Source organism: Gracilinanus agilis, chromosome 2, assembly GCF_016433145.1.
Source record: "Gracilinanus agilis isolate LMUSP501 chromosome 2, AgileGrace, whole genome shotgun sequence".
NCBI classification, from domain to species: Eukaryota; Metazoa; Chordata; class Mammalia; order Didelphimorphia; family Didelphidae; genus Gracilinanus; species Gracilinanus agilis.
The window spans coordinates 318,814,053-318,939,065 of record NC_058131.1 but is presented as its reverse complement, the minus strand read 5'-3'; the positions used below and the strand labels follow the sequence as shown (position 1 = coordinate 318,939,065).

At 41.9% G+C, this 125,013-nt stretch overlaps 2 protein-coding genes across 2 annotated transcripts; one reads left to right on the top strand and one right to left on the bottom strand.

Annotated features, from left to right (window-relative positions):
• The first annotated feature begins 34,738 nt into the window (after positions 1–34,738).
• On the top strand, positions 34,739–86,357 carry ADGRD2 (adhesion G protein-coupled receptor D2). Its single transcript, XM_044659752.1, is given in 26 exon segments — positions 34,739–34,774; positions 35,131–35,194; positions 36,875–37,102; positions 39,043–39,681; positions 46,878–46,976; positions 49,010–49,095; positions 51,237–51,515; positions 53,197–53,308; positions 54,590–54,709; positions 56,292–56,421; positions 57,679–57,784; positions 60,136–60,191; positions 68,845–68,971; positions 69,886–69,989; positions 70,531–70,633; positions 73,797–73,950; positions 74,977–75,110; positions 75,665–75,780; positions 78,335–78,455; positions 81,772–81,813; positions 82,949–83,001; positions 83,230–83,287; positions 83,290–83,455; positions 84,527–84,585; positions 85,689–85,736; positions 86,100–86,357. Coding segments are annotated over 26 exon segments (3,498 nt in total).
• An 18,217-nt stretch (positions 86,358–104,574) lies between these two features.
• NR5A1 (nuclear receptor subfamily 5 group A member 1) lies at positions 104,575–123,848 on the bottom strand. The gene is made up of 3 exons (XM_044659751.1): positions 123,759–123,848; positions 123,378–123,525; positions 104,575–104,822 (listed from the first exon to the last, which is right to left on the bottom strand). Exons 1-3 carry the CDS (start codon positions 123,846–123,848, stop codon positions 104,575–104,577), a joined length of 486 nt encoding a protein of 161 aa, XP_044515686.1.
• Positions 123,849–125,013: the final 1,165 nt, after the last annotated feature.

Here is a 125,013-nt window from a genome sequence, read left to right as displayed (position 1 = left end):
AAGGAAGGAAGGAAGGAAGGAAGGAAGGAAGGAAGGAAGGAAGGAAGGAAGGAAGGAAGGAAGGAAGGAAGGAAGGAAGGAAAGAAGGAAGGAAGGAATACCCTGCTCAAAATGAGCCTCTCCCTTTCCCAAGCTAGCCAGTGCTATAGGTTTCTAAGATGCTGGTTTGAAAATTTCAACCTTTTAATTAATATCACTCCCCTCCCTAACAACAACAGCAGTGTACAATGATCAACTGTGAATGACAACTATTATCAGTAATCCAAGAATCTAGGACAACTCCAAGGAACTCAAAGTAGAAAAGGCATAGAAGTTACTGACAGAGTCTGAATGCAGATTGAAGCCTACCATTCTCCACTTTATTTCACCGATGAATCTTTCCTCTACTATAAGTGATATGTGTCTTGTTTCATAATGTGACAGACATGGAAATATGTATGGCATGATAACACATGCACAACCTATATCATATTACCTGCTGTCTTAGAGAGGGGAGCAGAGGGAAACAGGAGAGAACTTGGATTGCAAAATGTCAGAAAACAATTATTTAAAATTTTTATTGTCATGTATTCTGGAAAAATAAAAAATTAATTTTTAAAAATTGTACAAATAAAGTCAGATCTAAACAACTGGAAAAATATTAATTGCTCATGAATAGGCTGAGCTAATATAATAAAAATGACAATTCTACCTAAACTAATTTACTTATTCAGTGCCATGCCAATCCAACTATCAAATAATAATTTTATAGAACTAGAAAAAAAATAATAAAACTCATCTGGAAGAACAAAAGGTCAAGAATATCAAGAGAACTAATGAAAAAGATGTGAAAGAAGGTGGTCTAGTAGTGCCTGATCTCAAACTGTACCATAAAGCAGTAATCATCAAAATAGTCTAGTACTGGCTAAGAAATAGAATGGAAGATCAATGGAATAGATTAAATACATAACATATAGGGATAAATAACCTTAGCAACCTAATGTTTTTGATAAACCTCATGTGTTTGATAAACCTCAAACCCCAGTTTGTAGGACAAGAACTCACTTTTTATCAAAAATTGCTGGAAAACTGGAAAACAGTATGGCAAAAATTGACCAATATCTCACACCCTATATCAAGAAAAGGTCAAAATGGCTGCATGATTTAGATATAAAGAGGGATTATTGTATTATTATTATTATTATTATTATTATTATTATTATTCCTGTTGACTCCTTAGGAGCATAGGGCCACAACCATCTCACGCCATCGGACTCTGTTCTGGGCAACTTCCCCCAGCTGGGCCCATGTCATTCCAACTGTTTTTGTTTCATTTTCGGCAGATCTTCGCCAGGTCTGTTTTGGTCTTTCGACTTTCCTCCTCCCTGAAGGGTTCCAGCTCAATGCTTGTCTGGCTATGTTGTCTTCCGGTTTTCGTAGCGTATGTCCTATCCATCTCCACTTACGTTTCTTTATGTCCTGACTAATGGGGTACTGGATTGTTCTTTCCCAGAGACTAGCATTGGAGATCTTTTCAGGCCATCTGATGTTCAAGATGTAGCGTAGACATCTGTTAACAAAGACTTGGAGTTTGTTGGTGCTGACTTTCGTCACTCTCCAGCTTTCTGATCTATATAGGAGGACGGCCTTTACGTTGGTATTGAAGATTCGGAGCTTAGTGACGTGGGACAGTGCTTTGGAGATCCAGACAGACCGTAAGGTGTTAAATGCCTGTCTGGCTTTGTTGATTCGGTTTCTGATGTCCTCATCTGCTCTGCCGTCCTTACTGATGATGCTACCCGAATAGGTGAAGTGGTCGGTCTCCTTGATGTTTTCTCCCTGTAGTTGGATTGGCAGGTCCTGTCTGCTGTTGACTGTGATCACCTCGGTCTTCCTCTTGTTGATCTTCAGACCTGTCTTCTCTGCTTCTTCAGAGAGTCGTGCAAGTTTGGCTTGCGAGTCCTGCTGCTTGTGAGAAAGGAGACAGATGTCATCCTCGAAGTCAACGTCCTCAAGCTGTTTGGTATGAGTCCATTGAATGCCCGCATTGTTGTCCTTGGTAATTCTTCTCATGGTCCAATCTATGACCATCAAGAAGATAAGGGGCGAAAGCATGCAACCTTGCTTCACTCCGGTCTTCACTGTGAAGGGAGCCGTCAGTTTCCCATTATGGATGACCTGGCAGGTAAAGTCTTCATATAACCTCTGGATGATGTTGATGAGCTTTGGGGGGATCCCGTAATGCTGCATCAATCTCCAGATGATGTTCCTGTCCACGCCGTCAAATGCCTTCTTGAAATCCACAAAAGTCATGTAGAGGGGGGACTGCCATTCGATGGACTGTTCGATGATGATTCTTAGGGTGACGATGTGGTCGGTGCACGATCTGTGCTGACGAAACCCTGCTTGTTCTATTCTCAGTTTCTTGTCCAAGGCCTCCTTCAGTCTTTCTAGGATTACTCTGGTCAGGATTTTGCTGGGAGCGGATAAAAGCATGATTCCTCGCCTGTTGCTGCATTGGGATAGGTCACCTTTCTTGGGTAGCTTCACTAGGTAGCCTAAAGAGGGATAAAGAGGGATACCATAATTAAATTAGGGGAACACAGAATAATTTACCGGAAAGATCTTTAGAGAAAGGAAGAATTTATGACCAAATGAGATAATATTATAAGATGTAAAATGAATAATTTTGATTATATTAAATTAAAAAGCTTTTGTTCAAACAAAACAAATGTAACTAAGATTAGAAAGGAAATGATAAAGTGGGGAGAAATTTATAGCAAATTTCTCTGATAAAAGTCTAATTTCAAAAACTTCTAGAGAAATGAGTCTAATTTATAAGAATACAAGCTAGTCTCCAATTGATAAACGGTCAAAGGATATAAACAAGCAATTTTCAGATGAAGAAATCAAAGCCATCAATAGCCATATGAATAAATGTTCTAAATCATTCTTGATTAGAGAAATGCAAATTAAAATAATGCTGAGGTACCGCCTCACACCTATCAGATTGACCAACATGGGGGTAAATGTCAGAGGAGTTATGACACAATTGGGACACTGATGCATCATTAGTAGAATTGTGAATTGACTCCACCATTCTGGAGGACAATTTGGAACTATGCCTAAAGAACTATAAAACAGTGCATATCCTTTGATTTAATAATACCACTACTGGGTCTGCATCCCGAAGAGATAATAAAAAAGGGGAAAGGACCAACTTGTACAAAAATATTTATAGCTACTTTTTTTGTAATGGCAAAGAATTGGAAGCTGAGGAGATGCCCATCATTTGGGGGAATGGCTGAACAAATTGTGATACTTAGTAATGGAATACTATTGTGTTATAAGAAATAATAGGATGATTTCAGAGAAAGCTGGAAACTACAGGAACTGAAGCAGAGTGAAATAAGCGGAACTGGGAGAACATTATACACAGAAACAGCAATATTGGATGATGATTATCTGTGAAAATGAGGCTACTCTCGGCAATGCAATGATCTGGGACAATCCTGAAAGACTTGTGATGTTATCCACCTCCAGAGAAAGAACTGTTGGAGTGGTCTTTCACATCATGTATTTATAGGTTTATTTTTGGGGGGGTTGGTTATATATGAGTTTGCCCTTACAACAATTGCTAATATGGAAGTGTGTTTTGCATGATAATGCAAATTAAATTAAGAAAAAAACAAAAACCATTACTCCTCTCCTTGCTGCAATGGTTCTCTATTGCCTGCCTGAAAAGTCCATAGTCTTCCTAGCATTCAAGAACTTCTATAACCTGGTGTGGTGAGAAGGGCCCTGGAACAGGATTTAGATGACCTAGGTCCCAAGGACCTCTGCCACTTACTAACTATAACCTTGGACAAGTACCTTCTCTGAGTTTCAGGGTTCTCTAAAATCTGGATCAAGTAAAATCGGAATTCCCTTCCAATGCATATATTCAATGTTCTGATTTCTAATATTCTATGCTCTAAAGTTCCTTGAAACTCCAGCGTTGGATTCTAAGGTTCTTTTCTGCTCTAAGTTCTATGATTTGAAGTTCTATTATTCTATCTCTCCAGGCTTATCTCTTGTTACTTCCCTTTGAGATCCAAAAAAATCTTAATTATTTGAGTTGCCATCTCTGGACTTCATCCAGCCCAGAATCTTGCCACTGGAAGAGATCACAGCATGGTTTTGAGGAAGACTATGGAGACTCTCCTTGATCTTGTCTTTATAGGTTAGAGTTGGTTCCCAGAAACTCACAGGAAGTTATCATGATTCCGTCATCCTGCAATTTATCTAAATCCATCTTAAATTTAGTTACATTTTCAACCTCTTCTGCTTCTGGGGAAATAAGTACCATCTGTTTTCTCACTTCCAGCTTTCAGGGACCCTTAGCTCTGGTGTCTAGAATAATATGTTGGAGATTTGGGGAATATTTATTTGAGTTTCCTTTTTATCTCCTTCATGAATCTATTGATATCTCTTCCTCTCTGTCTGGGATTCCAGGTCCAAAAGTCTGTCCACTGCATAACCTAGTACATAGGATACTAGAGCGTAGAACTAGAATGTGCAATGCCAGGTATATGATAGAGGAGATTTCCTATTTCAGGCATGTGTTTGACTAAATCAATGAAGTTCTTTGTAGATCTGAGAAGTTCAAAATCATGTGGGCCTTCTTATCCACAATAGCTCATCAGAACACAGTTTTGAAGCCACCCTCTATAGGGTCTCCCAGGTCTTCTCCTTATCAAGGTTCACCCTACAGATGGTCAAGCAGAGGAAGATTGACTACTTGCTGGGGATTTTTTTTTAAACCCTTGTACTTCGGTGTATTGTCTCATAGGTGGAAGATTGGTAAGGGTGGGCAATGGGGGTCAAGTGACTTGCCCAGGGTCACACAGCTGGGAAGTGGCTGAGGCCGGGTTTGAACCTAGGACCTCCTGTCTCTAGGCCTGACTCTCACTCCACTGAGCTACCCAGCTGTCCTGGGGATATTTTTTAAGGGGAACCATGCTTGGAGTAGGAGAGTTGAATTAGAAGATCTCTATGGTCCTTTCCAGCTCTAACATTCTATGTTCAAATATTCTATACACGCTAAGGCAACTAGGTAGTGCAGTGCATAGAGCATTGGGTCTGGAGTCAGGAAGATCTGAGTTCTAATTCAGTCTCAGATAATGTATTACCTCAGTTACCCTGGGCAAGTCACTTACCTCACTTTTTGCCTTAGTTTACTTAATTAAAGATGTAGGGATAATACAAAATCTATCTACTAGTGCTATTGTGAGGATCCAATGAAATTATATTTGTGAAGCACTTTTCACAGTGGTTGGCACATAATAGGTTCTTAATAAATGGGGTTTTTACTGTTCTTCCTTCCTTCCTTCCTTCCTTCCTTTCTTCCTTCCTTTCCTCCATTTTTCTTTTCTTCCTGTTTAACCATTCTATGTTCTGACACTAGGAACAAGTGAAGCAGGCAGATACATCCAGAGTTTGTCTCCAAATGTTTTAGTGAAAAGAGCAAAAGATGAATAGATGGGAGACCTATCTCAGCTCTCACTCATTATTATTCTTACAAGAAATGCTAACCATTTCTTGATGCTCTTAATGCTACTCCCTTCCCTTTGCTGACTTTTTTTCCAATATATCCATCTATATGGTGCTTAGTTTGAGCTGTTTGCATGTTGTTTCCCCCATTAGATTGTGAACTCCTTGAAAGCAAGGATTATCACTTGTCTTTGTATCCCTAGCACTTAACACAGTGCTTGGCATATAGGAAGTACTTAAACAGTTGTTGACTGATTGACTAAAGTTATTTCCCTGGGTCTCTGTTTCCTCATCCGTAAGATGAAAATAGGGGTGTAATGCTATTTGAACCACCTCACCCTCCACCTCCATCTCATTTGGGATCATGGATAGGAAGACATGTTGTAATCATAAAGTGCTATTCATATAAATTCAGCTGGTAGTAGATATTTAAGTGAATTCCTAATCTCATCTTCATGGGTTCTCCCTTTGCTGGCACAAAATGAAATTGTCTCATGCTGCTGACTCTTGTTCATATGTTCCAATACATTCTTCATAAAGGATCCATGACTGCAGTATATCGGCAGCCTTCTCCCTTTCTTGAACATCTTGGGGGTATTCTTCCTTTTTCCTGGATGTATGTCTTGGAATTCCAGTATCTCTTCCCTAGACTACTGGGGAAAGGGGTGAGGAGGAAAAGAATTTCTTCTTTCTCTGCCTTCTCTCCCACCCTTCTCCTCTCCTCTTCTCCACCAAAGGAAGCACTGGCAACTCTCTTATCTCCCAATTACTCTTATAAAAGAATTGGGAGTGTTATATTGCTGAATCGCCCAGAAATTCCCTTAAAGTCAGAGTTCTGCACAGATCATCTGGCTGGCTCTCTCTGGGCAATGCAGACACCATCTAGTTTTTCATTTATGAGGATTCTATATCATACAATTAGATTTCAGCATCTCTTCCTACAGAAGAAAATAGCAGAACTTGTCTTTACTCTTTCTGTTTTTTCTCTCAAATCAGAAAAGGTAACAGAGAAAAAACTACTTCTGAGAGGTTTCATATCTATTAAATTGTAGATGGCACCAAAGAGCAAACAACTGAAATTGAAATTTGCTTTCACTGAGCTTGAACCTTTATTCAGCCAACTGGGAACTAGCAGTTTGAAGCCCCCTAACTGGATGACTACCCATCCTATTGATTTTTTCATAAAGCCTTTTTCCATTTGTCAGTTTTTGACCCTTCTGGTCAGGTTCTTCATCCTTACTTTCAATGACTTAAATAAGAGCTTCCTGGTATTGAGTGACTCACCGTTTCCTCATGAGGTAAAAATTCACCAAATATCCCCATAAAAATCCTTATTTAATTATCTCATATTTTCTAATCATATAAGTTTTTGTTTTGTCAATTTTAAGTCTTAAAAGAGACTTTATGAACAAATTAGTTGAAGGACCACAATATCCTGCAGCTGTAGACATTCTATAATTTGTTTTTCTCAAGGCATTTTGTTTCTTTGGGGGTTCAGAGGTCCTAAGGATCAGATGACTCTTTATATGCACTTTGAGGAGTATCTATTGGAAGCACCTACAGGTATGAAGTGGGGGTGAAGGTATCTAATCTTTTCATGCCTCATGGGATTGAGTCTTTACCACTTTGCTCACACAATGCAGCTCACACAATGTAGTTTTACATACAGCTTAGGCAGGATTTAGAAGTCAAGTTCCTTGCAAATATCTTTAATAGATATGATTTCCATGATATAGTAGATAACAAACTTCTTGAAGGCTTAGTCTTTGGGGACACATTAGGCACAAATGGTGTATCAGATGAGTTATGCATAACCATGTACTCTGTTCACTATGCCTATTATTCCTCTTCTAGTGGTCATCATGTGATTAAAACCCTGAAAGAGTAGTTCTTAGTTTTCAATAAGGTTCGCTAGAATGGTCTGTACCTCTAACAGTTGTGTTTCTTTGTCATTTTTAAAAAATAAAAGTTATTTTTGGTGCCTTTAAAACATCAAACTGTTCGCATACAAAAGAATTATCACCACACATATTTTCCAACATGATTTGGTCCCTTATATTTAACATAAAGTTCTAAGTGAAGAAATAGTTTGGAAAAATGAGCAAACCACAACAAAAATTTGACCACATAAAGTCACCACGGTGACAGGAAAGTTAAAGACACAAACTTAAAGACACAAACAGCTACAAGCAAAGCCTTAAAGAAAATGCTTATTGGACCCAATTATAATGAGAATTCCTGTAAAAGTTAAAGAAATAGATGAGTGGTATAGGAAAAAATTAGGAAAATAAATTAAAATTATGCAAGAATATTATGAAAAGAGAATTCATTAACAGCTTGGTAATAGAGGCACAAAAAATACTGAAGGAAAAACACCTTTAAGAAAACAGAATTGATCAAATGGCAAAAGAGACACAAAAATTTATTGGGGAAAAGAAATTCCTAAAAAGCCAAATTTACTGAATAGAAAAAGAGGTATGAAAGTTCAATGAAGAAAATAATTCCTCAAAAATTATAATTGGATCAATGCAATGAAAACCACAACCCCTCAAAACTGATGATGAATCATGCTTTCCACTTCTTGAGAGAGTTGAATGGGCTAGAAGTGCAGAATAAGACATATATTTTCAGGCATAACAAATGTGTACATTTGTTTTACTTGATCATGTTTATTTGTTATCCCAAAAAGACTTTTATTGGGGGTGGGGTATGAAGGGATATAAGTAGTGATCCAAAAAAGAAGAAGATCCTCAATGAAACATCTTAAAATGCATGAAAAATGGAAGAAGGAAAATGAGAAAGGGACCTAGACAAGCAGGACATTTTTGGAGCTACTACATACTATACAGAGGGCACATACTGTATGCCATGTTTGGAACTACCATATACTTTTTTGAAATCCAAACTACATAAAATAAAAATTTGCAGTTTTATACATGATCTTCCACTCTTAGTCTTTGTACATGGAAAGACCATGTTTCTTGATGCTTATCAAGTTCATAATAATGTGGAAATTATCTTATTATATGTATGTAAGTGTGTATGTGCATAAATATGTGTACACATACATATCACAAGACTATTCTTAGTATTGTAAATATTATGATATGACTGGCATTGTCAGGATCCAGGCCAGAAGTTCACCTCCAGTGCAAGATGAAAAATATCTACAGTATATCATCATCATCAAACACATTATCATATTGGTTAGAAAATAATTCAAGGTCTAATTTTTTATAACTAATATTTCAGGAAAAGAACTAAATATATAAGATGGTATCACTGCTCTCATAATTTTCAACATGGGGAGTTAGGAATTACACATGAATCAAATAATTAGAGATTGTCTTATATTGTTAATTTTAAAAACCCAGCATGAGAAGCATAGACAATAATTGCTCATAGTGAGGTATCATTATAAAAGAAAGCTTCATGAAAGAAATGAAATTCAAGCTAGGTCTTTTAAGAATGTTGTGAAGTTATAAAGAACAAACCTGACTTCAAAGAAAAGATTGCGAAGATAAGAACTACAACACTGTAAAGGAAAATAACCTTGAAAAACTCAGGAACTATGATCAATACAACGAACTGCCACCCCCATCTACTCCTATGCAGGGGTGGAGGATCCACACCTGTCAACCATTTTATATAAAGTCAACAAATTTCAACATATTATTTGTGACAATTAAATTGTAATAATTAACAAACACAAAAACTAATGCTAAAAATTTTAGAATTGGGCAAGAGGAAGTTAACTCCCTTAAGCATCTAGAAACAACAAAACAAAGACAAAGGGGTGAAAAATTGGAAATGTGAAATATCTCATCATAAAAACAACTGATCTGGGAAATAGACCAAGAAGAGATAATTTAATAATAACTGGACTATTTGAAAGTCATGATTTTAAAAAAATAATCTAGTCATCATGTTTCAAGAATTTTTCAAGGAAAACTGTTCCAATATCTTAGATGTAGAAGGTAAAATAGAAATGGAAAGAATTCACCAAAAAAAGAATCCTCCTGAAAGAAATCCCAAAATGAAAACTCCCAGAAATATCATAGCCAAATTCTAGAACTCCTAGGTCAAAAAGAAAATATTGAAAGCAGCCAGAAAAAAAAAACAATTTAAATATTGTGGAACCATAGTCAAATCTAGCAGTTTCCACATTAAAGGATCAGAGGGCTTGGAATATGATAGTCCAGAAGGTAAAGAAGCTAGGATTGCAAACAAAATAATGAATCCAACAAAACTGAGTATAATTAAGAAAGAAAAGACTTTCAGGCATTCCAGATGAAAAGACTAGAATGGATTAAGGGAGGCAGTGGTCAGAAGCAAGACAGACTTTTGAGGAGAGACAGAATAAAAGGAGAGAGAAAGATAACAGAAGAAAATAAGATGGAGGGAAATACATAGTAATCATAAATGTGAATAGGAATGGAATGAACTCACCCATAAAATAAAAGTAGATAGCCAAATGGATTAGAAATCGAAATTCAACAATATGTTTACAAGAAATACATTGAAATAGAAAGTACACAGAGTTAAAATAAAGGGCTAAAGTAGAATCTATTTATGCTTCAGCTTAATTTTTTAAGAGCAGAGATAGCAAAGAAAAAGGAGAAATAGAAACAATTAAAAGAGATTATAAAGGAAACTACATTTTGCTAAAGAGTACCATAGACAAGAAGTGATATCAAAAAATTGTACAGCAAGTTTCTCTAGTCAAGGTCCCGTTTCTTAAAATTGAGCCAAATTTATAAAAATAAAAGCCATTCCTCAACTGATAGACAAAAGATATGAATAGGCAATCTTCAGAAAAAGAAATCAAAGCTATTTATAGGCATATAAAATTCTCTAAATCACTATCGATTCGAGAAATTAAAATGAAAATAACTCTGAGGTACTAGCTCACACCTATCAGAAATGACAAATGACGGAAGAGATGAAGGAAAATAAGGACACATAAACTGTTGGTGGAGTTCTGAACTGCTGCAACCATTCTGGAGAACAATTTTAAACTATGCCCTAAGGGTGATAAAACTGTTTATATCCTTTGACTCATCAATACTACTACTAAGTCTGTACCCCAAAAGAGATCAAAGAACAAGGAAAAGGATCTATAAACACAAAAATATTTATAGCAAGTCTATTTGTGTTGGCAAAGAATTGGAAATTGGGAAGATTTTCATCAGCAGGGGTGTGGATGAATAAGTTGTGGCATTTGATTGTGACAGAGTACTATTGTTCCATAAAAAATTATGAGGGAAATGATTTCAGAAAAAAACTCAAGGAAAGACACATGAACTGATGCAAAGTGAAGTGAGAAGAACTGGGAGATCATTGTACACAGTAACATAAATGTTGTAGTGATAATCAACTGTGAAAGAGTTGACTACTCTGATCAATACAACGATTCAAGATGATTCCAAAGGTCTCATGATAAAATAATGCTATCCAAATCCAGAGAGAGAATTGCTGAGCTCTGAATGCAATATAATTTCCTTCCTTTTTTATTTATTGTTTGCTTTTTTTGGTGACATGGCTAATATGAACATATGTTTTATATGATTTCACATATATAATTCATTCTGTTTTGCTTGTTCAGTGGGTGGAGGAAGGTGTGGAAAAGAGGGAGAGAATTTGAAAGTTACACTTTGAAAAGAAAAGAATCTTTAAAATGAATAAATGAACGATGATTTTTGAAAAGTGAAAATAATGAAGAGATTGCCCTCAAAGTTCCACTTTGGCCTGGGGGCATAATGTGAAAAGAGTTTAATTCTCTTATTTGGGGTTAGACTCTCCCAGGACTAAATCCAGTTTACATGAGCCCAGAGCTTATATCTCTTAATGAAAGAGGATATCCTATCTTCTTGGGACCGTCTTGGGCTATTGCACAACAATAATGTAAAAGAAAATAATCATCAAAAGACTTAAGAATACTGATCAATGCACAATCAATCATGACTTCAAAAAGTTGATCAAGAAGCATTCTTCCTTTCTTAGAACCCAGGTGATAGACTAAAGGTGCAGGCTGAGCCATATATTTTCAGACAAAGCCTGCGTAAGAATTTATTTTGCATGAGTTATATTTATTTGTTGTAAGAGAGGACTTTTATTTTAGTGGAGAGAGTGAGTGGGCAGTTTTGGTGGTGCCAAAAAAGAAGATAAGAACATCAGCAAAACATTAAAAATAAATTGAAGGGAAGAGAAGAAAGTTCAGAAGGGAACACAAATGGTAATTTTGTTACTATCACATTAAATATCTGTTACAACATGTCCCCCACATGTAGCATAGGATTGTCATGTGACTCAAAGAGAGGCAGAATAGACATCTTTAGTCTCTTCTTCCCACACTCTTCTCCAAGGGAGACGTTAATTCCTACCAGAAGGGAAGCAGGAATTTGGGACCAAGAACTTGGCTACTCTGCTCTCCTCAGAGAGAGGAAGTACTGGAGTAGAATATCATCTCTCTGCTTCCTTAAATATTGTTAGTTTAGGAGATGTGATTTTCAGGCTCAAGCTAACTTCTCATCACTGTTTCATTAACTGGAGAAGTAGGACTCCACGTTTAATATCCAAGGTTTGACTAAATTCCCACCAAATAACAGTTACACAACAAAGACACATAGCAGGTAAGAAAGAAACTTATTTATCCAAGTCAAATGGCAACCACAACAATGGCAAAAGAGAGGATATACATACGAGTATACATACAGACAATATAGAATGAAGGAGCTCTCTTGTGGAATGAGGTAACTCAGTTCAACCAAAAGAAAGAGAGACTCCTAGATTTCACCCAATGGAAAGTTCCATAAAGTCTCAAGTGTAATAAGCTGAAGATAGGGATGTGATGGAGTTCTCCTCTCTCTTGTTCTGACTAACATTGTACCTGCAAGTAGGGACAAGATGTTCATCTCTACTCATGAGGAAAGAGTCTCATATCTATGGGCTTTGTGACTTTGTGCCTTGGGTTGCATATAACATACCCTTAAAACATTTATGTAATCGAATTTCAGTTTCACACACAATCCTTTATATTTATTCTTTGTATATTGAAATATCCATGTATGATATTTGTGAAGTTCATAAAAAATTCTTTTCAAAGTTCAGAGGTACCAATGTGTCACTCAAAAACTATTTGTTATCTCTTTCTCTTTCTCCATCTCTCTGCCTCTGTCTCTATCTCTCCCTCTCTCCTCATACACATCCCACTCTGTGGTCAGCATACTTCTTTTTCCAGTCAGTCAGTAAGCATATATTAAGTACCTACTATGTGCCAGGTACCATGCCAGGTGCTGGGGATATTTCTTAAAAAGACCAAAAATAGTCGCGCACAACTTTGATGATGTCTTTTACATGACTTCTGTACCAGTCATTGTTGGTAACACGTCACAGCTATTTAAAGGCATCGGGACTCTAATTTGTTGTCTTTTTAGTCACTTGCAACGGAGTCATTCTTGAGACTGTGGCATTCCATGACTAAAATCCATACAGCATCACTAACAGAATACTAGTGTTATAAAGGGACTTTTATGACAATGATCCAAGTAGCATCTTGGCCAATTCATTGTCCATCTGTAGTAAGTCTTCCTGTGCACATATAACACAGATAAACTAACTCAATGGGTGGTCCCTCCAACATCATATTTAATCTGGCTAATGTGCATTTTTCATGCATTTCACTTTCCCCTAGGAAATAATTAGATTCAACCTCTATCAGATGACAGTTCATTTCATTAAGGAGGCTTTGCAGTATTCTGGGGTTTGATACAAAACAGGTCATCTATAAACCAAAGCACTTGGGAGGCCTTCTTCCATTTGGACGTTGCTTAGCACATTGTCTATGACACTGATGAAAGTCTTAGAGAAGTCCAAGATTTATGTTCTCGATGCTGCTACTTAGAAAATTATTGCCCAAAGTTTTTTCCATGGTCACATGTGAATTTTAGCCTATATAGAGAAGGTGCCTTAAGTGAGGGAAGTCTTTAAATCTAAATTTTGGGGGCAGCTGGGTAGCTCAGTGGATTGAGAGCCAAGTCTAGAGATGGGAGGTCTTTGGTTCAAATCTGGCCTCAGAATCTTACTAGCTGTGTGATCCTGGGCAAGTCACTTAACCCTGTTTGCCTCAGTTTCCTCATTTATAAAATGAGCTGGAGAAGGAAATGGCAAATCTCTCCAGTATCTTTGCCAAAGCAACTCCTAATAGGGTCACAGAAAATCAGACATAACTGAAACAACTGAACAATGATAAAAAGCTCCTTAGATCACAGTGGATACTTAAACTTTTTTTTCATTTATTTACTCATCCATTTCTGTGATTTACTATATAGACAATTATTTAAGAAAACCTGGCTGTTTCCTTCTTATATTTTCATCAAAGAAACCCTTGATGCCTATAGAGATCAGTTTCAGAAAATGTTTATAGAATTTATTACCTGCATGATGGTGGGCAAGACAATCAATATCCTTGGGTCTAAATTTCCTCATCTGTGGAACTAGGGGATTGGATCAGATGAACTCTCAGGTCCCTCCTACCTCTCAATCTGTAAGCCCATCATTCGAAGAATCCTTCTAGGTTCAAGATACCTTGAAAATGTCTCCCTGAGTGTCTTTAATATTCTGTTACCTTAAGAAAGGATTTTTACTGTATGTGTACATACATATGTTTGTTCTTATGTGTGGTATATGCGTGCCTCTGTATGTGTGTGTATGATCTGGTTTGCCCAGTTGTATACTCTTTTAGTGCCACTGACACTTCCTAATATAACACATGTGGAACTGAGTCCAACATGGGATCCCACTAATCCACTGACTAGGTTACCCCAGAAATAAATGCCATCTATCAAAGCAGATTAGTATCTCCTCTGCATCTTTGGTTTTAGAAAGTTGCCTGAAACACTGAAAGGTTAAGTGATATGACCTTGGTCACATAGCCAACATAGTCAGAGGTAAGATTTGAACTAATTCCAAGGCCAGCTTTCTGGTCTCTCTACTACACTGCCTCTTACCTTCTCATTCCTCTTGAAGAAACTATTCATGACATGAAAGCACAAGGCTTCAAGGTAATCTAAAGCTATTCATTTCTCAATCCTTATTTCTCCAAAATAGTTTTTTTAAGCCCTTACCTTCGGTCTTAGACCCAATACTAAGTATTAATTCCTAATCAGAAAGGCAATAAGTGCTAGACAACTGGCTTAAGTGAGTTGCTCAGGGTTACACACCTAGGAAGTGTCTGAGATCAGATTTGAACCCAGGACCTCCTGTCTCTAGGCTTGGCTCTCTATCCATGAGCCACCTAGTTGCCTCCTCTAACACAGTTTTAATGATCCTCCCCTATGCCCTCTTTTGTCTAAGTCCCTGCTGACAAATGAGGAAACTGAGCCTGAAATGAGAAGCAACTTGCCCAAGATCACACAGCTAGTGAAATGGCCTCATCTAGACTAAGGTACTAAGAAATAGCTCACATTATGACAACCCATATCACTCTGATTATGCTGACTTAATTTAGAGGAACTCATCAAATTCTTTATGCACGCTCAATGTTTCCTTTTCTGCAAAAGCCATTGGCTCCTAAGCCACATTTATCTTCATGATGGTCTTTGACTTATACTCATCATAAGCAGTCCAAGTTGGGCTGACAACGTGTCCCATGAATTTGGGGCGTATCATGAAACCAACTCTTTTCTTCACCACCTCCAGGAGAATCTAAGACCTGGGCTTTCATTTAGCAGAGATCTCTCTCCTCTTCTGCTTTGACTTACAGCAAGAATGTCCACACGGAGGTAATTCCATTCCTCCAGTTCCGTATCCACTCATTTGTCATTGGACAATGACCACATACCAGGAGGACCAATAGTTCATGTTTGTAGACAATTCAAGAAAACTTGGCCCCCTCCTTTTCATCACTCCATCACCGCCCCTACAGAAAGGGGGTAAAGCACCGGACACTTAGTTGCCCTTTATCTGTTTTCATGGGTTTCTATCCCCTTCTCCCCCCCCCCCAGAAAAAAGCATCACGGAGAGAGTATTGGTGTTAAACAGATGTTGCTGTTATTATTATTATTAATATTATTATTATCATCTCTCTACTGGGATCCCCTCCACCAGCTGCTCCCTGTTCCCGGTACTGCACTTCCTTCCCTTATTGTTTTTCTCTGGCCTGATAAAGTTGGACTACCCCCTCTCTGGGGTGAATTCCAGGCGTTCAAATTGGATTGGCATTCAAACGCCAGAGCAGTTGCTGGCTGCCAGTCTGGGGAACAGGAACAGCAGGTTTTTGCTGGAGGGGACAACTGCTTTATTTCCCTGGTGGCTGTTGACAGCCAAGCAGATGTCCTACAATGATTATTTTTACCTCGGAGTCAGAGCAGGGCCTCCCGCCCATCTTCCCAGGTGCAGCTTCTAGACCCAGCACAGCTCAGCTCTTGGTCCTTGTACAGGTGAGCAGGCTTCTAGCGCCACCTACCTCCGCTCTCTCCACTGCTTTCCCCCCACTTCAGCTGTGGATTGGGCCATTCTAGAATTTAAAGATGGAGGCAATCTTGGAGATGGGGAGTTTGAGGTCCTTTTTGTAAACAGAAAAGGAAACCGAAGAATTCAGGGGATCAACGGACTTGTCAAAATTCACTTGGGAAATAAAGGCAGAGCTGGAGAAAAATGGAAACCAGATGAAGAGCTGAATTGATTGGAACTGAACTGAAGAGAGATGTCCAGTGGGACGTTCCCAATGTGTGGGCCCTTCCACTGGATTTGCAGCCCTCTACCACCACTTCTGAACAACAAGCATTCCCTTCCCTTCCCCCAAACTCCCCACCCTCATAAACCCAGTCATGAACATCGAGCCGAAAGGGGCCTTAGAGGTCAGCTGGTTCAAATCCCTCGTTTTACAGATAAGAAAACTGAGGCTGAGATAAGAAACGATTTGCTAATGGAATACCCTAAGCAGACTAAAGTACTAAGAAATAGCTTACATTATAATAACTCATATCACTTCAAGATTTACAGAGATATTTTCCCAGACCCTGAAAGGGGTCAGTGTGAATGTTATTAGTATCTCCAAGAGGTAATTAAGGCTCAGAAAGGTTAAGCAACTTGCCGTAGTCACACAGCTTGTGTCAGGGTCACAATTTGAACCCAGTTCTCACCTAACTCCCACCAGGATAAACATCCCCAATTCCTACAAGTGATCTTGATGTGGCAGAGGCTGATTACTCTGGATGCCATCTTCTGAATTGCTTCCATCAATGTCTTTCCTAAACCATGGTGCCCCAAACGGAAACTCTCTTAATGTAGTCTGAGATCACATTCCCTTTTTTGGCTGCCCTATTAAAGTACTGACTCATATTAAGCTTGCAGCTACTAAAACTCACAGATCTTTTTCAGACAAACTGCCACCTAACTAGGTCTCCTCTAAACTGTACTTACGAAATTGATTTTTTAACCCCAAATGTAAGACTTTAGGGCAACTAGGTGGCATAGTGAATGGAGAGCTAGACCTGGAGTCAGGAAGACTAATCTTCCTCAGTTCAAATCTGGCTTCAGCCACTTACTAGTTGTGTGACCCAGTAAAAATCCCCTCACCCTATTTGCCTCAGTTTCCTCATCTGTAAAATGAGCTGGAGAAGGAAATGGCAAACTGCTTCAATATTTCACCAAGAAAACCCCAAATGGAGTTATGAAGATTTGGGTACAATGGAAAAACAATAAGAAAGACTTTATATTTATCCCTACTGAACTTTCTCCTATTAGTCAGTCCAGTGCTCTAGCTACTCAGTGCAATGTGACTACATCTCAATGATATTATATATATGTTCAGTCACTTCTCAATGGGCACTCACTTTGTTTCCATTCTTTTTGCTATCATAAAAAGTGCTACTACAAATACTGTGCTACACACAAGACCTTTCCATCTGTCTTTTATCTCCGTTGGGTACATGCCCAGTATTCATATCACTGATATTTGAATATCTGATATGTATCAGTACCCAACAAATGGGCACCCACTTGGTTTCCATTCTTCTTGCTACCACAAAGAAATGTTGCTACAAATATCTTGGTAGGTATGAGATTTTTCCTTTTGTCTTTGATCTCCATTAGGTCTATGATCCATAGACCTAATGGAGATCAAATATATATATATACATATATATGTATATATATCTATATATATCTATATCTATATCTATATCTATCTATCTATCTATCTATCTATCTATATATATATATATATACATATATATATATATAGCTTTTCTAGGATGCTTAAACTCGCTCATGGCTCCACGAAGAGTGAATTTGCATGCCTGTCCAACACTGGCAATTGCTAGCTTCAAAAGCTCTCCTCCAACAAAATTCAGGAGTCAGAATTATATAAGATTCTTTGAAAAAATAAAGTAGATAACTTTGTTTAGCAGCTTTCTGTTCACTAAAATCAAAAAAGGCATAAAACTGGTAGACATATGTCTGACCACTGTCATGGAGAAGGTCCAGCCCAGAGTCTAATTCAAAGAGGAATTCCTATAAAATGACAAAATTGTCCAAATGTACCTGTTTGGGGATATCATTGTGTATTAAGTCCTGGAACACCACAGAGCCTCCTAAAAGAGGAAATTAGTCAGTCCAAAAGGTTTGTTCTGACTACAGGAAAAGCCAAGTGGACAGAGAATGTCTACTGCCTAGACTATGCTACAGAGTTAGATGGAATGCCAGCAGAACTTGTCCATCACTTTAGATTAGATAGATAAAAATACATGTATATATGTAATGTATATGTATACATGTGCATGTTTATATATGTAGACATGCATGTATCTGTATGTATTTTTGAAAGGGGAGGGGAAACTTATGATTTCATCAATTTAGGAAGTTTCCAATAAGGAACTTATTCCATCAATACAGATCATTACCTTATTTGCAACTTGAAATTTTAGAGATTTGCTGGTTTTGGGGGTGTGGGAGGCATTGGGAGGAGAAATGACTTACCTAGGGTCATATCACTTGTATGTGTCAGAGGCAAAACTTGAACACAGGATTTTTTGACTTGAGGGTAAGCTGTCATCCATTGCTACATACCATTTCTACCCCATATGTATATGTATGTAGAAAATATTTTTCTATAGCAAACACTAAAAATGGACAATGAATTGGGCCCAGAACTAAAGAGGAAGAAGGAAGTAGGTTGGACTACCTTTCGAAATTTACAAAGTTCTTTTAATGACCCTCAAATTCTCCCTAAAACAAAGGTTCTTTTTTTAAATACCAATATTTTTCTGGCAATGTTAAATGGCTACAAATGACAAAATATTACAATTCCCAAAGAAAGGAAGTTGAGAATTGCCTAAAGAGCATAGAGAGGCAAAGGGTATACTGAAGAAGTGGGAGCATATGACAGACAAGTCAATATGGAAGTAAAGCAGCAAGAAGGATTTTTTTAAAATTATCAAATGTATGATTTTTAAAGAATCTGGTCTGAGAACACAAAGGATAACCAATGGATAGCTCATGTGCTTCACTGGTTTCCCTGTGACATCAAGAGCACTCATGGAACATTCATGGAAGGAAATGAACAAGATTCCCAGTGGAGAAGCAACAATGGAAAGACTGATCTGTGTCATTGGAGGGAATGCCCACATCAGCGAGGTCACAGATAATATCATCTCTGTCGATTAAAGATGTGTATGGTGAAACCTCAAAGTTGTTTTCATTTGCATTTCTTTCCTTAAAACATTTTCCAAAGAGTCAATGACAGTTTACATTTCTTCCACTGAAAATCCTTTGATCTTTACTGAATTAGGAAAAACTATAACAAAGTTCATTTGGAATAACAAAAGATCAAGAATATCAAGGGAAATAATGAAAAAAAATGTGAAGGAAGGGGGCCTAGCAGTACCAGATATTAAACTATACTATAAAGCAGCAGTCATCAAAACAATATGGTACTGTCTAAGAGACAGAAGGGAGGATCAGTGGAATAGACTTGGAGTAAATGACGTCAGCAAAACAGTGTATGATAAACCCAAAGAGCCCAACTTTTGGGACATGAATCCACTATTTGACAAAAACTGCTGGGAAATTTGGAAAACAATATGGGAGAGATTAGGTTTAGATCAACATCTCACACCCTACACCAAGATAAATTCAGAATGGGTGAATGACCTGAATATAAAGAGGGAAACTATAAATAAGTTAAGTGAACACAAAATAGTATACCTGTCAGATCTCTGGGAAAGGAAAGATTTTAAAACCAAGCAAGAGTTAGAGAAAATTACAAAATGTAAATTAAATGGTTTTGATTATATTAAGTTAAAAAGCTTCTGTACAAACAAAAACAATGTAGTCAAAATCAGAAGGGAAACAACAAATTGGGAAAAAATATTTATAACAAAAAACTCTGACAGGGGTCTAATTACTCAAATATACAAGGAGTTAAATCAATTGTATAAAAAATCAAGCCATTCCCCAATTGATAAATGGGCAAGAGACATGAATAGGTAATTCTCAGGTAAAGAAATCAAAAGTATCAATAAGCACATGAGAAAGTGTTCTAAATCTCTAATAATTAGAGAAATGCAAATCAAAACAACTCTGAGGTATCACCTCACACCTAGCAGATTGGTTAAAATAAAAGAAGGGGAGAGTAATGAATGCTGGAGGGGATGTGGCAAAATTGGGACATTAATGCATTGCTGGTAGAGTTGTGAACTGATCCAACCATTCTGGCTGGCAATTTGGAACTATGCTCAAAGGGCTATAAAAGACTGCCTGCCCTTTGATCCAGCCATACCATTGTTGGGTTTGTACCCCAAAGAGATCATAGATAAACAGACTTGTACGAAAATATTTATAGCTGCGCTTTTTGTGGTGGCAAAGAACTGGAAAGGGAGGGTATGCCCTTCAATTGGGGAATGGCTGAACAAATTGTGGTATATGCTGGTGATGGAATACCATTGTGCTAAAAGGAATAATAAACTGGAGGAGTTCCAGGTGAACTGGAAAGACCTCCAGGAACTGATACAGAGTGAAAGGAGCAGAGCCAGAAGAACATTGTACACAGAGACCGATACACTGTGGTAAAATTGAATATAATGGACTTCTGTACCAGCAGCACTGCAATGACACAAGACAGCTCTGAGGGATTTATGGTAAAGATGCTACCCACATTCAGAGGAAGGACTGCAGGAGAGGAAACATAGAAGATAAACAATTGCTTGAATGCATGGGCTGAGGCGGACATGATTGGGGATGTAGACTCGAAACTACCACACCAATGCAACTAACAACAATTTGGAAATAGGCCCTGAACAAGGACACATGTTACAACCAGTGGAAATTTGCATCGGCCATGAGTGGGGGGAGAGCGGGGGGTGAAGGGGAAAGTAGGGACATAAAGTATGTAAACAGGTTCAAAATGAATATTAATAAATGTTTAATAATAATAATAATAATAATAATAAAAAAAGAAAATCCTTTGACCACCACTTACTGAGACAAGATTTATTTCCAGAGAAGATGTCTATTTTTTATTATTTTAACTGCATTAATTTGCTTTGCCACTTTTAGGGTCTAGGTGACTGATTACCTCAAAAACAGGTCATAAGTCTGTATACTGGGGGAAAGTTCTAGATTTGGAAATTGAAACACCAAATCTTGAATTGGAAGAGAAGACCTGAACTCGTATCCTGGTTTTACTACCTACTATCTATGTGATCCCTGGAATGTCACTTCCCTTCCTCATCTATATGAGGTTAGACTAGAACAGTGACAGCAAAACTTTTATAAATGGAGTGTCGGTCCCCATCCTCACCCCACCCCCCCAGACTGAGTGCCATGCCCCTTCCCACCACCACATCCTGGATATGCATCTCCCTTACCCCACACAGAGGAAGGAGAAAGTTCTCCCATTGGGCTGCTGGGCAGAGGGGCAGGTAAAGTGAGGAATGTCCTCAGTGAGGGTAGAGATGGGGAGGGGAGTGGCCCAAGCACTCTGCTCTACTCCAGCTCTGCAGTCTGTAAACCACCCACCTTACCCTTGTGCACTCCCATTGGCTGCTGGGCAGAGGGGCGGGGAATGTGAAAAAATGTCATCAGGTATGGTGGAGAGGGGGAGGGGAGCAGCTCTGCCCAAACCCCTCTGCTGAACACTAGAGGTAGGGGGTGGGAAGGGAGGGTGACTGAGTGCCCACAGAGAGTATATGGCATGCCATCTTTGGCACCTGTACCATAGGTTCACCATCACTGGACTAGATGATTCAATTCAAAATTTAAATCAACTACCCACATAAGCTAGTCTAAAACTTCTCCTTTCTTCTCAAGCCCTTGATACCATCCTATTTGCTCTTCGTCTCTGCAGGTGAACTTGCCTCTACTCAGCTGAGAAATAGAGGCATATGTTATGACTCCCTGTCTCCCTGATTCCATGCCATAAACACTCTCTCTATCTTTACCAGACCTTTCCTCCTTTACTCCAGCTCATGGGGATGAGATGGCCCTTCTCATCAAGGCTCATTCCTTTACTCATTGTCCTAGATTTCATCTCCTCCTGCTTCAACCAAAAGCATGCTCCAATAATCCTTCCTCTCTCATCTGTAATCTCTACTTATCTAATGGTTACTTCCTAACAGATACACACATTTTCAGGTCTCATTGTTGACGTTCATTCGTTATAGTCTTATCCAACATTTCTTGACCCCATTTGGGATTTTCTTGGTGAAGATATTGCAGTGGTTTGGCATTTCCTTCTCCAGTTCATTTTATAGATAAGGAAATGGAGGCAAACAAAGTGAAATTACTTGCTCAAGGTCACATAGTAAGTAACTGAGGCTAAATTTGAACTTGGGTCTTCTTGATTCCAAGCTCAGTGCTCTATCCATTTGCCACCTAGTCACCCAGGTCTCCCTATCCCTTGAAAGGAAAGGAAAGAAACCTTCCTTGGCCCTGCTGTATCCTCAAGTTATTGTCTTATATTTTTCAGTATATTGCTACGTTTCTAGAAAAAGTCATTTATACTCACTGCCTCTTCTTTCTCATTATTCATTCACTCCTTGACTTCTTAGAATATGGCTTCCTATCTTACCACTCTACTGAAAATAGTCTCGCCAAAGTTACTAGTGACCTTTTAATTGCTCAATCTGACAGGCTTTTCCCAGTCTTTATCTCTTTGACCTTTCTTCAGTTTTTGACATTCTTGACCACCCCAGTTCAAGGTCTTCATCACATCCATCTGGACTAATCGCCTCTAATGTGATCCCTCTTCTCAAATCCATCCCTCCCACAGCTGCCAAAATAATCTGTCTAAGGCAGTGATGGGCAAACTTTTTAAAGAGGGGGCCAAAGGAAAGGAAATGCTCATCTGTCAGTCTGTTTCTAAGGCAACTCTTTCAAAAGTTTCATTGTATTGTATCCTATTCATTGTATTCGTCAGATTAGGAATAATGTCTCACAGCCAGATAGAACATTTTAGGGGACCTATATCTGGCCCATGGGCCATAGTTTGTCTATCAGTGGTCTAAGGCATAGATTTGTCCACAAGGCCACCCTTGACTCCACTGCTCTGTCACTCTCCACTGCTTCTAGGATAAGGTACAAACTCTTCTGCCTGGCTCCAACTGACCTTTCCAGCGGTATCTCACATTAACTCCCCTTTGTGTATTTTACAATCTGTTACCATGGCATAGTGGGAAAAGTAAGAAATATAGGCCAAATCCCAGTGCTGAAATTTATTTGCCAGCTATGTAACCTTGGGTAAGTTTTTAAAATAAATCAGTCTACACTGTGGTACAATCGAACATAACGGACATCTCTACTAGCAGCAATGCAAGAATCCAGAACAAGATTATCCACCATGATCAGGTGGGATTTATATCAGGAATGCAAGGATGGTTCAACATTAGGAAAACCATCCACATAATTGACCATATCAACAAGCTAACAAACAAAAATCACATGATTATCTCAATAGATGCTGAAAAAGCCTTTGACAAAATACAGCATCCATTCCTATTGAAAATACTGGAAAGTATAGGAATAGAAAGACCTTTCCTAAAAATAATAAACAGTATATACCTAAAACCATCAACAAGCATCATATGCAATGGGGATAAATTAGAAGCCTTCCCAATAAGATCAGGAGTGAAACAAGGATGCCCATTATCACCTCTATTATTTAACATTGTACTAGAAACACTAGCAGTAGCAATTAGAGAAGAAAAAGAAATCGAAGGTATCAAAATAGGCAACGAGGAGATTAAGCTATCACTCTTTGCAGATGATATATTAGTCTACTTAAAAAATCCTAAAGAATCAACTAAGAAGCTTGTAGAAAAATCAACAACTTTAGCAAAGTTGCAGAATACAAAATAAATGCACATAAATCACCAGCATTTCTATATATTTCCGACACATCACAGCAGCAAGCGGTAGAAAAAGAAACACCATATAAAATCACCCTAGACAATATAAAATACTTAGGAATCTATCTACCAAAACAAACACAGGAATTATACGAAAACAACTATAAAACACTTTCCAAACAATTAAAACTAGATCTAAAGAATTGGAAAAACATTGATTGCTCATAAGTAGGATGAGGTAACATCATAAAAATGACCATTCTACCCAAATTAATTTGCCTATTTAGCGCCATACCCATCAAACTACCAAAAAACTTTTTTACTGAATTAGAAAAAACTCTAACAAAGTTCATTTGGAATAACAAAAGATAAAAAATATCAAGGGAAATAATGAAAAAAAATGTGAAGGAACGTAGCCTAGCAGTACCAGATATTAAACTATACTATAAAGCAGTGGTCATCAAAATGTACTGGCTAAGAGACAGAAGGGAGGAGCAGTGGAATAGACTTTGGGTAAGTGACATCAGCAAGACAGTGTATGATAAGCCCAAAGAGCCCAACTTTTGGGACAATAATCCACTATTTGACAAAAACTGCTGGGAAATTTGGAAAACAATATGGGAGAGATTAGGTTTAGATCAACATCTCACACCCTACACCAAGATAAATTCAGAATGGGTTAATGACTTGAATATAAAGAGGGAAACTATAAATAAGTTAAGCAAAAACCAAATGGTATACTTGTCAGATCTCTGGGGACGAAAGATTTTAAAACCAAGCAAGAGTTAGAGAAAATTACAAAATGTAAAATAAGTGATTTTGATTATATTAAATTAAAAGGCTTTTGTACAAACAAAAACAATGCAGCCAAAATCAGAAGGGAAACAACAAGTTGGGAAAAAATCTTTATAACAAAAAACTCTGACAGGGGTCTAATTACTCAAATATACAAGGAGTTAAAGCAATTGTATAAAAAATCAAGCCATTCCCCAATTGATAAATGGGCAAGAGACATGAAGAGGCAATTTTCAGATAAAGAAATCAAAAGTATCAATAAGCACATGAGAAAGTGTTCTAAATCTCTAATAATTAGAGAAATGCAAATCAAAACAACTCTGAGGTATCACCTCACACCTAGCAGATTGGCTAAAATGAAAGAAGGGGAGAGTAATGAATGCTGGAGGGGATGTGGCAAAATTGGGACATTAATGCATTGCTGGTGGAGCTGTGAACTGATCCAACCATTCTGGCTGGCAATTTGGAACTATGCTCAAAAGGCGTATGAATGCCTGCCCTTTCATCCAACCATACCATTGTTGGGTTTGTACCCCAAAAAGGATCATAGATCATAGATAAACAGACTTGCACAAAAATATTTATAGCTGGGAGAGGGAAAGAACATGAAACATGTAACTATGGGAAAATATTCAAAATAAAAATTTAAAAATAAATAAAAATGAATAAAAAATAAATAAATCAGTCAATGGATAAACATTTATTAAGCACCTACCATATGCCAGGAACTATGCTAATCACTGAGGATAGAAAAAGAGATAAAACATAGCTCCTGCTCTCAAGGAGTTCACAATCTAAAATAATTAGATCATAAAGGCAGAGCTAGAGGGAACCTTAGAGACCATGTAGTCCAGTGGTTCCCAAGATTTTTTGTTCCACTAACTCCTTTTGATAACAACAAAATGTGATGGGAACCCCCAGAGTAATTTAGTATGCTAGTCATAATACTTATTACAATTATTTACTACTTAAGACATCATTAAAGAATGTTTCACCCCAAACCCTTTGGACTATCATCACAATCCTTCGAGGTGTTTGTGAACCTCAAAATGAGAATTCCTGATCTAGTCTAATCTCCTTATTTTACTGATGAGAAGATCAAGACATGGAAACATCATGCAGCCTGCCCAATGTCAAACAGCTGGTAAATGTCCATACTGAGAGTTAAACCTAGGCCCCCCAGTTCCAAATCCAGCCCTCTTTCCATTGAATTTTTTGCCATCTAGAATTTACCAATAATACCTACTCCCACAGAGTGTGAGAAATCTTGAAAGTGCTATGAAAGTGTGAATTGAATTGTTACCAATGGCAACTCCCTTACTAGTAAAAAGAGGCTCATTTTATTGCAGCTAAATATCAGTCTCACAGCTAAGATCTATTGACCACCTTTTCAAAATGGAGACCAAGGGCCAATAAATCAGTCTCATGAAAAGGGCAGTGTTTCATGTATGCCTTGGCAAGGAAGGGATTGGGGGGCAAAAAAAGCAATAATCAACTTGGACTCTCTCTCCTCCAGAGCTTTCCTTCTATGCTCTCAAGTACCCTAGCTGTTCCCCCCCCCCCAATGCTGGGAGGTCCTAAATCACTGCCAGCTCCAATAAAGGGCCTCCAAACAGTTTGTCTCTGGCTGAAAAGATGGGCAATATCAATAGCCAGTGTCCAACTGAGCTAGAAGCCTGAGTTCTGTTGTCTCAAACAATACTCCTGTCACCCTCAAACCCATAAAGTCTGAAATTAATGGTCTGGTCTGTGCTTTGCTTTCATCTGAGACAAAGAGGACAATCTGGGAAAGTGAGATTAGATTTGCCCATTTCTTGGAGCCTAGTTGATAGGTGGAAAAGATATGGGGGAGGTGGCACTAGTTTGGCAAGTATACTTATACCCAGATCACTGGATATGGTGTCAGAGGGTTTAGACCAGGGGTCGGCAACCTTTTTGGCTATGAGAGCCATAAACACCTGTGGAAGGAGGAGGATGGAGGTGGAAGGTGCTAGAATATGGGGCGGGGGGGGCTGAAGGGCCCCCTGGGGCACATCCTGGGGCTCTGGCCGGTCTGGATGTGGAGCCAGATATGGCTCGAGAGCCATACGTTGCCTATCCCTGGTCTCGACTCAAATCCTACCTCCACCACTTGCCAACCTTGTGCCTCATTTTCCTCATTAGTAATTTGGTAAACTGCAGATACCTGTTACCACTACTGCTTCGTAGGGTTATTATGAAAATCAAATTCATGAATATAAAGTGCTTTGTAACTGTAAACTTTTACTCTTATTCCTCCGATAGCATCCTTCTTTGATGCTTCATTAGGACCTGTTGTGACAACAGATGACAAAATTGGGCAGGTCCTACCAAGCTGGTAAAGTTGAGCTTAATGGCTGGCTGTTCCTTGTCCTAGTTCCAGGTTCCAAAAATGGTGGGAGGCTCGTCTTGGCTCAGCTTGGCCACAGACTGATGAATTATCCAGCTCCAGCAATTCTACAGGACTTTCTGCTACATCATAAAGGAGCTGTGATGTGCAGTGTCAGAGAACTCAAATCAGTAGAATTGCTGACCCTTTTGGAGACAAGTAGGTGATCCAGTAGAGAGAGTGTTAGGCTTAAAGTTAGGCAACCCTATTTGATTCAGTTTCCTCACCTGGAAAATGAACAGGAGAAAGAAATGGCAAACTACTCCATTATCTTTGCCAAGAAAACCCCATATAAGGTCATGAAAAATTGGACAGGACTGAAACAACTGGGCTGCAAAAACAACAACAACAAATAGCACCATCCAGGTTGCTGTGAGGATCAAATGAAATATTTGTAAAGTGCTTACCATAGTGTCTAGCACACAGTGAGTGGGAGCTTAATAAATGTTTGCTTTCTTCCTTTTGTTTTGGAGTATTATCCTCCTCATCATCATTAAAAATATATAGGAGGGGCAGCTGGGTAGCTCAGTGGATTGAGAGCCAGGCCTAGAGACGGGAGGTCCTAGGTTCAAATCCGGCCTCAGACGCTTCCCAGCTGTGTGACCCTGGGCAAGTCACTTGACCCCCATTGCCCACCCTTATCACTCTTCCACCAAGGAGCCAATACACAGAAGTTAAGGGTTTATATATATATATATATATGTAGGACTGCTAAGCTACCCAGAGTTAGAATGACCCTACACTTGGGAATCCAGTGTCTTCAGAAATTTGGTGCTGGACAGGCAGATGGATGTTCCCCCTCCCATCCCCATTAGATTGTTTTAAGGAGTGAAGTTCAGCCTCCAGGGACGACACCTTGGACAAAAGCCTTCTGAGAAACTGATCCTAATTATTTTGGTCTGATTTTGTATAAGATGCTACTAACCACTGCAAGTTGGGATAGTGGGTAGAGTATTTGACCTGGAGTAAGGAAGAGCTAGTATTTGAAGTTTATGAGTGTTTTATCTCACTTGATCCAAGCAACAACCTGGGGAGGTGGATACAATTATTAATACTATTTTATGGATGACAAAACTGAACCTGACAGAAGTCAATGACTTTAAGGCAGCTAGGTGGTTCAGTAGATAGAAAGTCAGCCCTGGAGACTGGAGGTCCTGGGTTCAAATCTGACCAACACTTGCTAGCTGTGTGACCCCCTGCAATTCCCTTAACCCCAACTGCTCAGCCCTTACTGCTCTTCTTCCTTGGAACTTGTCAAGGGTCACACAGCTAGTAAGAGTCTGGGGAAGAATTCAAACTTAGGATTTCCTGATTCTAAGTTCAGTGCTCTATCCACTGAACCACCTAAGAAGGCCTGACTTCAAATCCCACTTCAGATACTTACTAGGTGCTTGAATGGGCAAATCATTTAATTTCAGTGCCTCAGCTTCTTCATCTGAAAAATGAGAGAAGGGAATTCAATCCCCTTCAATCTTTAAATTTAATCCCTTTAGTCCCAGTCTTTAAATAAAGTCCCTTCAGGCTTTAAATTTATGATCCTATAAACTCCTTTAATTTAATTCCCAGCTCCTCCAAAATTCCAAATGGCAACGAATCAGTCAAGCGTTGAAACGGTAGGCGAGTTTCTTTATCTAGCTGGGTCTCAGTTTCCTTCTGTAGAAAATCAGTCAAACAAGCAAAAATGTATTTAGTATCTATTATATGCCAGGCACTGTGCTCCGTGTTGGGGATTCAGATACAAAAGAGAGCTGGAGGAACTTCTCTTCTTTGAGCAAACTCCATACATTTAGAGCTGGCAAGGAGAGACCTTAGAGAGCAGGCTCCTCATTTCATATGTGAGAAATCTGGGGCCCCGAGAGAGGAAGAGACTTGCCTAAAGTCACATAGATAAGTGACCGAGGCAGCATTTGATTTAAATCCACAAATACACACTCCCACCCAGCCCTCCCCTTACAGCTCGCTTTCCATTGCGCCACGTGGGTCCTGTCTTTCGGGCTCTACGTCCCTTTCCGTGCTCAAACAGTCCCGGCCCAGTTCTGACATTCCACGGTCTATGTACGAACATTCTGCGTTCTAAGGTTTACCCTCCAATGAATCTATAATTACCGTGAAAGCTCTGCATGTGTTCTGGAGCTAATGAGGGTTACGAAGGGAGGGGAGCAGAGAAGGGATGGACAAGTGGAGATGGGGAATAGGTTTCAACGCTGTGTCTTTTCTAGGAACTTGAGAAAACGGTCCTCAGGGAAGGTCGTACTTTAGGGGCTAGAGGTAGGGCGTCTAGAACCCGACAGTAAGTGCCTCCTCGCTCGTCCTGTCTCCCCCAGGACACTGCCGGATATTCGACGGTCCCGGAGATACTGAGAAGACAAAGAGGAGAATGTAAAATATTACTCGCAACTTCTCCTGCCCTTAACTGAATGGGTGGCTTAAAGAAGCCGCCCCAATGCAGGAGGAGGAGGAGGAGGAGGAGGAGGAGGAGGAGGAGGAGGAGGAGGAGGAGGAGGAGGAGGAGGATCTGCCAAATCAGCCATGTGTTCATTGGGATTTTCTTTTTGTTTCTGATTCTTCTTTAATTTTCATTCACCAATTTCTTTTTCATTGGCTTCCAGAGTAACAGGTATGTCAGAAGCATCTCATCTAATCTGTAACTAAACAAGAATTCCCCCTTCCAATTTTGCCAATGAGTGGGCATCAAGCTTGCATTTAAAGATCTCCCAAAAGAGGAGGTTCTTCTCTCTTTTCGAGCAGTCCATTGCACTTCCAGAAAGCAGTCATGTTTAGGGGGGTTTTGTTTCCTCATGCAAAAATCTGCCTATCCATACCTTCGAATCTCTGCTCCTAGTCCTATTCCTTAAATCAAGCAGAACAAGTCTCANAGCCGCCCCCAATAGGTCAGAACGAGGGCTGCTACCAGAGAGAGGAGACAGAGAGAGCTCCTGGTACCCATCTCTGAGACAGACGCATGGGCGAGGCTGACTGTGCTGTGGCTCCCTCACAGGTGAGAGGCAGGAGCCACGGGAAGTTTGGGTGGGACTCACGCCAGGCGGCCCCCTGACACCCCCAGGGCGAGATGACCCCGACCGGTCTCCGAGATGTGAAGGTTACCTCATTACCAGGTGTCCCCAACCAGAGCAGGGTTTCTAATGCCCCTTTTCATTCGAGCAATTAGGGGAGGGAGCCGATACTCCTAAAGAGCCCAGGGATGGTGGATTCTTCAGTTAAAGTGGGAAGAGAACTTAATAGTAGTAGTTGATAACTGTATAGGTATTTTGTGGAGAACAGGCAAGTTCCTCACAAATTATATCCCTTTTTTCAGGGATGAGAAAATAGACTCAAAGAGGCTGTTCAGTAAGTTGTCTAGGGCCATAGCTGGTAAGCTTGGGAGATGAAACTGAGCTATATCTCTGACTTTCCCGTCCAGTGCTGGGTCTTATTGTCTTAGGCTGAGAAGACCTTAAAGAGGAGAATGTAAAATATTGACTATGAAAGGAATCTAAGAGCATTGTCTACGGGAACATGGGATATTAGAGCTTTGTTATGGACCTCACTTAGCTCATAAAATGTTAGAAAGAAGAGCAGAAAGGAATTAAAAGCATAGAATGTTAGAGCTGAAAGTGGTCTGACAACATGAAAACTTCACAACATAAAATGCTTAAAAATTAGAAGGGGGCTTGGGATATGGAATATTAGGGCTGGAATTGAACTCAGAACATAGAATGTTACGTCTGGAAGAGACCTTAAAATGTAGATTATGATGGTTTTTTCCCTTCCAGTTCTAACAAGTTATTTAAAAAAAACAAACAAAAAACTTTTACCTTCTGTCTTAGAATCAACACTAAGGTATGGTTCCAAGGCAGAAGAGCAGTAAGGACTAGACAATTGGGGTTAAATGACTTGCCCAGGATCACACAGTGAGGAGTATCTGAGGCAGGATTTGAACCCATCTCCAGGTCTGGCCCTTTCTTTATATGTTGAGTCACCTAGCTGCCCCAAGTCATTGTTTTTTAAAGGTCCCTTAAAGCCCCATGGGACTGTGATCGATAAGCTATCTCGAATGGGCTCCAGTCATGCCCTTACAGACTTAATGTCTGGGTCCAAATGGCTGGACCCCTACCATAATCCATTCTCCAGAGTGGGCTTATTTTGATGGGTAAGAGAACAAAGAACGGGTCTGGGGGGAAGAGGAAAGAGAGGGGTGTAATGAACCTAAAGTGAGGGTAAACACATTCCTTAGCCTCATTTGCTTGACTACAATAATCTGAAGATGCCAGCCTTGGTTTGTTGACACAGAGCAGCAGTGAATCACTAGACCCTTCAGCAGGTTGGCAGGGTTCTGATTTTTCAGTGTCATTTTCCCATTTCCTCCCTCTTCCCTCCCCTCTATAGTTATTTGACTCTACTTCCTATTGGCTGGAATTAGAGTATGGCAGGGGTGGAATGGGATTGGAGAAAGGGGGTGAAGAATGTGAACTTTTGCAGGGACAGAGAGCTCTCCAAGGTGATCCTGTCTCCCAGGCACTGACCCCTTATGCCTCCCCCCGCCCCCCCCCCCACACCTTGGCTTTTAGTTGTCCCAGCTTTGGCATGCCACTCAGTTGTTTGTGTGTTGAAAAATCACTAGGGGATGAAGCTAATTTGGCCTTTAGTGACATTTAATTATGAATTGTAACTAAGAAGCCAGGCTGATTTTAGAGGTGCAATTGTCTAGAAGCAGAAAGATGGCTGAGTTGACCATTAGCTCTGGGGAGTCAACAAAAGATAAAATTCTCACTTGCTAGCTACTATGTATAAGGCAGTATGCTAGGAGTAGGGGACACAAAAATAAATTAAAACAGCCTCAGACCTCTGGCAGCTTACATTCTAGGAGGTTTTGTTGCTCAGTCATTTTCAGTTGTGGCTGACTTTTCATGTCCTCATTTGGGGTTTCTTTGCAAAGATATTGGAATGGTTTGAGGTTTCTTTCTGCAGCTCATTTAACAGATGAGGAACTAATACAAAAAAAAAAAAAGGTTAAGTGACTTGCCCAGAGTCCCACAGCTAGAAAGTGAAAGAGGCTAGATTTGAACCTCGAGCTTTCCTAACTCAAGGTCTGACACTCTATCCACTGTTCCACCTAGTTGTCTATAGATAGATAGGTAAATACAATATAATTTAAGGGGGAAGAGATCACACACATCCCGAGCAGTAGGCACCTGCGTTAAGCCTTGAAGAAAAGCTCAAAGTCTAAGAGGCAGAGGTGAGAAAAAAATGTATTACAAGCATAGGAGGTCAGCCTCTGTAAAAGAATGGAAGTAGGAAATGTATTGCAGATTTGGGGGAACCAAAAAAAGCCTACTTTGGCAGGAACATACAGTGTGTGAAAGGAAGTAATGTGAAATAAATCTAGAAAAGTAGACTGGAGCCAAATTGCAAAAGACCAAATGCCAAGCTGAGAAGTTTGTATTTTATCCTAAAGACAATAGAGAGCTTCTGAAAGTTCTTAAGCAGGGAGGTGACCTGGGAGCTGAAACTGAGCCTATATCTATCTCCCATCTCCAGTCCAGTGCATTATTGTCTTAGGCCAAGATGACCTTAAAGCATAAAATGTTCAAATGTTTGAAAGCAGACCTGTGCTTTAGGAAGATTATTTTGGCAACTTTTTGGATAATAGACTTAAAGGGCCAATTAGATGTCTGTTGCAATAATTTATCCTCCTAGGCATTCAGGTTTAGAATTTTAGAGTCACCTTTGTTTCTTCTTCCTCCTTCACCCTTCTGATCCAATTAGTTGGCAAGTCTTATCCATTCTACTTTACAACATCTCTCTTATCCATTAGCTTTCCTCTATTCATAGCCTCAAAATATTATAACCAAGACCCTAATTCTCTATTAAATTGTCAGAGTGTCCTAATTGATCACCCTGTTTCCAGATGACCCACCCAAATTTCCAAACTTAATTCTAGATATAATTTATATTATTCTCCTTTATGAATGCTACATTATGGCTAGACTGACCTGTTAGATCAGGGGTTGGCAACGTATGGCTCTCAAGCCATATCTGGCTCTTTTGAGGGCCAGATATGGCTCTTTCTGCAGGAGCCATAAAGTCCATTTTTTTTCAGGCGCTGTTACAGGAGCGCACACTGTGAGCACTGTATGGCTCTCACGAAATTACATTTTAAAAAATGTGGCATTTATGGCTCTCACAGCCAAAAAGGTTGCTGACCCCTGTGTTAGATGCTTCCCAAACCTGACACTCCATCTCTTGTCTCCATGCCTTTGCATTGGCTATCCTCATTGGATTGTACTCTTTCTTCACTCCCTGCTCTAAGAATCCTTTGCTTCTTTCAGAGTTCAACTCAGGTACCACCTCCTATGAAAAGTTTACCCTCTCCCCTGTCTCAAATCCCCTTTTCAAATCATCTTGCATTTATTTTATAAGACAGAGAAAGCACTTATTGGGTATTTACTATGTGCCAGGGTTTATGAGTGTTCAAGGAGGACTGGTACTTTTGGTGTGAGAGATTGCTGAGCCCTTTTCAGGGCTGCTCATCCACCTTTGGTGACTACCTGGCACTCAACTCTCACCTGTGGCTTCAAGACACTGTAGCATGTGCAGCAGCCATATGCCAGTGAACCATATTGGCAGATGAGCTAAACCAGATTGAGGGTAACCAATGGGTTACAACCCCATCAGTGAGTTAAGGTGGTGTCTACCCCAAGGATGAGAACAGCTTAAGGCAGCTAAAGCAGGCACTGAGGTGTGCTTAGAACTTTGTCAGACATTGGAGATACCAAAGTCACCTACTGTATCCTGGGCCAAGGTCATCTACTACATCACTAGTCATCCTGACTTTTGTCTTTCCACTGGCCTTTGATGTCTCTAGAATGAGGTTGGTGACTTTGTATAATTCTGCCTCAAATCCAATTCGTGTGCAAATCAAGACATCACTCAGTGATGTCATTGGTCCCTTTTGAAAATGAAAGACAAGTAAAGTGAGTAGAACCAGAAGAACAATGCATACAGTAACAGAAATATTATGCCATGACCAACTGTGAAGGACTAAACCATTATCAGCAAAACAAGTTTCCAAGATGACCACAAGAGACTCATGATGAAAATGCCACAGCCAAAGAAAGAACTGTTGGAGTCTGAGTGCAAATCAAAGCATGCCACCTTCCACTTTATTTCCCTCCTAATTTTTTTATTGTATATATGATATGTGCCTGCTATCATGACATGAATAATTGGAATATGGAACAAATATGTATTGCCTGAAAACACTAGCATAACCTATATCACACTATTTATCACTTTGAGGAAGGAGGAAGAAGGAAGGGAGGAAGAAAATCTGAATCCTAAAATGCCAGAAAACAATTGTCAAAAATTGTTACTATATATAACTGAAAATAAATTGTTGGATGTAATCGCATCTATAAAATATAGACAATAATACAATTCCTGCCTCGCTGAAATATTGGTTGAAAATAATTTTATAAGCTTTGAAATGATATAGAAATGGGAATCATTATTATAGGCCGTTAAGGTGGTTAGAAGACATATTCCTCTGAATAATTTTCTTCTATCTTACTGTTACAGGGTTTCTTGAAAACATCCCTGTGATCCCCAAATCTCCTTAGCTCCAAATCTCCAGACTTAACCTGCTCTGCCCCTGGATATAAGGGTCATTATACCCAACATGCCAGGAAGACTTTCTTGGTTCCTTTTCCTCTTGGTAGGTCCGATTATCTCTTTATGGGCCATCATTGTCACTGACCAATTCTGTGACCTTGGACAAATCCCTTTACCACTCTGGACTTCATCTGTTTAATGGGAGGGGTTGAACTAAATAATCTCTAAGGTCCCTTCTAGCTGTATAATTCCTTTTGAAATAAAAATCAATGATAATGTGGTGGCGACTAGGGATAGGGAAGGGGGCCCTGGGACCAGGGAAGGGGATGGTGGCTGCTTAGTATACTCCTTTCCTCTCTCATTAGTCTGTGGGTGGTGGGAAGTTTGTCTTGGTCTAAAAGCCAGGATCTTAATATCAGCCTATCTTTCTGGATTCGTGCCTATTTGTCTGTTTGGGAGATTGGGAGTCTCTCCTGGAACCCCTCGAGCTCTCCAGCTTCGTTGAAGACCCTCAAGTTCACAGGTGAGTGCTGCCAAGCCAGTATGGTTAGTAAATGATTGAACCAAAATGCAAACTCAGTTTTCTCCTAACTCAATAGCAAATTATCTTTCTTTTCACTGAGACTTGAACTCGAGTCTTTTAATTTCTATTCTAGGTCTCTTTTTACCGTACTGCCTACAAAACTATAGCCTGAATAGAAACATCCAGTCATTCACTCAGTCCAAAACATTTTATTTGAGGGCTTAATAAAAATAGCTAGCATTTTTAGAGCACTTTGAGGTTCGCAAAGCATTTTAGAAATAACATTTCATTTTATCCTCACTACAACCCTGTGATATAAATATGTTTATTATTTCCATTTTACAGATAAAGAAACTGAATTAGACAAAGATTATGACTCATCCAGGGTCACAAATCTTGTGAGTGTCTTGAGAGTAGATTTGAACTCAGCACTTTCTGACTCCAGACTAGTGTTCTATCCAGTGCTCTATCCACCTTGCTACTTCTAGGATATATTGTAAAGGGAATTCCTACTTAGGCAGAAGATGTTCTAAATGGCCTCTGAAGTCCCTTGGTCAGTTTCAGAGATCCTCTGATTCTAGGTTCTCTTAGGTCTTTTCCAGCTTCAACATTCTATAATTCCTGCTGAGACACATGGGTAGGAGTCCAGAAATCTGAGTTAAAGTCCCGGGTCTCTTCTCCTTACCACCCACGTGACCTTCATTTAGTAAATGAGCATATGAGTAAGATAGCCTCTCTAAGACCCCTTCCGCGTCTAAATTCTCAATGATCCTAAGAAAGATCACCTCATCTTCAGTTGCATTAGCAAAACTTCCTTTTGTTGGTCAGACAGACAGACAGACAATAAATATTTATTAAGCATCTGCTATTTGCCAGGCAGCTAGGTGACATGGTAGATCGAGCACTAGCAGAGAGACAGGGAGTCACTGAGTTCAAATCTAGTCTCAGGTACTTACTAACCAAGTGATCCTGAGCAAATCACTTAACCCTGTTTGTCTCAGTTTCCTTATCTGTAAAATGAGTTGAAGAAGGAAAGGGCAAACTATACTAGTACCTTTTGCCAAGAAAACCCTAAATGGGATTACCAAGAGCCAGACATGACTGAAACAATTGAACAACGAAAAATGTACCAAGCACTGTGATAAATCATTGGAGATACAAAGAAAGATATTCAGTCCTTTTGCAACTAGTCAATATATCTGACAGAGTCCCATGTTCCATCTTAGAAATCTCAACATTTGCCACATATCCTCTAACCGAATGTGAATGACCACACCAAGGCCCTGAACTTTCCAAGTTGAGGGAATATTTTCTATCCCAAGTCCTAAGATTATAGAATATACATTTGGGCAGAGGAGGGAAGAGAGATGGGAGGACCTTAAAGATCTTCTTACTTTATAGATGAGGACCCTCAAATCCAGAGAGATAAAGGTGATTTACTCAAAGAACAGAGTCAGAATTCAATATTAAGTTTTCTTACTCTGAATCCAGAGCTCTTTCCACTCACTGCTTTCTAGATCTCCATTTCCTGCTCCGTAAAGTGAGGCATTTGAGCTAGGGACAGCTAGGGACCTATCAGCTCTAATCGTAGGATTGTTGGTAAGGAGCTGGAAGAGTCCTTAGAAACGATCTATTCCAGTTACAGCCTATGCCCTTTCTCACTGAGTCTTTCTCTATCAGCTCCAAAGGCTTCTCCTGAAGCAGTGGAGACATCCAGTGGAGTCTATGAGGTCAAGAGAGGCCAGCCACTAGACTGGTGGCATGCCTACAACTTCTGTGACCAGCGTTTTGCCCAGCTGGCTTTGGAGCTCCCACATGAGGCTGTGACTGAGCTACTTCAAGGACAAGTACAAGGTCCAATCTGGGTGGGCCAGAAAACAGTCTTGCTACGGAGACCCCAACAAAGGCGTGAGTGCTATCCATTTATTGAGTTGTAGATGGAAATGGGAGCCACAGATAACTTTGGGTCTGGGAACCTGGAAGAATTAAGGACAAGACCTTGTCCCACCTTGTAGACCAGATAGGAACCAGTCTCATATGGTAGAACACCCAAGTACATAAGAATTATTTTTTTTAATTTAATGTTCATTCAATTAACATTTATTTTCTCTTCTTTCCAGTTCCCTTCCTATCTCACCCCTCAAAAAAGACAAAGTCTTCATAAAAATCTGCATGGTCAAGCAAAGTAGATTCTTATGTTGACTATTCCAAAAATGTATGTCTCATTCTGTATCTTCAGTTCCACCGTCTCTCTTTAATTTTCTATTATTTTTTTAATTTAATTTTAATTTTATTGATTAATTATGAAAAAATTTCCATGGTTACAAGATTCATAATCTTTCCCTCCCTCTCCTTCCATCCCCCTCCCATAGCCAACACACAATTCCACTGGGTTTTACATGTTATTGAACAAGACCTATTTCCATATTATTGATATTTGCACTAGGGTGATCATTTAGAGTCTGCATCCCCAATCATATCCCCATCGACCCATGTGATCAGGAAGTTGTTTTTCACCACCTCTCTTTAAAGAAGTGGTTAATATCATCTTTTTTCCTCTGAAATCATAATTGGTCATTACACTCATCATAGTTCTTAAATTTCCCCCCCTTAATAATATAGTCATTGTATAAACTGTTTTTCTCATTCTGCTCATTTCACTCTGTATCAGTCTTCCCAGAATTCTCTGAAAATTATCCCTTTTGTCACTTTTTATGTCACAGTAGCATTCTATTATATTTCTATACTATCATTTGTTCAGCCATTCTCCAATTGTGAGAAGCTTTTAATTTCCAGCTCTTTGCCACTATAAAATGAGCTGCTATAAATATTTTCATCCATATGACTCTTTCAACTTTGTTTAGTCACTTTGGAATATACCGTTCTGTGTTTTAAAATCCTGACTTTCAGATATGGAGACTGAGTCTCAGTGACACTAAATGAATTATTCAAGGTCATTCATACAGGGAATAATAGGAATAAAAATAAACAATAGGAAAAGAAGAAAATAAATAGGAAATAAAAACTACTAACTGGGTCACTTGAGTGTATTTTTATGAGGCTGGGGGACAACGAGCATTTATTAAATGTTTACTACATGCCAAGCTCTTTATAAATGTCATCTCATTTTATCCTCACAACAGCCCTAGAATATAGTGTGGATATAGGATGGAGCAGACAGAAGTTAAGTGACTTGCCCATGGGATCACCCAACTAGTGAATGTCTGAAACCAGATTTGAATTAGAGATTCCCTGACTTTAAGCCTAGCACTTTATCCAATACTGTCCATTGAATTTTCTTAGCAAAGATAGTGACATGGTTTGCCATTTCCTTCTCCAGCTCATTTGACAGATGAGGAAACTAAAGCAAATAGGGTTAGGTGACTTGCCCAGGGTCACACAACTAGTGCATGTCTAAAGCCAGATTTGAACTTAAGATTTCCTGATTCCAGGCCCAACGCTCTATTCAATCTACCACCTCTCTGTGTCAGTCTTCAGACTATAGTCTTGAATAACACTAGCAAAGATACAGCCTCAGTTTGAGTTCCAAGAGAAAGATCATTTAATTAATAGCAAATATAGTCAGAAAACTTGGGTTGAAATCTCAGCACTACCTTTCTCACTTACTACCTATAAATGTCTTTGAACAAATTATTTCTTCTCCCTAGGCCTCAGATTCCTCATCTGCAATATGGGGGGATGGACAAAAGGACCTTAAAGGTTCCTTCCAGGGGTCTAAATCCCTATTTCAATATTTTCTGGAGGGAACCCTTCTCACAGAACCCACCATGCTAAATCTAATTATCTCTGGAAGTCACTGGGGTGTCCTCTTCTTGCCGTCCCCTCAGGTACACACATGCTGCCAAGTCTGGTGTTTGAGATGCAGACAGCCACAAAATATGCCAGGCTGCTGGTGGATTTTCCCTTGTTGGCTGCCATCACAGTCTGTGCCCATGTACAGTGGAACTCAGCTGTGGACAAGGTGGGCACCATCTTCTCATACGCTGCCCCAACCTTCGCCAATGAGCTTCAGCTTCGTGGTTTCACTGCCCACAATGGACTGGTTCACTTGGCCCTGGTTGTCCATGGACACCATTCTCCGTACCTGCCCGTCTTTTCTGCAGATGAGAGGTGGCACCATATTTGTGCCACCTGGGAGGAAAGGAGTGGCCACTGGGCTCTCATGGCCGATGGCAACCTGCAGGCAGGAGCCCAGAGCCTGTCCCCAGCCCAACCCTTGGCTCCTGGAGGCGTGTTTGTCATTGGGCAGGACCAGGACTCCTTGGGTGGTGGCTTCAAGGAAGAAGAGGCCTTCGGGGGCAACATTACAAGTCTTTATGTATGGGCCCGAGTACTAGGCCTGGAGCAGCTGGATATGGCCCGAGTATGCGAGACCCCTGAAGATGGGCTTCTTTTTGGCTGGGATCGCTGGACCCTGGAGATCGAACCCACCCTCCAAGAGGTTGTGTTGCCTTTCACATGCCCTGGTAAGCCCCTCCAGTCAGCTCCAGTTTTACATTCATTTCATTTCTCTGACCATGTAATAAGCAACTGTAAGAGCATTTGAATTTTGAGCAAGGAAGAACCTTAAAGATTTCATTAAATTCTATTTTACACGGGGGCAGCTGGGTGGCTCAATGGATTGAGAGCCAGGCCTAGAGATGGGAGGTCCTAGGTTCAAATTTGGCCTCAGACACTTCCTAGCTGTGTGACCCTGGGCAAGTCACTTAACCCCCATTACCTAGCCCTTACCATTCTTCTGCCTTGGAGCCAATACACAATAGTGACTACAAGACAGAAGGTAAGGGTTTAAAAAAAATAAAAAAATAAAAAATAAATTCTATTTTACACAAGGAAATTGGGCCTCAGACTGAAGAAGTCATTTATCCAAGATCATGTGCCTAAAAAGTGACAGAGTCGGAATTTGAACACTGCTCTCCTGAATCCCAATCTAGTGTTCTTCTCACTCTGCTGCGCCGAACAGAATTTTGGTAATATTTACCAAATCACCAAATATTTAGTGAACATTCCATTTTGTGAGTCCCTCCATGGGGTGTAGCAGAAAGGACACTGGGCTTGGAGCCAAAGAACCTGAGTTCAAATCCTAATTGTACCATTTAATAGCTGTGTAAACTTGGATAAAACACTAATCACCAGATGAGCCCTTTTCTTTTATCTATCAAATGGGAATAATAATAGCAATACTAACATCTTTCCAGTGCTGAGGGGAATGTGATATAACGGAAATATGGAAGGAAAGACTCATGGTTTGAGTTCACTTGATATTTAAGGTTTACGAGGTGCTTTGCTCATAACACCCTATGAACTAAACAGTCCAAATATGATTACCCCCGTTTTATGGGTAAGAAAACTAAGGAACAAAAACTTTCAGTAAGTTGTCCAAGATTATACAATTAGCGAGTGTTGCAATGGGAATGAGAATCTAATTACTTTGACTTAAAATCCAGCATCCATTCTACTGTACCCAACTATCATCACCATCATCATCATTACTGTCATCATCATCATTATTGTTATTGTTATTATTCCTCCCCACAAGTGCTGGAAGAAATACAAAGATAAATAAGAGACCATCCCATATTATGCCATACTAATAAGCTATATATGCTATTAACTGGTATCCCAAGTCCTAACTGGGGCACAATTTGTGCCAACTTTCTTATATTTTATTATTTACCCGGAGGAGCATAATACATAATTTGATTTCCATCTCATGCTATACTCAAGCCATTCACCATGGTCCATGAGAGCTGGCACTCTGGGAAAACAAGACTTCAATGTCAGCTGCCCCGTTCCCTATTGCCAGCATGACAGGTAGGGAGCACCAGTCCTGCTGTGGCATCTCTCCCTGGTTTTCTGGAAGGAAATCTCTCTGAGGCAAAGTAAGGTCGGTTCTCTGCTACTGTTCCAGAGTGCACATTATCTTGAGGCAGAATTCCCTTTCCATCCCTTCTACCTGGCTGCTGGCCTTTGAATTCCCCCAAAAAGGAATTTGGTGCCTTGTGAATAGGGCACTGGGCTTCGGAGTCAGGGAGACTGGAGTTAAAATCCAGCCTCAGACACTTAACTATGTTACCCTGGGTAAGTCACTTAACCTCTGTCTGCTTTAGTTTCCTCAGCTGTAAAGTGAGGATAATAATTTCCAGGGCTGTTGTGAGCATCAAATGAGATAATACTTGTGAAGTGTTTAATCCCTGTGCCTGACACATGTTGTTCAGTCGTGTCCAACTTTTTGTGACTTCATTTGGGATGTTCCTGGCAAGGATACTGGAGTGGTTTGCCATTTCTTTCTCCAGCTCATTATATGAGATATGAGACAGATGAGAAAACTGAGGCAAACAGGGTTAAGTGACTTGCCCAGGGTCAAATAGCTAGTAGGTGTCTGAGGCTAGATTTGAATTCACAAAGATGAGTCTACCTGACTATCCACTGTGCCACCTTGTTGCCCTTTTCTGGCAACTAGTTGTTGTTTTTTTCAGTTGTGTTCAACTCTCTGTGATCCCCTTTGGGATTTTCTTAGCAAAGATTCTAGTGTGATTTGCCATTTCCTTTTCCAGTTCATTTTATAGATGAGGAAACTGAGGCAAACAGGGTTAAGTGACTTGCCCAAGGTCACACAGTGTCTGGGTCTGAATTTGAGATTAGGATTTCCTGACTTTAAAGCCTAGCATTCTATCCAATACTGTCCATGGGGTTTTCTTGGCAAAGGTTGTGGAGTAGTTTGCCATTTCCTGAGTCAAATAGGGTTAAGTAACTTGTCTCCCAGGGTCATATAGGTAGGAGGTGTCTGGATCTGGATTTGAACTCGAGTCTTTCAGACTCCAGGCCTGGCATTCTATCCACTGTGCCACCTAGCTGCCCTGGCAAGTACTAGGCATTTAATGAATGTTCCCTTTTCTCATGCTACACTCTGGTGGTTGTTTTCAGAATATAACAATAAAAATAAAAATATCCCTGCCCTAAAGGACCTTATGTTTTCCTAGGGATAATCCTCAGTTTCTCTTCACTTATTTACCTTCTGGTTCCTACTGTCTAGTAAGAAATCACTGTTATCTCAAGAGAGAGGAACTACACCAGAAAGCTTTCACACTCTTAATACAATTTCTGGGTTTCTCTCCAGTATAAATTTATGATGTTGAATGGAAGTGAAGGAATGAATCAAGGCTTTGCCAAAGTCATTGAATTTGTAGGATTTCTTTTTATGAATTCTCTGATGTTTAGCAAAATTTGAACTTCATCTAAAGGTTTCCCCGCATTTGATACATTCACTAGGCTTCTCTGCCATATGAACTCTCTGATGTTTAGTGAAATATTCACTTCTTTATGGCAAAAGTCATTCTAATATTCATTACTGGTAGAGGGTTTCTCTCTAGTATGAGGTTTTTTTTGTTTGTTTTGTCTTTTACATTATCATGTGTCTTTTTTTAATTCAAAATATTTTCCATGGTTACATGATTCATGATCCCCGACCCCCAGCTCTTTGCTCCTCCCTCCCAGAGCTGACAAGCCGTTCTGCTGGGTTATACATATATCATTGTTCAAAACCTATTTCCATGTTATTCATATTCGCAGTAGAGCGATCTTTTGACATCAAAACCCTAATCATATCCCCATCGAATTACGTGATCAATCATATGTTTTTCTTCTGCATTTCTATTTCCATAGTTCTTTCTCTGGATGTGGATAGCTTTCTTTCTCATAAGTCCCTCAGCAATGTCTTGGATCATTGCATTGCTTCTAGTAGAGAAGTCCATTATATTCTATTTTACCACAGTGTATCAGTCTCTGTGTACAATGTTCTCCTGGTTCTGCTCCTTTCACTCTACATCAGTTCCTGGAGGTCTTTCCAGTTCACATGGAATTCCTCCAGTTCATTATTCCTTTGAGCACAATAGTATTCCATCACCAACAGATACCACAATTTGTTCAGACATTCCCCAATCGAAGGACACCCCCTCATTTCCAATTTTTTGCCACCACAAAGAACACAGCTATAAATATTTTTGTTCAAGTCTTTTTCCTTATGATCTCTTTGGAGTACAAACCCTGTAGTGGTATGGCTGGATCAAAGAGCAGATAGTCTTTTAAAGCCCTTTGGGCATAGTTCCAAATTGCCCTCCAGAGTGGTTAGATCAATTCACAGTCTCCACCAGCAGTGTATTAGTGTCCCAATTTTGCCGGATCCCTTCCAACATTTATCACTTTCCTTTGCTGCCATATTGGCCAGTCTGCTAGGTGTAAGGTGGTACCTATGAGGTTTTTTTTTTTTATTTTAAAATATTTTTCCTTGTTTACATGATTCATCTCGCATACAGGGTATTGTGCTAAACACTGGGGATACAAAGAGAAATGAAAAGCAGTCTCCAAATCCAAGGAGCTTATATTCTAATGGAGGAGATGGTTAGAGAAACATGCAATATTCATAGAGGGTAAATGGAAAGTAATAGTGGGAAGACACTAGCATGTAGGAAGCCTGAAAAAAGCCTCCTGTAGAAGGCTCCTTGAGTTGAGTCTTTTTTTTAATAAAATGTTATTGAGATGGGGGGCAGCTGGGTAGCTCAGTGGATTGAGAGCCAGGCCTAGAGACGGGAGGTCCTGGGTTCAAATCTGACCTCAGACACTTCCCAGCTGTGTGACCTTGGGCAAGTCACTTGACCCCCATTGCCTACCCTTACCACTCTTCCACCAAGGAACTAATACACAGAAGTTAAGGGTTTAAAAATATAAAAAAAATGTTATTGAGAGTTTTTGTTTATACATCATCTATATTTTTCACAGTATCCCTCCCCTTTCTTTCCCTCGTCTAAAAAGCCAGACCATATAATAAAGAATTTTTAAATTCGAAAAATTAAAATTTGAAAAATAAATAAATAAAGCCTTTTAAAACAGAGACTATTTACCAATTTAAAAAGAAAATATATTTTTAAAAGGAAGAAAAAAGAAAAAATTTGGCAAAACTAACCAACATATCAAAAAGTCTGATCTTATTATATGCATTTCAAACCCATGGTCTCCCACTTTTGCAGAAGGGAAGAAGGGAGAGATGTCCTTCATATTTTAACTGAGTCTTGAAGGAAGCCAAGGGATTCCAAGAGGCAAAAGTGAGGAGGGAGAGTATTTGAGGCCTGAGAGACCTTCAATGCAAAGGTTTGTGAAGAAGAGAAAGTAGATCAATATAGATAGTCTGGAGAGTACACATAGGGAAATAATGTGTAAGAATACCTAAATTGGAAAGATTCAGGTTGTGAAGTATATATCTGATCTAAGAGGTCATAGGGAGCCACTGGAATTTGATGATTTGGTTAGATCTATACCCAGGAAAATCACTTCTGTAGCTGAGTAGAGGATGGAGGAGTGGGGAAGAGACCTGAGCCAGGGAATCTAATTAGAATTCTATTGTAACAGGAGATGACAGAGCAGGATTCTAATTTTGGTCAGAAAAAGGAAAGACCATGTCCTAGAATAGTGCAAATGAGAGATAGTGAAGGCCCCAATGAGCATCGGTAACTCTGTGAATGAAGAGAGAGAATTGCAAGAGGTATTATAGAGGTAGAAACAGCAAGGATTGGCCGTTGAATCAATCTGTGGGGTGAAAGAGTGTGAGGAGTTGAGGATGACACCAAGGTTGTGAATCTGGGTGTCTGGGAAGATGGTAGCACCCTTGATAGTAATAGGACAGTTGGAAAGAGAAGAAGGTTTTTTGGGAAAAATAATGAGTTCTAGTATGGACATATTGAGTTTTAGATGCCTCTGAGTCATCCAGTTTGAAATATCAATAGACAGTTGGAGGCATGGGACTGGAACTCAGGAGAGAAACTAAGGCTATGTGGGCAGATCTGAATCATCTCCTTGCAGCTGATAATGGAACCACAGAAGCTCTTGAGATTACCAGGTGAGAGAGTTTAAAGAGAAACCACAACACTTAGATGTATCCCAAGGTTCTGTCTTGGGCCCTCCTCTCCTTCTTTACTCTCTGGTTTGATGATCTCAATAGCTCCCATAAGTCTAATTATTATTGCTATGTTGATAATTCCCAGTCTTGTATATATTCCAAGTTTCTCCAGACCTACAGTCCCACATTATCAACTGCCTTTTGAACATCTCCAGCTGGATGTCCTAGAAGCATCTCAAATTCAGCACGTCCAAAACTGAACTCATTATCTCCACCACCCCCATCACTACCACATCTCCCAAAACCTTCTTTTTTCCCAACTTCCCTAATACTGTCAAGACCTGAAACATTGGTGTGATCTTCAATTCATCTTTTGCAATCACTCCACTTATTCAATCTATTGTTACATCTTGTCTTTTCTATTTTCAAAACATCTCTTGTACACACCCATTTCTCTCCACTCACAGAACCACCACCATGGTGCACACTTTTAAAACTTTAAAATCAATTGCAAAATTGCAGTTGCCTCCAGGAGCAAATATAAACTCTGCCTCTTTCATACCTTCTCAGGATTCTTAAACTTTATCCTTCCACACTCTCTGATCCCTCCACATTGTTCTTGCTGTTCCCAATCCCATGCTTCTTCACTGGCTGTACATTTCTTTCCCTTTCCATCAACCATGTCTAAAATGCTCTCTTTACTTATTTCTGTATCCTGGCTTCCCTGACTTCTTTCAGAACTCAAATCCTACTGTCTGGAGGAAAATGGTCCTCCTCTCATGATAGAGCACCAGATTTGGAATCAGGAAGACTTATCTTCATGAGTTCAAATCTGGCCTCAGATACATACTAGCTTCGTGACCCAAAGCAAATCATTTAATCCTGTTTGCCTCAGTTTCCTTATCTATAAAATGAGCTAGAGAAGAAAATGGCAAACTGTTCCAGTATCTTTGCCAAGAAAACCCCAAATGGAGGCCCCCAAAAGTCAGACATGACTGAAATAACTGAGTAACAAGTACATTGTATGTTATTTTCATGCTGTTTCTTCCTTAGAATGTGTGTTCCTTAAGGGCAGGGACCATGTTTTTGAGTTTCTTTGTACCTCCAGTGCTCAGCAGAGTGTGTGCTGGCACTTTAATTTAATAAATGCTTGTTGACTGACTAGGATAGAGCCTTGGAGGATACCTTAGTTAATGAATATGACATGGATGAAGATCTAGCAAAAATGACTGAGACAGATCAGACAGGTAGGAAGAGAGCCATGAGAGAATGTTACATAAAATAATTTTAAAAAGCAACCCAGAAAGGAAAGTGTCTAAGAGGAGAACGTTGTCAACAATGTCAGATTTTACAAAGAGTCCAAGGACGAGGACTGAGACAATACCATTAGAATTGGGAAATTAAAAACTCATTGGAGAGGTTTTGGAGAGAACAGTTGAATGATGAGGTTAGAATCCATATCGAAGATAGTTTAGATGAGAGAAGAAAGAAAATGAAGTCAGGTCATGGCTTTTTCAAGGAGTTTAGCTACAAAGAAGAGGAGAAAATATAGGAAGATTGAGATAGGACAAGGTAGAATCTAGTGAGGATTCATACCGGCTTACAAGTTCTCTGTAAGTTCTCTGTCACTGGAAGGGTTCAAGTAGAAGCTGGAGAACTACTTTCTGGAAATACTACAGAAGGGTGAAGGGGTGAGCATACCTTCCAACATGAATTCTGTTATTTTTGCCAGAAGACTGAACTTCTCTTTCTATTCCCCTCTGCCCACAGTGCCCCTAGAAGAGTGCCCAACTTTGGATGCTGCCAGTGGAACATTGGGTTCTGAGTGGTGTCTACAGTCTCTTCCTTTCCTCTGCCATTACAGGCCAGGTAAGCTTTGCTTACCCTATAAAACCTCCTAGTCAGCATCCTGGGGCTAGAGTCAACCTATAACCACTACCTGAAATCTCCTTCAGTTAGAGCCACTGGCTAAGAGGCGAGGGACAGGGGACTAGACATGGGGCTGGTACTTTAAAGCCCAGATTCTAAATTCTTAGAGGGACCCACCACACTGGACCTAAGTCAGTGACTTATATACACAGAGGCCCTTCCACAAAAAGTGCTGAGCCAATGTTTATAGCATTTTATTCAAACCACTGTTTGAATTCCAATTCCAAAATTCCAGTTTGAATGAACATTGCAGATTTTGTGGTGTGGTAAAAAGAAAAACTGGATTCAAATCACAAGTGGGCTCTAGATCCAATTCTTTATTTTAAAAAAATTTATAATTGTCTATAAATTTAACATTCTTTTTTTTAAATTTTGAGTTCCAGATTCTTTCTCTCCCTCTCTGACTCACTGAGAAGGCAAGCAATTTGATATAGGTTATCTATGTGCAATCATGTAAAATACATTTCCATATTAGTCACATTGTGAAAGAAAACAGACCAAAAAAAAAATCTGGAGAAAAAAACGTTTAAGGGACAGCTAGGTGGCTCAGTGGATTGAGAGCCAGGCCCAGAGACAAGAAGTTCAAATTTGACCTCAGACACTTCCTAGCTGTGTGACCCTGGGCAAGTCACTTAACCCCCATTGCTTAGCCCTTACCACTCTTCTGCCTTAGAACCAATACACAGGTAAGGGTTTAAAAAAAGAAAAGAAAAGAAAAAGAAAGTTTAAAGAAAGTATTTTTTGATCTGCATTCAGGCTCCATCAATTCTTCCTCTGCAGGTAGTTTTATTCATCATGAATCCTTTGGAAGTATCTAGACCTAGTTCCGTAACTAATTGTGTGTGTGTGTGTGTATGTGTATACACACATAAAATAATTTTTAATTATCTTCAATTTAATTATTTATTTGTGATTTTATTATGATACATATAATAAAATAGGTCATAACTTAATTAATAAATCAAATGATTTGATTAATTAATTTTAAGATTAATAATTTTAATAGTTTAATTTTTAATAATTTTAATAATGATTTAATTATATATTTTTAGGTTTTGAGTTTATTGTTTTATAATTCATAAATTATTTTTATATTATATTTTATATATTATATGCATATATTATAATTTATAGAAAATTATAATTTTATTATTTATAATTATATATATATATATCTTAACATCCCTGGGCCTCAGTCTCATAAAGGAAATTCCTGACCTTTAGAGCTTGAAAGGGTTTTAAGGATTATTTCTTCCAAGCCCCTAATTTTATAGATGAGGAAACAGGTCCAAAGAACTCAATTAAATTATCCAAGATTGCACAAACAGTGAGGAGTAGAGTCAGGATTCAAACCCAAGGGCCTCTGACTCTAAAACCGGGCTGGGCTCTTACTACAGCTCTCCATAACATAAGCATGTTGGATTAGGCGATCACCACTGTCCCTTTCGGTTCAAACATGCTGTGTGTGCTCTAATATTCTATACCCTAACATTCTGGGCTCTAACATCTCTTCTATTGCTAACCATCTATGTTCTGGAGTCCTTGAAAGTTCTCACATGCATTGTTCTAAGGTATCATTCATCGCCAACATGTCTTCTGTCAAATACGTTCCATATTCCAAGACGTCGTCCAGCTCTAGTATTCTACAATCTACATTTTACCATAGATCTGTTTGTAAAGATCCCTTCCAGGCCTAATATTGTGTTCTGCGTTCTACTATTCAGATGTTTTAAGGTGCCTTCCAACTCTAACGTTTTATATTCTAATTGTCTTCTCTAAATTTCCCTCCAGCTCCAACATTATGTGTTTTAAGCAGCCTATGTTCTATAGAACCACCTAGCTCTGTCTCTGGAGAAGGAAGAGAGGGGAACACATCACAGAACCTGGCTTAGGGACAGTCTAAGCAAAAGAAAACCTTGTTCTTCTCCCTGAAAATGTCCAAAATGCCATATGATCCATTTGCTTATTTTCAGAGGTCTATCAGCGACTGAAAGAAATCCAGGAAACATCCGATGGGGAGTTTATCAGCCGGGTCAACGCTCTGGCCAATGCTAACATGGTGAGTCCCCCAAAACTCGGGGAACCCCAAGAACCTCAGTTATATATATTGGGAGTCACAGGACTGATAGACCCTGACTTATAGAACCTTGTTAATTCAGACCTCACTAATTAGAATCTGGGTAACTGAAAACTGGCATAATTCAGTCAAGGAAATTAGCTGTGTTGATGCTTTAGGAGATGATATTTAAACTGTTTAGCAATGCATGCAAATAATGCTTCTTTTTCATATCGAAAGATCTGTTTTCTCTTGGAATGGCATTCCTTCCATCAATAATCCTTCCCTTAGTAGACAGTTTTAAAAAAATTGTCACCAGTCAACTAGTTTTCTTGGGCAAGTCATTTAACCTTAACCAGCTTGAGTTTCCGCATGTGAAGCCATTGCTGGTCCTCCCCTGACACATGTTCTATTGCTGGGCCTTCACAAGAAACTTTTCCAGGCCTGCCAGATTTTTCATTCTGTTCCTATAGTATTTGAGAATCCAAATTTGACTCCACCAGGCAATGAATGTGCTAATTACAAAAGAACTTTATCTGTTCATTACAATCGAATTTGGCGGGGCCCCATATGTCCAATTCCTATGTGTATCCAAGAACAATAAAAGTGTGGGTTTTTTTCCCCCAAAACTTCATAATAATTGTTCCACTTCCTTTACTGTTTTTCTGCTCAGAAATAATTTTCTTCTCAATAACCCCGTGAGGAAGATGGATGATGATTCAAGAATTCTTATCCCCTTTCTTCCTTAGAGACACAGCTCAGGCATTAGCTTCTGCAGGAAACCTTTGTTGATCCTCCCAACTGCTAGGGCCTTCCTCCCAAACTTGCCTGTATTAACAATTTTGTGTTTATATGTTTGTATTTGTTAATTTTATATAAATATTGAGTGTATTTTTATATGTCTTTACTTATACATCTTGCTATAATAATAATAAAAAAAAATCCTCACTAATTGAGACCCCACTGACTAGGAACTCAGTAATTTGGTGATACAGTGAATAAAGCATCAGGCATGAAGTCAGGAAGATCTGAGTTCAAATCCAGCCTCAGACAGGCTATATGACCCGGGGCAAGTCACTTAACCCTGTTTGCCTTAGTTTCCTCATCTGTAAAATGAGCTGGAAAAGGAAATGGTAAACCACTCCAGTACCTTTGCCTAGAAAAACCCAAAATGGATCACAAAGAGTTGGACATGATTGAAAAACAACTGAACAACAAAAATTGTTCATAATTCAAATTAGAGCCATATTGTAGTATGGCCTTCTTTTCTCCCCTATTAGAATATAAGCTGCTGCTTGTGAATAAAGACTACTTTATTCTTTGCACTTATATCCACAGTGCCTACCTAGCACACTACTTAACACATAGTAGGCACTTCATAAATACTAATTGATTGGTTCATAGATTAGGAAACTGAGGGTCGGGAGGATAAAATGATTTGCTGGAAGTCACACAGCTCATGAAAGGCAGAGCCCACAATTCCCCCAGGTCTCCTCCAGCCTCCAAGCCCAGATTTCTTTCTGCTCACCACTCAAGCTTAAACTAAAGCATGCCAGGCTGCAGTTGAATATAAGCAAGGACATACATGCACTGAACATGAGGGGAAGAGGAAACTTTTCTTGCTTAAAAAGCATTATTTTGAAGTATCTTTTTATAAGTATTTAATGTTCATTTTTAAAAAATTTGAGCTCCAAATTCTCTCCCTTCCTCCCACCCCTTGAGAAGACAATCAATATTATACATGTGAAGACATGCAAAACCTATTTCTATGTTAGCCATGTTCTCAAGGAAAACACACACACATACATGAGAAAAATTAAAAAATGAAAGAAATCTGCTTCCATCTGCACTCAGACTCATCAGCTCTCTCTCTGGAGATGGATAGCATTTTTTCATCATGGCTCCTCTGGAACTGACTTGGATCATTGTCTTTTTTTATTTAGTTAGTTAATTTAGAATATTTTTCCATGGTTACATGATTCATATTCTTTCCCTCCCTGGATCATTGTCTTGATCAGAGCAGCTAAGAAACTTTCATTTCCAATTTGGCCAATGGGAAACGCCATACTCTCTGACTCCTCACCATTGTCCTGTGCCCTGATCTACAGAGAAGGGGCGAAGGGAGATTTGGCTTCTCTTCACAGCTTTCCAGAGATTTTTTTCAAGAAGATATTGGGTCTCTGAGTGTCCCTGAGGCTACCAGCTTCTTGGGGGTCCTGGAACAGGCCCTGGCAGCAGAGGAGACCCCCTTGCAGCCGGCTGACCTGCTTGCTGTCGTGAGCTTCCTGAAGAGGGTTGTTGCCATCAAGGTCAGAGATCAAGATCCCTACGGGCAGCAGGAACATCTCAGCCAGAGCTTCTTGGCAGTGGTTGGCCTGCTTTTGGAAGAACAAACCAAAGCCCAGTGGCTGGAGATTAAAGAGGTAATTTTTAATCTCCTGGCTTGTCAGAGAGGGGTCCAGCTGACCTTATTACCCATCCGAAGGACACATGTGCCTCTGGAAAAAAAAAAGGTTTGGGGACACCGAAGAGAAACAAAGTCCTTAAAAAATGAGCCTCAGTTTTCCACATTTGTCAAATCGAAATGACAATAGAGGGGTCCAGCTATCCTTATTACCCACCTGAAGGACACAGGCACTTCTGAAAAAAAAAAGATTTTGGGATACCATAGAGAAACAAAGTCCTTAAAAGCAATGAGCCTCAGTTTCCCACATTTGTAAAACCGAGATGACAATATTTACCTTATAGGCTTTTGAGGAGAGTTATTTGTAAAGAGGGCAGCTAGATGGCACAATGGATAGAGCAATGGATTCAGAGTCAGGAAGATGAATTCAAATGTCTAGTATGTGCCAGGGCTGCTAAGTAGCTCAGTGGATAAAGCTGGGACTGGAAGTCAGAAAGATCTGAGTTCTAATTCAGTCTCAGACACCCAGTAGCCATGTGAACCTGAGCAAGTTCAGCCTCTCTAGGTCTTAGTCACCCCAACTGTAAAAATGTAGGTAATGCTAGCACCTGTCTCCTAGAGTGGAATGAGATAGTATTTGTAAAGAGCTCAGGGCATAATGGCTGGCACAACAAAGATGCTTAATAAATGCTTATTCCTTCCTTCCCTCTCTGGGCCTTTGGGTCCTCCTCAGTAAAACAAGGAGGCTGAACTAGGACCTTGAGGACTATTTCCAATTCTAAAATTCTTTGCTGTATGTTCTAAACCAAACATTCTACATTCTAGCAGTCTGTGTCATCAAGCCCCTTCCATCCCTCGGGCTCCATGGTCTAACTCTTTCAGCTCTGATATACTTTGTGTGTTTTAACATCTTATGCTTTGAGATCCCTTCATTCTGTGTCCTAACAGAGGTCAGGGGTCTAGGGCCCCTTTCTGACCTTACAATTCTTTGTTGTGCTTTAATGTTCCATCTTCTAAGTGTGTTGTCACCTTTAACGTTCTTCAAGTCTAAAATATATGTATTCTATGCCATGGAATAACATTTGCTTGTATGACTTAGAATTATTCTCCTGTGTTTCCTATTGCTCCAAACTAGACTGTAAAACCACATGAATATAGGGATTGTGTCTTATTTTATATCTCAAAGTACTTAACAGAAGGCTGGGTACCATAGTGAGCTTCCTAAAGCTCCATACTTCAATGTCTACTGCTTTGTAGGAAGCTGAGTGGTTCAGTGGATAGAACCCTGAACCTGGAATCAAGAAAGCCTGAGTTCAAATCTGTTTTAGGACACAAGGCAAGCATGATTCTGAATATGACCCTTAAGTCCATTTGTCTCAGTTTTCTCGTCTGTAAAATGGGACTAATAGTAAGACTTCCCTCCAAGGATTGTTATGAGGATAAATGAGATAATATTTGCAAAATGTTTTGTCAGCCTTAAAGCACTATATAAATGCTAGCAAGTATTATCGTATTAATCACACTATGGATCCCTTCTATTAGCACAGATCACTGAGAACTGTCTCAAAATTCAGTTTCAAGAATAAGGTAATTATTTGCTGATGTTCCTGAGGTTGTCAGAGGCTGGAGAGGAGGGATATTGCCAGAGAAGAAAAAGGGGGAGCTCCAGCTCTGGCTCCAACCTAGGATTCTTTCCTCAGATCATTAGAAGTCCCATGGTCCTGGTGGAGAGTGTAGAGCATCTTGCCATCAGCCTGAGCCTGCTCCTCACATCTGAGAGATCCAACATCTCTATCCAGAAGGGCCCCATTGGTGAGTCCACTTTACAGTGTGCTGATACTAGCTCTCCAACAATGTGAACTTGAGCAAGGCACTTCCTCTCTCAGCTTGACTTCATTTCCTCATCTGTAAAATGGGAATGATCATGCTCACACTCATATAATCTCAGAGATGAGAGGAAAAGACTCCTTTCTACAATCCCCAACATGTGGCCATCCAGCCTTCCTTTAAAGATCTTCAGTGAAGGGAAATTCAGTATCTTTCAAGATACCTCATCCTCCTTTTAGATACCCTCAGATTGTTTAGGAGTTCTTCCTTGTATCAAGCTCTTTAATGCTGCCCTCTGGGACTAAGCAATACAGTTAAATACCTCTGGGCATGACTATGGCTTGGATTTGTGGTTTTATTAGTGTCGAGAGCCCCCCAGATGAGGAAAATCCCTCACCAGTTCAGGCTGAAACCTTCTCTGAAATTTGTAGTCTTAGAAAGTTGCCTAGAACATGGGGAAGTGTCTTTCCCAGGTCATCCTAACAGGTTACCTTGTTGTCCCTCACACAAGATACCTCATGTCCCATCTCCACGCCATTACATAAACTATTTGTAATGCCTGACATGACTTTCCCCTCTCTCCTCTACCTCCCAGAGGTCTCTAGTTCCCTTCAAAGCTCCACCCAAGTATGATCTTCTTTATGGATCCTTTCCTGACCTCCTGACTGCCAATTCCTCCTTCCAAAAAGTCCTTTGTATTTATTGTATAGAAATTTTACATATGCAAATGTTGTCTCTTTCTTGTAGAATGTATGCTTCTTGAGGGCAGGAACTAAGTTTTTCTTCATGTTCTCAGTGCCTGGCATTTACCTATACATGTAGGAACTTTATAAATGCTCGTGGATCAATTCAATTACCAGCCGGAAAGACTTGGTGGTGAACAGGCCCAATGATGAACTAGATGTCTTTCATTAGAGGACTAATCTAGAGATGTTAGTCTTATCAATGAATAAATGAAGACCATTCTACTAAGGCACTGTAGACAAGGGCTGTGATCTGCCTCACAGTTCACATTGTGAGTCATGGACCCTTGCTATATCGAGGTTTATAATACTTCTACTGCCTCACTTGGTGTGAGCCCAAGCTCAGGGAGGAGGAGGAGGAGGCAAAAGGGAAGGTCTGCAGAAGAATCTGTAGGGTTGGATCATGGGCCAACGGGTTAAGATGATGCAGTTTAGGGGAGAGCACCTAAGTCTAAAAACAAGAAGTTTCAACCCTCCTGAGCACGGGGAATTCTTTAGCTTTGGGGTCCTTCTCTTTCTCCAGGCATCAAAGTTCGAAGCCTGAACCTGAGAGACTTGGCCAGTGGTGATTTATTAGAGATTCCAGGAAGGCCAGAATATATCCAAGTGCCCTTTGAGGAAGTGAGAAGACTTCAAGGGAGAGGTGAGCTCTGGGAGATGACACTGATCTACCCTGTCTATGAGAATAGAAGCTGAAGGCTTTAGACTCTCCTCCATCTTAGGTCTCAGTTTCTCCTCTAAAATTTCAGAGAGAAGAAAGTTCAAGGAATACCTCCCACCTTTCAAATGCTTTCAGGCAGAGGTGTAAAACATGTGGCAACAAACCATTACCACACTACCAAGTGTAGCCCAAATCAGATTAAAATGTAACTGGGGAGGGGCACTAAAAGTCTCAGTGGATAGAGAGCCAGGCTTAAAGAAGGAAGGTCCTGGGTTCAAATATGGCCTCAGATAGTTCCTATCTGTGTGACCCTGGGCAGGTCACTTATCTTCATTTGTCTAGCCCTTACAGTTCTTCTGCCTTGGAACCAATTTTAGTATTGATTCTAAGACAGAAGGCAAGATTTCTTTAAAAAGTTAATTGGGAAACATTTTTTAAAAAGAAATAAAAATACAATGAAATATAGATAATGTTAAAATGAAGGGCAGCAAAGTGGCACAGTGGATAGAGTGCTAGGCCTGGTGTCAGGAAGATTCTTCTTTCTGAATTCAAATCTGACCCTCAGACACTTGCTAGCTATGTGACCTGGGTAAATCACTTAACCTGTTTGCCTCAATTCCTCAGTCTGTAAAATGAGCTGGTGAAGGAAATAGCAAACCACTCTAGTGTCTTTGCCAAGAAAATTCCACTTGGGGCTTAAGTTTTAAATTGATATCCAATAACTCTAAGTATTATATTTTATAAAGTTTATTAATGATCACTTGAAGTAGAAAGAAAATAAACTAAAAGAAATAGAAGTTCAAACCTAATTATCTAACAAAAAGTAAACCCACTTGTGTAGATTCTCCTACGTGGCATAAAGCCTGCTTTCCCAGCTGCGATTTGGCGAAAAAAAGAGAGACGGGTCTAAACAAAACTTATATTCTCCCTATGTTGGTATGTAATGTGAGAAGGAACATGGGAAGCTGGGAAAGAGAGTTTCTGGGGAGCAAATTCTAATTATACAGGGGTCATGAACTGAAACAAGTGAACAGCAACAACAAAATGGTAATAGGAACATAGATAATATTAATAAAGCATAATAATGTTAATATGTTTAGGTTAATATGCAATCTATAGGGATTCTTATGTATAATCTAGAGGCCCCATTTCTAGTTGAGTTTGACATTGCTACTTTAAGGGAACAAAGAGTAGTCCTTTGTAGGAGGAGAAGGGACAGACTCTTAAGGATATGGTGATAAAACTGAGAGAAGAGCTCAGGGTACAATCCTCAGGGAGCCCCATTTTGAGAGAGAAGATAGAGTCCCTCCCTTTGAGTACCCCAGTCTTGGAGGAATGCTATATCTTCTGCTCTAAGGCATTCCTTCCTCCCCAATATGGGGAAGGGAAGAAATGGCCTCCTGCCCTCTGGGAACACCAACTCTGAGTTGAGAGACTAGATAGGTACAAAGAAAAATAGACATTGGTCAAAGTGAACTGGGGCAGAGAATGGTTGAGGCTCTAGGATTGAGTGAGATGGTCATCTCTCGTATGCCTAAACCAAGGAAGTTTCCCATCTACCCAGGTCTCTCCGAAGTCACTGTGATCAACACTTGGTTTGCCTACAGTGCCCTCCAGCACACCTTGGGGTGGGAAGAGCAGGAAAGTGGCAAGGTCCTTACCCAAGATGTCTCCAAATCTGATGAAAGGCAAAAGTAAGTAGGATCTTTTCTCTTTGGGTCCTACTGGGTGGCAGCTTCTAGGGACCAAAAAATCCTGATCATTGTGGATGCTTTTTTTTCCCAGAGAAGGATTGATTGATGAAGGGGAGGGGAGGGGGAAAGGTGGGGAAAGAAAATAGAATCACAGAATATAGATTTAGCTTAAATGCCACCACCTACAAGAGACTCTTCCTAATTGCCCAAGCCACTGGTACCTCTCTCTCACTAGAATGACTATATATTAATTTTGAGTATATTTGTATATGCTTATATGAGTACATATCTCCTCCAAAAGAATGTAAATTCTTGAGGTCAGGGACTGCTTCATTTTTTGCCTTTGTATCTCCAAGGCCTAGCATAGTGCCAAAAATACAGTAAGCCCTTAAAAAATATTTGCTTGGTTAACTGATAAATATGGAAAAGACTTTAAAACAGAATGTTGGAGCTAAAAAGAGTCTCAATAGCTAGAATGTTAGAACCCAAATCACAGGCTAGAATTAGAAAAGTCCTTGGAATATAGAATGTTAGAGCTGGAAGGGGCCATAAAGCATAGTGTTAGAGCTGGAAGGAGCCTTAGAACATAGAATATCATAGTTTGAAAGGCCTTTAGAAATTATCTAGGGACAGCTAGGTGGCTCAGTGGATAGAGAGCCACTCCTGGGGTTTGGAAGACCTGGATTCAAACCTGGCTCAGACACTTCTTAGCTGTGTAATCTTGAACAAGTCACTTAACCCCAGTTGTCTAGCCATTATTGCTCTTCTACCTTAGAAACAATAATTAATATCAATTCCAAGAAAAAAGGAAAGAGAGAAGGAAGGAAGCAAGGAAGGAAGGAAGGAAAAAAGGAAAGAAGGAAGGAAGGAAGAAAGGAAGGAAGGAAGGAAAAAAGGAAGGGAGAAAGGAAGGAAGGAAAAAAGGAAAAAAGGAAAAAAGGAAGGAAGGAAGGAAAAAATGAAGGAAGGACAAAAGGAAGGAAGATGTGATCTAATACAACTCCTTCATTTTATTATGCAGGAAAGAGACCTCAGAGGTCATGTATGTCAGAAATAAGAGAGGTAATAGGACTTGGTGACACACCAATAATAAATATAAGATAAATATAAATATTAGATAAAATATAAATATAAATATTAGAAAAGAGGCACCTAAGAGGGTGATCAGTTTGAGCTAGTTCACCTTACAAACTTGTGGCTCCCACCTCGTATACAAGGGTTCTTTCCATTTCAACAGATTCCCCAATTTGTTTCTAGGTACCTAAGCACCCAGGTGGGGTCAGCCATCATCTCATCCACAATTCTGGGACACCTCCAGGTGTTCAGCACAGCTGTGCATTACCATCTTCTACACCAGGCCCAGGTAAGGTGGAGTGGGTGGCATCCATGGTGAAAGTTCTATTAGAGACATAGATCCTGGTCCTCAGCCTTAGAAAAATATACTTTCTCCTTCCTCCCCTGTTCATTCCACTAGCAAAAAAATTGAGCTCAGTGAGAAGTTCTTAGATAGAAGCAGAGAAATGTTTCATTTATTTGCTTTTTAAATAAATAGCAAAGTACATAAAACTACTGAATAAATATAACAAATAGGGCAGGGAATAGAAAACCAGCTTTGGTTTCAGGAAGACCTAGATTCAAGGCCTTCCTCTAAACACGCCCTTCATGGTCTACATGGATCATCTTATGAACTTTCCCATACTGATGCTGGTCATCGCCTGCTCTTCAGCTTCCCATGTTTGCTAATTAGCTGGAGGCATTCGATTTTCTGTACCCCTAGGAGATTGAAGAAAAGGAAAAGAGCCCACAGAAACAAAAAAAGATTTATAGCAGTTTTTTTGTGGTGACAGAAAATTGGAAACTTAGGGGATGCCCATCAACTGGGGAATGGATGAATAAATTATATGAATGTGATGGAATACTACTGTACTTTAAGACATAATGAAGGGGATGTTTCAGAAAAACCTGGGAGAGTTGGATGAACTGATGCAAATTGAAATGAGCTGAACCAGCAGAACAATTTTTTGAGAAACAGCAATATTATAAAGGAAATCACCTTTGAAAGACTTAATAACTCATCAATACAATGATCAACAACAACTTGGAAGGACTCATGATGAAGCATGCTATCTATCTCCAGATAGAGAGATGTGATAGACTTAGATTGAAGCATATTTTCTTCTCTTTATTTACCTTTATTTATTTTTTTCTTTTTGGATTGGGCTAAGATAAGTATTTGTTTTGCATGACCACACATATTCATAATGGGTCTTGTTTTTCTTGCTTTCTTAATGGGTGAGAGGAAGAAGGGTGATAATTTGGAGTTATAAAATAAAATTTAAATGAAAGGGGGAGAAAATACCTAAGTAACTTGCCTAGAATCACACAAGCCATATTCTGATATTAGCTGTGTGATTTTAGGCAAGTCAACCTCAGGTTCCTGAGGTCCCTAAAATGAGGATTATAATTTGTTTGTAGATTACCTGTCTCACTGGGTTATTGTGGGAAAAGTGCTTTGTAAATCTTCAAGTACTATATCAAAATCTGAGCAGCTTTTGGAGAGGCAGCATGGTGGGGTGTTTTAAGAGCCTAGACCTAGAGTCAGAAGACTTGAGTTCAAGTTATGACTGATATGATATGGTAGATCGCAAAATCATATTTTTTGAGCTTAAAGGGATTCTCTAGACTAACCCCATTGTTTCATAAATGAGGAAATTGAGGGCCAGAAAGGTTAAATCACTTAGCTAATGTCACATAGATTATAGGAGTAGAACCAGAAGTTGAATCCAGCTCCTCTGACTCCAAATTCAATATCCTACTGTAACATTTGCAATCTAATTCAATCCCTTAAGCACTATGTGCCTCAGCTTCCTCATCTATAAAATGAGCTAATACTAGTATTACCTACCTCTAGGGGTTATTTCAAGGAAAGTCCTCTGACTTGCTAAAGAAAGGACAATTATTATTTTTAGTTAGAATTTTATTTGAAATGTAAACTCTTCTCCCTTCTTAAACACTAAGAGCCATGTAGAGCTTTGGCACTTGCAACTATAATTCCCCTTGGACTACTACCCTTCTGAGTTTCTGACTCTTTCCTCTGTCCCTAGGCATTCATTATTTTTGTCTCTGCTCTTTTGTTCTGTAAATGAAGAATGCTGCCAGTAGACCTTCAATGGCTCCCACTTCCCTCTAAGAATTTCATGCAGACTTTACTGTTATTTAAAGCCCCTTCATCCTAGGGCTCTATGATACCTTTCCAGGCTTATTACACATGACTACCCCTCCCAGTCAAATCAGCTTTCTTGCTGTTGCTCACACATGAGAGTCCATTTCCCATCTCTCTGTCTTTGAACATGTTAGACCCCTTGCCTGGAATGCCCTCTCCTCACCTCCAACCTCTCAAAAGCCGTAATTTCCTTCAGAATTCAGCTCCAGCATCACCTTCTACATTCAGTCTTTCCAAATCCCCCCAAACTCCTAGTGCCTCCCTCCAGAAATTAACCAGTATTTGTTTCATATTTTTACAGATAGTTATATACCTACATGCTGTAGGCTCCTATAGATTGCAAGCTATTTGAAGGCAGGGACTATTTCATTTTTGTCTGTGTATCACCAGTACTTGGCACAGTGCCTGGTGCCTCACAAATACTTGGTGATGGATCGGGAGGCAGGTGAGCTCTCTCTACCCTTCCCTTCTTGCCTTTTCTTTCCCTGCAGGGGTTTTCAGATAAACTGGTGGAGCCTGTCTGTGCCTTCTGGAATTTCAGCACCAGGTGAGGGAGCCCTTGGTTCAGGAGAAAGAAGCCATGCCAGCTATAGTCGGCTGTAGTCCACGAATTCTTGGAAAAGAGAGGGTGGAGCAGTGAAAGAAGAAAGAATCCCTTACCTAGGGGAAGGAGGGTAATGAGGGAGGAGGAAAGACAGCAATCCCACTAGATCTAGAGTTCAAGGACCTGACTGTGAATCCTGGTCCTGCTTCTTAACACTTGTGTGACCTTGGGCGCAATGACTTAATCTTTCAGGGCCTCGGTTTCCTCATCTGTTGAAATGAGGAAGCTGGAATGGATCAGAGGTTCTTAATCTGTTTTTGTGTCATAGACCCTTTGGTGAAGCCTATGGATTCCTTCTCAGAATAACATTTTAAAATACATAATATAAAATACCCAGGATCACAAAGGAAACCATTTACAGTGAAATACAGCTGTCAAAAAAAAACAACACTCCCAGATTAGATAATGTTAAGAGAATTGTCTAAGGGCACATAGGTAAGTTATAGCAGCTGCATTACAACTCAGCTCCTGTGAATATTCCAAATCCCACATTCTGTCTATTGTACCATAGGCAGTCTGAGGCAAATCACCCTCTGAGCTTTGGTTTCCTCATCTGTAAAATGGATATAAAAATACTAGCACTAACTAGGTTATTGTGAGGAAAGCATTCTGGAAACCTTAAAGTGCTGAAGTAATGGGAGTTCATTTTTTAGTGGGAACATATTTGAACCATCTTAATGCAGTGTCTTCCCCACATATGAGGCTATGAGCTCCTTAAAAGCAAAGGCAATTCGTGTCTCTATTGCTTACTTAGTCCAGTGCTTTATACAAAGTAAACACTTAAATATTTTCCCATTCATTTATTTATTCATTCATCCATCCATTTATTCATCCATCCATCCATTTATTTATTAATCTATCCATTCATCCATATATCCATTCATCCATCCATTTATTCAATTATTCATTCATCTATCTATTTATTTATTCATCCTTCCAATCATCTATCTTTCCATCTACCCATCCATTCATCTATCCATCCATCCATCCATCCATCCATCCAATCATCCATCCATTCCTTCATTCATGATGTCTACTGTTCCTTAAAGTTCTAAATTCTTTGAGTCTGCTCAAAGCAAGGCTTTCTCTGACAGGAAACATTATACCCCATCCAGGATTGACCTCGGAGGTGAGAAAAGAATAAGGAAATTCCTAAATACATGAGAGTCCCTGAATGTATGATTGGTCCCTTCCTTTCTAGTCTCTTGTCTTTCTCCTCTGTTTATCCAGACCTGGGATAATTAACTTTCCAAAATATAGCAAAAAAAACAGACAAAAAATAAACAGTGAACTTACTTAGAATTAGGAGTTGGGATTCCTCCACTAACAGCTCTGTGACCTGTGGGGAGCCATTTCAGCTCGGTGAGCCTTGTCTTTCCCATCTGCAAAATGGAGGTCATGTAGATACTTCCTAGCCATGTGACTGTGGACAAGCCCTCACTGCCTTGCCCTTACCACTCTTTTGCCTTGGAACCAATGTACAATATTGATTCAAAATGGAAGCTAAGAATTTTTTTTTAATGGAGGTCATGGTTCCTGCCCCACCTACCTCATGAAGTTCATGAGGCAGCATGGTACAGGAGAAGGCATGCTTTCTAGTCACAGTTCTCACACTCACTAGCTAAGTGACTGTGGGCATTTATATCCCCTTAATTTCTTTTAATTTTTTTGTGGATGACCTCTGATGGTCCCTTCCATGATTCAGTGATTCTCTGCAGAACTGAAAGCGACACAGATCATGTTATTAGCAATACTACAGTGACCTCCTCTGGCCAGTTTGGAAAGGAAGCACTGTTAATGAACTAAATATAGCCTAGTTTACAAAAGTCACAGATTTCAGTCCAACCAACATGTGAACAAAAATTTATTTTACAATCTAAAAAAATATAATGAAAAAGTTATCTGACCTATGCCCGAAAACCTCTGGCCACTACTTCCTAAAGTGGGGAGCCACTACTTATTGTCATCAAGCCAAGAGTTGGTTCACTACAACATGCACCAGTTTTTCTAATTCTGCCCTCTGAGGCCAAGCAGAATGAGTTTAATTGCTCTCCCAGAGGATGACCCTTCAAATACTTAATGATAGCTGTGCTGTCCTTTTAAGTCTTTTTTTCCTCCCAGATTAAACATCTATTTCTTAAACCAGGGTCTAGGATATAGTATAGTTTCTAGCAGGACTATGCGGGTAAATGTTTAACAGCTAGCATAGCATACTCTCTTTTTTTAATCAAAAAATTTTTTTGGTAAAAATTAATTTTATTTAATTAATTAATTTAGAAGATTTTTACATGGTTACAAGATTCATGTTCTTTCTCTCCCCTCCCTTTATCCCCTCCTGTAGCCAACAAACAATTCCACTGGAGCACAACATACTCCTAAATTTCATCTGCATTAACATTTTCCCATTACTTTCTTAAATCTTGACAATCAACAAACAAAAAATGAAATCCTGATTTGTAGGATTTGCCTGTTTCCAAGGTGTAAATGTCCACACTGAACATATACCAGGCATTGGCTCTCTAAGCCTCTCACCATCTTGGTTACTGTCCCCTGGCTATGCTCCAGTTTGTCAGTGTCCTTCTGGAAATGTGGGGCCCAGAATTGAACATAATGTTCCCAAAAAGTGGTCTGACCATGAGAGAGAGCAGAGGTGTGATCACCACCCAAGTACTGAACATAAAAATCCTGTACTGAAGTTTATGGTTCTTTTTTTTTTTTTAAACCCTTACCTTCCATCTTGGAGTCAATACTGTGTACTGGCTCCAAGCTGAAGAGTGGTAAGGGCTAAGCAATGGGGATTAAGTGACTTGCCCAGAGTCACACAGCTAGGAAGTATCTGAGGTCAGATTTGAACCCAGGACCTCCTGTCTCTAGGCCTGGCTCTCAATCCACTGAGCTTCCCAGCTGCCCCCTGAAGTCTATGGTTCTATTAGTTTTCTTGGCTGACGTGTCACCCTGATGACACCCATTAACACCCACATGGAGCTTTCTAGGTTCCAACACCCCTAATTCTTGCTCATATCAACTATTGTCTAGCTATATCTTCCCTTTTCCATTACTTAGTTTAGTTTTGGGACCCCAATATGGAATTGGACACTTATTGCTGCTAATTTCATCTTGTCAGATTTGATTGTTCTTTCCTACCTTCCATCACTCTGAATTTCATGGACAGATCTAGACCAACAAGGAGTTAGCTGAGTCCTGCACACTCGCTATATGAATCTTGGACCCCTAAGGCTCCCCCACTGTGTGAAGGCTGGGGAATACTCCTGCCCGCCTCCAGCCCTTTAAAAACCTGTACCTTCCCCTACTCCGTGCATGCTTGTTGGGTTTTCATATTTATATATTGCTCTGACTTTCTGATTTGTCTGTTTTTTTCTTTTTGAAAATTCTCACTGATTTCCAAGGAAGCGGGTTGGGTTGGGAAAGGGAACATGGCTCCTTCCTCTTGGTTGAGGGGAGTGTGGTAAAAGGGAATGTCAAGCCCTTCCCCTCCACATTACTGAAAGGTTTTTTGTTGGGATAGGAGGGAATGTCCTGGAGTGATGCATTGAGGGACTGTCGCCTGCCTCATATACCTTCAAACTAGATAGATAGGTATCAGATCTATATCTATGTACACGTATGCATGTAGATATTTGAAGACGTGGCCGGATATGTAACTATACACACATAAACACACATGTGAACATTCAAATATATTTGCATATATGCATATACACACATACTCCAGTGACTCTACTCTGGTGAATCAAAGATCCCTTGTGAATATACATCTTTTTGGATTCTCAATCTTCACCCAGTAGCAGTACTATAATTAAGACTGACTCTAAGGGCAGCTGGTTAGCTCAGTGGATTGAGAGCCAGGCTCAGAAGACAGGAGGTCCTGGGTTCAAATCTGGCCTCACACACTTCCTAGCAGTGTGACCCTGGGCAAGTCACTTAAACCCCATTGCCTAACCCTTACCACTCTTCTGCCTTAGAACCCAGTATTGATTCTAAGACGGAAGGTAAGAGTTTTTAAAAAATAGACTGACTCTACTATTGAGGAAAAGTATGTGGATAGAGGGTCTCTTGCTAAGCACTTTTTTGATCCTCTGGGCCTGGGAGAATAGTGTTTGGAAACCATTCAAATAACAATAAACATCACTTCAAGACCCTCCAGTGGTCAAGGAACACTATCTCTCTTTTTGTAAATTTTAAGAATCTACAATATTAAGAATATCTATAAGTTTGGGGAATAAAAACCCAAGGCGTCAAGGAATAATACCTGGGTTCAAATTCTGACTCTGTAACCTTCTCTGGCCCTTGTTTTCTCCTATATAAAATTAATTGGTTGGATTAGATGGTATCAAAATTCCCTCCTAGTGCTAATATTTTACAATCCTGCATCTATTATATTATCATTCCTGGAAATGAGTGTTCCTATAGACATTTCATCCATCACTGGAGGTCTTCAAGAAAGGGTGATGAGAGTAGATGAAACAGTCCTAGTCTAGGTAGGTGTTGAACTAAATGGCTTCTGAGGTCCCTTTCAACTGAGAAATTCTGGTTTTAGCTTCTCTGAGCCTCAGTTTCCTCATCTATATAAGGTGAATAATACTCCTCTGCGCCATCTACCTTACAAGATCGTTGGGGGATAAGCACCTTGAAAAATAATCAAGCTTTATAAAAATGGAAGCCCTTAATTTTACCAATGCAAGAGTATTTTGTAACTGTAAAGTGCTACATTAATAAATGTAAGCAACCCATCATCAGTCCTTCATTGGCATTATGTCAGGAATGTCTCATTCTGATGAGGAGGAGACCCTAGGTTCTTAAACGTCCTGCTGCTTTGGTCCTGGCAGGCCCTGCTTATGCAGGAAAGATTTTTAGGATAGATCTTGCAACAGGCCCAGGATCCATTGCCCAAGATCAGCCTGAATAAGCCTTGAAAAGGCCCACGAGAAAAAGTTAGCCATTCTAGGGTAAGCATTTGGGGGCCACTGTAATCCAAGAAGATCGTCTATTATCCCCCAGCTAGAATGTTAGCTCCTAGACAGTGAGAGCTGTTTGTTTCTGGATCCTCAGCACCTAGGACAGCACTTGACCCATAATAGGCATTCAGTAAAGGCTTAGGGATTTATAGATCAATGTACCAAATTGTAGGGAGACTACAATCAACATCATAGGAGGGAAGGAACTATTCAACACCAGTAATAATGGAGATCTTTGAAATGATGATGTTGCTGATTTAATATTGTGACTTCCTAGAGATCTTCAGAATAACCCCACCTGACAGAGGGCCAGACATTCTTATTATTATTCTTATTATTAGTTTTGCAAATTTTAAAAAACCAGGGTTCAAAGAAGTTATAATGAACCTTAGTGATAAAACCTCCTACCCTTTCCTTCTTTTTCTAATTGATTAATTTATTTATTTTTCTGTGATTTATAATCTTTTTTCAATTTATTTAATTTTAATTAAGAGTATTTTTCTATAGTTGTATGATTCATGTTCTTTCCCTCCCTTCTTTCCAACACCCTCCCATAGCCAACAAGCAATTCCATTGGGTTTTACATGTGTCATTGATCAAGATCTATTTCCATGTTATTAATATTTGCATTAGGGTAATTGTTTAAAGTCTATATCCTCAATCATATCCCCATAGAACCATGTGATCAAGCAGTTGTTTTTCTTCTGTGTTACTACTCCCACCATTCTTCCTCTGGATGTAAATAATGTTCTTTCTCATAAGTCTCTCAGAATTGTCCTGGGTCATTGCATTGCTGCTAGTACAGAAGTCCATTACATTCGATTGTGCCACAGTGTTTCAGTCTCTGTGTACAATGTTCTCCTGGATCTGCTCCTTTCACACTGCATCAATTCCTGGAGGTCTTTCCAGTTCACATGGAATTCCTCCAGTTCATTATTCCTTTGAGCACAATAGTATTCCATCACCAGCATATACCACAATTTGTTCAGCCATTCCCCAATAGAAGAGCATACCCTCGTTTTCCAGTTTTTTTGCCACCACAAAGAGCGTGGCTATAAATATTTTTGTACAAGTCTTTTTCCTTATGATCTCTTTGGAGTACAAACCCAGTGGTGTGTCTGGATCAAAGGGCAGGCATTCTTTTAAAGTCCTTTGAGCATAGTTCCAAATTGCGATCCAGAATGGTTGGATCAATTCACAACTCCACCAACAATGCATTAATGTCCCAATTTTGCCACATCCCCTCCAGCATTCATTACTCTCCCTTGTCGTCATTTTAGCCAATCTGCTAGGTGTGAGGTCTACCCTTTCCTTCTAACCATAGTAGAGGATGCAAAACTGCGGAATGCTTTAGTCAGTCTCTCAAGTTGGTGTCCAATCAAAAGCTCTCAGCCTGATATCTATGATCTTGCTCTTTTAATATTTTGATAATGCTATTTACATGTAATTGGTTTCTTTTGCAATCCTATTATCTTCTTAAGCATTTTAAAACATTCTGAGAAGGAAGCTGGGAAAGAAGGAAAGTATCTACTATGTGCCAGGTACTGTGCTAAACCCTTTAGCTCATTTGATCACAACCCTAGGAGAGAAGTGCTATTATTATCCTTATTTTATAGGTGAAGAAATTGAGAAAGGCAGACAGAGTTAAGTGATATGCTCAGGCTCATAGAGCTAGTAAGTATCTAAGGCCAAATTTGAACTCAGGTCTTCCTGACTCCAGCTCCAGCATTTTATCTATTGCATCTCTCAACTGCCTCTAAGTGGGTCAGTAGGTTTCACCAGACTGTAAAAGGTGTGTATCACTCAAAAAAAGTTTAAGAAGTCCTGCTCTAAGTGATCCAGGGTTCCTTATAAGAGGGGGCTTTGTCCAGCAGGTACGTACAAAGTCCCTAAACCCAATAAAAGTCTAGCTATGGTAACAGTGAGAGGTGTAGTTAAAAAAAACTGAGCTTGGAATCAAGAAAACTCATAGTCCTGAGTTTAAATGTGACCTTAGACAATTACTAGCTGTGTGACCCTGGGCAAGTCACTTAACCCTGTTTGCCTGTTTCTTCATCCGGAAAATGAATTGGAGAAGAAAAAAGCAAACAATTCCAGACTTTTTGCCAAGGAAACCCCAAATAGGGTCGAGGAGAGTAAGACACTCAACAATAACAATAACACAGTGATAATTAACTATGAATAAAACTTTACATCTGTTTGGTGCTTTTTTTAAAAAAACTAATATGTTAGCTTACAGAAGATGGAGTCAGAAAGAACCTCTCTTTTCCAGGTAAAAAAGTTGAGGCCCAGAGAGAACTGCCCAATATTAATTAGGTAGTCAGTGCTAAAATCAAGGTTTGAACCCGGGTGCTTTGACTCCAGACCCAGCATGCATCCCTCTGTACTATGCTTCCTTTCCTTCAAGCTTGACCCAGGTCCCAAGAATGATAAAGCCAGGATTTAAACTTCAGGTCCTCAGAATTCACATCCAGGGTCATTTCTGAGACATCACAACTGCCTGGTATTGATTGCTATGGTGCCTGCACACCTGGTGGTGGTGTTTTAAATTTTTTATTGATATTTATTTTCATTACATCACATTTTCTTTTTTAATTACATTTTTTGAATTAACAAGCATTTATATTCTCTTCTTCTCTCCTCTTCATCCCGCCCCCACAAGAAAGACAAAATGGAAAACAAAGTCTTTTAATATATGTACTATCACTCCCTTCCCCCTGCCCCAAATTCTCTCTTTGTGACAAAAAAAAAAGGTTAAGGAAAGCCAAATAAATGGAGCAATCGTATCTGGGAATATAGCAGCATTCCATATCAGTTATAGGATAATACATTTATAACCAAGGAAGGAAGAAAAGAAGGGACAGAGGGAGGGGAGAAAGAAAAATGCCTATTAAACACCTACTATATGCCAGGCACTATCCTAAGACTTAACAAATATTATCTTATGGGGGGGGGCGCCCTAGAGGGCTCAGTGGACAGAGTAGCAAGCCTAGAAATGAGTGGTCCTGAGTTCAAATGTGATCTCAGACAATTCCTAGCTGTGTGACCCTGGGCAAGTCACTTAGCCCCAATTACCTAGCCCTTACTGCTCTTCTGCCTTGAAACTGATACAAGATAGAAGGTAAGGGTTTTAAAAAATCCAAATATTACCTTATTTGTCCTCACAACAGCCCTGGGAGGAATGGTACCTTTATTATCCCCATTTTACAAATGAGGAACCTGATTCAGAAGTTAAATGATTTGCTCAGGATCACACAGATAATAGGTGTCTGAAACAGAATTTGAACCGAGGTCTTTCTGACTTCGAACCCAACACTGTATCTATTGCATCCCCATCGTCCCACCACCCTTTCCCCGTCTCAGGAGAGAAGTGACCTACACTGAGTTTCTCCTGACAGCACCCTTGTGATCTGAGTTTTTTCAGAGTCCCATTTTACAGATAAGAAAAAACTGAATGGAAAGTGATCATGTCAAGGTCAGATATCAAATAGGTGGCAGGATTAGAATCCAGCATAGAAGCAAAGATCTCGTCACCACTTCGCTTTTAGGGGGGGATATGGGTGCAGACAATGTGAACTCATTCTAATTCAAGGACCTCTGTTTTCTTCTCCCTGTGCCAGCCCTGAGGCTAGAGGCTCCTGGTCCAACAAAGGATGTTCAGTGATTGCTCAGCACCAAGAATCTACATCCTGTTTCTGCAACCATAGCACCAACTTTGCCATCCTCTTACAGGTGTATGATCTCCAGGTGGGTCAGGGAAAGGGAGAAGGAAGGTAGGGAAAAGTGCCTTGTGATGGTGCATTCAATTAAGTCAGCCCAGAAATGGTGAGATGGCACAGTGCTTAGAATATAGGACTTGGAATCTGGAAGACCTAAATTTAAATCCTATCTCAGACTACCAGCTATGTGATCTTGCCAAAGTCACTTTTCCAGAATAAGCTTCAGTTTCCACATCTGTAAAGTAAGGGAAATCATAGCATCTGACTCCGAGGGTTATTGTGAGGATCAAATGAGATAATATACCAAGCACTTTGCTAACTTTACAGTGCTATAGAGGCGGCAGCTGGGTGACTCAGTGGATTGAGAGCCAGGTCCAGAGATGGGAGGTCCTGGGTTCAAATCTGGCCTCAGACACTTCCTAGCTGTGTGACCCTGGGCAAGTCACTTAACCCCCATTGCCTAGCCCTTACCACTCTTCTGCCTTAGAACCAATACACAGTATTGATTCCAAGATGGAAGGTGAGAGTTCTAAAAATATAAAAATAAAAATAAAGTGCTACGGAAATGCCAATGCTGTTATTATTGTTATCATCATCAGTGATAATAACCTTGTGGAGGTCATCAGAGTCCAGACTGGGCCAAAGTTGAGGGGAGGTTGGAGAGGAAGGGTAGTGGGAGAAAGACACAAAGAAGAGGGATATTAGAGTTGGAAGAGATGTGGGAATGCAGTGTGCTAGAACTGGGAAGGACCTCAAAACATACAATGTCAGGCCTGTAAGGAAACTTAAACATCATCTAATCCACCCTCCTCACTTTGAAGAACCAATGGCAAGACAGGGGAAGTGACTTGGTCCAACTGGTCATCCTGATCTAAAGCAGAACAAAAGGCCAAAAAGACTATCAATCTCCATGTGGTTTGCCCTGTTCATTTTTCCATACAGAGGAGCTCTGAGGAGGAGTCTGTGTTGAAGACGCTTTCTTTCATTGGCTGTGGCGTGTCGTTTTGTGCCCTCATCACCACCTTCATCCTTTTCCTGGCTGTTGGGTAAGGAGTTCTCAGCTACCTCATGAATCCTGCCCTAGAGGCCCCCAGGGCTTGTGGGATCCCCTTCTCAAACATCTTAAGGGAAAGTAATGTGCAAATGCTCCCCCCAAGTTGACCCCACTGCTTAGCTGTACTTACTGACAGGAGCTCTAACTTTATTCCTGCTAAAGGTGGAAACAGGTCATGGGGACTTAGTACTCAGACAGGGTTTTAGAAAGAAAATTGGTATCTCAGCTTATTTTCCTTCCTTCTCTTCTTCCCTTCTTCACTCTTTTCATACTCTGCCACTTCTTCCTCTACCTCCTCCTCATCTCACTTTCCTTCTCCTCATCTCTTCTTCCTTCCTCATCTCATCTTCCTTTTCTTCTCTTCTCCTCTCTTCCACTCACCCTTCTCTCTCATCTTTTCCTTCTCATCTCTTTATCCTTACCTCCTTTTCCTCATCATCTCTTCCTTTTTTGCCTCTTTCTCTCTTCTCCCATCTCACCTTCTTCTTTCCTTCTTCCCTTCTCCCTCACCTCTTTTCTTCTGTCTCTCCCAGGCTCCCACAGTCCGAGAGGACCACCGTTCACAAGAACCTTATCTTTGCTCTAGCGGCTGCTGAAGCCCTTCTCATGTTCAGCGAATGGGCAAAAGCCAAAAAGGTGGGCAGTCCAAATCCTATAGATGTGTGTTTAGTCAGAACATGGAAGATGGGTCCTGCCTAGACAGAGAAAGCTACAACATTTCTCACCCCGCCATCCTCATTACCTCCCTGAAAGTGAAGAAGGAACCGTACAGCGTATTTCCATCATAGAGACAGAAATCTGGAATCTCAGAGCAGTTTTGTATTTTATTGTTCTTCAATCCATTCAAAACCAAGGGTCAGGAAACAACGTGTTTTCTCTTACTGGGTTAACCTGACAGTAAACATTAGTAAAGACATTTCATCAGACAGCAGAACAAAACAAATGCTTTTTTTTAATTGCCCCTTACCCACAGGGATACACTCTCCTATCTGTTACTGCATGTTCGTTGGGAAAGATTACACAAACAACAAAGAAATTACATGGAGGAGTACATGTACCCTAGGCAACTGGAGCAGCTAGGTGGCACAATGGATAGAGTTCTGGATCTCAAGTTAGGAAGCTCTGAGTTCAAATTTGAATTCAGACACCACTATGTGACCAAGTCAAGTCACCTAATCTCCGTTTACCTGTTTCCTCAACTGTTAATTAGACAGTGATAGCACCTACCCTGCAGGCTTGTTGGGAAGATCAAATCAGAAAATATTTATAAAAAGCACTTAGGGGGACAACTAGGTAGCTTGGTGGATTGAGAGCCAGGCCTAGAGACAAACAGGAAGCCCTGGGTTCAAATCTGACCTCATATACTTAGCTGTGTGACCCTGGGCAAGTCCCTTAACCCCCATTCCTTGGAGCCAATACATAGTATTGATTCTAAGATGGAAGGTAAGGGTTTGAAAAATAAATTTAAAAAATTAAAAAGGGAGGCAGCTGGGTAGCTCAGTGGATTGAAATCCAGGCCTGGAGACGGGAGGTCCTGGGTTCAAATCTGGCCTCAGACACTTCCCAGCTGTGTGACCCTGGGCAAGTCACTTGACCCCCATTGCCTAGCCCTTACCACCCTTCTGCTTTGGAACCAATACACAGTATTGACTCCAAGACGAAGGTAAGGGTTTAAAAAATGAATAAATAAAAATTAAGAAGCAATTAGCACAGTGCCTGGCACAGTGGTATATACAGGTTAGCTATTATTATTAACGCATGCCTCTGATACTGCAGTCTCTGTTAGTGTCCTTCCTGGTGATGTCATCACACACTGCTCTCAACTCTGCTCTCTGCTTCCATCTGCTGGTCTTTAGCTGTAATACACCACTTGCTGCTTTTCTGACATTGACGATTAGAGGTAAATCTATTTTTTAGATTTAGATTAGAGGTAAAAAAAAAAAAATCACTCCATTGTGATTCGAGTCCCAGCAGACTAGGTAGAGAAGCCCTTGGGCATTTTTAGTCCATCTTTTGAACTATTTCTTCCAGAACTACCCAGTCCAAAATCAGATTAGCTAAATCATAGCTCCAAAATTTCTTTGAATTCCTTTTTTTTTTTTTAGCTTTTATTTTGAATATTTTCCCCTAGTTACATATTGCAGGTTCTTTCCCTCTCCCCAAGCCTCCCTAATCTCCCTTAGCCGATGCACAATTCCATTGGGTTTTACATGCATCATTGATCAAGACCTAATTCCATATTATTGATAGTTGGACTAGAGTTACCTTTTAGTGTCTCCATTTGAATTCCTTTTATATATCTGTGTTGCTGGTCTGGATCCCCTTCAAATCATTCTGGGAATTCCACATAGGAAATCTGCAATAAAGTAAAATTGGGGATTCTTTCCAACCCTCCAACCTGGTCCTCTGTTGCCTCTTGCATCAAATAGGGAACAAAATGGAAAAGGTTTGGATAAAGCTGGTAAACTCTATCCTAATGCCTCCTCACACACTTCCCTCACCCCCAAAATGCAAACCAGGACATTCCTCCCCTCTGTACTCTGGGAGATAACTTCTCTCCAAATATTTCATCTGAACCTCAAAATCACCAAGAAAGCAAACTGAGAGAACTAGATGAATCTCAGAAATGGAAAGTGACTTACCTAGGGTCATACAGAATTAGGAGCAATAGAGACTAAAGCCCAGGTCTCCTGACGTTCCCTGTCCCATTCATTCTGGTGAATCAATCTATCACTTAATGCACATTTTTTTAAAACTCATACCTTCCATCTTAGAATCAACACTAAATATTGGTTCCAGGGCAGAAGAGCAGTAACATCTAGGCCAGTGGTTCCCAAACTTTTTTGGCCTACCGCCCCCTTTCCAGAAAAAAAATATTACTTAGCCCCCTGGAAATGAATTTTTTTTTAATTTTAATAGCAATTAATAGGAAAGATAAATGCACCTGTGGCCATCACCGCCCCACTGGATCACTGCAGCACCCACCAGGGGACAGTAGCACCCACTTTAGGAATCACTGATCTAGGCAATTGGGATTAAGTGACTTACCCAGGATCACACAGCTAGGAATTATCTGAGGCCATATTTGAACCCAGGACCCCCCATCTCCGGACCTGGCTCTCTCTCCACTGAGGCACCTGGCTGCCACTTAGTAAACATTTATTAAGTCTCCACCATGTGAACCACTCTCCTGATGTTGGTGCCAATTTTTAACAGCAATTCTGAGAGCCAGCTATCATCTTGAGGTTTACAAAATGCTTCACATCTTATTTTGGTCCTCTCAACTCCCTTTGAGATAGATAGTATGGAATATTATCATCTCCATCTTCCTGATGAAATTATATCTCAGAGACATGAAGTGGCTTTCCCAATGCTAATCATTAATGATAGAAACAGGCCTTGGGTCCAGGTCTTTTCCCATCTCCAGTATTCTTTCCATATGTCACACCATTAATCATTCTTTCAGCCATGGAATGATGCTGCTCTTAACTTCTAATTTCTTTAGCATTTTAGCATCTTAGCTGCTCATTTCTTAAGCATTTTACAATTTATAACATGTTTTCCTCTCACAACAGCCCTGTGAAGTAGGAGGTGCTCAGTTGTCCCCATTTTATGGATCATAAAACTGAGATTCAGGTATAGGGAATGGCTTTGCCTGAGTACAGATAAGCCTCAGACTTGGAAACAGCTCTCCTAACTTGAGTTCCACGAGTGAGGAGGGAGGGACTGTGATGCCTGAGATGGCCCAGAGCATGGATGGTGATACATCGGCCTTTGTGCTTGCCCTTCCTGGCCCCAGGTGACGTGCATGGTACTGACAGCCCTCTTGCACCTCTTCTTCACGGCTGCCTTCACCTGGATGCTGGTCGAGGGCCTCCTGCTATGGAGTAAGGTCGTAGCTGTCAACATGAGCGAGGGCCGGAGGATGAAACTTTACTACGTGATAGGCTGGGGTAAGGACTGAGCTCCAGGAGGAAAGGGGGTGAGAGGGAGGGGAGAAGATGGCTGTACCACATTACCTTTGCCCCCAGTGATGTCTAAGGGATACAGCCTATTTGGGAGGGAGGCCTATGTTTGGGCCAAAATGTTATGGAAAGTGTCAGATTTGGGGTCAATGCCTGGGACCAAATCTTGGGCCTCCTACTTACGGCTTGTGTGGCCCTGGGGAAATCACTTAACCTTCCTGGGCTTGTTTTCTGTTTGTTCAAAGATCTCTAAAGTCTCTTTGAATTCTAAATCCTGATGATCCACCCTGGATTAGGAATCCATACTGCCTCTGATCTGGAGCCTGGATTGGAGTCCTCACTACATATACCCAAATCCTGTCCTTGATGATCTCTCCCAACCCAGAGGCAAACTTTCAGTTCCCCACACTCCAGCTCTAACCATTCTCCTCATTTCATCCCGGAAAAGGGAGAAGAGATAACCCCAGAGTCTAGGAGGTTGGCCTGAAAAACTGAGGCTGTTTTTGTCTGGAATTGTTGGGGATTATGTAGTTGGGTGGTACAGTGGATAGACTGCTGAGTCTGGACTCAGGAAGACTCATCTTTCTGAGTTCAAAGTTGAACTCAGGCACTTACAAGCTGTGTGACCCTGAGCGAGTCACTTAACTCTGTTTGCCTCAATTTCCTCATCTGTTAAATGGGCTAGAGAAGGAAATCTCAAATCACTCCAGTATCACTTCCAAGAAAACCCCAAATGGAGTCACAACAGCCTTGCGAAGTAGGAGGTACTCTGTTGTCCCCATTTTATGGATCAGTAAGCTGAGACTCAGCTATAAGGAATGACTTTGCCCAAGTACAGATCAGCCTCAGATTCTGAGCAGATCTCCTAACATGAGTTCCATGAGTTAGGTGGGAGGCGCTGTGAGACCTGAGATGGCCCACAAAGTAGGTGTTGAAACTACTAAACAAATATTTGGAGAAAATCATGATAGTTGAAAGCCTGTTGGTCTTGAGTTCATCCTTCCTCTCTTGCAGGTCTCCCCGTGGTCATTGTAGGTATCACTCTGGCTTCCTCCTTTGATGCCTACATGGCTGATCGCCACTGCTGGCTGAGCTTACAGAATGGGGTCATCTGGGCCTTTGCAGGACCTGTCCTTTTTGTACTGACTGTGAGCAAAGGGCAGGGACAAGGAAAAGTCTGAGGGGATGGCTGTGAAAACTGAGGTTGGACAGAAAGATAATATTCAATGGGACTTGAATGATAAGGTTCCAAGAAGTCCATGAGATTGGTGCATCTATGGGTAGTGGAAGTGGGCTTGGGGGATTAGGATGAAAGGTGAGAATCCAGGGGACCAGGGGTAAAACTTAGAGCAGAAGAAAAGAAAGAAAATGGATCCCAAGAAGAAGTGGGATAGGGTTTTAGAGGACTAGATTAGGAACAGGAAAACCATAGGTCCTAGGGAAAATGACCAGTTGTTTGGGGAAGTGAGAATAGAGAAAAGAGCTCCAGGGAAAGGAGGATATGCTCCAAATGGACAGAAGAAGGGGTGTCGTTTGGGGAGCAGATAGGAGTGAGCCTGAGGGTCTAGGGTATTCAATTTTGGAGGGCCTGATGAATAGTAGTTCTTGATGGGAAGTGATGGAACTGAGGGAGAAATCTGGGAGAAGGACAGATGTGGATAAATAGGAGCAGAATATGTCTGCTCTGCATCTGGCCCCACAGGTAAATACCTTCATCTTGTTCCGAGTGGTGATAGTCACTGTGTCCAGTGCCCGGCGACGTTCCAGGATGCTGAGCCCCCAACATAGCCTGGAGAGACAGATTGGAGTCCAGATATGGTGAGATGTCATGGAGAGTACCTGGTGGGGCTGGGTGCCAAAGGCATATTTTCACTGACAACCTGAATTTGATGGAGAAACACTCAGGTCGGTGGGTACCTCCAACCTAGAATCTGTGGGCATCCATGTTGACATAGTAGATAGAATGCTAGATTGGGAGTCAGGAACACCTAGCTTCAAATCTCATTTCTAGCATTAGCTGGGCAAACTTGGGCAAGAAACAACATCTATGAACTTGTTTCCCGAACTGAAAAAATGGAGATAAAAATATATTCCTCAGTGTTTTGAGGCTCATGTAAGTCAATGGATGCCACATGCTTTGCAAATATTAAAATATTGTAGAAATGACATTATTATGAGTGGAAAGTTCATTGAATTATAATCAGAAGACTTGCGTTGAGTCCTAGCCCTACCAATTAATCCCTATGTGGTCTTGAGGCAACTTACTTTCCCTCTCTGGGTAGACAAGGAAGGGACATAATAAAATAAGGGAATTGAACCAAATGGCTTCAAAGGTTCCTTCCAACTCTGAGTCTTGTGACCCTATGAATATCTGAGTACTTGTGGACAGGAGCACCTGGTAGACCTGTCCCATGACTCCCAGTTCAGGGAGGAGACAAGGAGAAATGTTGCTAATTGCCCTGAGGATTTACAGTCTGGAAAAGGAGACCCCAGACTGAGCTTCTCAGAAATTGAGACTCAGAAGTAGTAAGATAAGAGTAGAAAAAGCTCCCAGATAAGTGACCCAGTAGATAGATCTCCAAACCTGGAGTCAAGGAGACCTATGTTCAGATCTGGCCTCAGATACTTACTGATTAATGGCCTTGGGCAAATCATTTAACCTCTTTTGCCTCAGTGTCTTTATCTGTAAAGTGAAGATAATAATAGCACTTGCCTCCCAGGCTTATTATGAGGATCAAATGAGATAACAACTGGAAAGCACTTAGAATAGGGCCTGGCACATAGTGCTAATTAAATATTAACCGTCATTATTATTATTATTGTTCCCTACATAATCCTTTTGAGTTTACATAATCTTTGTGAATCTCAGTTTCTCATCTTCAAACTAGGTATGTTATATTCTCTCTCTCTCTCTCTCTCTCTCTCTCTCTCTCTCTCTCTCTCTCTCTCTCTCCCCCCTTCCCTCCCTCCCTCTTCCTCTCCCTCTCCCTCTCCTTCCCTCTCTCCTTCTCCTTCCCTCTCTCCCTCTCATTCCCTCTCTCTCTCTCCCTTTCTCCCCTTCCTTCCTTCTCTCCCTCTCCCCTCTCTGTCTCTCTCTCTCTCCCTCTCTCTTTCTTCCCCCCCCTTCTCTCTTAGGAGTTTGGAAGTTTTTTGTTTGTTTTTTAATAAGCCTTAATGTGACCCTCTAGAGGAGGAAAAGGTGGCATCCAGTGGTTGGGAACACTGTGAGACAAAGCTGCATCATGGCAGCCAATCTACCTTTGTTGAGCTTTTGGAGAACCGATAGAGCAACCTCCTGGCCCAAATCTCCTTCCAAAATGTGTTTCTTCCTGAGGAGTTCTTGGGAAAAGAAAATTTTTCATTGTAGAAAGTAACATTTGTTTGAGATCTGCCTTGGAAAGAGTGTGTTCTGAGCAAAGGTATGTGTTAACAACCCAAGATGGCGGCCTTTTCAAGAATTTGGATGAAGAATCATGGAACATAAAATGTCAGGACTAAAAGGAACCCATGAATAGAGAACGCTAGAGGTAGATGTGACCTTAGAACATGAATTCTAAGCTCTAACTGGAGGAAACCTTAGATGACATTTCATCTAAGGGTTCTTAATTTTCTTTGTCATAGTCCCCTTTGGCCATGAAGCCAAAGCCTCTGGATGGACCCCTTCTCAGAATGATGTTTCACCAGCCTTCCTTGAGGACCCTAAACCCCTGCTTCCTTCTTATCATTCCTCTGTCCAAACTACCCCATTCTCAGAATGTTTATAAGTATTACCCCTTTTCGGAGTAGTATTTTAAATATGTAAACTAAAATGCACAGAATTACAAAGAAAAACAATTATATTGAAATTGTTATAAAAAATTTTAAGTTCATGAACCTCAGGTGCAGAGCCCCCCAATTCTAACTGAATCTCATCCCACCCTCTGCCCTCTGTAGACTTTATATATGGAGAAACTGAGTCAGAGAAAGGGGAAGTTAATTGTACATGATCGTACAGTTATTCTTTTTTTTTTTTTAACCTTTACCTTCCGTCTTGGAATCAATACTAAGTATCAGTCCCAAAGCAGAAAAGCAGTACAGTCTGGGCAATTAGGGTTAAGTGACTTGACCAAGGTCATACAACTAGGCAGTGTCTGAGGCCAGATTTGAACCCAGGGACTTCAATCTCAAGGACTGGCTCTCTACCCACTGTCCACATACAACTGTTCTTATAGGATCATGGGAAGATAGGACAGAACAATTCCAGTTACCATTCCCGATCCTTGGTCCTTTTTGTAGGGAAAGGGAGCAGGGACCTACCTGTTCTCTGGTGTGTTCCACCTTCCTAGTCATTGGCTTCTATACTGATGGGGCTCTTTTTCCTTTTCTCTCCCAGGGCAACAGTGAAACCTGTGTTAGTGTTACTGCCAGTTCTGGGCCTTACGTGGCTGGGCAGCATGCTGGCCCACCTCAGCATGGCATGGGCATATGTGTCCATCATCCTCAACTCTTTCCAGGTACCCCCACTCAGGAAACAATAGAGGAAAATCAGGCCAGAGGGCCTGGGTCTGGTCTATTGTCCAGTCTACCTGGGCAGCCAGACCCCACCCCTACTTCCTACTTATCATTCCTCTGCTCAAGGTGTCCCATTACAGAAAGTGACCCAGAAGTCCAAGCGGAATATTCGGACTTCAGGATTGGTGTTTGATGCTGGCATGACAAAGTCACTTTACCCAGAATCAGAGAAGTCATAGGATTTGTTGTTGAAAAGACATCCCTCAGTCTGACTCCCTCATTTAACAGATGGGGAAACTGAGATAAATTACTTGCCTGAGGTCACACAATTATTAAGTTAAAAATCTGGGATTCAAACTCAGATTCAGATGTTTATTGTTTTGAATTGAATCAAATCCTCTGGTTCCAAATCCAGGACTCTTTGCACTTTCTCCTGCCCTTTTGCCTCTTTATGAAATTAGAAAAATTGGCCAAATCAGAAGAACTGAATTTAAGCCCTCACCCCTAACAATTACTGGCTGTGTGGCCTTGAACAAGTCATGTTACTTCTCTGGACCTCAGTTGGAGTAGATGGCTTCTGAGGTCCCTTCCAGCTCTACCCATACTGATGTGATCGTAGCTTCATGTTGTATAACTTTAAGAAAGTCTCTGCCGTTCTTCCAGCCTCGTCTGTAAAATAGAGAGAATAAGGCCCTTACCTCACAGGGCAACTAGCAGGAAAGCACTGTGTGAATTATCCTTGTGGGGTCTTGCCCTACAAGACAGAGAAGCCCAAACGCTGGAGCAGTGGGGTCCTTGGAGTGAGGGCGGGAGGGGATGATGGATGGCTATCCCAGAAGAAGCCATGTGTCTAGCCCAGCCCAAGGTGAAGGTGGGAAGAGGGAGGGAGACACAGATCTCTGCTTCCAGGTCCTGTACGTGGCTGACGGACATTCATCTTGGCCCAGGTCTGAGGAAGTGTTGGGCTACATCCCCCAAAGTGCTTCCCACGCACACCCCCGTGCTCCAGCAGCATCATTTCCAGGGGTTGCAGAATCCATCTGGACTAACTCCATGAAGTATATATGGGAATAGTCTCCTCCCCCATCCAGTCCAGCTTCCAGCAACTGACCCTTGTCTCTTCTTGGGGAAGAAGAAAACATCTGAAACTCATTCACCCTGAACTGATGGGGACCTCTCTCTCCCTGCCTATCTCTAGCTTTGTTTTCTCTTGCTTTCTCTCTCTTCCTTTCTCAGACCTTCTCTCTTTCTCTGTCCATCTCAGTTTCTCTGTTTCTTTTTCCTTATCTCTACCTGTCTCTCCTTGTCCCTGGTATCTCTCTTGGAAATCTCCCAGGCTCTTGCTCAACAGAGAGGCAGGATTCGGTGGAGAGGGGCGGTGGAAAGTGGACAGCAGATAGAGTACTCGGGATCTCTCCCAATTTCTGCTCCACCCTGGAGCTACTCATTCCTAGTTTTTGTCCTTCAGTCATTTTCAGTCCTGTCCAATTCCTTGTGACTCCATTTGGAGTTTTCTTGGCGGAGATACCATAGTTTGTCAGGCAAACAGGGTTAGGTGACTTGCCCAGGGTCACCTAGCCAATAGGAGGCTCACGGTTAGATTTGAACTCAGGAAAATGAGATATCCTGACTTCAAGCCCAGCTCATTCCTGTACATGAGCTTTAGCTCCCTGGTCAGACCTTTGAGTTAACTCTTCCTTCCCTGGATAGGGAACAGAGCCCAAAATACCTCATTTCCAGAGCTACTGGCTCAGGCCCACCTTCTGCCTCCCCCTTTGCCTCTGACCAGTTCCCTTCCCTCTAGATTTCTCCCTCTCCCTGATACAATCTGAATTCATGCGTGTATCTCTCTGTGTGTCTTCCTCTTCCTCCCTCTTTCTAGCCTCCTCTGTCTTTTTGTGTGTCTGTCTCTGTCCCCATTTCTGTTTCTGGGTCTAGCTCAGTCTCTCGTGGCTCTCTCTTCCCTGCCTTAGTCTCTCCTCTGCGGTTCCATGTGTGGCTCTCTCCTTCTGATCTCTCCCATTGGCTATCCAGGGCTCTCCATCTCCTTGCTTCTGTTTCCATGGATTTCAGTTTCTCTTGGTGCCTGTCTCTCACACACCCAGAAGGCAATGGCAAATTCAGAAGATTAAAATGTAAAATTGTGATGGAATACAGAAAGTTAGAGCCGGAAGGGACTTTTGAACACAGACTATTAGGGCAGAATGGGGCTTTAGGGGAATAGATAGGGAAGGGAATAAACATTTGTGTAACACCTACTATGTGTTATGTGCAGTGGAGAGAATGCTGGATCTGGAGTCAGGAAGACCCATCTTCCCCAAGTTCAAATCTAGCCTCAGATACTTACTAGATGTGTGACCTTAGGCAAGTTACTTAATCCTGTTTACCTCAGTTTCCTTGCCTGTAAAATGACCTGGAGAGGGAAATGACAAACCATTACAATATCTTTTATTTGTTTATGTATTTGTTTTAATTTTTAATAACCCTTACCTTCTGTCTTAGAATCAATACTGTGTATTGATTCTAAGGCAGAAGAGTGGTAAGGGGCTAGGCAATGGGGATTAAGTGACTTGCCCAGGGTCACACAGCTAAAAAGTGTCTGAATCCAGATTTGAACCCAGGACCTCCCATCTCTAAGCCTGGCTCTCAATCCACTGAGCCACCCAGCTGCCCCCCACTCTAGTATCTTTGGCAGGAAAACCCCAAAAGGGGTGACAAAGAGTTGGACATGACTGAATAAAACAATAGATGCAAAAGCACCTTACAAATATTCCTACTTGATTCTCACGACAACCCTTTGAGGTAAATGCTGTTCTTATTCCCATTTTACAATGGAGGAAACTGAGGCAAACAACTTCAGAAGCTTGCCTAGGATCACACTGGTAGTAGGCTAGATTTGAACTCAGAATTTACCAAGTTCCTTTAGAACATAGAATGTTGGAAGGGTCTTGAAAACAGCATTTTAGAATCTAGAACATCAGACCTGGAAAGACCCTGGAGAACTCTAGTCCAACGGGCACAAGGCAGGAGGTCTCTAACCCAGCTCCATCACTCTGTGCCTCAGGGCTGGAGGAAGAATAGGATTCCTGGACCTGCTGGAATTTCTGACCATGTGGCCACTAGAGGGCAAAATCTCCCAAAGGAAATGCTCGCTGGTATTCAGCAATCGTCAGTCTTCTTCAGCTTCCCCTGGCCCTGGCATCCCCATGGCCGAAGATGGCAGGCCCCTGTCCACTCCTCCCTCCAAAAGCAGGTAGATGATCCCAAGCCCCAGAGCCGAGGGCATAATGCTTTTCCCCTTCTGTGTTGTGTTCCCAGGGGCTGTACATCTTCCTGGTCTATGCCGTCTACAATAGCGAGGTGAGTGGTGGGGAGCACCCTGGGTGTCTCAGAGTGGGGTCCAGTTCCCCCAGCCCCTGGCCCAGGTTTAGTAAAGCAAACACTGCAGGCTAGCAAAGGAAGGAGCTAAGACTGTCAAAGGGAAGGAAATATCTTCAAACAGCCTGAAATCAGAATCTTGGAGCTACGACGATCCCGGGATGCTAAGGGAGAGCCATTCAGCCCAAGTGACTTGCCCAGGGTATCTTGCACAGTAGGCACCACAGATGAGATTTAAACCCAGGTCCTCCACGTCCAGGGCCACTGGGTGTCTAGTTCAACCCTAACTGAGCGGGACTTTCCTCCACAATGTGCCTGACTCCACTGAAGAACCTTCCTTCAGTGGCAGGAAACTCATCCCTCCTGAGGCAGCCAGTGCTGTTGTACAATTCTGCTTGTTAAAAAGCGCATCCTTGCATTAAGCTGAAATCTGCCTTCTGCCCATCACTTCTCGTTCCACTGTCAGGGGTCAAGCAGAATAAATCTAATGTCTATCCCTCACCAGAGGCAGCCGGGTACATGAGATGGCTAGAGCAGGCTAGAATCAGGAAGACCTGAGTTCAAATCTAGATTCAAGACACTTAGTTGTGGGACATTGGGCAAGTCACTTAACCTCTGCCTCAGTTTCCTCAACTGCAAAATAGGGTTAATAACAGCACGTATTTGCAAATAGCACTTAGCACAGTGCTTGACATATAGTGGGTGCTACATAAATGCTTTTTTCCCTCTCATCCATGGGAGACTCTTCAGATACCTAGAAACAGAAATCCCAATTTCCCCTCCAGCTGGCTCTTTTATGTGGCACCTGATTGGCTCTTGGGGACTGGGTCCTAGAGCTTAGCTCCAAAGCTGTCTCTGAACTGAAGCTAAATCAGAGCTTGTTGCCCCTGCTACAAGACTGGTGAGATGCCTGTGGGAAGGGCAGAAAGGGCATCAGACTAGGTTCATGCCTAATTCTAGCCTCTAACTGTGTGATCTTGGGCAAGTCACTTTCCAGGTCTTTGTCTCCTCCTCTGACAAATGAGACAGTTGGACTCTCCAGCTCTGATTTTCTCTGATTCTGTGGCAAGATGACCACAGGTCTGGTCCCTGTTTCTCCTCTCACTCCCTACCCCAGGTTAGACAAGCCATACAGAGGATGAAAGAGAAAAAGAAGGCTCTCTTGTTCACAGTAAGTATCTCATGCGAGATGCTGGGGGCATCTTGGGGCGTCTTCCATCTCTGTGTGACTCTGCTGATCTCTTTCCATATTGTTGCAATCTATGTGACATACATGGAATGATCTGATAGTTCTTTGCCTCAGCTCTGTCTCCTCTCTCCTACGGAGAGGCATTGAACTTTGGCCATGCAACTAAGGTCCCTGTATGGACTTGGGTCTGATTCGTACCCACATCCCCAACCTCCCGACTCCAGCTTCCTTGGAGCTATCCTGAGGACATACCCAAGCTAGTGAGGGATATTTGTGGCTTACAGAACTGTTCCCGACCAATAAACTACTCAAGAAACCCCATGAACACTGCTTCCTGGGAGATGAAGAAAGGAAATCCCCCTGGCCTCGCCCGCAGCACCTCTGCCGCAGCCCCAGCCACCCCAGCTCCTCTCCAAAGAGACATCGCCCAGCAAGGTACAAGGTGGCCCCCTCTCCCTCTGATTGCAAGACCCTAAGCAAGTCACTGTGCCCTGCTCAGGAGCCTCCTCTCCCCGTCTCTCAGTGGGACTGTCATCTTCAGAATTGGAGTATCTCTTCACCTTTTCAAAGCCCCTTAAAAAATTGCGTTTGGTCCTTCCTGTAGGCAGCATAGTAGAAAGAGTGCTCAGCCAAAACAAAGTAAAAAATCCAACTTTGATGATGATGATGATGATAAAGGATAATGATAATAGCATTTATGTAATACTTTAAGGTTTGCAAAGTGCTTGACAAGTATTATCTCTTATGATTCTTACAATGATCCTAGGAGATAAGTACTGTTATCCTCATTTTATAGATGAGGAAACTAAGAAGAACTTGCCCAGGTTCAAACAGCATCTGGTCCAGGATTCAAACTCAAGTCTCCCGGGCTCAGAGTCTAGCACTCTCCCCTCTGTGCCACCTAGTAGCCTCCTGTTCAAGTCCAGGCTCTGACACTTAGTAGTGGCATGACCCAGTGCAAGTCAGTAAACCTTAACTAAGCCTTGATTTCTTCATCTATAAAATGGGAATAATAATTCTTGTCTAGCCTACCCCACAAAGTTATTGGGGAAAAAAGTGCTTTGAGGTCCTTAACATACTAGAGAAATGGAAATAATAAAAAGGATCTTTAATAGCAACACCACCAGTGGTTGTTAGAGGTGGAACAGCCTTTAAAACATGATGAATACTCCCATTTCTTCTTTAAAAAACAAAAACCCTTACCTTCCATTTTAGAATCAATACTGGGTATTGGTTCCAAGGCAGAAGATCAGTAAGGGCTAGGCAATGGGGGATAAGTGACTTACCCAGGATCACACAGCTAGGAAGTGTCTGAGACCAGATTTGAATCCAGGACCTCCTATCTCCAGGCCTGGCTCTCTATCCACTATCCCTCCCCCCCCCCAATTTTGGCTAACTTCTTTAATTCAGTGGCACAGACTAAGGGAGGGTGGCTTGTTCTTTATTGATTTCTGGGCTCTGTTAAAGACAAACTTTAACACAACTGATGTTTCCTTAAAACTCTAGGGAATTTTGGCGCCAAAATCCCAGTGGGCATTTCATCCATCATGTCACTGGAAAAATCAGTAAGTTGTCTTTGGGCTTGGTGTTTGGGGATGGAAACAATCTCTGGAGCCCCAAACTTGGGTCTAGGAGGTGCCATAGATTCTGAGAGCAGCTGGGGCCAGACTGCTCATCATAAAATGCCATCCCTAAAAATAGCCTTTAGATCCCAGAATGTCAGAGCTGAAAGATACAGAGAAACGTGGAGCGTTCTGGCTGAGAGGGGGCTTGACACAGAACATCGCCTATTAGGGCTGGATGGGATCGCAGACCACAGAATGCTAGAACATAGGGCACAGATTGTTTGAGATGGAAGAGACCTCCAGACCACCTTATGCAACCCCTCCATTTTAAAGCTAAGAAAACTGAGAGCCAGAGAAGAAAAGTGATTAGTCCAAGGTCACGCAGTGAGCCAAGGACTGGAACCCCCGTGTCCTGACTCGTGCATGGCTCTTTTTACAATATTAAAGCTGCTTCTAGCCCCTTAGACTAACCTGGCTAACCCAGAACTGGGTAATGCTTTTACTGTCCAGCCCACAACCCAGCAAGGAGTGCAAAGAAGGGTTTGTCTAGGCAGAGCCTGGATCAAATGTCCTAAATTCTCCTGGGGCTCCCACACCCCTCTCCTATGCCTCTGATGGACCATCCTGAGCCCTTGGGGGGGCTTTCCACCACCTGGGGGCTGAGTAGTCAGCTGGGCATTCAGTTACTGGGCAGAAGAGCCCTGAGGGAGGTGCTAGCTGGGAGAAGAGCCAGGTGACATGATTTCTGAGTCCAGGAGCATTAATCTCCACATGGTGTCTGAATGCCAAGGCCAAGAGACGGAGGGAGGCTGAGAGATCGAATCAGTTTGTTGCTGGGCTGGTGTTCCGAGGGGAGGAGGGGAGAGGAGGAAACCATTTCATAACAGCTGCAGCTGTTGGGGAGGGGTGGGGGGGGGGAGGCGGTCAGTCAGCCCCTGATCTGGTCCAGGAGAGGTGGGGAGAAGCCAACTCCACTCAAAGGGGATCCCAGCCACACCCCCACAGACCCCCTGTGTTCCCCACACTCTCGGGGCAGGAGGGATCCTAGGGCATAGGTTTAGAGCTGGAAGGGACTCATCTAGTCTAACTCCGACATTTTACAGATGGAGAAACGGAGGCCCAGAGAGGAAGAAGGTCACAGGAGGAGACCAGTAAGCCCCTTCCCCCAGACCCCTAAATTCAGAGTCACGGAGATATAAATGGAGTAAAAGTAGAAGGAGGGAGAAAAGAAATGACTGAGTCGAGGGAAAGAACTGAATTGGAAAATGGAAGACAGAATAGGGCAGACTTGGGGGAATCGTGGAGAGGGGACAGAAGGAGGGTTCAGTTGAGTGATAGAGAGGGAAAGAATGTGTGTTCCTGGAGAAGGTGGATTGGGCTCAGGCCATTGACAGTTAACCAATAAAAGTTAGGTGGGGAAACTGAGCCCCAAACCCCTGAGACTCTCCCCCTGGTTTGGGATCTGTTCAGGTATGAGCTAGTAACCCTATCTGTGATTTCCATCCTGTTTTCAGGCAGTGGAGCTGACAGCATTCAAATCCTCAGGTAGGAGATGGAAAGAGGAAGGAATAAAAGCTTTACTGGGGCTGGGGGCTGGAGAGGAACTGGCCCAGGGCCAAAGCTCAGAAGTGAGCAAACTGGCTCTGCTCAGGAGCTTAGGGACAGCTCTGGAAGTTCTGGGGTGGTGCAGAATGGAGACTATCTCCCAGGGAGCTGCTCCAACTCATCCCCCAACCCCCACTCAGTTCCTGTTCCATGGCTGCCACCCCTAGAGAACTTCGTGTCACAGATTTCACCATTAGACCTTCATTCCTTTGGCTTGTTGCTTTGTCACCTGGAAGAGGGTGCTTACACGGTCAGCCACTGGTCTTCAGGCAGGATGGAGGGCCCTGATTAGTCCCTTTCCAGACAGCAGGGTTTGGGGGCGGGGGAGCTCTTTGTGAGAAAAGCAAGGAGAAGGCAGGACACTGGGCACCTTGGGGCTGGACGAGTGGGAGGGGAAAAGGGCCTGAAGTGGGGTTGGAGGTGAAAGCCAAGGGAAAAAAGAGGCTGAACTTGGAAGAAGAAAAACAAAGCAGTTGGAGTCTGGCTGCCTCAGCCCCACCATGCCCCTTTCTGTCTCTCGGGCTCTTCCCTCCTCTCTTCCCACAAAAGCAGGAGATCCCATTCCCCCCCCCCCACCTCACCACCCTCCTGTCACCAAACACAGGACCTCCCTACAGACAGGAGACCCCTCCTTCCCGTTCAGCCCCTGCCCCTCAAAATTCAGAGGTCCCCTCTCTCTCCTCAAACCTCCCCATCTTCGCCCCACTGAAAAGCAGAAGATCCTTCCTTCCTTCATTCTGTTCCCCCCTCCCCAGCCTCCCCCATGGCCAAAGGCAGAAGCTCAGTCTCCTTGGGCTGACACAAGAGCCACTTATCCACCTGCTCCCAGCTTTCTTTCTTGGGCTTCCCCTCCCCCTTCCTCTGGTAGCCCCTGAATCCAGAGGTGCCCCAGATGGAGGAGGGTATTTGGAGCTGGTGGCGTGGGATCCTGTTGTCCCTCCCAGCCAAAAAACGACGGCCCTCTTCCATTGGGGAGGGCAGGGGCTGGGCCCCACTCTGAGGGAGATGAAAGTCGGGGCAGGGGTGGGGGGTCAAGGCAGAAGCCTAACATAGCCCTGCCCAGCCCCCCGTAGTTCTGTTTGCACCTGTTTGCCCACCCTATATGTCACATGTGTGTGCCGTGGGCTCTATCCATGATATACATACATGCATGCATAGATATATACAGATACATAATTATCCTTCCAGTCATCCAGGCCCCCCCACCCCCACCCCAGGTTAACTAAACAAGCCCTCGTCCTAGATAAATCTGGGGAATTTACTATCCGGAGCCATTCAGTGTAGCAAGGTCACCATCATTTATCTCCCGAGGAATTGTCAACTTCTGAGAAGAGCTCACGCACTTTCCCCCTCACCCCCTTAGTCACCCCTCCTTCCCCTAACCCTGCCCCAGGGACAAAGGGAGGGAGAAGAGAAAGGAGGCCATCCTAGAATGGCAGCCCCGCTGCTAGAGGCACCTTCTCACCACAGACAGAGCAGAAACGTGGGACCTTAGAACATAAAACATTCGTGATTGGGCACCTACTATGCATGGAGCTGGGCGCCGGGGCTTGGAGGAGCTCCCAGAACTAAAGAAGTTTCCATGAAAATCAGATAAGGCTTCATGGAAAAACTTTTTTAAACTTCTACGTCACAATGTTGACATCTAGAGTAAAGAACCTAGAATGTGAGAGCTGAGAGGAACCTAGAACCTGGATTGTGAGAGCTGAGAAACCTAGAATCCAGATTATGAGAGCTGGGAGGAACCTTAGAACACAGAATGTGAGAGCTGAGAAGAAGCTTACAAGACAGAATGTGAGAGCTGAAATGAACCTAGATTGTGATATCTGGGAGGAACCTTAGAACATAGAATGTGAGCGCTGGGAGGAACCTAGGACCTAGATTGTGAAAGCTGGGAGGAACCTAGAATCCATATTATGAGAGCTGGGAGGAACCTTAGAACATAGAATTGAGAGCTGGGGAAAAACCTAGAACCTAGATTGTGAGATCTGGGGGGATCTTAGAACATAGACTGTGAGAACTGGGAAGAACCTAGATTGCAAGAGCTGAGAGGAACCTAGAACCTAGATTGTGAGATCTGGGGTACCTTAGAACATAGAATGTGAGAGCTTGGAAGAACTTTAGAAGATAGAATGTGAGAGCTGAGATGAACCTAGATTGTGATATCTGGGAGGAACCTTAGAACCTAGAATGTGAGAGGGGGACCTTAGAACATAGAATGTGAGAGCTGGGAAGAGCCTAAAACCTAGATTGTGAGAGCTAAGGGGAACCTAGAATCCAGATTGTGAGAGCTAGGGGGAACCTTGGAACCTAGAATGTGAGAGCTGGGAAGAACCTAGAACCTAGATTGTAAGATCTGGGGGGACCTTAGAACACAGAATGTGAGAACTGGGAGGAACCTAGATTGAAAGAGCTGAGAGGAACCTAGAACCTAGATTGTGAGAGCTGAGAGGAACCTAAGAACATAGAATGTGAGAGCTTGATGAAACTTTAAAGACTATCTAAGGCAGGATTTTATGCATAACCTGGAGTCCATGAACTTGTTTTTGTAATAATTTGCTCATTGTCTCTCAAGTTGTCAGCCTAAGGGGATTCCATTATAATCTTAGCTATTTTATTTTATGTATTTAAAAACATTCCGAGAAGGGATCCACAGGTTTTATCAGACTGTTGGAGGGGTCCATGCTACAGAAAAAAAATAAGAACTCCTGCATTAATACACTCATGCCATTTTCTTTTCTTTTTATTTTTGAAGACAGGGTCACCTTCACTTGACCAAGCTGGAAGGGCAGGGCCCCTTCTCACTCTGCACTTTGACCTACTCCATTTCTGATCTGGATTGGTTGCCCTTCCTTAGGCAACCTGATTGCCCCCACTCACCTCCACCTCCCACCATCACCACATTGATTTTAGTTCCTTCTTTCAATCGACTTTTAGCTTTGCTGCAAACTCAGAACTTCTGAGCTCAAGAGATCCTTCGGGCTTGTCCTCACCCATAGCTGGGATTGTAGGTGTGTGTCAGGAGGTCTGACCCCCATCTTACAGCTAAGGAAACTCCTTAGAGAGGGGTAACGACCTGCCCCAGGGACCTATAACTATTTAGTAGCAGAAGGAAGGTCTATGCTGGAACTCTTCCATTTGATGGATCTTAGAGTTGGAAGGGTCTTCAGAGAAATCTAGCCCAATCCATATCAGAAAAGCCAGTCCCCCTCCAGTCTCCTCAGATGGAGGTTCCCCCTTAAAAAGACCCCCCAGTGTCAGATTCTTCACTAACTTAAAGGCTATGCATTCCTCTTTGGGGCAACTTGAATGGAGAGATAATGAATTCTCCCTAATATTGGGTCAAACTCTGCCTGGTTGTAACTTTCATCCCCTGTCCTAAGTTAATAGTGGTTGACTTTTGAAAGTCTACAAAGCATTTTCATTACATTAACTGACGTTAGCCTTGCCCCCCACCCCATGAAATCAGCCTTACATCCATACATACTACATACATTTTGTTTTACAGAGAAGGAAAGTGAGGATCAGAGAGGCTGAATCTCTTGCCTGGGGTCACACAGCTAGCAGTGAGCAGAGGCAAGATTCAAAGCTAGGTTTCTCCCATTTCCAAGGGGAGTGTGTTTTCCACTGTACCACAGTGACGCTCCAGTTCTGCCCTTTGACAAAACAAGTCATTCAAACCACCAGCCTCCCCCCTCCCCCCACCACCACCACCAAGTTTTCTTTTTTCTAGGCTAAATTCCTCGGGTTCCTTTAGTTCACCCTCCAATTGCATGGCAGCCTAGTTCTTTCAACATCTTGGTTGCCCTCCCAGACGTTGGATACACTTCTGCTTGTGAGTGTTCTTTAGAGCCCAGAACTTGAACACAGTCCTCCTGAATTGGTCTGAATACAGTGGAAGAGGAGAGAGTATGAGAGTTGGGAGTAAGAGGACCTGAGTTCAAATCCTACCTCTGTCATTTACTAGCGGGGTGAAAGTGATCTTGGTCACTTCATCCCTCTGAACCTCAGTTTTCCTCATCTGAAAAATTAGGGGATTGAACTAGACCTCTAAGGACTTTTCTAGTCCTAAAGTTATGATCCTACGAACTTCCTCATTCTGGCTGTTCCCCATTCTGTTCCATTGTCCCCACCTGTTTTAATAGTCTATGTTCTAATGTTCCATCCAATTCTTCCATTCCATATCATAGCAATCCATGGTTCTAAGAGACCTTTCAGCTTGAACATTCTATGGTCTAACCTCCCAGAGCTGGTCCTTATTTCTCTTATCTCGCCCCAGGCCCTTTCCCCCCTAGAACCAGGGGCCAGAATAGGAGGAGGGAGGGAGGAGACTGTGTGGCTGGTAGGGGACAGGAACAGAATGAGGCAGTCGATCCTTTGGGGAGCAAAGGTCCAGAACAGAAGGCATAGGCTGTGGCTTGGAGGGAGACTATGTGGCTTACCCAGACCCAATCTGGTCCCTGGACAGGATTTGCAGGGGAAATCCTGCCCATCACCAGTCTCATTGAGCTCCATGGGTTTCCTCTCCTCTCTTCTCCTCTCTTTAACAGCCTCTGACCCCTCGGGGCTCACCTTCAAGTGCCAGGACTGAAGGTGACTACCTCTCCCTCTTCCCCTCTTTTTTTCCCTTTGCTCTGAAACAAGAATGAGCTCGGGGGCCTCCTCCCTCCCTCCCCCCCCTCCAACTCCTGTGGCATAAGCCTTGTCTTAATAAACAAGGGATGCCAGCAGCTCTGGCTCCTTCTTGGCTTCAAGTGATGCCTGCATTGTTTCCTGGGGATAATTTCATTATCCTCAGTGAATGCACGTTGCTAAGCCATGCATAGCAACATGGAGTGAGCTTCTCCCTGACTCCGGGAAGGTGCTGCCCTGCCCAACAGGGCCCAGCCCCCTGGGAGAGCCAGGGAAAGTAGCCCCAGGAGACCCCCTCCTCTCCCCACTTCAGGGAACATCTGCTTCCCACCCTACCCTCAGGGAAACAGCCTTGTCTTCTACCCTAGGGCAATAGCCCTTCTCCCTCATCACCAAGAAACAGACTTGAATCTTTTGCCCCCTGCTCCTCCGCCCCACTAGCAAAAGCCAGGCACCTCCACCCTCCCAGGAAAGTACCCTCCCCACCACAGAGACTGCCAGTGATATGATTCTCTCCTCTGCTGAAAGCCCTGAGGTACCCTGGCCCTACTACCCCCAGGAAAACACGACATCCCAGCCCTCAAAGAATGATACCCTCCTTTCACAGCAGAATAGCCAGCCTCCACCAAAAAAACCTCGCTGACACCTCCAGCCCTCACTCCTGCCACTCCAGAAACAGCCAGCCAACCTCATTGCCCTCAGAACCAAATGACTCCTTATTCAGGGATAGAGACCTTAGCTGAAGGAGCCATGCCCTTACCCCTTTCCAGTCAGCCAGCTAGCTTTAATTAAGTGCCTATTATGTGCCAAGCACTGTGCTAAGAACAGAAAGAGCCAGCCTTGCCTTTTCTCCCCTCCTCAAAATACTAGCTCTCTCCTCATCATCTATTCCCCTCCCCTGCTCTCTCTACTCACCCCATTGGGCAGAATTTGAAGGAGCAGACTTGGGAAATTCTGAGACCTTCAGGTAGAAGCTGAAGCATTAGACGGCAGGTGGGGTAGGGATGAGTGAGGATCCCTGCCCCGCTCCTCCTTCTTTCCCCTTCTCTGTTCTCTCCTCCCAGTGGACCTAGGACATCAGAGGGTAACCAAAGCCACCTTCAAAACCAGAATTAATTCCTTACCTGGTCTGTGCTTAGGTTTCTAGGGCCTAACAGATCTTCAGCAAGGGTCGAGGGAAGCCCACAGAAAATGTTGCCCAATTATAACAGTCACAGGCTGAGCTCTCGGATGTACATCCTGGAAATCAGCACCCCTCTCCCAGCTGGGAAGGAGAACTTGGCCAGCACACCAGGGACACGGGCTTTGTACACAGAAGGCCTTTAATAAATGTTTGTTGAATTGAATTGTGATGTTGAATGGAATAGAAAGCTGGTTGGAGTATGACTGGATTCATTCACCTTTCTGTGTGATTTGGGTAGCTTCTCCTCTTTTATGGTGTGTCCTAAGAGGATATTTCTGATCCCACGCAAAATTATAGGGTTCGAGGTTGGAAGGGACTTCAGAAGTCATCTTGGGGTCCAATGTATACTGGAGCAAGAATCATCACTATAACTCACCTGACAAGTGGTCATCCAGCCTCAGCTTGAAGGTCTCCATCGAGGGAAAAAGCCACTATCTTCCAACGTAGCCCATTTCACCACTGGACAGATCTTAGTGTTAGGAAACTTCTCCCGAAATCAAGTCCCAATTCCCCTCTTTGCAACTTACTGCTCCGGTTCTGTCCCTTAGGGACAGCCCTTCAGATATTTGAAGGCAGCTAAAACTTCCCTCTGAGTCTTCTCATCCCTGTTCCTTTCAACTGATCATCCTAGAACAGGAATGAATTCAATGATCCTCGTCCTATTTGCCCTCTTCTGGACAGTTTCCAAATTCTCAGTGTCTGAGATTTATCTCCCATTTGGTATTGCGTGGCCCTTTAGAGAATGTTAGAAGAGACCTTAGGCTATAGGATATTACAGCTGGTAAGGACCTTAAAACACAGAATTCTCAAACCCCAAAAGATCTTTCAAATATGGACTGTTAGAACTGAAGGGGGACAGTGGAATTAACACTGGATTTGGAGTCAGAAGACCTGAATTCTAATCTGGAAACTGCCAATTTCACTAGAGCCATACTACTTTCCCCTCAATCTCAATTTTTTTCATCTGCAAAATGAAGAATGCTTATAAGCAATATAGTCTCACAAAGCAGAGAGAAGCAGTGAGGGATTATCCCTGCTTAATGAAAACTTGCCAGAATATCCAGCTGAGCCAAGTTATGCCAAAGGCATTCAAAGATGAAAATGGAGGGACTGGGACAGTTAGGTAGCACAGTGGATTGAGAGCTAGGTCTAGAGATGGAAGGTCCTGGGTTCAAATGTGCCTTAGCTGTGTGACCCTTTGCAAGTCACTTAATCCCAATTGCCTAGCCCTTACTGCTCTTCTTCCTTGGAACCAATACTTAATAGTGATTCCAAGATGGAAGGTAAGGGTTTAAAAAAGAAAAAGGAACAAATGAAACCTAGGGAATATACACAGATTGGCAGGAAGCAGCTTTTTCTCCATTGAGAACAGTGAAGTCACCATACCAGAACCCTAACATTGCAATCATAATTGTGCTCATAGAGAGTTACAGCATGAAAGAGGACAAAGATGGGGGAAAAACAGCTGGATTGGACCAAATGGATACAGCAGAGATCCATGCTGGAAGCAATACAATTGTGAGGACATTGAGAGACTGATAAACAAAATATCTGAAGAAGAAGATCCCAAGGGCATGGAGAAAATCTCAGGCATTCAAGAGAACATCAATGACTAATGATTTGTATGCCTACTCTCTCTCATCTTAACCGAATCTTGCTTAGCATCTATATATGAAGTGAGAGCATCCGCAATGAGAGAATTACTAGGGAACAAGGGGGCTTTCACAAGTAACATTCAACAATGGCCCACACTTTGTCATTGCACAGTTAACTGAAAGATGCAGAGAATATAGGATCCCATTGTGCTCATCCTTTGTTGATAATGAAAAACACACACACACATTTGATTGGGTAGAACAAAACACGTTCTTACTGGCTTTTTGATAACAAAGTGTTTCCTCTCCATGCATCAAAATCATTCAAGATTCCTTGGAAGACATAACAATGTAAATAATCCTGTTCAGTGACTCACTGATAATAAGCATTAAGTAAAGTATAAAACATGGAGATGTATTCGCTCCAAATGTTATTCACCACCACAATGGAGGAAATCCGGAGCAAGTCCAAGTAGAAAAAGGGATTTCCTCAAGGGATGATGAAGATCTCTAAATGCTCCCCTTTTAGATGTCATTGTTCTGATTGTATTGAGACTCAGAACTTTGCAGAAGCTCCTGGAGAGAAATCTGTAATCTTGTGAAGGAGTTTAGCCTTCCATCTATACAAGAAAGACCAAGTGGATGAAATGTCTATTGCCCAGATTTTAACATGCACCTGGAAGGATACCCCCATAGAGCATATTGTACTGGTATCTATATCTGGGATAGAGATTAGAGATGTACATTGATTTAAGCCCAGAACTGAAGAGGAGTAAGAGAGGGAATTGGATTGCTTTGGGGAAATGGCAGAGCTTCTTACCACAAACTTTCCATGACTGCTAAATCCCATCTTTTCAATGCTAACATTCTATCAAGGTTGCTTTTTGGTGTTGAGTCATGGAATATAATTGTTTCTAAAGGTATGTATCCTACAGGAGACCATAGAAAGGAGCATCAGAGTGGATGAAAGTAGATACAACATACAGCCAGTGAGGAACTTATAAGAATCAGAGCAAATGTCAAGGACTTCTGTGATAGGGCTGGTCACATGGCAAGAATGGGAAATGACAAGTAAACATGTTGCCAGGATGCTTTCCTGGCACACTAAGAGCATAGGCAGAGAGGACTCCAGAATATCTATGCCTGAAGTCTCAGTGGTGAATTCTGGGGAAGATACAGACAAGAACTGTTCCGAATAGGCAGGCATAGATGGATTGGAATTTTTTTAAACCCTTACCTTCTGTCTTGAAGTCAATACTGTGTATTGGCTCCAAGGCAGAAGAGTGATAAGGGTAGGCAATGGGAGTCAAGTGACTTGCTCAAGGTCACACAGCTGGGAAGTGTCTGAGGCCAGATTTGAACCTAGGACCTCCCATCTCTAGGCCTGGTTCTCAATCCACTGAGCTACCCAGCTGCCCCCTAGATGGATTGGAATTTACCCTGGTGGAAGAAACCACTGAATAGATGAAATCATTGATCCTTTTGAATAAAATAGTGACGGTCTCTCCGGCTTGCGAATCCATGAATAGCATGTTAGAAAATAGAATGTCAGAGGTGGAAGGAATCTTAGAATTAAAAAATGTTAGACTAGGGAACACAGACATTCAGGAAATGGAAAAAGCTTAGAACATAAAAAAAGAAAATATAAGGATTCAAAGAGACAGGAATTGTCAGAGCTGGAAGAAACCTCAGAAGTCATTTAGCCCAATTCCTACTTGAAGCATAGAATTCTTTTACTGTCTTCTCCAGTTCTGACCTGTGTGACTTTGGACAAGCCACAGTTTCCCCATCAAAAAATAAGCATTGGATTACTTCACCCAATCAACGGCATTTCTCTAAGATGTCTCCTGGTTTAAATTTTATGATCCCATGACCCTATGTCTGAGGCAACCTATTTCATTTGGAGACAGCCCCCATTATTAGGAAATTCCTCCTTGAATTGGAGAGCAATCTGCTTCTCCTTAACTTCTACTCATTGCTCCTATCCTCTGGAGCCAAACAAAACAAACTTAACTCTTCTTCCAAATGACTGCTCTTCAGGTAATAATATAAGAATAACTCACATTTCTAAGAGGGCTTTTACAAAATGAGGAGACTGGACTAGATAACCACCAAATCCCTTCCAGCTCTAAAACCTATGATCATTTCTGTAGTGCTTTAATGTTTACAAACAACAACCCTTTACAAAATGTATTATCCCTATTTTATAGATGAGGAAACTGAGGCTCAGAAGGGGAAGTGTACAAAGTAAGACATAATGCCTACCTTAAGTAGTCTTTGGCGGGGGGTGCTCTAGGAGAGACCAATATAATTTTTTTAGCTCTTTAAAAATTCATCTGGAGGGATAGATGATAAAAAAATCTAATTATGAAACATTAATCATCAAAATTACTGGCAACTGGGGGGCAGGGGGTAGCTAGGTGGCTCAGTGAATTGAGAACCAGGCTTAGAGATGGAAGGTTCTGGATTCAAATCTGACCTCAGAAACATTTTCTAACTGATAAATGGTCAAATTCCAGGAACATGTAGTTTTCAAAAGGAGATATTCAAGCTATCAGAAGCTATATGGCAGTGATGACAAGCCTTTTAGAGACTGATAGAGATGGAGTGCCCAAAGTGCAAATCTCACACTGCATGTGAGCCTCCTACCTTACCTCAAACAGGAGAGGGAGGAAGCGCTCTCCCACTGGGCTGCTGGGCAGAGGGGCAATTGATGTGAGAAATGTCCTCAGGCACATGTGGAGAGGGGGAAGGGAGCAGCTCCCTCTGGCATGCAGTGGCACATGTTGCTATAGGTTCACCAACACATCTATATGGGAGGAAAATGCTTCATAATACTAATAATCATAAAACAAATCTGAGATCCTACATCCTATACCAAGATTTGCAAAGATGATATAAAAAGAAAATGTCCATTGTTGAAGGGGCTGCAGGAAGAAAAGCATGTTGATGGAACTATCGATGGAGCTGTGAATTGGTCCAATTATCCTGCAAAAAAAAATATAACTATTCCCTAATAGTAATTAAACTATGCATTACCTTTTGACCCAACGATGCTATTAATAAGCCTATCCCTCAAAAGAGATTAAGGAGAGGGCAGCTGGGTAGCTCAGTGGAGTGAGAGTGAGGCCTAGAGACAGGAGGTCCTAGGTTCAAACCCGGCCTCAGCCACTTCCCAGCTGTGTGACCCTGGGCAAGTCACTTGACCCCCATTGCCCACCCTTCCACCTATGAGACAATACACCGAAGTACAAGGGTAAAAAACAAAAACAAAAAAAAGAGATTAAGGAAAGATGGAAAACATCTATAGGTACAACAGTATCTATAGCAGTTCTACTTATTATAGCAAAAAATTGGCAACAAAGGGATGGTCAGCAGTTCAGGAACAAATTACAGTGTATGTAATGGAAGCTGAGAACTGATGGATGAATGGGATGGTCTCAAGGAAACCTGGGAAGACTTGTATGAATTGATATAGAATGAAAGGAACAGAAGTTGGTGAATTATTTATACAATAATAACCTGTAAAAGAAAAACAATTCAGAAAGGCTTAAGAAATGTGAACACGGATATGACCAAGCTGTGTGATCCTGGGCAAGTTACTTAACCCCCATTACCTAGCTGGTACCACTCATCTGCCTTGGAACTAATATACAGTATTGATTCTAAGATAGAAAGGAAGGGTTAAAAATGATATGAGCAACCATGATTCCAGAGTTCTTAATGTTGAAGCATGTTATCCAACTGACAGAGAGATGATTATCAGAAGATGCAGAATAAGACATACATTTTTTGACATGGACACTGCATGCCTTTTTTTAAACCCTTATCTTCTGCCTTAGAATTGACACTAAGTGTCAGTTCCAGAGGGGATTAAGTGACTTACCCAGGGTCATATAGCTAAAAAGTATCTACAGTCATATTTGAACCCAGGACCTCCCATCTCCAGGTCTAGCTCTCAATCCACTGAGCCACCTAGCTGCGCCATGTACATTGGTTTTACTCAACTACACATACCTGTTACAAAGGCTTCATTCTTGCTTTAAAAAAATATCTGAAGGAAGGAAATTGAGAGGGGAGCTAGCAATAGTATTGCCCCCCAAAAAAAGAAGAAAAGAAAGAAAGGAAAATCATTGTACCATTTTTAATGCACAAAAAAAATAACAGAAAGAAAGGAATGGAAATATAAATGGGTAGACAATTTTGGAAATAATATTGAATTAATTATACACTTAAAAGGAAAAACAAGCTATACATAACAGAGATTCATGGTTTCGTGTACAATTCTCATTATCTGCTTTCTGCATAGGAATGCTCATTTTATTCAGTGTTAGTTAATTTCAGATTTTTTTAGAAATTTAAACCCTCTCCCAGGGACTTTAAGTTGGGTCATAGTCTGGGGGCACCTTGGGAGGCTAGAGCTGGGAGCAGTCAGGGTACCATCTCCAAATACATCTTGTACTCAGTGAGAAATTATATACATGCACTTCTGTATTACTAGGAATATTATAAAGCTTACCAAAAAAGTGAAATAATAAATAATAATAATATTTAATCCTAGATTCCATAGGCAGCCAGTCACTGGGATTTATTGAATGAGGGGAGTGACGCAGTCAGCCCTGTACTTCTGGAAAGTCTCTTTTAGCAGCTACATGGAGGCTGGCTGGAACGAAAAGAGACTTGAGCTAGAACATCAAGTTCCAAAATGTAGGTGAGAGGCGATGAGGGCCTGAACTAAAATAGTGGCTGAGTAGAGATGGAAAAAGATAGAAGAGATGTTGCAGAGAAGGGGAAAAAAAACAAACATCTGGCAACTGATTAGATATATGGAATAAGTGAGAGTGAGGAGTCAGAGATGACACTGAGATTGTAGACTGGGAGGGGACTTGGGTGGAGGGAAATGAAGATTCCCTCAGCAAAAAAAAAAAAAAAAAAAAAAAAAAAAAAAAAAGAGTTCTGAAAAGATCAAGGCTTAAAAGATAAGATAATGTACCAAGACTGGCAAAGAAAAACATAACCTACTCATTCCCTGGGCAAATCATTCCATCTCACTGAGAATGAAGGAGATGGGGCAGCAGGGCTCTTACTCAGGGTCACTGAAGCACATAGGGTTCCTTGAGGTCTGCCTGCCATAGTCAAGGTCTAGGGGTCCGACTATGGGACTCCTGGACTGGGAGGAAAATTTGTCAAAGCAATCCCTTGGGGTGACAGGGGCCAGGGCTGGATTATAACAACCTTGGCGGGAGGCGGTGGGACATCAGTCATAGATGGTACAGTGGGAGAATGTTAAATGATAATGGGTGAAGGAGGTGTTATAGTTATGCTTGTCACTTGATAATGGGTGAAGGGGGTGTTATAGTTGTCACTAATCCATAATTGAATGACTCTGAGGCTAGAACTTAAACCTTTTTTCCCATCCTCTGACTTATTGATGGATGCCCACCCATCCTTTGTGATTGTCTTCCTGGGAGTTCACAGCCCCATTATGGAGATCACTGCCCTACAGTCCTGGGTCTGAATGACCCTGACCCACTACCTTTCCCCCAGCAGTGAGGATCACCAGCCTTAGTATCATTCTCTCTCAAAGTCTCTGCCCTGAACATCACCCCAGGGGAGAGTCAGGACCCTGGAGATATGTCAAATTTGCATTCTTTTTCCTTGTCTACTGTCCCCAATACTTCTTCAAGGCATGGAGGTGACTCTGGAGTCTAGAAGACTCTGCCAGGGAAGCACTGGTTGGAACTGGAAATACTTAGAGGCTGAGCATCTATCATCTGAGGACCAGCCTCTGAGTGGCACACATTTTTGGTCACTGCAACTCTTCTTAACTTTCTCATTTCTGTAAAGGGCATCACCATTCTTCCACTCACCCAACTTCGAACCCTGGGAATCATCCTAAACTCTTTACTCTCTCTCACTACCACTACCTCCTCAAGTCCAATCGCTTGCCAGGTCTTTTTCATTCCACTTCCTCAACATGTCTAGAGTCCATCCCCTTTTCTCTACACAAACCACAAGCACAGTTGTCTAGGTCCTTAGCTTCTCTAACTATGTTATTGCAATAGCCTCCTGTCCAGCCTGACCTCCACACAGTTGCCAAGTCAGCATTCCTGAGGCAGAGATCTCAGCATGTCACTTTTCCACCTAAAGAAATGTTTGTGGCTCTCCATTACCCTTAAAATAAATGGGGTTTGAAGTCCTTTATACTCTGGTTCCTGTCTACCTTTCCATGATGATTACATATTAATGACCTCCTCATTTACTCTACAATCAAGCTAAATTGGCCTGCTTGCTGTTATTCAGTCATTTAGATCTTGTCTCTTTGTGACCCCATTTGAGATTTTCTTGGCAGAGATATACTTCCTTCTCTAGCTCATTTTACAGATGAGGAAACTGAGGCAGACAGGATTAAGTGGTCTGCCCAGGGTCATACAGTTTAGCAAGTTATCTGAGGCCAGATTTGAACTCATGAAGATGAGCCTTTTCAACTCCAGGCTTAGCACTCCATCCACTGTGCCCCCTAGCTACCCTCCAATTGATCTGCTTGCTCTTCTCCACACGTAGCATTCCATTTCTACTTCTGCATTTGCACAGGCTAATCACCTTGCCTGGAATACTCTCTCTTCTACCCTCTGACTCTTGAAATATCTAGTTCTCTTCAAAGCTCAGCTCAATTTGAGCCCTCCTTCCAGCCTTTCAAGATTCTTCCAGTTGTTAGTATCTCTCACTAACTCCCTATTTATTTTGTGTGTGTCCTATGTGTTTTCTAGTAGGATGTAAGCTTCTCGAGGGCATAGACTGCCTCACTTTTATATTGTATTTGCCCCAGCACCTAGTACATAGTAAGTACTGGTTGATCGATGAATATACTGTTTGCTAAGGCAAGAAAGGGCTATAATCTGTTTCAGTTTAAGAGAAGGACCTACTTTAATGAGATCCTAAATTCATGAATTATTTTGACCCAGACAGCACAGTCAGGGATGAGCCAGAAGCTTTTCTTCCCAAGCACTAACCCTTCTTCACCAGAGAGATGGGGTGGGGTTAATATCAGCTCAAAAGAAGTGCTTGATTTAGGCTATCCATATTTAGGGATCCCCAAAGCTCTATATGGAGTGTGTGTGTGTGTGTGTGTGTGTGTGTGTGTGTGTGTGTGTGTGGAGGTGGGAGTTGGTCAGGGGATGGTTCTCCTGCTAAGCTCCCCTCCCCAGTTTCACTCCTCCCAGTATCCTTCTAATGTCTTCATCACCATGGAGATGGATGGCACACAACTCCACTAGGTTAGATTCATCCTGAGTTTGAAGTCATGGAAGAGGTCTGAGAGGGCAAATGAAGAGTCCCATTCCATCCAACACAGGGAATCAGGAGGGCTGGACATGGGAGAAGAAGGACTCTTGTCCAGGGGGACGAGAATGATGGGGAATTAAGGCAGAGATGCCTACGTATTCTCACCAATCACCTTGCTCTCCTTCTAATTCTGTGAGTCCAGCTTGGCTCTGCTTGCATCCAAGGCTCTTCTACCCTCCTCCCTTCTAATCTGATCAAGCACCTGCCCCCTCCCCTTGACTCAGCTTAACTGATCCATGTGACCACGCATATTACCCTACCCATCCCTAGTCTTATCCCCCTCCCACCATGGCAAAACCAATCTATCTTCTGTGTCTGGCCAGCAGCTGGATTACTCTGGGACATGGGAACCTCATTTTAGGAAGTAGGAGACAAGCCAAGGTTCCTACCCCAATTCCTTTGAATCATAGACTCATAGAATGTTAAAGCTGGAAGGGACCTTAGAACACAAAATGTTAGAGTTGGAATATAGCATATTCAAGTTGGAAGGGAGCTTGGAATACAGGTTGTTAAAACATTGACTTTTAGAACTGGTGGTTTAAGACATAGAATGCCGCTCCTAGAAAAGACCCAAAACACAAAATGTTAGATGATAGAATGTCACGGCTGGAAGGAATCTTAGAAATCATACAGGTGAGGAAACTGAGGCTCAGGGGTAACTTGGATGGTGTCCAAGGAGGACTAGCCAGGTTTGGTGGTCTAAATGTCTGTCTCTGTTGAGTTTTTACTGTCAGCCTTATCTACCGCCCTTTCACCTTCCCTCAGAACCTCAAGCAAGGGGAGTCAGGATTGGTACTTCATGCTTCAAAAGACAAAAATGAAAACGCTTTCAAACCAATTGCAAAATTTATTGGAGGAGGGGAGAAGGGTAGAGACCTTCCCACTGGGGAGGGGGAGACACTTAAGGGCACTTCTTGTTTTCCAGAAAGAGGACACAGTGTGTGTCTCCCATCCGCCAGTCACCAGCTCTTCAATGGGCCGCCGTTCAGTGGGGATTGAATCACAGACAGAGACTGACAGATAGGGAGGAAAAAACACCCATGCTTTTGAACCAAAGTTCATCAGGTTCAGGCAAATGGCAGCAAGGAAGGCTCTAGGGGGAAAAGCCCCTGGTTCATCTATTCATGCACTGTCTTGTTCAGAAGTCCTCCTGCCTCACCCCACCTAGCTTGCCAGCCCAACCCTGGTGAGTTAGGCAGATGGGGGGAGAGAGGGCGGTGCCAGGGAACCGGGGTTGAGGGCAGGTCTACAAAGTCTCTGGGCCACTGAGAGCACAATGCAAAAGAGGAGACAGAGGCTTCAGGACAGGGCCCGTGTTTGGGACAGAAAGATCCCAGAAGGGGAAGGGCAAGTGGACCAGTACCAGGCAGATGAGTAGTATGATTGGCAGGTGCTAGAGCCCCCATTCCCCCAACCCTTTGCCTCAACATTGCTTTTGTCTCCCCCAGCCCAGAGAAGGAGCAAAGATACAGGGGGCAAACAGTGCTCCTTGACAACCTGTTTTCTTCCTGGGTGTCTACAAGACGAGAGAAAAGAGACTGCCCTCTGCCCTCCTCAATGGACCAGTGTATCTCCACATTAGCAGAGGCCTCACAAGCTCAGGATATCTTTCACTTCATACACACACACACACACACACACACACACACACACACACACACATACACACACACATACCCCCTAAGAACCCTTCTAGGGACCAAGCTACCCCCTAAAGGTCTAGTGTTCCCTTGGGGGATGAAGGCAGGCAAGAGATCTTGACCATCCTGAATTATGGAATTTCTAAGCTAGACAGGACCCCAAAGTCATCTGGTCAGAGGACTCCCCCCATCATTCCTGAAGATGAATCCCCTTCACAATGTCCCCAACAAGTTGATCATCCAGATTTTACATGAAGCCCTCCAGGGATGGGAAATCCATTGGACATCTGGACAACCCTAGCTGTGAGGATGTTATTCCTTCAGGAACTCCTAAATCTGTTTTTCTGCCATTTCTACCCACTACTCCTAGATTTGTCAGTCCTCTGAGGCCAAGAGGAATGAGTCTGCTCTGGACAGGGGAACATCAAATCCCTGTAATTAAAAGAACTGCAGAGAGGATTGCCAACTCCATAATGGAGCTGGGGAAGAATGAAGGTGCTGGGGATGGGGATATAACAGCAATAAAGGATGTTGCAGTGGATGCCAACTCTAAACTCTTTCCCCTCCCTCTCCTCATTTCCTAGGATTGTCCCCAGATCTCTCCCGCAGAGAGCTCCATCTCCCGCTCAAGGAGTGATGGAAACGTTCAGAAGAGCAGTCCTCTTCTGTAAGCCTTACAGGTATTGCCAGCCTGGATTTACCACTAAGAGGATGGAATGTTTTCATGAGGGAAGACAGGGGGCTCCCTGTCCAAACTGCTTTCCAGGTTCCTGCTGTCCCCCATGAGCCTCTGCCAGTGTGACACTCTTTTATTGCTAAAATAACAAGGTCTACGAAACAGGGTTTGATTCCTACCCTACTCCTGCTCATTCTATGATTTCTTAAGAGTTTATGAAAAATCAGACAAATGCATGATATGCTGGAGCTGTGGGCTTCCTCCCTGTCTTTACGTAGAGGAGATTCTCTGGTCTCCTCTTTTCCTCTCTCCTATCTTCTCCCTGTGGCTGGGGGTATCATGAAGTCTGTGTCTGTCCCATAGTAGGGAGGCTGAGACTAAGGAAAAAGGACTCCCAGTGAAGTAACACCACATCCCCTCCAACTCAGTCCTGGTGTTTCAGCCCCTTGGCATAAAGATCAGGATGGAATAGAGAGAATATGCCACATCTCCCCTGAGGGCTCAGGGCTGGCGGCTGGCAGGGAGGCAGCTTAGCCTGTCAGTCACTGGGCTAAGCAGGACCTCTAGAGGGGCAGGGGCTGTATTGAAGAAGAGAATGGTAGGGCTAGAAAGGACCTTATTGATCATCTCTCCCACAATTATTTCATCTTCATTTTACAGAAGTGGAAACTGAGGCACAGAGAAGGAAATTGACTTGCCCAAAGCCACACAGTGAGTTAGCATTAGGGTTGGGACTAGAACTCTGGTCTCATGACTCCAGGGTCAGAGCTCTTTCTATCACATCAACCTCTCTGGGGTAATTACCATAGAATCCTACAATGGAGAGCTGGAAGGGGTCTTAGAGATCATCTAGTCCAACCACTTCATTTTACAGAGAGGGGAAACCAAGGCCTAGAGTGGGGAACTGACTTGCCCAAAGTCACACGATAGGAAGTAGCAAAGCCAAGATCTGACTTCCCAGGACATCAGCCAGGTCAGGGAAAACTCTGGCTTAACAGGGGCCTGGAAGTTGCAGGCACACATGGACACATGTGCTCACACATGCATACACACACACACACACACACACACACACACACACACACACACCAGGGATCCAGGCCATCCCCCCTCCCCTACTTTCCCAAACACTGGTCAGGGAGCATGTCCCTGGGAGGGCAGGAATGGAGCAGTGCCAAAAAGTAAGACCCACCAGCCTTGTGATAATAAAATAAATCATCTCCAGATACGGCCAAGGCCACCCTCCCCTGGCCCGTGGCCTCGATCCCGGCTCCTCTGAGAGTCCCTGGGGCCGGACAGGGCCGGGCCAGAGGCTCAAGTCCGCTTGGCATGCAGCATCTCGATGAGCAGGTTGTTGCAGGGGACCTCCCCACCTAGGTGCTTGTGGTAGAGATACTCCTCCGCCTGCATGCTGAGAGAACGCACTTCGGCCAGGCGCAGGAGCAGCTGCCGGAACTTGTCACCACAGTGTGGGTAATGGCACATGGTGTAATCCAGCAGGGCTGCGTTGGCCTTCTCCTGGGCATCCTTTGCCAGGCTGTGATTCTCCAGGAACTTCACATCTGCAGCAAGATGGAGACAGCATTAGCATCACCAGCTCCCTTGTCTCTTTTGGCTCCTCTGCCCTCATCCTTATCTCCTCGACACCCTTATCCCCAGTCCCATCATCCCCACTGTCACTGACTGCTAGCCAATCACATCCCATTACTAATCAGCATGGAACGATGGAAAGAACAAGAGATCTGGAGCCCAAGGACCTAGGTTCAAATCCTTACTCTGCTACTTATTATATGACCTTGGAGGAGTCATTTATCTTTTCTATGCTTTCATTTTCTCCTCTATAAATGTGGCATAATAGAGAGCCATCCCCAGATCCAGGAAGATCTGGGTTCAGATCTATCCATACACACACACAAATACACATACACTGGCTAATTATATCACCTTTCAGTATTCTCAGGACATTTTCTAAGATTCTGAGATGCAGAGAAGATAATGCCTGTATTGACAAAAGGGGTTTCCTCATCATGGAGCTCCCTATATGAGTGAATCATGGGTCTTGTCCCTATCACTATAAAATTAGTAAAATGGACCGTGGGATGTGTAAATTCTTTTCACATCTAACAGAAAGATACAGACAAAAAATTTTAGGAGGGAATATTTTGAGGAGGGAAATATAAATATAGTTAACATATATATATATATGTATATATATATCATTTACTATGGGCCAAGATCTTTACAATTATTATTTCCTTTGATCTTCATAACAACCCTTAGAGGTAGGTGTCACTATTATCCTTGTTTCATAAATAAAGAAACTGAGGCAAACAGAGGATAAGTGATTTACAGTCACACAGATAGTGTCTGTGGCTGGATTTGAACCCATCTCCAAGTGCTCTTTCCTCTTCACCACCTAGCTGCCTCAGTGAAAGATGACTTCCAACTGCTCAGATCAGAGACATTTTCTTGGAGAAGGTGATGCTTAAGCTTAATCTTTGGGGATGAGTATGATTTCAATAGGTATAGATGGAGAAGGATGGAATTCCAGGCATGGAGGATAGAGTGAATAAAGGCACAATGTAGGAAAACATGGGGGACAATGTAGCCTCATCTGGTGAAGCATAAAGTACACAGAATGGAGCAGCATTTGCTAAAGCTGGAAAGACCCTGAAGTCCCTTGAATACCAAATAAAGAAGAATGGACTTTATTCTATAGGCAATAAAAAGACATAGAAGGGATCCAAGTCAAGTAATAGCATGCTCAAATCTGTGCATAAGGAAAATTGATTTTTGAAGCATTGAATTGGAGGGGGTATCAGCATCATCACCATCATTACCTGCAGCCATCAGTTGGTACTCTTATCCTCATTCCTATTGTCTGTATCCCCGTCACTATGATCTCCAGCATCTCTTTAAAGTTGTAGTAATCCCCATTCCCAGCATCCCCCTCCATGGTCGCCATCCTTCACCCCAAGACTATCTTTATAAAGTTTTGATGGTATGCTTGCTTGCTCTAAGGATTGTACAAATGAGATACTTCAGTGCTTGAGGTCTGGGAGTTCACAACTGGAGAGATATACATTCCCACACAGATTCCCATGGAGAGGATGCCCAGGACAACCTGGCATAAATGTGATATTAGGGAAAGGGAATGGGATCAGCTTGGACTGATCACTTCCCCTCTCAGTTACTTGGCTTCTTCTGTAAAATGGGATTACATGGGGTGGGGGACGGCTGGGTGGCTCAGTGGATGGAAAGCCTAGCTTAGATGCAGAAGGTCCTGGGTTCAAATCTGAACTCAGACACTTCCTAGCTATGTGACCCTGGGCAAGTCATTTAATGCCCATTGTCTAGCCCTTACCACTCTTCTGCCTTAGAATCACTACACATTAATGATTCTAAGATGGAAGGTTGGGGGGGGGGGGAAGGGTTGTGTTGTTTTTTCCAAAAATGGAATGGCACAGGACTTGCCCTGTATCTCTCACAGGATTGTGGTAGAAAGACATGCTTTGGTAAGCCTTAATCAAACTATTCCTGCCAATTAGTCATTCAGCCTTTGACTGAGGAGCTCCAGTAATGGAGATCATTTACCATGGCCTGAGGAGCCCATTTCATTCATAGACAGCTCTTGTTCTAAGGAATTTTTTTTATTTGTTTGTTTTTTGTTTGTTTTAAGATAAGCCAAGTGCTAGATGCAAAGTGAAATAAGCAGAACCAGAACATTATACACAATATTGTGGGACGGTCAAATGTGATAAACTTAGCTACTCTCAGAAATACAATGATTCGGAAAAATTCTGAGGGACTTATAACAAAGAATGCCATCCACCTCCAGAGAAAGAACTGTTGGAGCAGAAATACAGATGAAAACATATGATTTTTCACTTGTTTATTTGTGTTTATGGTTTGGAGTTTTGGTTCTATAAGATTATTCACTCAAAAAAAAAGAATAATATGGAAATAGGTTTTGCATGATAATGTATAATCCATATTGAATTGCTTGTCAGGTTCGGGATGGGGAGGAAAGAAGAGAAAGAGACAAAATGGATCATATAACTTTGGAAAACTTGTGGAAATTTGTTATTACAATTTTTTAAAATTAAATTTAACAAAAAAAATAAAATTATTAAGCCAAGTTCTGCTTTCTAGTAACATAACCTTTTACTTCTATCCTTAAGTCCTTTAGCAGCCCTTCAATTTCTTGAAAACACTGATTCTGGGTCCCCTAATTCTCTCAAAGATCTGAACAAAAGATCTGAACTCCACTTGTTGAAAACTTTCTTCCTGAAGACTAAACTATTATCAGCAAAGCAAACTTCCAAGATAATCCCAAGGGACTCATGATTAAAAATGCTCTCTAAAGCCAAAGAAGGAACTGTTGGAGTCTGATTGTCGATCAAAGCATGTCATTTTTCACTTTATTTCTCTTGTGAGTTTTTTTTTTATTGAATGTGTGCTCTATGTCTTTTTTTCACAGCATGAGGAATATGGAAATATGGATAGCACTGCTATAACCTATATCAGACTATTTACCTCCTGGAGGAGAGGCAGAGGAGGGAGAGAATCTGAATCCCTAAATGTCAAATAACTGTTGTCAGAAACTGGGGGAAAAAATAGAAAATTTTAAAAGCTTAAAAAAAAGAAAGCGAGAAAGATGTCTTTCCTAGTAAGTCCTGCAAAGGTGTTATCTACTCCAGGAAGCCCTCTCTGATCTCCACTCTCCCCCACTCCAGCTGAAAGGATCTCTCTCTAAAAAATTTTGCTAGAGCACTTCGTCTGGACTGCTCCTTTGCCCCCATCCCTTCTTGGAAAGAGTCCAGGACCCTGAACCCAACAGTCCTGGCTGGAAAAAGCCTAGATTATTAGTCCTACTTTCTAGCCTGGCCCCCAAAGCCATAATAGAGGGAAACAGTCCCTACGGAGAAAAGGTCCACCTTCTCTGCCCTCCACTGCCACCACCAATCACAGGCACTGACCAACTGCCACTGATGGGCAAGTAGCACCCCACCCCTATCCTGGCTGCTTTTGCCCTGCATCCTTTAGCATCTACAGCTCCTGAAGACCCAGTAAATAAAGTTTTTCATGCCAAAAAACTTGACATCATTAAATGGTTCCAAATCAGAAACAGGTATGATTTTATCAGTGGAAATGACATTTAAGAGGATGTATTACCAACTGCTTTGCCACTACCTGCAAAGGACTATGGGACCTTTCCATCTGCCTTGTAGCCGAGCTGCAACCTCCTCAATGTATTATTGCCTCCTCCTCTTAGAGTCTGAGCTCCTAAAGGCGGATCTGATCATTCTATGGGTATCCCTCATGTAAAGAAGAGAATAAATGCTTGTTTATTCATTCATCATGTTTTACCTTTATCAAATATTTTAGTGCACATTTTGTACCCCCTCTTAACTCCCTGAGGGCAAGGACCATATAGTTTCTGATCTTTGTGGCTTGGAATCAAATATAGGGCCCTTGGACATAGTAGATACTTTATTATTATTTTTTACCTTACCTTCCATATTAGGATCAATACTGTGTATTGATAAGGTAAAGACTAAACAATGGCAGGGGGCAGGGGGAAGGTCACATAGCTAGGAAGTGTCTGAGGTCAAACTTGAACTCAGGACCTCCTGTATCTAACCCTGGTGCTCCATCCCCCATACTATTTAACTTCCCTATAGTGTCTTCTTTAAAAATGTCTTCTGAGGGAAATGAATTGAATCGAAGGATAGAAGGGAAGGGGAAAAGTATTTATATAGAGCCTACTGCATGCCAGGCATTGTGCTAAGCTCTTTTTACAAATATTATCTCATTTGATCCTCGCAACGACCCTGGGAGGTAGGTGCTATTGTTAATCAATTTACAGTTGAGGAAACAGAGGCAAACAGAAGTTAATTGACTTGCCCAAAGTCACATAGTAAGTATCTGAGGCTGGATTTAAATCTCTGCATTCTATCCATGTCCTACCACCACATAGCATGGTAATCTGGAACGAGCAATGAATGCAGAGTCTGAAGAACTGAATTTAAATTCCAGCCATACACTTACTTATGTGTGAATTTTGGCAAGTCATTTCTTTGCTCTGGCTTTTGTTTCCTCACCTGAAAAAAAGGAAGTTGGACTAAATAACTCCCAGCATCCCTCCTATGTCTAGCATTCTATGTTCTAAGGTTCCTTCTAGCTCTAACGCTGTGTTCTAAAGGTCTTTCTAATGTTCTACATTGATGTAGAACCTTCACCAATGATCTATGATCAGATGCATTTTCCCCTCTGCTTATGTATTTACTTCCCTCCTGGTAAATCTGGGGGCTAAGGGAGGAGGAGAAGGGAGCGAATGGAGCCCGAGCCAGTCAGGTGGAAACATCCTGGTCTCTGCCCCTCATGAAAAGCCCCAAGTCTAATCCTTCCTAACACTCCTGAGCGTCTGAGAGGCCCAGAGAGCTCAATGATCATGGAAACCCTGATCCCCCTGCCCGCCCACAGCGCCTGCCTAAGGCCCTTGTTGTCCACAACAGCTTTTAGGGAAATTTGAGCCCAAGCAACCAGAGGCTAAGGTGCCCCCAGATACTGATCCCTGTTTCATCCCCTTCTCCATGAACACACGCTAGCTTAGTCCCAGGGCCCAACAGTACCTATGCAAGAGAGAAGGCTCTTACAACATCACAGCTCAGGGTACTGAGACCCCCTCCCACCCAGAGATATTGCTTGTGATCTTATGTTATTAAGTTAAAATTAAACTGTAGGGGCAGCTAGGTGGCTCAGAGAACTGAGAGTCAGGCCTAGAGATGGGAGGTTCTGGGTTCAAATATGACCTCAGACACTTCCCAGCTGTGTGTGATCTTGGGCAAGTCACTTAACCCTAGCCCTTACCACTCTTGTTTTGGAATCAATACTCAGTTTTGATTGTAAGATGGAAGGTAAAAAAAAATTTTTAAATAAGCTATAAATGTAAGTTCTCTCATTTAAGATTTAGTAATAAAAACTTAAACTGAAAATCTTAATTTTCATAACTCAAATTCATAATTCATAAAAAAAATTTAAATTAAAATGAACTGGGCACTTAACCTCTTGAATCTTTGGTCTACTTATCTATAAAATAATAGAACATGACTCAAGGGATCTGAGTCTGAATTCCTGTTCTAACACTAACAATATTACCTAGGTAGGTATAAGGAATGAGATTTGTGGACTTCAGAACTCTCCATAAATAGGAGTAATTGTTATAAATAGTTTTAATTCAGTATTTCATGGAGGTGGACAGAACATGAGAATAATATTCCTGAAGAACTAAACTCTTCTACTTACTGTATGACCTTGGACAAGTCAATCCCCCTCAGTGCTGAAGTGTCTCGGTCTGTAAAATGAGGAGTTTAGAGAAGCAGCAATGAACTTGGAATCTGACCTGGAGTCACAGGTCCTGAGTTCATATCCTGGGTCTACTATTTACTATCTACCTTAGGCCAGTCACTTAGTATCGTTGAGCCTCAGTTTCCTCATTGCAAAATGATGGAGCTGGACTCACGATGGCCCCTCAGATCCCTTTCAGCTCTCAAGGGATCATTCTATGAATTGCATCACTATGTGGACTCCCTCCTAAGTGCTTTAGTGGGTCAAATTGATGAGCTCCACTGGCTAAAATATCTCCTCCCCAGTGGAGCTCTCCAATCAAGGCTTATCCTCAGACAACAGATACCCAACCCATTGCCCACGTAGACTTGAAGCCTTCTTCTACCTTCTTGGCTTAGACCAATCTGCCCAAGCTCATGTTCTGCTGACAGAGCTTCTGAGAACTCAAGTCATCTCTGGGCCAACATGAGGCATCAAAGGTGGATTCAGTGGAGGAATATATCTGAATAATTTAGTAAGTTATTAGCAATAGTCCTTTTGTATTTCCCCATAGCTTTACCCACATGGTTCTATGAGCCAGTAGGGCAAAGACTCTTTAGCAGTGAAGGCTCAAAAGTATAAAAGAATTTGCCAGTGGTTTCATAGCTAGAAATAGAGGAGTCAGGGCTTGAACTTGGACTCCTTCCAGACATAAGTTCTATTGCTTCCAGCTCCCTCTAGGTGCACCCCCATATTCTGTATATTTGGTAGGCTTAGTGAGGGTCAATTTATCTTTTCCAACAAAGAAGAACCTCCTCACTTTATAGACTGGGACTCTTCAACACTGAGGGGGAATTGACTTGTCCAAAGTCATAATGAGTAGAAGAGCTTAGATCTTTGAATATATTATTCTAATGTTCTGTCCACTGTATTATAGCTCCATGAAATACTGAATTAAACCTATGCATCACAATCATTCTCATTTATGGGGAGTTCTGAAGTCCACAAATCCCATTCCTTATATTTAACCTTGTTCATATAGTTAGTATCTAAATAGGGATTCAAACTCACACACTTTTGACTCATGTTCCATCATTTTATAAAAAGCTCAAGGGGAATTTCAAGTCTTTCTGCATTTCTGGAAGCCAAATGCCACCCTACTCCCCTGGTAACCTGGCACCATGGACTTGAATTAGAATCAGATCCCCTGGATCTGAGTTTCAGCTCAATCACTACTTAAATGGGCAAATCACTCTATGTCTCTGAATCGTAAGTCATAAATCATATGTCATATATAAGTCATAAGTCATAAATAATCAAGTAATAAGTCATATGGATTGGATTTGAACTCAGATCCTCTAACTACAAATCCAATTCTCTTTCTTCTAACATGGTACATCAAAGAAAGAGATGATCACATGATCTTGGACCTGTAGGACAAAAGCATGATGTTCTACCTACTGAGTTTTCTAATGTTTTCTTCTTCTAATCTCCTCTCCCTCCTTTTTTCTCCTTTTCTCCTTCCTCCTCTCTTCTTCTTTTCCTCTCCTCATGCATATATGTACACACACACACACACACACACACACACACATCTCTACTTTCTGTATTGGAATAAATACTGTGTGCTGGTTCCAAGGCAGAGGAACAATAAGGGCTAGACAATGGGCATTAAGTGACTTGCCCAAGGTCATACCACTAGGAAGTATCTGAGGTCAAATTTGAACCCAGGACCTCCCATCTCTAAGCTTGGTCCTATCCACTAAACCACCTAGTCACTCCCCAAATTTAGTATATATTGCTGTACTCCCCTTGATATACTCTATAGTCCAATCCAACTTGCTTTACTGTTCCTCACACATAGTACTCCATTTCCCGTTTGCATGCCTAGAATGCCTTTTCTCTTCAGCTCTGATTCTTAGAATCCCTAGTTTTCTCCAAAGCTCAGCTCAAATGGCACTTCCTACAGGAAGGCCTTTTCTGATGCCCCCAGGAATCAGTGTCTCCTCCCCATTGTTTTGAATTTTTGTTTATGTTTTTGTGTACACTTATATGTGTATATGTTGTTTTCCATGATGGAATGTAAGCTCCTTGAGGTCCATCACTGTTTAATCTGCCTCTTCACAATGCTCCTTTCATCTTCTAGGGATCTGGTGCCCAGTTGCTCCCTGCTTTCCTCAAGAAACAGTAAATTCTCCCTAGATCCTGATGGTCAGCCTGATTATTACAAGTGTTGTTTGGGATGCCCCTCTTGGGAGACACCTCAGTTCTAGCAGATCTGCTGCTCTGATCCCTTCTAGGGGCTGAGAGCCTTTTCTAGCTGGATGACTTTGGAAGAAAGGATGGACACAAGCATTTATGAAGCACCTACTGTGTGCCAGGCAATGTGGCTAAGTCTTTTCCTCATTTGATCCTCACAGCAAGCCTGGGAGGCGCAGGGCCTGGCACGTAGGAGGTACTTAATTGATTCTAGATTGATTAATTGATTGGTTGACGGGTTCTACAAAGCTGGAAAGATCCAAATTGGAAACCAATGACAAACTGTATGTCTGCTATGGGATGACTGGCGTGACTCTAAATAAAGAGGCTCATTACAAAGCTGGCTGCCAATATTATAAATTTCCCAGCTACAGAAACTCTCAGAACCATTGCCAAGTTACAGAGGGGCCCTGATCTGAAGTGGTGGAGGGAGCTTCCACACTGATGAAATCATCAAGCTTTGAAGTACTGGTGTAATATATAATTTTATAGCATAAAAATTATTAGGGCAATTTAACATAAATATCACACAATTATGTGAATAATCATACATTATAGAAATATTGTTTAATAATAATCTTGACTGCTACTTACTACCGATATAACTTTGGGAAAGTGGCTTCCCTTCCCTGGGCCTCAGTTTCCTTATCTATAAAATGAAGAGGTTGAATTAAATGATCTCTAAAGTCCTTTCAAACCCTAATTTGCCAGAAAGTCCTATTGATAATATTTCAGATTTCTATAGCAATTTGGAAGTTCTCAAAGGACTTGGCTTCCAACTCTCTCTGTAAGGCATGGATACTCTCTATTTGACAAAAGGAGAAATATGGGCATGCAGCTGGTGAATGTCAGGGCCAGAATTCAGAGCCCATGTTCCTATCTTGAAGTCCAGTGTTTTTTCTGCTTGCTGCCACTCCTAAGTCTGCTCCCTCATTTTACAAAGGAAATATCAAAGGGAGGGGGGAAGGTTTGCTCAAGGTCACACAATGAGTCAGCAGGAGAGACCAGATTCAAACCCAGGTCTTATTTTTCCCTATGTCTCCAGTGCCTGACTGAAGTCCAGTGTATAAGAGAAATAAGCCTAAGGTGTTGCAGTGGAGAGAGCAGAGGGCTTGAAGCCCAGAAGACTTGAGTTTGAATCTAGCTGCCAACACTCACTAACTATGTGACTAGTGGTACAAGTTACTGAACCTCTGTCTGCCTCTGTTTCCCCAGTGGGGCTAATGGCACTTATCTCCCAGGCTTGCTGTGAGGATCAAATGAGATATTTGGAAAGAATTTGGCACAGTGCCTGGCATACAGTAGATGCTTAATAAGTGCTTGTTTCCACCCTTTCTTCCAAGGTCGTACAGCCAGAGAAGACTCTTGGGCTCTTCTTAGAGGTGCCTCCCCAAGGGGTATCCTAGACAGAGCTCTGAGTAACATCAGCCCTGTAGGTTTTGGGTTTTTTTTTAACATTCCATTCTGTCTTAGAATGAATACAAGTATTGGTTCTAAGCTAAAAGAGTGGTAAGAGCCAGGCAACTGGTTTAAGTGACTTGCCCAGGATCACATAGCTAGAAAGCATCTGAACCAGATTTGAACCTAGAGCCTCCCATCTCCAGACCTGGCTCTCTGTCCACTGAGCCATCTAGGTGCCTCTTACATAGCTGGGCTATTTTATTACATATCTGTGCTGGAAGGGATCCCAAAGGCCATCTACTCCAATTCTCTCATTCTGTTTAAAAAAAAAAAAAGGCAGAAGAGCTGAGGCACACAGAGGTCAAGTGATTGGTCCAAGGTAACACAGGAAGTAAATATTAGGAGCAGGACTGGAACTCAAATCATATGACATCAGAATCAACTCTCTACTATCATATGAGGGTGCAATGGTTAGAGTGCCAGGTTTAGAGTCAGTAAGACTGGTCCTTCTGAGTTTAAATCTGGCCTTAGAGACTAGCTGTATGACCCTGGGCAAGTCACTTAACCCAGTTTGCCTCAGTTTCTTCATCTGCAAGATGGAGGAAATGACAAACCACTCCAGTATCTTTGCCAAGAAAATCCCAAATGGGATCACCAAGACTAGGATGTGTCTGAAATGACTGAGTAACAAACTATGCTATGCTAGGACTCAATTACCTTCTTCCTCCCCCTGCCTATATCATACACAAAAGGATTCAAGGAGATATGAGCTGGTAGCATCTTCAGCCCTGAGTGTCCATTCTCCCCCATTATCAGGGTCTTTGATCAAGTCCTTCCCTGTTCTGTCTCCAAGAATATCTGTATCCAAGACTTAGGAGAGGGCACAGGTGTGGACTACTAGGGACCACCCGCTAAGTGAAGACAGTGCCCAGAAGGCAGGTAACACCTACTGGACAGAGGCCAGGGGAAATGAGATAGACCCAACCTGTCCACATGAGGCTCCTTCAGCCATGATCAAAAGCTTCCAAGGAGTCAGGGCAGAATTTCTGTGGCCAACTCCACTCCATCCCCATCACCCAACTAGAGCATCAAGTCATAGAATCTCTCCCCATCAGAGCTTGAAGTGATCTTAGCAACACAGTGTGGGAACTATGCCTGAGAGCATAGAATGTTGAAGCTGGAAGTGACCTTATGATATAAAAGTATGGACTATTACAACTGGATAGGGTATTCGCTAACGTGATATTAAGAGGGAAGAACATGGGATGACATCCATAGAAGATAATAACAGCAACAAAAGGCACATACATATATGGGAACCAGAAAGGTCATGGAAACAAACAGGGCAATTTTGTTACTACTTTGTTAAAATTATTTTGGATTTTTTTTTCTAAATCTGTAAATAACAAGTTTATAGTTACAGGTACAAACATTTACAATCACCTTTTTTTGTTTTGTTATAGCCTATTTGCTTTTGCTTTTCTTATTTCTTTTCTTTTATTCTTGTTTATGTAATATGTATACTTGACAATGGAAGTCAACATAGTAATAAAAAAAAAAAAAAGGAACATAGACTGTGAGGAAAAAAAACCAACATCCGATCTGGAAGAGATTTTAGACCAAAGAATGTTAGAAAATAGAATATTGAACCCCAGAGATGGAAGGGTCCTTAGAATACAATGTTAGAACACAGAATATCAGAACAAGAATATTTGTGCTGGAGAATATCCCGGAGGTTGACTAGCCCAATCCTTCCCTGAAGCAAGAATCCCCTCCTCCCAAAAGTCTTTCATACAACCTTAGCCTGAACTTCTGACTTATATAACTTCTACTCAGGGGTCTTAGTTATGCCCTCTCTTAGGGTCCAGAGAACAAATCTGCACAGGTCAGCCCTTGGAACTCTTGAAGACATAGAACACATCCCCCCACCCTTCAAGTCTTCTTTATTCTAGCCAAAAAAATTGCCTCCTTAGGTTAGTATTTAGGTTAATACCATGATGTCGGTCCACACACCCATAGATCAATGGGCAATGATAGGGCAGTAGAGGGACACCATTCATCCCTTTGCCTGGAAGGATCGTCTTAATAATAACCTCCACTTTCAAAATGCCTTCCACACAACCCTTTGAGGTAGGGAGAAATGATCCCTACTTTATTATGGGAGAAACTGAGGCCCAGAGATGGACTGTTAGGTAACTTAACAGTAGGGTCATAGATTTAGAGCTGCAAGAGACCTTAAGAAGTCCAATCCTCACATTTACAGAAGAAGAAACCGAGGCATAGAGAAAGAAAGTCACTTGCCTGGGATTAGTAACAAGTTGGGATGGATGCTGAAACTTCAACCTGCCCCCTGAGCTGCTGAGTTCAATCTCCTTCCCACTTGCCCCATGATACCACTCTTCTCAAAATGCCACCTTCATCCCCACCCCAAAGCCTAGGTGTGGAAACCCCCATCTACTAAGGACAGGGCATTAAGGCCCAAAGGGGTCAAACGAGCCAAAACACTCCCCTCTCCCATTAATTTCTTTTTCCTGTCGCTCCCTTCACCCCCCACCCCTCCAAACCTGGGAAGGGAGGGAGGGAGGGAGCTGAGCATCTGCCACAATCCCCTCCTGCCTTTAGGGACCCCCTCTTTATCTGTGTAGGGTGACAGTGGGTGTCAGCAATGGAGAAAGAACTTATATTGATAGATGTCAAACCCAGCCCCCCCTTCAAGCAGCCGCTGACAATAGGCAGTTCTGCTGGATGAACTCGCCTGGGGTTCTCAGGGGAGAAGAGGGAAAAAAAAAACCTTTTTTTTTTTTTTTTTTTTTTTTTACTGTTTAATTGAATATTTGAATAATCCTTTCATTCCTGCGAGGAATAAAGAATGTTGTCCAAATAACATTGACTCACTCCATTGGGAGACAGGGAAACAGTTGCAAAGGCTGTCGGGCACAATGGCCCCCCTCACACATCTCCAGCCTCTGGGATGATGTGTGTACCCTCAAGTGGGCCTGCTATTCAAGACGCCTTTTGTTGGCGAGAAGCTGTTGATAAATTGCAAACGCTTAAGGGAATGTGCGCTCTGAAAGCCGCCCGGCCCCCGCCTGCTGCCGCCGAGCTCCCTGAATGTGAGTCATGAAATCGAATGTTAGGTCAATCCATTAAGCTTCTATTAAGCCCTTCTGTAGAACAAAGCTACCCTGGGCCGGCTCCATAAATATTGCTATTTTGAGAAGAGGGCTCCTAATTTTAATTAAGCCTCTTTACCTGCTCAGGAGAGAAATCTATTTAGACACCAAATGGCTGTCCCTTGTCAGTGCGGAAGGCAAGCTCCGATTGTACTGCGGCGGGGTGTTGGGGAGGGGGGCAGGCAGCGAGAGGGGATTACATCCCGAGGCGCCGCTGGCTCGGGGCGCTGCTGGCTCAGGGCGCAGCCTCGGCGTTAGGGCAGTCCCCGACTTGCCTCCAAAACTGCCCACTCCGAGGCTGCCCGGTCAGACTTCCAAGGGGGAACGGGGGAAGAGACCAGCCCTGCCCCTCCCCAGCCCCCACCAAGTTTGCTAAGCGGGGGAAGGGGTGATAGGGAGAGGTCGGGCTTGGCGGGGTGAAATGCCAAGAAGAGGTTTGGGGCTAGGAATCAGGAGATCTGAGTTCTAGTCCTGCCTTTGTCACCAACAAAGGGGAATGTCATGGGCCATAAATATATACGAGAGAATATGAGAGAGTGGATGGAGGGATGGATATATTTAATATATGGATATATATATATTTGTGTATATACATACATACACATAGATAGATCCGTGTGCCTATGTAAATGCATACTGTATACATGGGTATGAATAAACAGTCGTCTGTTTATAGATACACATGTATATATGCATAATGTGGAGAGAGATGGATGGATAGACAGATATAGAGATGGATGGATGGATGGATGGATGGATGGATGGATGGATGGATGGATAGACAGAGAGACAGAGAGATGGATGGATGGATGGATGGATGGATGGATGGATGGATAGACAGACAGACCGATAGATAGATAGATAGATAGATAGATAGATAGATAGATAGAAAGGTAGACAGGCAGGTAGATAGATAGATAGATAGATAGATAGATAGATAGATAGATAGATAGATAGATAGATAGATAGAATTTCACCCTTGAGATATCAGGAAAGAGAGGGGAGACAGCAATGGTAAAATGTAGGCTGCGAGCTTTGGAATTAGAGAACTCAGGTTCAAATGCAACCTTTGATTCTTCCTGCCTTTGGGACTTGGGACTTAAGCACTCTGAGTTTTTCTCATCTGTAAAGTAAGCTGGTTGTAGAGAAATGGCTGCTGAGGTGCCTTCCAGCTCTTTATTTCTATGGTCCTAAACCCTTCCCTTCCCCAAATCTCAGGACCTATAAACTAAGGGTATTTCTTCTTCTGTCCTATGATCTAGGATCCCTTCAAGCTGTAAATTATATGATCCTATGAAAATTCTATGGGTCAAAATTGCAACCACCTCTTAGATCTCTGTTCTAAGTTGTGTTCAGTTCTGATATTCTAAGGACTCTTTCTGTTCTGCAATTCTACATTCTGAGGTTCCATCTTGGAGGAGTGTTTTAAGGGCAAAAGGGGAAATTGACAAGCCCTCAAATACCCAGTGAACAAGAAGAGATGTGGTATAGGATGATATTTTGAGTTCTTAAGGAAATTAAGCAAATTGATCAAATTCTGAAGTACCCTCAGGACTAGACCCTGCTGCTGATATATAGTATGTAGAGGGAAAATTATCAGACTTGAGAACTAGAAGGTTTAAACCCAATGGCTAAACCACTTACCAGTCAAGGACACTTGACCTTAGTCGAAAGACTTTACTATTTGGAAGCTCTGTTTCCTCATCCATAAAACGGGGATAAATAATCATTGCCCTAAATACCTCAGGGTTGTGATCAAAAGAACTCTTTTTTTCTAGTCTTGAAGTATTATAAAAATGGTGGTAATTCTATTAATAATAATAATAAATGTTATAGGAATGAGAACTAGATACAGGAGTAGGAAATGGAGGACAAGAGGGGTAATAGATGGGTAGATGGGTAGAAGGAGGCTGGGACTCCAGCAGATGTCATCAAATTAGTCTGGGCAGAAATGCTGAGGCAGGGAGGGGTGAAGCAGGTTACAGAACTATAATCCCAGAAAAGGGGAGAAAAGGATTGGTGAGACAGAGAAAGAATTTAAGTGGGGGGTGGGGGTGGGGCAAGGAGAAGTTCTCTTTGCCTCTGCTCTGATTCTGGGATATTTAGTCTGGGTGAGAAGGGAGCTAATCATGGAAACACAGAGGTCCTGGGCTGGGAGCCCAAGAAGGCGGCACCTAGTGTGATGAGCAGACGTGTATCCCAAAGCTGGCCCAAAGACCTCTTCCAGCTGAGGTTATTTCCTGAACTGTGGAGAAGAGATCATTATCTATGCAGGAGGCACTCACCTTCTCTTCTCCCTGGGGGGCAGTCTCTCCTATCCGTGTCCTCCTTTCCTTTCCAGGGATTCCAGTATTTTGGATTGTTAATTTTATGGCTCATTTCTAGAATTTGGGAAAATTCTAGGGATGGGGTCAATTACAATAATAACTTGGGATCACATGATTTAGAATAGAAAGGAACCTAATCAAAATTTTAGAGATGAGGGAACTGAGGGCTAGAGGGGACTCAACTAGTAAATAGTGTGGCTGAGATTCAAACTCAGGTCCTCCAATGAAAAATTTGTTGTTCTTTTCATTATACTATACTTTCACATTTATTATATAGCACCTTAATAAATGTTACATTTATATATCAGTATTATTGTTGCTATGATTTACAAAATACATTGCCTACTTCTTCTATAAAATGAGAAAGTTGGACCAGCAGACCCATAAATTCCCTTCTAACACTAAATCTATGATCCCATGATCTCCACGGGCTTCATTTCATTTGTTCCTCACAATAATCCAATGTGCTAGGCAGCGTAGGTAGTAATACCCCATCTATTGGATGACAATGCTGAGGAAAGAAGCCCAAGGTCACACATAGCGACAGACTCGTGTTTGAACCCTCATCTGAGGATTTTCAAATTCATCATGATTTCCACTGTGCCATTTACCCTTAGCACCTTCATTCTTGCCCCAATAACTCAGGGTATGTCAAACTAAGAAGTAGTCTTTGTAAAGAAGAGAACTCACCATTCCTCATAGACTTTCATCCTTAGAAAATAATCTCTACCTTCAATCATCAATTTACCACTCTTCTTCACAATTACATATAGTACACAATTATCCCCCTAACCACACATACTCTCTACTCCCCTTTTATTACCCCCTCACTACACATACCTGCATCATCACCCAATTATAGATACATCCAAATCATTCCCCAATTATGTACTCCTCAAATCACTCTAATTATAAATATATCCAACAATCCCAATTATAAACAGTCTCACATAATAAAGGTCCCTTCTAATCATTCCCAATTGCACATACCCATAATCACATACATATATTCCCCCACCCCCAAACTGGTTAAAAAGAAAAAGAAAAAACTGGCTATATAAAAATATCTATAACAAAAGGTTGTTAATAAATTATATGCTCAACAACTGGGGAATGGCTGAATAAATTGGGACAAGATGAAATAAGATTTAGTGTTAAGCTGCTATTTATTATTGCCCTAAGAGCAATCTTTAATAATATTCTTAATATTAAATATTTAACAATCAGCCTGCTGTTATTGCCCCCATTATTGCCCTTAAGGCAATAACAAAAGGTAGCATCACACACAACTTTGTAAAAAAAGCTAAATGGAGTGCTGCATCTAACATAGACTGGATATATGACCATAGGTGCTAGTAAAAAATAATAACAACAACATTTCGCATTATATAATCCTTTAAAGTTTGCAAAGCACTGTACACAAATATGCTTTTTCACTTGTTCCTCACGACAACCCTGTGAGGTAGATGCTATTTTTACTCTCATTTTACAGATAGGAAACAGAGGCTGGGAGGTTATGTGATTTGCCCAAGGTCACACAGCTGATATAATTAAGTATCGGAGGCTGGATTTGAACTCAGGTCTTCCTTATTCTAATACCTTTATTTTAAACACAATACCATCTACCTACCCCCAAGCAACAGTCTAATATTCTAAATTAAATAGCTGGCGACCTGCCTCGCTAGAGAGAGTTTTTTCACTGCGTGTTCCCTATGCCAAAGAAAAAATAAAGACAGGTCCAAAAAGGAAAATAGGAGGAGAGATCCAAAAAGGAGGGACGAGGCGGGGGGTGTGGGGGGGGAAGGAGGAAAAGGAACATGTGAAAAATGCAGAGAAATATAGGAAGACTGGAATGAGGTGATACAAAGGGAAATGAGCAAAGCTGGAGGGGGGGAAAACATTCCCACGTGACCACAACTATGTAAATGAAGACAATATTAAGTGGTAACAAACTCGGGCTGAACACAATGGGCTTGTACCACAGCTTTCCCTTTTTTTAAACAAACAGCAAATGACAAAAGAGAACAGGCGCGCAGTTATCAGTCACAAACCCCCTTTGTGCCGTTGGGCTTCTCAGGGAGCTCACTTTGTGGCTTGTTGGGGTGTTTGTTGATGTGTGTCAGCTGCGTTCAAACAAAACTGATCAATTTAAGGGGAAAAATAGATTTCACCCTCACCCACACAAACGCGGCTCTCCCCCAGATCCCTCCACTCCCAGCCTTCGCTGGACAGGTCATCGTCTTCCCGTCTTCCCGTCTTCCCGTCTTCCCGTCTTCCCGTCTTCCCGTCTTCCCGTCTTCCCGGCTACCCGGCTACCCGGCTTCCCTGCCCCGGTGTGTTTACTATGCCGGTGTCCTTCCTCCCCCTCTTCCCCAGACGATTTCCTACCCAGCCTTGGAAAGCCCCTCCCAGAAGCCCTCTCGGCTTGAGCTCCCACCTCTTCCCCCAACTCCCATTCCCTTTGAAAGCACCTTGTTTTGTACCATTTCGATGCATTTGCCATCTAATGGTGTATATTGCAGGGACCTGGTTTTGTGTCTTGGACTCCTGCTCCTTGGCCAACTCCAGGAGGGCAGGAGTACTGTCTCGTCTAGTTTTTTTGCATGTTCCCCAGCCCTGGCTGGTGGGTGCTGCCACATGTTACTTAATAAACGTTGGGTGAATAGGTGAATGAATGGGCCCTGCCCAACTTATCAGGGCATTTGCTGCAAAATCCCCCAGACTAATTGATGCCCTGCAGCCAGGAGATGGCTCTTGTGAGCTCCTGGACTTGGGAATATGGCAGAGCCATATTGGGCCACCAACCAAAGCTTATGATTGGGATTTCAGCCTAGCCCTCTTTCACTTGGAGGGGGGTGTATGTGAGAGATGTCTTTAGTGTGGCCCGATGCTGAGACCACCTGGGTACCACAGCTAAATTGCTGTGGATATAAGGTAAACAACTAGACTGCATTGTGAAAGGTTGATTGACAGTGGGTGATAGATGCCTGCCTGACTCCTCAGGAAGAAACCAAATGGCTGAGATTTCCAGTGAACAATGACCCCTGGGCGTGGGGGAGAGGGGGAAGGGAATAGCTTTCCAATATCAGAAAAATGTGAACTATTAGATAAAAGAATGTTGGTGCAAGAAAGAACATTAGGATGAAGAATGTTTGAACCAAAACCAAAATGTTCAAACTAGGAGAAATCTTAGAATATTGAATTTTTTAAAAACCTTTATCTTCCATCTTAGAATCAATACTGTATATTGGTTCTAAGGTAGAAGAATGGTAAGGGCTAGGCAACAGAGGTTAAGTGACTTGCCCAGGATCACACAGCTGGGAAGTGTCTGAGGCTGGATTTGAACCTAGGACCTCCCGTCTCTATGCCTGACTCTCAATCCACTGAGCCACCCAGCTGCCCTCAGAATATTGAATTTTTGAAGCAGAAGAGACCTTAGAGATGTTCTAGTCCAATCCCCTCATTTTACAGAGGAGGAAACTGAGGCCCAGAAAAATTTGTAAGTCTGAACATAATGAACCCAGGTCTTCTGACACCTAACCCCATTGCTTATTCCACTTGCCCTACTTTACCCATCTTCAGCAAGTATCCTGATTCTATCATCACTCACACCCAACTGCACACTCACCAAGACTGAAGAGGATGAGAAACTTCAAGCAGACAAATTCCTGCTTGTCGACCTGTAGAGAGTGAAGCTGCCGGACAAGCTCCTGGGCCCGAAGCACTAGGCTGTGGAGAAGAGACCCTGCCTGGGCTGCCACTGTTGCCAAGTCCACCTGGAGGAAGAAGAAGCAGGATTCAAGATCCAAAGGGGCCTCTTCCCCAAATCAGAGGGAGGGGCTGTGGAATGGGATGGGATAGAAAGGGCCATAAGATGAGAACTTGGACATATCGGTTCTCCCACTGGGTCCTATCTAGAAAATGAGGGCATTGGGCTAGATACTCTCTGAGATATTGTCTGGCCCTAAATTGGGGATCTGAAAAGGTATATTTACACAGACACCCCCACCCCCCATTCTAGCCGGTCAAATTCTCTTCTCCTTGAGGTCACTTGAAAAGTCATCAGCCCCATTCCACACCCATATCCACACATGGACATATAACCCCTTCTAGAAATAACAGCACATCGACTATCCAGGTCTGAGTTGGGAGGGTGGGAAGAGAGAGAGGTTGGACCTCAGGTTTATCTATTGACTGATTTCATTTGAATTCACTCGAATCTTTTCTTTCTTTTCTTTTCTTTTCTTTTTTTAAACCTTTACCTTACATCTTAGAATCCATACTGTATATTGGTTCCAAGGCAGAAGAGTGGTAAGAGCTAAGCAATGGGGGTTAGGTAACATGCCCAGGTCACTTGGCCAGGTCTGAGGTGAAATTTGAACTAAGGATGTCCCATCTCTAGGCCTGGCTTTTAAGCCACTGAGCCACCTAGCTGCCCCCCACTCAAATGATTTCAAAGGAGTGGGTCTAGGAGAAAAGGGTGAGGGGCAGATCAAATAACTGAGCCTTGGAGTCAGAGAGACCTGGTTTAGGGTTCTGCCTCTGATGACACATATTGGCTGTGTGATTTTGGGTTCATCACAACCTCTTGATACCTCTATTTGACTCTTTAGGACCCTCAGTTGAAGAATGGCTGCCTTTCTGAATTGAAAGAGGGAGAGTTTCTTTATCCAGAATCCCCTTCACCAATGAATTCATAGAGCCAGACTCCCCTTCCCCAAAATCTGGAGGAAACCCTAGAACATAAAATGCTAGACCCTGAAAGAACGCTCAAATCTACTGTTTGAGCTGAGACCTAGAATATCAGACAATAGAATGATAGGGCTAGAAAGGGCCTGACAGCATTGTTAGAGATGGGAGGGCCCTTGGAATGAAAAATGTTTGACAAAAACAAAACAAGACAGAATATAGTGCAATTGTAATATCTGTGCTTATCTTAGAAGAAATGAGAAAATACATCTCCCAGAAGCAGCTAGGTAGTTAGATTAAGAGCCAGCCCTAGAGATGAGAGGTCCTGAGTTTAAAGCTGGTTTCAGACAATTCCTAGCTGTGCGAACCTAGGCAAGTCACTTAACCCCTATTGCCTAGCTCTTACTACTCTTCTACTTTGGAATCATTACACTGTATTGATTCTAACAGAATCAATAGAGAAGAGAAGGAAAGAAAGAAGGAAGGAAAGAAAGAAAGAAAGAAAGAAAGAAAGAAAGAAAGAAAGAAAGAAAGAAAGAAAGAAAGAAAGAAAGAAAGAAAGAAAGAAAGAGAGA

Excerpts from the sequence above, each read along its gene's own strand:
- NR5A1 (XM_044659751.1), bottom strand. The coding sequence starts at position 123,848 with ATGTCCATGTGTGGATATGGGTGTGGAATGGGGCTGATGACTTTTCAA. Across the intron at positions 123,526-123,758 it reads TTGACCGGCTAGAATGGGGG|GTGGACTTGGCAACAGTGGC; the intron begins GTGGGGGTGTCT and ends TTCTTCCTCCAG. Across the intron at positions 104,823-123,377 it reads TCTCATCCTCTTCAGTCTTG|ATGTGAAGTTCCTGGAGAAT; the intron begins GTGAGTGTGCAG and ends ATCTTGCTGCAG.